At 44.9% G+C, this 103,728-nt stretch overlaps 1 protein-coding gene across 9 annotated transcripts; it reads left to right on the top strand.

Annotated features, from left to right (window-relative positions):
• Positions 1-18,157: 18,157 nt before the first annotated feature.
• Nf2 (NF2, moesin-ezrin-radixin like (MERLIN) tumor suppressor) lies at positions 18,158-101,915 on the top strand. Of its 9 annotated transcripts, none has more exons than XM_060365579.1 (17): positions 18,158-18,774; positions 45,544-45,669; positions 47,647-47,769; positions 49,721-49,804; positions 58,493-58,561; positions 60,205-60,287; positions 63,249-63,324; positions 66,573-66,707; positions 70,689-70,763; positions 71,700-71,813; positions 75,494-75,616; positions 76,830-77,047; positions 79,310-79,415; positions 82,267-82,394; positions 84,598-84,763; positions 86,342-86,401; positions 99,581-101,915. In XM_060365579.1, the coding sequence occupies exons 1-16, from the start codon at positions 18,661-18,663 to the stop codon at positions 86,375-86,377; spliced, it is 1,776 nt and encodes a 591-aa protein (XP_060221562.1). In that variant the 5' UTR covers positions 18,158-18,660; the 3' UTR covers positions 86,378-86,401; positions 99,581-101,915. The 9 variants fall into 9 exon arrangements, with proteins under 9 accessions (XP_060221562.1, XP_021488397.1, XP_060221561.1 ...); XM_021632722.2 differs by having other exon boundaries at positions 18,204-18,774; positions 86,342-86,386; XM_060365578.1 differs by lacking the exon at positions 99,581-101,915 and adding an exon at positions 86,917-87,138 and having other exon boundaries at positions 18,204-18,774; positions 86,342-86,386.
• The last annotated feature ends 1,813 nt before the right edge of the window (positions 101,916-103,728 follow it).

Raw genomic sequence — 103,728 nt, 5'->3', positions numbered from 1 at the left:
GCCTTCCTTCCTTCATTCATTTAAAAAAATTGTTTTGTATTTCTATTTTTTTTTTTTCCTCAAGACAGAATTTCACTATATAGCTCTGGCTGTCCTGAAACTCACTGTATAGACCAGGCTGGCCTGAGACTCACAAAGATCCATTTGCCTCTGTCTCCCATGTGCTGGCATCAAATGTGTGCACCACTACGGCATGGTCTTTGCATTTCTAAAGGATTTTCCCTCCTTCCTTAACCTAAGCTGGGGCTGGACAGGAAGGTGAAACAGGTTGGCTCTGAGACATTCCACTCTTGACTAGGAGAGATGGAAGGCAGGCCCTACTCCCTATTCCATGTGACGTTTTGAGTGTTTGTCCCCCAGATGTGTTGAAAGTCTAGCCCTAAAAGTTATACATTAATGGCAATTGTAGATGGAACTTTTGGAAGATGATGGGGTCGTGAGGATGCTGACCTCACGAATGGTTAATCAGTTCATAGATTGGCAGATTAGTGGGTTATTGAGGAAGTAGGTTAGTAGTCACGACATTGGCTGTATTGTAAGACTAGGGTGCAGCTCAGTGTTACACATGTATGAAGTCTGGGTTCTGTCCCCAGAAACATAAAACAAGTTTGGCTGTCTCTTCTATGTTTGGTTTCCTCTGTGTCAGCTCATGACTCTGAGGAGTCCTGTCTAGCAAGAAAGACCTCTCAGAGGCAGCCCCTCAGCCTCGAACTTCCCAATTTTCACGACTATAATGAAATATGTTTGCTTTTCAATTATTTACCTTCTCTTTTGTTTTGTTTTGTTTTTCCAGACAGGGTTTGTTTCTCTGTGTAGCTTTGGCTGTCCTGGACTCACTTTGTAGACCAGGCTGGCCTTGAACTCATACGGATCTCCTGCCTCCCTGAGTGCTGGGATTACAGGCTTGTGCGCCACACCCACTTCACCCTCAATTATTTTGTTATGGCAAGAGCAGCAGACTCATATGCGGCAGCTAACTAGAGTGGCAGCCTCCACATCCCTACCTCTACCCTCCTTAGAACAAACAAATAACCCAATTAACACTGGAGTGTATTAGTTTTAGCAGAGGACATCCCTTGTCCCAGGAACCCGCTCGGTCCCAAAAAATTGAAAGGTGATGTTACCTCAGTTATGGCTTTACTGTCCGGGATATCCCAGAATCTTCTCTTTGCTTCACGCCTGCTTGCTGAGCTGCTCCATTACCTGAAATGCAGCTGAGAAAATGGCTGCTGTGGACTTGCTCCTGCCCAATGACAGTGCTTTCTGAGCAGCAAGATAACCGGGTTAACAAACAAACAAACAAACAAACACAACAACAAAAAACCACGGGGCTGGAAAGATGGCTCAGAGGTTAAGAATCTTCTTCCAAAGGTTCTTAGTTCAATTCCCAGCAACCACATGGTGGCTCACAACCATCTGTAGTGAGATCTGGTGCCCCCTTCTGACATGCAGGCACACATGCAGACAGAACATTGTATAAATACATTCTTTTTTTTTTTTTTAAATCAAAAGCTCCCCCGCAAAAAAACACAAATAAAATTTATATCATTTCCAATGATTGTGTAATAAATGAGCCCAAATCCTATCTTCAAACACCGATTTCTTTTTTCTTTTATTTTGGTTTTTAAGAAAGGGTTTCTCTCTGTACCCTTGGCTGTCCTGGAACTTGCTGTGTAGACCAGGCCTCAAACTCAAAGAGATCTGCCTGCCTCTGCCTCCCTCGTGCTGGGATTAAAGGCATTCCTCGCCACTGCCCAGGTTTTTGTTGTTGTTTTGTTTTAATGAGTGCTCTGTCTGTACACCTGCACGCCAGAAGAGGACAGCAGATCCCTTCCCAGATGGCGGTGAGCCACCACTGTGGTTGTTGGGCATTGAACGCAGGACCTCTGGAAGAGCAGACAGTGTTCTTAACTGCTGAGCCATCTCTCCAGACCCAAACACTGATTATTTCTAAGGGCCCCGTGGGAGCAGAATTCCAACGATAGGGGTTAATGAGGGTGGTGCTGGTTCAGGGATGCCTAAAAGGTTGCAGTCAGGATGTTCGCTCAGGCTCTGGTCACTGGAAGAACGAACTGAGGCTGGAGCGTGCCCACCCATGGTGAGTCAAATAATTTAATGCTAGTTCATAGCAGGTTCTTTCTCTAGCAAGCTGTTTGGGTTTTCTCTCATAGTGACTGGTTTCCTCCAGACTAGCAGATCAAAGGGAGAGTAACTGCTACCTTCCAGGACTGAGAAGCAGGTCGCACCCTGTCATTTCCAGCCATCTGTCTGGTTGTACGTTAGGCCCGACCAGTTGGAAGTGGGCTATACAGGACTGTGCATGCCAGCTGGGCCTGTAATCCCAGTTACAAGGTGGCCGAGTTGTGAGGGTCTCAAGGGCGCAGGGTGTCTGGATCACAGAGTGAGTTTGAGGCTGGTTTGCGCAACTAAGTGAGACCATATCTCAAACTAAAAATAAGGGTTGAGGCTCTGGCTTGTCGGTATCACTTGTCTAGGATACAAAGACACTAGGTTCAATTCCTAGTGCCAAGTGTGTGCATGCCAACATCCAAGAAGGCCAAAGGCATATTGGAAGCTGGTTACTACAATTATGTCTTGCAAGAAGTCCAACTTACTGATTTGGATTAGACTCCATTCCTCAAGCTCCCAGCTCCCTTCTCAGTCTTGAAGGTAGAACCCACAGCAACTAGAATGCTAAGCAAGAACTTTACTCCCACTCCCCCAACCTGTCTTCTACAAGCAAGCTTCCCTAGGGCCTCAAATTCCTCCTACCTCATGCCCTGTCCATCTACCTTCCCATCATCCCTTGCTCTCCCTGAGATCCCTTCCTTCCCAAGGACTAAGTCTTGGGGCATCTCTCTCTGCTGAGTGTGTCTCCCAACCATTCCTTTTTACTATGCAGGGGACAGCTCCATGCTCTCAGCTTCCCTCCCCACCCTCTTCATTCCTTTCTTCATTTCTCTTCATTCCCTCTTCCTTTCTTCATTTCTTTCCAAAACCACCCTCTTAGAATCCACCTTCATAACTCTTTGCCAAGGCCTGCTGTCCACTCATGGAATGAAATGAGAGGAACCAGGGACAGAGACAGATGAGAAGCGCTGGGCAGAGAGGAGCAGGCAGGCTCATAAGTGTAAAATATGGACAAACCTGCCACCATCTATTCCCCGGGACAAATAGATCATCACCGAATAGGCTGCAGAAGAGCAAAGAGACAAATTACCCAGCTGTGGCACTGTCACCTGCTCCTTATTGATGGGCTTTTATGCTCAGGCCCAACTGCTCTCACAGAACTGTATCCTTCAGCTCCTAGGGGACCCCAAACAGGAGAGACAGTGACTAGAAAGCTTTATGCCTCTCCTGGGGCATGAGCCACAAGACTAAGTCCTGGCCCTTTGGTCCTAGACATCATATGCAGATTTGAATGGCGAGCGTTGACATGGTACTACATAAGCATCTTAATAAAATCCATTCTGTGTGTAAGTGATAAGCAATACAAATGCTCCGCCAAACTTGCCAGGCATTGAACAATTTCAAAGCTGCGACACAGAATCACTTATAACTGTGCTTACAAAACATTGCCACAAGGTGGCACCACCGTAGCCTGGAAAGGTATGGTGTTTCTCCTGAATTTGTTGGCCTTAGTTTCTTCGGACTCTAGCAACTGCTTTCTTTGTGACTATTGAGCTGTCTTTTGGCCACTCACTTTGTATTAAACTACTTTGAAGAGCGACAGCATCGTATGAGTGCGAGCAGAGTAGGTACTGGGTATGATAAAGCAAATTAGATAAAGACGGAGCGACCCGTGAGGCTCGAGGTGCTGTTTAGCTAGCGTGTGTTCACAGAGGTACAGCTGCTAAGGCACACAGCACCACCACAGGCGACACCGCGGTAGGTGCTCCTGTAGGTTTAAGAGGGATACGAGTGCAGCTTACTCTGCCTTTGCATTCATTTCTTTAGAGGGAGACGGGCTTTGGAACGCAGTTTTAAATCGTGAAGTGTACCCATCCTTGTTTAATGTGATTTCCCCAGACCTCCCCAGTAATCCTGCCATAAAAATGGCTGCTGAAGCTTGTTTCCAGGGAGGTTCAGTCACACTGGCTGAGTTACACCCCTACAGAAGAGATGTAACTCCGGAGCCATGAAATGCGGCCTGGTTTGGAAATAGTCTCTCTTTGGAGTTGTTTTTTAAAATGTTTAGTGTGTGTGTGTGTGTGTGTGTGTGTGTGACACACGTGGACATGGGGGTGCCGCGGCATGCATTTGGAGGTCAGAGGGCAAATTTCATCAGTCAGTTCTCTCCTACCATAGGTTCTGAGGATCAAGCTCAGGTTGTCGGATTTTCCTGTCAAGCACCTTTGCCTGCCAGGCTGTCACCCTCTCCTGTTTCGTTTGTTTGTTGTTTGAGTTTTGCTGCTGTTTTGTCTGGTTTGGATTGGATTTTTTGTTTTCTGAGACAGAGCTTCTCTGCATAGCCTTGGCTGTCCTAGAGCTCACTCTGTAAACCAGGCTGGCCTCCTCTCAAACTCAGAGATTCTCCTGCCTCTACATCCAAAGAGCTGGGATTAAAGGTGTATACCAACACTACCTAGCTTGGTTTGGATTTTCTTGAGACACGGTCTTGCCTTGTGGCCCAGACTGGCTCCAAATTTATAATCCTCTGGCCTCTACCTCCTGTTGTGATTCTAATCTTGTACCATCATGCTTAGATATTGTATTTAGGGTCTTTTTTTTGTTTTGTTTGGTTTTGGTTTGTTTTTTTTTTTTTGAGATAGGGTTTCTCTGTGTAGCCTTGGCTGTCCAGGCTGGCCTCAAACTCACGGAGATCCACCTGCTCCTGCCTCCAGAGTGCTGGGATCGAAGGTGTGCGCCACTGCTACCACCACTACCACCACCACCCTGTCCGATTTAGGGTCTTTAGGCATTTGACCCAAGTTTGAAGTCAGGCTGCCTAGGTTACATGGTGAGTTCCCAAACAGCCTTGGCTACCTAGTGAAACCTTTGCTCTGAAAAAAAGTGTTGGGAGGCTGGAGAGATGGCTCAGCAGTTAAGAGTTAATATTGCTCTTCTGCTTCCTGTAACTCCAGCTCCAGGAAACCTGACACCACTGGCTTCCATGGCACCCATGCTTACTTGCATAGACACAGACATGTTCACTTAGTAAAAGTTTTTTGTTTTTTAAGGCAATCAAATGAAAATGAAGCCATTAGAATGAGCCATGTGGTGGTTTCAATCACAATGGCCCCCATAGGATCCTGTGTTTGAATACTTGCTCCCCAGTTGGTAGAATTGTTCAGGAAGGATTAGGAGTTTCGATCTTGCCAGGTAATGATCCTGAGAGGGCCTGATTAAATAAGTCAGACCAACTCCATGACAGGCCTCATTTTCTTGCTAGACAGAACAGGCCTAAGAGTTACAGGAAAAAAAAAAAAAAACACAAAAAGGGGCAACCAGTCAGAAACAGCCAAGCCACCTGGCCAAGGGAGGTATGGGTCTGAAAGCCCCTAAATCCTAACCAGAGTCAGGTAGCCTCTGTGGGCACCAGCCAGCCCCAATTGAGGTTATGTAGCCACACTAGGAATTTCCCTTTCCGGCTTCAAAAGAGACCTTTGAGCCCACCCCGGGGTAGTTGCCATTTTGTCTGAGTAAACAACCCTATAATGCCGGAATTTTCTGCAGAATAAACAATCTTTATTTTTGCATACTATCTGAGTTTGGGGTCTTTCTTCAGCAAGTCACAGACCTAAAGATCCCAACACTCAGGAAGCAAAGCAGGAGGATCTCTGAGTTTGAGGCCAAAAGCCAAGGTTACACAGAGAGGCCCTGCAACAAACAAACAATAAAAAGGAGTTGTGAGCTGAGCGTGGTGGTACATATCCATAATCCCAGCCTAGGGGAGGGAGAGGCAAGTGGATCACTGTGAGCCTGGTCTACAAAGTGAGGATGTTTGCCACTGGGGGTGGGCTTTGAGTTTTCAAAAGAACTAAGGCATTCCCAGGGTCTCCCTGCTTCCTGCTTAAGGATTAAGGTGTGAATTCTTAGCTGTTATTGCCACCATGCTCTGCCATCTTGGACTCTAAGCCTCTAAAACCATAAACCCAATTAAGTGCCTGGTGTTTTACTAAGGTGTCTTAATAAAAGGTACGAATCTGACCAGAGGCCGATTAGTGCTAAGGGAAAATGGTGTGAAGACATCTGAGGTGAGGCCGCAGAAAGACTGCAGATATGCTGCAACAAGCCAAGCCCTGTCTAGGGTCATCAGAAGCTGGAAGGATGAGGAAGGGTTCTTTCCTTTGAAGGTGGCAGAGGTCTAGATTGACACCCTGGCATCAGTCAGATTTACTGCCTCCAGAGCCAGGAGACAAGAAAATTCCTCTCAAACCTTTAATCCCAGCACTCAGGAGACAGAGGCTGGCGATCTCTGTGAATTTGAGGCCAGCCTGGTCTACAGATTGAGTACCAGGATAGTCAAGGCTATACAGAGAAACTCTGCCTTGAAAAACAAAATATGGGGAGGGCGGGATCGGCAGGGGAGGAGGGAGGGGTTTATGGGGGATACAAAGTGAATAAAGTGTAATTAATAAAAGTTAAAAAAAAGAAGAAAAACAAAATACGGAGGGGGGAGAAAAAGAAAAAAAAACAAAGAAAGGAAAAAAAGGAAAAAAAATTCCTCTCTTCCTCCCTCCCTCCTTCCTTCCTCTCTCCTGTGTTTGTGTGTGTGTGTGTGTGTGTGTGTGTGAGTATAGCATATCACAGCATACGTGGAGGTCAGAAGGCAACCTTGGGTGTCAGCCCTTGCCTTCCACCTTGTGTGAGGCAGGGTTTCTTTGCTGTTTGCTGCTGCATCCATTGCATCTGCCAAGGTTCTTAAACTCCTAGGGGTTCTCCTGCCTTTGCTTCCAGGCTTCAGGAGGCCTGGAATAACAGACCTGGGCACTACTGTTTGCTTGACTTTAACTTGGGTTTTGGGACTCAAACTCCAGTCCTCATGCTATATAGCAAGTGTGTTACCCACGGAGCCACTTCCCCTGCCTGAAACTTCTGTTTTTCTAGGTGACCCATTTTATAGTATGTTGGACAAGTGGCCCTAGAAAAGTAATAAAATATCAGCCCAAAACCCCCAAGTATCAGCCTGGTATGAATGTCTGTAATCCCAGGACTCAGGGAGCCTGGGGCAGAAAGAGCTCAGATTACAGGCCAGCCTATTTCAGAGAGACCCTGCCTTAAAAACAAACAAGCTCGCTCTTTCTTGCCTTACCCAGAGAAAGTCTCTGTAACCCCTCCCCTTCCCTTAATAAGACCTCCCACATGGGAAAAAAACAAAAAACAAAACAAAAAAAACAAACAAAAAAAGTATTGTATCAATTTACGGAAAAAAGAAACAGCAGTAAATTGCAAGTTAGACAGTGGCTGCTATAGGCAGGTCGTTTTCCTCCAGTAGCATGCCATTCTTATGAAACTGTGGGCCCAGTGCCAGAACAGGGTAAGCTGAACAAAGGGATGACTCACTCTCCAGGTGAGCAGGGTAGGACAGGACAGGACCAGGCAAGAGCTCCTCACAGTACTCAATAACACACAGTTGAAAACATACGAATTTTCATTTCTGAAACTTAGCATTTACCATTTTCAGGTTCCAGTTGATCGAGGGACTACTAGATTTTCAACAATGGTTCTCTACTATGGTTCTTTCGAATGAAATTTATTTTCTGCAGCTTGCCTTCTTTCAAACTCACTGCCTCAGCAGGGAAGGGTGGTGTGACCCTTTATTTAATCCCAGCACTCTTGAGACAGAGGCAGGCAGATCTCTGTGAGCTGAGCTGAGTTCTAGACCAGGCAGGGTTACACAATGAGATTCTATTTCCAACAAACCAAAAATTAGCTTGGTGCCTCAGAGCGGCACTTAGGAAAGCCCCCCCAACCCTCCCTCCCCCCTCCCCCTCACCCCCTCCCCCCCCGCCATGGCAATGTGTGTTTACTAGGCCAGATCACTCCCGAGCCTACAGTCCCTGGTGAGCAGGCACCTCTCTCCACCCCATCCTCAAAGCAATGTGATGCAGCTTATGGAACATCCAGAAGCTAAGTGTGTGCTCTTATCTCTTTGGGAGGCTGGGGGAGGGGATACTGAATTCCAGCCCAGGGTGAGCTATTTGTTTAGACTGTTTCCAAAACCAAAACAAAATGCCAAAACATTGGAAAATAGAAAAGAAAGCCACAACAAAAAACATTTTGCTATCCCAGCACTCAGGGAGGCAGAGGCAGGTGGATCGCTGTGAGTTTGAGGCGAGCCTGTCCAGAACAGCCAAGGCTGCACAGAGAAACTCTGTGTCAGGGTTAGGGATTTAGCTCAGTGGTAGAGCGCTTGCCTAGCAAGCCCTGATTTTCCAAAGCCTTAGCTTTAGAGGAGGAAGAGGAGGAGGAGGAGGAGGAGGAGGAGAAGAAGAAGAAGAAACCCTGTTAAAAAAAAAGAATGAGAGAGAGATTTGTCAAATAACTGGTTGACTCTTAAAAAAAAAAGTCCTAAGGTCATAAACACAAGGGATGACTGTTGAAGTATTATGGGCTGTGGCCAGAACCATTCTGGGGTGCTCAGGAAATGGCGACAAGTCACATTTTGCAGGGGTTTGTAAAGGTGAACCCAGAAGGCCACCATATTTCCCTCACATCCAATCAGGCAAACACATATCTTTACAGACTTTTTGCCTGCATATCTCCTGCCTACATCTAGCCAGGAGCAAGTATGCATCCTGACGTATTCCTGCCCATGTACCTCCCACCCACACGTGATCAAGCACATCTGGTGCAGGGGGATCAAACAAACATAGGACAGACAAGAACTTATTTTTAACTGTCTTAAATGCAAGCAGAACCCTTAACCTGCAAGGTCTATTTTTTCCTGTATTGAACTCCCATTAACTTGCAAGCTGTATTGTCCTTGTTCCTGTTTTGGTGTCACATGATCTACACACCAGCCATCCAACATTCCTTCTTTCTTTCTTCCTTCCTTCCTTGCTTCCTTCCTTCCTTCCTTCCTTCCTTCCTTCCTTCCACATCTTGCTTGCCCAGGCTACCCCTGAACACATGATCTTTGTGTCTCAGCCCCACTCCCTCCAAATGCCCATTCATAGATGTCTGCCGCTGTGGCAAACAGCTCGTGCTTTTGTTGTTTTCAGAGCTGGGGGCTGGTACCTCGTTACATTGCCAGGCTGTAATGCAGAGGTTATCCATATGTTCTGTCTCACTACTGACTATCATGTGTATTTGACCTGCTCTAGGTTGACATGGTTTGTCCTGGGTGCATTCAGCCCATCCTTAGGCAATACGGATTCCCCTCCTTGTACATACCACAGTTGTCCAGTGCATTATTTCTTAGTTTGCTTTTTGTTGCTATGAGAGAGAATTGACCAAAACCAACCTGGGGAGGAGAGTGTTTATTTCATCTTACAAGTGTTTATTTCATCTTACATCTACAGTCCATCACAAAGGGAAACCAGAACAGAAGCTCAAAGCAGAAACTGAATCAGAGACCAGAAATGAATGCTGATTACTGGCTTGCTCAGTTTGCTTTCTTACATAACCCAGGACCACCTGTCTCGGAGCAGTACCACCCACAGTGGGCTATGCCCTCCCTGAATCACACATTAATCAAGAAAATGCCCTATAGACTTGCTGACAGGCCAGGAGGATGCAGACAATTCCTCCACTGAGGTTTCTTCTCAGTTGACTTCATGATGTGTCGACAAAGAGTAACCGATACCACCATAGTCCTCAACTGCTGGGCTCAAACGATCTTCCCACATTCTCCTGTCTGTCTTCCCAGCTGCCTCTCTGGGGGTTGGACCCCGCCCATCCTGCATGCTAAGCAAGCACTTCATCTTCTCAGCCCGAGTCACAAGTGCTTACTACGTTCCCCGTGCCGTTCTCACACTCCTGCATTCAGGCTGTCTCCCTGGGTCGCCTCTTCAATATTTGGGACCATAGGCACACACTGCTTGCCCAGCTTTCGGTGCCTAATTTTGCGGTTTTGGTGTGTAAGTAAGATGTCAACATTAAGGCAAGTTGAATGAAGGCCCCAGGGAAACTCCTGCTTTTGCAATGATGAAATCTAACATTAGTTTATCTATGGGTTTGTATGCTTATGTGTTGTATGATTTAGTCTCATGCTTCTTAAAATAAAAACATTTTATGAGCAGTGGTGGCAAACACCTTTAATCCCAGAACTCCGGGAGGCAGAGACAGACAGATCTCTGAGTCTGAGGCCAGCCTGGTCTACAGAGTTCCAGGACAGCCAGGGCTACACAGAGAAACTCTTGTCTTGACCAAAAGAATATTTCTTTTTATCTTACATGTCAGTGTTTAGCCTGCATGTATGTAAGCGTACCACATGAGTGCTTGGTATGTGTTCAGAGGCCAGAAGATGAGGATGGTGGCTCCGCAGTAACTGGAGTTACAGACAGGTGTGAACTGCCATATGGATGCTGGAAACTGAACCCAGGTCCTCTGGAAAAAGAGCCAGTGCTCATCCTCTGAGTCATTTACTCAGCCCCTAACATTAGTTTAAATGTGAAAAATCTGGGTTGTTTCATAAAAAGGAGCTTTGTGGCTGAGTGTGGTGGCGCACCCCTTTAATCACAGCACTTGAGAGGCAGAGGCAGCAGATCTCTGTGAGTTCCGGACCAGCCTGGTCTACAGAGCTAGTTCCAGGACAGCCAAGGCTACGCAGAGAAAAGCTGCCTGAGAAACAAAACAATTAACAAAACCAAAACCCACTTACTTACTGATATGGTATAAAGTATTAACCTAAGAAAAGCAAAGGGTTGAGAGAGTAGGGCTTACCTAACATGCACAAAAACCTGGATTCCATCACCTGGGCCACAAAAAACTGGGTCTGTTGGTACATGTCCATGTTCCCAGGACTTGAGAGGTGGAGGCAGGAAGATCAGTTCAAGATCATCCTCAGTTGGTTTGAGACCAGCCTGGGTTATAGTCTTAATGAAATAAAAAAAAAACACCCCAAAACTGGCTTCCCCGCCTCCCAGACAGGGTTTCTCTGTGTAGCCCTGGCTGATCTTGAACTCCTTCTGTAGACCAGGCTGGTGTTGATTCACAGAGATCCTCCTGCTTCTGCCCCCTTGAGTTCTGGGATTAAAGGCGTGTGTCACCAGAAAGTCTGTCCAGAACGTCTTAAAACAAGAGATCTAGAAATTTAGAAATAGAACTGGCACAATGAATAAATAGTAAATGGGTAAGGGAAAACCATCAAAAAATTAATAAGGGCAGAAAGAATAGAAAAAAGAGAAAGCCTGGTGGGATTGCCAGAGGTCCCGAGTTTCCTAATAACAAATTCCAGGAAGGAAACATGATTGCCTACATGAGTCCTGTGCAGCCCTTAAAAATATATCATAGAATGTTTAATGATATGGAAGTATATTCATGATATTTAAAATGTTTTTTTAATTTGTTGGTTTTGGGGTTTCATTGGTTTGTTTTGAGACAAGGTTTCTCTGTGTAGTCCTAGCTGTCCTGGAACTCACTATGCAGACCAGCCTGACCTCAAACTCACAGAGCTCCACTTGTCTCTGCCTCCCAAGTGCTGGGCTTAAAGGCATGTGACCCCCCAGCTGGTTTTGTTTTTTTTTGAGACAGGGTCTTACTACATAGCTCTGATTGGTCTATAACTTATTACGGAGACCAAGCTGGCTTTGATTTGTGTGACAACTCGTGCTTTGGCCTCCCAGATGCTGAGATTACAGGCATATGGCACCACAGACACCTCACTACATGTTACTGAATAGAAAATCAGCAAGCCACAAGACAATAAATAGTACAGAAGTGCCATTGACTGGTGGATTATACATGTTGAAATCTGTTTTGCTCTCTGGTTAAATTCTGTTCTGCTTTCAAGTTCCTATTGCTATGTAGCAAGTTGCTACACATCCAGTGGCTTAAAATAACCTGTTTATTATCCTCCAGCACACCTGGGTTTAGTCGAGCATGGAATCCTACTCAGGGTTTCACAAAGGCTGCAGGCGATGTGTCCCCGACGTCACAGTTCTCATCTGCAGCTCAGGGCTTCCCCTAGAGCTCGCTCAGATTGTTGATGAACCGACAGTAGTCATGACGGCAGGACTGAGGGCCTGTTTCCTTCAGCTATTGGCTAAGGGTCATTGCCAGGTCCCTGAGGCCACCCAGAATTCCTTGCTCTGTGGCTCCCCAGGTAGTCCAAATCTTAAATATTTGCTTTCTTCCCAGCCAGCAGGAGCATGTTACTCTGGCTTCTTTTGTCTTCTACTCCTAGATCCCCTTAAGAGTTAGCTCAGGGGGGCTGAAGAGATGGCTCAGTGACTAAGAGTGCTTCCTGCTCTGTCACAGGACCCAGGTTCAGTTCCCAGCACACACATGGAGGTGTTGAGAGTAAGCTAAAGAAACTTAGTTTAAGTACTACCAGTTTTTCAGACTCCATTTAATCATAGGAAGAACTAAATTCAAAGTCCCAGGCCTTTGGGAACTGGGGACTTCCCAATAACTGAACAGCTTCTGTTGTAAGGAGACAGTTGTTTGAATCCAGATATCTCAAGGACAACTCCTCCATCTTGCTACCAGGCTCAAAGTTCATGTCCCTAGGCCCAGAAACCTACTCCTATCCTCATTGATGGAAACTCCCTTGCTCAGCCCCTTATGTCAAATATGATTGGACAATGGTACAGCCCAGCCTGCTCCCCCTCCCTTTAGGGTTTCATCCTTTAAATATTCTACACAATGTCCCTTTGTCATAAAAAGAACCACAAAGGGACTATCCTGCCAAATTCATAGGATTTGTTCCAACCCAAAGTTTGAAGGCCATGAATGGTTGGAGGCCATTTTAGAATGAGATAGTTTTCTGTTTTTTGGCCTTTCTTTCTTTCTTTCTTTCTTTCTTTCTTTCTTTCTTTCTTTCTTTCCATCTATTTATTTATTTTTTATAGATGGTCATGGTGGCACACACCTGTGATCCCATCACTCAGGAGGAGAGGCAGGTGAATCTCTGTGTGTTCAAGGCAAGCCTGGTCTACAAAGTGAGTCCAGGATAGCCAAAGCTACACAAAGAAACCCTGTCTGGAAAACAAAAACAAAAACAAATTATTTATTTATTTATTTATTTATTTATTTGTATGAGTGCCTGAGTGTGCCATGGCACACCTTTGGAGACCAGAGGACAACTTTTGGGAGTCAATTTTCTCCTTCCACCAAGTGGGCCCCAGGAGTGTTGCCAGCAGGTGCCTTAACCCACTGAGCCATCTCACTGATTATTATTTTGCTGTGGAGGCGGGCCTTAGCCTTGAGCTTGCTAGCCTACTCCTCTACCTTTGAGGTACTCTGTCAGCTTCATCTGTACTCCCTTCCCTTCTCTTCGTTTCTCCTCTCCTCCCCCAGCCCCTTTTTTCCTGAGGCAGGATCTCATATACTGCAAGTCAGCCAGGAACCATGACCTTGAACTTCTGATATTCCTCTGGAATGAGGAATTACTGGCGCAGGTTTATTCCATGCTGGGGACTGAACCCAGGGCCTTGGGCATGCTAAAGCACTGTGCTAACTGAGCCACAGCCTCATCTCCTTTTCTTTTCTAAAGAAAGGGTCTCCCTGCGTAGACCTGGCTGGCCTGGAACTCACTCTGTAGACCAGGCTGGCCTCAAACTCCCAGAGATCTGCCTGCCTCTGCCTCCCCATGTGGGTCTGCCCCTCCCTTTAGAGACTCCTTTACATCTATTCTTTGACAATTCATACATGTAAACACTGTATTTGCTCATATCCAGTCCTAGCTCTCACTCCCCAGACTTCCCCATGGACTCCCCTTCTCGCTCCTTTTTTGGAGACTTTTTTATTTTTATTTTTATTTTTTGGTATGGTACAGGCTGGTGTCAGTTTCACCACGTAGCCCAGGCTGGTTTCAAAGTTGTTATCCTCTTTAGTGTCCTGGTCTTTTGTGTGATAGAATTATATGTATGAACCACCTAGCCTGGTTTCCATTTTTAAAAGATGTCTACAGATTGCTTGTGAAATGATGTAAACCCCAACAGGTCATTAAAAACAGAAACTGGTCACTAGAAGCACAAGCAGTGTAGCATGTCAAATTCATTGCATGGCTGAGGATGACCCTGAACTTGTGACTCTCCTGTTTTTATCTTCAGATTGCCAGCATCATAGGACAGCACCACCATTGGACAGGACTTTGTACATGCTAGGCAAGCACAATATTAACTGAGCTATATCACCAACCTCATAAAATTGATTCCACTAAAAGGATTCTCTGTGACCGTCTGTCAGCTCAAGTCTCATTATGTAGCCCTGGCTGGCTGAGAACTCATAAGGTCCACTGGCCTTGGCATGCTGACTATTGGAATTAAAAGTGTGTGCCACTACCATGCATGGCCATATCTATTTTTCTAAAAGTTATTTTTTGTTTTTTTTTTTTTAATAAAAAAAATTGGGTGTGTAGATGTTTTGCTTGCATGTATGTCTGTGTGCCTGGTGCCTGAGTTGGCGAGAAGAGGGCATTAGATGCCCTGGAAATGAAGTTGCAGACAGCTGTGAACCGCTATATAGGTCTGAAAAGCAAGCCTGGGTACTCTGGAAGAACAGCAGAGCTTTCTTCTTTTGTTTTGTTTTGACAGGCCTCTCTGGGTAGCCCTGGCTGTCCTGGAACTCACAGTGTATCTGGCCTGGCCTTGAGTTTACAGAGAATCTCCCATCTCTACTTCTGAGTGCTGGGATTAAAGGCATGGGCTATCATACTTGGTAGAGCCAGTGCTCTTAACTTCTTTGTCCTCTCCCCAGCTCCTGTTTGATTTCATTTTTTATCATCATCATCATCATCTTTTTTTTTTTTTTTTTTTTTTGAGACAGGTTTCTCTGTGTAGCCCTGGCTGGCTGTCCTGGAACTCACTCTGCAGACCAGGCTGGCCTCAAACTCTGATTTGTCTACCTCTGCCTCTCAAGTGCTGGGATTAAAGGTTTCTGCCATCACTGCCCAGATCATGGTTTGTTTTTTTTTTAGTATTTTTTATTTTATGAGTGTTTTGCCTACATGCTTTTCTGCCCACCACAGCTAGATGCCTAAGAACAAGAGTTACAGATGGTTGTGAGCCACCATGTAGGTGCTGGGAATTAAACCCAAGTCCTCTAGAAGACAAGTCAAATGCTATTAACTACTGAACCTCACCCATTTTATTTTTAAATTATGTATATGTGTTAGTGTGTTGGTACCTGCATGAGAGTGCAGGTGACAAGGAGCCCAGCAGAGGGCATCAGATTCCCCTGGAGCTAGATTTATAGGCTGTTGTCAGCTACCCTACTTGGGTGCTAGAAATTTAATTCAAGGTCTGTGTAAGAGCACTAAATGCTCTTAATCACTGAGCCATTTCTCTAGCCCCCATCATATCTATTTTCATTTCTGGCTCTCACTTTTGAGATTCAGAACTACCTGTCTTACTTGGATACCGTCCCAGGAACTCTAAATAGAGCATTTTGCAGATTAGCCTGGAGTCTAGCACCTAGGAAGTCTTCTATAAAAATGAACTATTACTGATCATAAACCTTATATTTTAGTTCCTGCTGTGTGATCTACTTCCTTCCAATGCTCCTCTGTGGGGTCTCCAAATCATTTATTTACTGGCAGCATCTTTGGTCCCAGGTTATTTGTTGTCTCGGCAGGAAGCTCAAGGAAGAATCCAACCTGGTTCTCCCACCTGCAGGGAAGAACTGAAGCAATAAAAATGAAAATAATCCCGTGCCAAGCCCACAGTACTTTGAAGGATCACTGTGTTGGTGGCAGCCTCTCTGGTAGGTCCAGGCAACAATTACCCACCCCTGTCTCTTATGATATTCGCATACCTATAAATCCTTATACGTTGTTTGTTAGTCCCATTCCCAGTCCATATTTTTTGAAGCTGCAGCAGAACAGAGAAGGTTTAGCTAGCGTAGCACACTGGTAAAACCAGCAGTTCTGGGCTAGAGCTAGGTCCCATTTCTAGTTTTGTCTCTCAAGATCTGAGTCAAGTACAAGATGCTATTATGCTGGGCCTCAGTTTTGTCATTTTCAGAGTAAGGAGAACGCTAATAGAGCACTTAAGGAGTAAATTTATAATAATAATAATAACAACAACAACAGCAATAAGCATTTATGGAGTTCTTATTGTTTACTTAAAATACACTCAGTGGTCTCTGTTATACCATGAGATTGAGTTAAAAACGGAATTTAAGCTGGGTAGGGAGTGGGGGGGGTTGTGGGTGGCATTCACCTTTGTTCTAACACTTAAGAGGCAGAGGCTGGGGACCTCTGTGAATTTGAGGTTGGCCTGGTCTACATATGGAGTTCCTGGACAGCCAGGACTACACAAAGAGATCCTGGACCCCACCACACAAAAACTAAACAAGGACAACAAAATAAAAACAAACCCTCCTCCACAAAATAGAAGTCAAGCCAGAGCTGTAGGGTGTGAATTTTTGTTTGTTTTGTTTTGTGTTTTCAACACAGGGTTTCTCTGTGAGGTCCTGGCAGTCCTGTCCTGGAACTCACTGTGTAGACCAGGCTAGCCTCAAATTTATATAGATCCTCCTGTCTCTGCTTCCCTAGTAGTAGTAGGATTAAAGGTGTGGGGGCTGAGGCAGAGGGCATGCTTGAGTCCAGGGGTTCCAGGACACCCCAGGTAACATAGGGAGATCGTGTCTCAACAAACAAACAAACAAAGGATAGAAAGATGGCTCAGGGGGCTGGAGAGATGGCTCAGCGGTTAAGAGCACCGGCTGAACTTCTAGAGGACCCAAGTTCAATTCCCAGCACCCACATGACAGCTCACAAGTGTCTATAACTTCAGTTTCAGGGTACCCGACACCCTCAAAGACACATATGCAGACAAAAAAAAAAAAAAAAAGAAAGATGGCTCAGTGCTTAAGAGTAATGGCTGCTTTTGTAGAGGACCCAGGTCAACTTTCTCCCACCCACTGGCTAACAACGGCCTGAACTCCGGTTTCATCGGATCCGGAACCCTCTTCCGGCATAAGTGCCAGGTAGACATGCAGGGTACACATATGCTGCAAAATATTTATTTGCATATCATGAAAATTGTGGTGGTTTGAGTAAGAATGGCTCCTACCAGCTCACGTATTTGAATGCTGAGTCACTGTTTGAAAGTGGCACTCCTTGAAAGAATTAGAAGGATTAGGAGGTGTGGCCTTGTTGGAGGAGGGGTTTGAAGCTTCAAAAGCCCGGTGCGGTTGTCTCCCTTTCTAATGTTTCTGTTCAGGATCTAGCTCTCAACCACTGCCCCAGACCACGTATGCCACCATGCTCCCCACCCTGATGATAACGGATTAAGCTTCTGAAAAAAAAAAGCTTTCTTTTGTAAGAGGAGCTGTGGTCAGGATGTCTCTTCGCAGCTACAGTGACCGGAACACGATCTCTAAAACAAACAAAAACTCTAGGTACAAGCGCTACCCATATGTAGTTTGGAGGAGCAAGCCAACGAACAAAAACACAGAAGGCCAAATGAAAGTAGCGTTTTCACTTTCCCCTCTGGCGGACAGCTAGCCCGGTTTCAGAGGACCCTAAGGCGCGTCACACGCCTTCCTAAAACTCTCCGTAGGTATTAGACAAGCTTCAGTGCTTCGGAATGTAAGAACAGTCGCGACTCCTGTGCTGATTCTCTTTTTAATGTTCTTAAAAAAAAAAAAAGAAACTGAGGATCAGGCAGGCAAGTCGGGGCAACCTAAGAGGCCTCGCAACCTATTTTTAAAGTCTGGGAAACACAGCTCAGTACACGTAATTAAGCGCCAGGGAGGGGTTTTGGCTGGGTGTCCCAAACACGACGGATACACGACGGATGCTCTGGGGCGACGCACTGTAACCGACCGCAGTGGCACCTCGTGCGGTGCTGCCCGGGCCTCCACAGGTTTCCCGGGAAAGGCGCCGCCTGCGCCTTCTCAACCAGTCTTGCTGGAGTAGGCGTATCCTTTACGAACAAAAGCGTCCGGAGTGACCGCCGCTACAGCCACTCAACGCCGAGTACAGACCCGCGCCCCTGGCCCAGTGCAACTTCCAATTGGTGGAGCGGATCTAGAGGGGGCGGTACGGAGAGGAAATCCCACCCCCTTCGGCGTCCCAGCCAATCAGAGCGCGCGGAGGATAGTTCGGTTGCATCCGTGTGTAGCGTTCTGGGAAGCCCGAGGGCGGGGCGGGGACCCGGCGGGTCGCTGTGGTGGGGGTTGGTAGAGGACGCTTCTCGAGGGCGCGCGGAGCCGGGCCGGTGACAGACACGCACGCGCGCGGGCGCTCCCGGCTACTGCGCGGCCCCGCGACCCCCGTCGGCCGCCGAGAGGCGCGGCGTCCGCGCCGCAGCCGTCTAGGGTTCCTGTCCAGGGGCGTCCCCGGGCGCCGGGCCGCACCCGCTCCTCCCGGCGTCCCGTCCCCGCCGTCGTCAGACAGTGCCCCTTCACTCACCTTTCCGTCCCCGGGGCCGGGTCCTCGCGGCCCATGCTGGCCGCTGGGGACCCACGCCGCCTAGCTCCGCCTCGGGCCGGCCCGCCGGCCACCATGGTGGTCCTGAGGCCTGTGCAGCTCCTCCAGGGGGGCTAAAAGACCCCGAACGCGCGCCCAGGGGTGAGGGGGTCCCAGGCCGGTGACCCCGCGCCATGGCCGGAGCCATCGCTTCCCGCATGAGCTTCAGCTCGCTCAAGAGGAAGCAGCCCAAGACCTTCACGGTGCGGATCGTCACCATGGACGCCGAGATGGAGTTCAACTGCGAGGTAACCGGCTGCCAGCCCCGACGGACTGGGAGCGTGAGCTGAGAGCCGGGGTAATCCCCGCCTGGCCGGCCGGGGCGCGCGTCCCCGTCCGCGGGGTGCCCTCGCCGCGGTGACAGCCGAGGTGGAAGCTCGGGGGATTCTGTATGTATGGTTTTCTGGAACCGGAAGGGGCTTTCTAGGCCCAGATCACAAGTTAAAGTTGTTCGGCCCTTCCCTCCCCCCCGCCCGCTTTCTAAAAACTTGGGTCTCTTGGTTTTTGGCACGTCGTGAAGGCTGTTTTCATTCATTTGCGATTGGAAAACACGGGGATCTTCCGTGGTGACGAACCGGTCTACAGTGTGTAGGACTTGAGCTTCGGACTCCAGGGAGTTGTTCACTAGGTGTTACTATGCACCCTGTGTCTTAAAAGTTGTGTCTAGTTTAATTGAAAGTTTGTACTTTTCTCTGTTCCAAACTTTAAAGTTTTCTGGGAACAAGTATCTTACATTTACTTTCCGTAGTTTCAAATATGATGATGATAGCTATCAGTTGTTGAAGAGTGTGTGTGTGTGTGTGTGTGTGTGTGTTATCCAGGACCTTGTGCATGCTTTGCAGACCCTCCATCACTGGGTTATATCTAGAGCCCTGAACACTTGCGAAGTGTCATTTACACATTTAACTCGAAAACCAACCAACCAAAACCCCAAAATAATAAAAAACTAGTCAGGTAGGTACCTGTGACAATGGAATCTACTTGATCTGGTTTTCTGGCTTATTGCTTCTAAAATCCTTGGAATCTCCAATGTATTAAGTTTCTTTTTTGTGTGCTAATGAGTTGGCTGCTGTTGCCAGGTTATAGTAGTTTTCGGATGCAGCCTGGTTGCCAGAAAGGCTTAGTTAGCGTCCTTAAGGTTACGGCTTCTCAATTCTTCTCAATTCTTCTTCCAAGATGCGACAGAAGGTTAAATTGATTGCCAGCGGCCAGTGGTTTAATCAATAATGCCTATATAATTAAGCTTCCATAAAGCCCTGAAAGCATGGGGGTTAGAGAGACTCCATCTGAGCGTGTGCACCCTTTCCCGCCCACAGGCCTTACCTTACACGTTTGAAGATCTTGTAGTATCTTGTGCCCCTTGTACTATCTTTGGTTAAAAATAAAAACAGGTAAACATGAGTGCTGTGAGGTGCTTTACTAAATTATCTGAACCCACAGAGGGAGCTGTGGCAGAAGCATGTGATTGGCACTTATCTCTGTGAGATTTAGCATTCCAAGTAGAGTGTGTCAGACCTGAATTGCATTAAAGGCTACTTAACTGGTATGTAACGGCAGAAGGAATTGGTTCGTTGGTTGATGGTGGAGAAACCTCCCCAATCTTTCTTATTTGTTTAGGTTTTTTGTTTGTTTGTTTTCCTGGAACTATGTCTGTAGACCAGGCTTGGCCTTGAACTCAAAAAATCTGCCTGTCTCTGCCTCCCAAGTGCTGGGATTAAAGGAGTAAAACACACACACACCTCTTTGTTTTTTGGATAGGTGAGGCATTTTGGGTCAGGTGCATCAGCACAAACCTGTAAACACAGCAGTTAGGAGACTGAGGCCAGAGGTTGGTGAGAGTTCAAGTACAGCCTGGGCTTCAGAAGGTGGCAAAGGCTCCTCTTCAGCAGATGGGGGAGAAAAACTTAAATTTTCCTTCTTACATATGCAGAGTGCCTCAAGATTTTGAACTTCAGACCGAGCTTTTAGTCAGTATGATACTGGCTCTTAAGCAATTTAGTCCTTGCTACCCAGAGTGTTGATTCCTGGCCAGCAGCTTTCGTAGCAGTGACAGTAGTCAGGAGTTAGCAAATTGTTTCTACACATACCTCCACAGCCAATCATTTCAGCTTTACAGGCCTTAGAGGCTCTGTTGGAGTGACTCCGCTTTTTAGCTTTGCTCTTAGATAGGACTGACTTAAGCATGACCATGTCAGGACGCCACTGACATAGTCTACTCCAAAACTGGTGAAAATTCTTTTGAAAATATCATTTGGAAATAGTTCTAAGGGTTGAACAGCAAATGCTACAACAGGAAATTGATGAAAATTTAGTAAGGTGAGAGGCAGTAGTGTGACTCAATACTGCTGAGGCGTAAGTCCTAGGAAGGCAAGCTTGGATGATGGGGCCTCCTTTTATCCCTACTTGTGGAACTGGGTGTGGCAGGCTGAGATAATTTAGGAACTAACTGCTCTTGCCCCAGCTTTGACTTGTGAGGTGGTTATTGACCGCAGGGAAGGCAAGTTGAAACCTCTACCCACTGTGTTTTTCCACCAAAGACTCAGTCCTAAGGGAACAACTCAGAGAAAAGCTTGCATTATTCCCTTTCCCATTTCTAGAATCCTGGCTCACAGATTTTTGCCTGAGGAGTGGAGGGAGCAGGACTTAAAACAGGACTAGGGTTATAGCTCTGATAGAGCACACATAGGTGGCTCAAGTTTCCACCAAAAGACACACAAAACTCAGACTGTTCCAGTCTTTCCCCAAAGGAAATAACTCACCTGAAACACAGTGGGAAAGTTCATGCCTGAAGGCAGGCTTGACAATACTAGGTTTTAGTGAGAGAAGTTTGGATTGTATGAAGATATAGCCTAGACTGCATGTTTTCCAGTGTGCAAGAAATTATTAGGGAGCTCTCCTTAGGTAAGCATAAATACCAAACATTCATCTCAGAAGTTGCCTCAGAGTGACTGTAATTCCATAGGTTAGTTTGTATACAAGGGCATTGTTACAAATATTAGAAAAACAAGCCACCATTAGAATTTAACAGTTGGATGATCATGGAAAGGGAACACTAAAGCCATGTCATTCAAGGTTAACTACCCAAAGCAACACCTCCCTATGAAGAAATATGAGCCTTCACACTGTTTGGGGTAGGTTTCATTACAACCATCCAACCAGTCACCAAATAAGTTAAGAGTAAGTCTGTCTTTCCTTCTTTCTTTCTTTCTTTCTTTCTTTCTTTCTTTTCCTTTTCTTTCTTTTTTTTTTTTTTTTTGTTTTTTTGAGATAGGGTTTCTCTGTATAGCCATGGCTGTCCTGGAACTCTCTGTGGACCAGGCTGGCCTGGAAGTCACAGAAATCCGCCTGCCTCTGCTTCCCTGAGCGCTGGGGTCAAAGGCATGCGCTACCACTGCCCAGCGAGTAGATATTGAATGTAGATTTGATGGTCTGTGTCTGTGATCTTAGTAGTTGGGAGGCTGAATGCAGAAGAATGCAGAGTTCAAGGCCAGCTTGAGTTACATAGCAAGCCCTGTCTCAAAAAGTCAAGGACAGAGATAGAATGCTGCCTCTCCTTCAACAAATAAAAGTCCTGATAAGGGACACTAGGGCACTAAGATGTATTATCTGACATGTCCAAAACATTAAAGAAAAAAACTTATGAGATATGCAAAGAAACTGGAAAGTCTGATCCATACAGGGTAGGAGGAGATGGCTGTGGGAAAGCTAGCTACAGGTGTGAGGGTGAACAGGGGTCAAGTTAACGAAAGGCTTTAGGGGAGATTATGAAGATCATAAACGGCTTGCCACGAAAGTATGACGGTCTGAGTTTTGATGTTGATCACACATGTGAAAGCTGTGCTGGAGGGTGGAGACAGATCTCTGGAGCTTGCTGGCCAGCCGGTCCAACTGAATCATTGAGCTCTAGACTCAGTGAGAGACCATGTCACAAAAAAATAAGGTGGCGAGTAATAAGGGGAGACACTCTGGAGTCTACATGTCCGTTTGCACCTGTGCACCGTACATGTAAACACACACACAAGATTTAGCCATTATAAATGCATTTCTAGAACTTAAGGGAAGCACAAAGTAGTAAGGGAAGGTGCCACAGTGCTGCCAAATCAAATGGAGGCCACCAAAGAGAGGGTCACGAAAGAGGGCCACATGAGAGCTCTGGAGTTGAAAAGTACAGTAGCTGGAATAAAGTACTCAGTACAGGGACCCCAGGCACAAATCTGAACTGTCAGAAGAAAGAAAGAAAAAAGACATTGGCAGTGGTGGCAAATGACTTTAATCCTCGCACTAGAGAGGCAGGGGCAGGTGGATCTCTGAGAGTTCCAGGCCAGCCTGGTCTACAAAGTGAGTCTAGGACAGCCAAGGCTACACAGAGAAACTTGTTTCAAAAAGGGGGTGGGAGAGGTGGACAGATGGCTTAGCGGTTAAGAGCTCTTCCAAGAGTCCTGAGTTCAATTCCCAGCAACCACATGATGGCTCACAACCATCTATAGTGAGATCTGGTGCCCTCTTCTGGCATGCAGGTGTGCAGATAGAGCACTCATACATTAAATAAATAAACAAACAAATAAATAATTAAATCTTTTCATTTTAAAGAAGAGAATGAGTCCTACCAAGTTATCCTCTATCCTCCATACAAATATACACATGTACCAATGTGTACACACACAAAATAAGTAAATGTTAAAGGACTCACAGTGCTGGGTGTTTTTGTTACTTTATCTTTTTGAGTTTTTTCTCATGCAGATATGTATGTGCACCACCTATGACCCTTGGAGGTCAGAAGAGGGTAGAGATACGTAGATCTTGGAGTTTTGCTGGAAGGTTCAGTAAGAGATTCTATCTCGAAAACTAAAGTGAAGCATAAGGGGCATGTTGACTTTTGCATTTGCCTTTTGTCAGTGCACTCACACACAGGCGTCCATACATACACACTGTGCAACACACACATTGAGAAATAGACACATTTGAAATGTCAAACTTTTGTGCTTCAAAGGACAGAATTAAGTGAAGAGAAAAAGTAGCAAACCACAGAGCTGATAAGAGTTCGCCATGATTGTTGATCGTTGTCAATTTGATTCGCTTTAGAATCACCAGAGAAACATATCTGAAGAGCCTTTAATCCCAGCAGTCACAGAGGCAAGTGGATCTCTGTGAGTTTAAGGCCAGTCTGATCTACAGGGCAGCCAAAGTTACATATTGAGACTGTGTCTAACTTCCCCTACCCCCACAAAATATTAAAGGCATGTGCCCCTACTGCACAGCTTTTGTCAGATATTTTATCCCAGCAACAAGAAAACTAACTCAGATTTACATCTAAAGCTTATAAATCTTCTAATTCAACAATCAAAAGACAACCCATTAAAAAGTAGACACAAGCTCTGATAGAAATTCTTTTAATGAAGATATATAGCCGGTAAACACATGAAGAAATACTCAGTGTCATTAATCATCAAGAAAGGGTAGGCAGACAGTGTGGCCCTTGCCTTTAATCCCAGCACTTGGGAGGCAGAAGCAGGTGGATCTCTGTAAGTCCCAAGACAGCCTGATCTACAGAATGAGTTCCAGTACAGCCAGGGCTACACAGAGAAATCCTGTCTAGAAAATAGCCAAACAAAACAACAGTAACAACATAAAGTGTAAACCAAAAGCATAATGAAGGCTTTACTACAAAGAAATGTAGCTAGTAATATTCTGGAATGAAAAATTACCCAGTGTCTGTGACTGTGGGGAAGGCCACTGTGTGAAAAATAGTGTAGCATTCCTCACTGTAAGCATAGTTTCTGTATCTTATCAGTTATACTCAGAGATACCCATCAAACAGAAATAATGTGTTTACAAAGGAACTTACTGATACCGCCACATTATTCATAATAGCCAAGAAGTGAAAACAGCTCAGCCGTCCACCAGCAGATGGCATATGCATTCTATGGGTTATGTTTTGGCAATAAAGTGGAATGAAGTATCAATAGATGTTTCAACATGGACAGACCTCTTTAAAACACAGGACTCGCACAAGAAACATAATTCCATCCATAGAAAATCGAGAAGAGGGTGCTTATGCAGATTAGTGGTTGCTCAGGTCTCAGAAAGTGAATGGGAGTTCAGGGGTATTTTAGCTTAAGGATATGAAGTTTCATTTTGAAGTGATGAAAATGTTCTTGGAGCTGAAGGTTAGAGTGTGTACTTAGCATGTGTGAGGCCCTGGATTCCATCCCCAGTGCTGAAAAACAAAGATCTCAAAATTACTATGGGTGATAGCTATAGAACTTTATGAATATGCTAAATAATGAATTGTACAATTTAGATAGATGGATTCTAAAAGTGAATTACATCTGTAAAAAACTTTTATAATGACTACCTTAGGCTAAATCTAAGCAGTGGCTCTTACTGTATTGTTATTCATAAAACTTTATGGACATGGAAATTTGAATTTCATAGATGATAAAAATTAAAGAATTAAATAAATTAAAATTAAATACATTAAAAAATAATTTGGGGGGCTGGAAAAATGGCTCAGCAGTTAAGAACACTTATTGCAGAAGACCTGGGTTTGATTCCCAGCCCCCATGTGGCTTACAACTGCCAATAACTTCAGTTCCAGGAGATCTGATGCTCCCTTCTGACTTCTGAGGGCACTCACTAGGCATACCCATGGTGCACAGACATACATGTAGGCCAAATACTCATAAATATTTTTTAAAGTTTCATAAAGTTAAAAAAATGATTCTTAGCTCTATGTAGAATAAGAACAATTTGACTTGTCCTATGGACCCTATTTGGAACGGTGACCTCTAGTAACTTGTTGCTAAATGTTGTGATAGAATCTGAGAGACTAGCCTATAGGAAAAGAATTTTGTTTAATATTTATTTAGCCATAATTTTGTCAGGAAAACTTTTTGGGGGTGTGTGGTCCTGAGGATTGAGCCTCATGCCCACCAGGGAAATGCTATACCACTGAGCTGTTTGTTCTTTTTTGGGGAAGGAAGTGGGTCAAGATTTCATATAGCCCGGGTTGGCTTTGAGCTTAGTATGTAACTGCAGATGAACATGAATTACTGATTATTTCCCTCAGTCTTCCAAGTGCTGGAGTTACAAACAATTGTCTCCATGCCCAGCTGGAGAGATGGCTCAATATTAAGACCGTGTCCTGGGCACAGTGGGACGCACTTTTAATTCCAGAACTCAGGAGGCACAGTGGATCTCTGAGTTTGAGACCAGCATGGTTCTCAAACTGAGAGTTCTAGGACAGCCAGGGGCTACGTTGTGAGACAGACTCTGTCTCGAAAGAAAAAACAAACCCAAAAAAAAAACAATCAACCAAAGACAGACACAGTAGACTGCTGTAGCTGGATGAACACCTGGGTTTGGTGTCTAGCTTCTGTGTCAGACAGCTGTGCACTGTCTGTGACTTCAGCTCCAGAGAGCTCTATGCTAGCCTCCACGCACACTTAGATTCCTGTGCATGCACGTGCCCACTCAAAGACCCCTACATGGACACAGAGTTAAAACTGTAAAAATAAATATTCAAAAAATGAGCTGTAAGTTGGTGGCACACACCTTTAATCCCAGCACTCAGGCAGAGGCAGGCAGATCTCTGTGAGTTCGAGACCAGCCTGGTCTACAGAGTGAGTTCTTGGACAGCGCTGGCTACACAGAGAAACCCTGTCTTGAAAAACAAAATAACTAAACAATCTATAGATCCAAAAATAATGGATAGTGTTATCAACTAGGATGTGGTTTCTCAGCTTTAGCACTGCTGGCGTTTGGGCTGGATACTTTTTTGTATGGTGAAGCAGTCCTGTGCACTGTAGGGATTTTTTGTTTTGTTTTGTTTTTTTTCAAAGTTTTCCATGTAGGTCTGGCTGGCTTGGAACTTACTATGTAGTCCAGACTTAGCCTCAAACTTGTAATGATCTTACTCCAAGTGTGGGCTACGGGCTTGGTCTACCAGGCATTGATCCTCAGCCTTGGATCCTAATAGCATCCATGTATATATCCCGAGTTGTGACAAAAATATGTTCAAACATTAAATGTCCCTGGTGTGAATCTTCCCCAGTGCAGATCTGTAGAGAGGGACAGTAGTGTGGCAGTTAGAAAGGCATGATGCTAAGGTACAGCTTCCAGACTTTAATGAGCACACAAATGGCTTGAAGGTCTTAATACAACCTGGGTTTCTCAGTGTAACTTTCGCTGTCCTGGAACTCACTCTGTAGACCAGGTTTGGCCTCAAACTCAGAGGTATCCACGTGCCTCTGCCTCCCGAGCACTGGGATCAGAGGTGTGTGCCACCGCATCCTGCTGAGAAATTTCTACTTAGCAGTCGGGTGATCCCCGTGCTGCTGATCTGGTGAGCACAATTTGAGTTGCAGAACAATAATAGGAAGCACATGGATTCTGAATAAGGCAGACTGAGGTTTAGAGTTCTGCCTCTATCCTGCCCACTTCTGCTTGGGATGTGAACTCTATGGACCTCATTGTCCACACCAGTAAAGTGGGACCAAAAATGCTGGCCTGCACACTTGTCACGAGGATGTGTGATGCTTAGTGCCACAGAAAGGCTATAACTGTTCTAAAATAGGAGGCTGGCATCACCTTGGGCACTGTCCTGTTGCGGTTTTCATGAAGTCCTCGCATCTCCCTGGACTTCAAATTATAATGGAAACATTTACAAGTAATGTTTGAATATTACAGTAGTAGTTTCTGTGGTGGTAGAGAGAGCTTAGAGGGTAAATAGTCTCACTCTGCCATGTTTGTATGCCAGCCTTATACAAGGAGATGGCAGATGGCTTAGGAAAAAAAGAAAACCAGTACTTGTGGAACTCTCAGCTTTGTTAAGGTCAAATGGTAGTGGCCTTCTAAGAAGGACCTGATTTTATAATCAGTGGTAGCTGGCGTATGAGTCATGTTACCTTATGGCAGTAAGTTCAGGATTTTTGCTGTAGAGATGGGGGTGGACCTTCTTTCTTGATCTGTTTGCTGCATTGCACAATTGGCTTGATGCTCTAGAAGATTTTTCCACTTGAGAGATTTGATATTTGTCATCTTGAGAAAGTAGATGCTGAATGTAATTTGCCAGGAGGCTAAACGGTTATGTTATTTCTTTTCTAGGCTAGAATTTTTCTCTAATAATTCAATCTATCAGTGAGATGAGCCAAATATGAAAAAATTTCTTGAAATTGAGTTGTGGGAGATTCTAATACTGTATTACATAAAAAACAAAACATTTTCATGTTGGTTGGCATTTTAAATGTTTTAACCAAATGGGGTTATGATCATAGGGGGTTATATGACCATATAACAAGTAGACATAGTTTGTCTACAACAGAAAGAACTTTCAAAATGGGGACAAAGGATGGAATAATCCTGGTATTTTTGGTATGGTCTTTATTCCTAAACTTCTCTAAATATAGGCCTGTAATACCTGAAAATTATGGTTGTGCTTCTTTTGTAGGCTGTAGAGGAGATGAAGACTGTCGTGTGCACTGAGGAACTGTGTCCTGTGTACAGACAGTCCTTGGAATGCTGTGGTCTGTATTTGGACAGGGTGAAGATGAGCTGCTGCAGAGGCAGGGAGCATGCTGCTTAGTGCTGCTGTTTCATGGGCCCTGGGCCTGTCCTTTAGGGGAGGAAGACTAGGGAATAGCAGTTGCTATGTGTGATGGAAGTGCATCACTGCATGATTCCATTTGGTACAACAGGGCTTCATTTATCCATTCAAGAGAGACTGTGTTCCCACATGGGCTAGGCAGCCGGCGTCACCTAATCGTGATCAAAACCACTTTTGGACATGGGTGTTGTTGTTTACTCTGTTTCCAGGAGGGGGAAAATAGATTAGACATGATAAATAGCTTACTTACTGTCTCAATGGAACCACTATTGAAGGAAAAGGACACATCATCACAATCAAATGATTACAATCATCTGATGTTCCAATCAGCAATGCTCTGCATGTATGGTAGTGTCCCCATAAGTTTATCACAGAGCTGGAAGAGTCCTGTTGCCTAGCACTTCTTGTTTAGTTTTAGTTTTTTGTTTTAATTAAACTTAAAAATATTGTTGGAGTGAAAGGGCATGCATATGCCACAGCCCACAGATGGAGGCCAGAAAATGACTTCCATGGACTCAGCTCTCTTCTTCCACTTTTGGTTGGGATGGAACTCAGGTGTCCTAGTCTGGCCGTGAACTTGCTACGTAGCAGAGGATGACCTTGAATCATAGCCTTAGGGGCCCTGGTGTGTGGTGCTGCCTCTGAGGAACTAGTTTCTTTACCTCTCACTTGCATCATTGATAAGATGGGAGTTGTTGTGATTCTTCTTGTAGGAAGTTATTGGCAAAATATTGATCAATGCCTGGCACAAAGTCCGACTCTATGAGGGATTTTGCAAAGTGGAAGTATGTGCTGAGCCCCTTACCATCTCCCTGCTCCTTTCAGCCTCCCTTACACTTTGTCACAGTCTCTTTGCTCTGGCCTGATGCCCCTCACGCTCTTCAGCCCCCTTCCACAGAGCCTGTATAGGCCTGGAGGCCCTTCTCACCTGGCACCTGGCAGACGCACTGCAGTTCACTAAGGTGTCGTCTGTGCTTCCCTTCTGTGCTGGGTGTTTCACATTCCTATGGTCCTTACACTGTTGCTAAAGGTGGGCCTGGCGTTTGAGTCCTGAGAACCAGTCCCCCATGCCATCCCTCTGTCCACCATGTGTGACACTCAGTAGGTGTCTCCAAGTGGAAAGAAGAAAATTTTAGCCTCCACCTTTCAAAGAATTTAAGTATTTGGTAAATAGGAAAAAGTTCATGTAAAGAACATTCTAATGTGACAACTAGTTTTTGTCATTATTTTATTTATTGCACTTGGTGTAAGATTCCATCTCAAAACCATTTTGCGAACTTGCCTGTGGGCTTAGATTTTGCTGGGTAATGACATGACTAACAGTCTCTGCTGTGTTGCCTTGATGTGTAGTTTGTCCTTTGGATCACCTGAGTGTTTTTTATAAGAGAATCTTTTTCATTGGCCCACAATCATTTTGGAATTCAAGCTTTTGGCCTAAAATAAAGCTAATTTTGCAATAGTTAAGTATTTTCAACTTGCATATTTCACATTCCTTATGGTCAGAGTGGTTCTTCTCAGTATTCAACCTGTGCCCTTCCAAAACTTTTTGGTGTGCCCACAAAGATAACAGCTGGTTACCTTGTTTCTTTTCCTTTGTGTGCTGAGGTTGGATCACAAGACTAGCTCTCTACCAAGGAGTCACATCCTTGAGCCTTGATTTAAATTTTTTTTTAACTTTTTAGAAGTTCACCTTTCCCTTCCTCCAAGTGTCTTTATAGTTCAGTTTTAGAGGAACCCACACTGAGATCATGTGAGTACAGTTTCTGTATAAGAGGAAAAGGACTCCAGACACATTGCAAAATGCATGGCTCCTTTTTGAGTTTCAAACTCCTTTGGGGGAGGGGAGACAGACAGAAATAGAGAGCGACTGAAAAACCAAGGAAAGGATGTTCATCTTCTAGTTGGAGATACAAGGCAGGTGTGAAAAGGGATTGCAAAAGTTTTACACCCCTCCCCAAACATTTGGATGTGGAATCATATTGAAATTGGGATAGAAGCCATACAGTGTGATATGTATGCCTGTAGTCTCAGCTACTTAAGAGCCTGAAGCAGGAGGTTTGCTTGAACCCAGGAATTTGGGAAACATAATGAGATTTTGTCCTTTTTTCAAAAGAAGCCAAGAATAAATAAGTAAGTAAGTAAGTAAATAAATAAATAAATAAATAAAACTTTCTTCGAAACATGAATAACAGCCAGGCACAGGTGATGTACGCCTGTAATCCCAGCACTCGGGGAGGCAGAGATAGAGGCCGGTCTCTGTGAGTATGAGGCCAGCCTGGTCTACAAAGCAAGTCCAGGACAGCCAGGGCTATACAGAGGAACCCTGTCTCAAAAAATTCAAAGGAAAAAACCCAAAAAACAAACAAAGAACTCACAACAACAACAAACAAACTCACAACAACAAAAAAGAAACCTGACTAACAGGCCTGTCTAGTGGGAGTTTGCTGGCAAGCCTGGCTAGAGTGAGGCTGTGGAGGTCCACACACTCTGTGCGTGGCCTCTTGTCGCTTGTATACAATCATTGTGTGAGCCCTGAGCTGGGCTCTTAACATCTGGTTTCAAGGCTGAGCTCTTTTGGGCACGTTAAAGCTCCTTCCCTAGCTGTTCATCTGAACAATGAAGGGAAGAAGTCCCATTTTGAAGGCCCTCAGCACCAGCATCCACCTTAGGAGAATGATTCCCTCCTCCTTCCATTTGTGAGACAGGGGCTTGCTGTGTAGTCTCAGTTAGCTTTTTTTTAGATCCTTCTGTTTCAGCCTCTGGTGTACTGGGATTACAGGCATACATCACCCTCCTCTGCCTTTTTCTTGGTTTTTGATGACTTCCCCAGTGACTTATGCTAGTTTTAGATTGTCTGAGAACATTCTTGGCACTTCTTTAGTTTTAATTTCAGCGTTTAATGCGTTTGAGACTTAGAAAACTCAGAACTGTGTTTTCTCAGAGCTACTGATTGCTCTGGTTAGCTGGTGCAGAGGCTTCTCTGGATGAGTTCTAGCCTCCTTCATGTACTTGTCTAACTTAGAGTCAGCTGAAAGTATCCTCAATCGTGCATGCAGAAAACTGTTAGTAAAGTAGTGCTGGCTTCACGAAGAAGGTTTGTTTTTATTGTGTTGGAGATGGCATCTGTGGCCATACGCAAGCTCTCTTTCACTGAAGGACATCCCTGGGTCTTAAACTGTAGTAGTGGGTTTTGAGAGGCTTGTCCAGTTGAGGAATCACTGACACCACTAGGTGGAGACAAAGCACAGGCTTTTCTAAGACACTGGGCTTTTTTTTTTTTTTTTTTTCTTTGCAAATTCGAGCCTAGACTTGAGAAATTCACAGTAACTCTTTGTTCATTTTTGTTGCTTATGGACATCTGGTTTGTTAGTTTGACTTTCAGATAAAATGGAGTCTAGGGGAATTTCGGAACTTATTTGGACTGGTTCCCCAGCAGTGCCTTTATCTGTTATCTTACTCTTGCTGGTTTTCAGATTCAGTGAGTTTCATAAATATGCTTGTTAGAAGTTTTCAGAGCTGAGGGCTGGAGAGATGGCTCAGTGCACTGGCTGCTCTTTCAGAGGATCGAGGTTCAATTCCCAGCACCTACATGGCAGCTCACAACTGGTTTTTAACTCCAATTCCAGGGCATCTGATGCCCTCACACACACATACACACAGAACACCAATGTACATAAAAAAAAAAAAAAAAAAAAAAAAAAAAAAGAAGTCTTCAGACCTTGGTACTTCACCTGTCTACAGGACTTTTTACCAATTCTATCCACTCTCATAACTTACTATCACTTCAGTTTTGCCAAAGTCAGTGTTAGGTCTTGGAAACAGAGACAGAATGTTGACATTCCCTGGGGGCTGCAGGACTCGTTTGCTCTGATTCTGTCACACAGGAGTTTTTTGGAGGGAGTGTTTGGGATTGGACCCATGCCTGCCTAGCTTGTGCTTTACTACTGAGCTCTGTCCCCTGGACTACTAAGACGTTTTTGTTTGCTTTAAGCACTAGAGATTGAGCCAGGGTCTGTGTTAGGTAAGTGCTCTGCCACTGAGCTATGTTGCTAGTCCTTTATTTATTAATTTTACTTTTTATTGGAAGACAAGGGTTGTGAAAATTTGCTTTGAATTTATCTTCCTTCCTCAGCCTCCCAAATATATGGGGTTGTGAGCCCATGCCCCATGTCTGGTTTAGGAACTTAAAGAAACAAAACAATATCCAGGACAGAAATTTAGATACTATTTTGCCATGGGTTGTGTTTGATAATCAGCTAGTTTTGCCTAATGTTGAAATTTAGCCTGTTGGAGCTGGAGAGACAATTCTGTGGCTAGAAGTGCTGGCTATTCTCCTGGAGGGCTCCAGTTTAATTCCCAGCAGTCACATGGTTCACAACCATCTGCATCTCTAAGTCTAGGAGATCTGATGCCCTCTCCACAGGCAGCAAGAATACATGCAGGAAAAACATCCTACACATAAAAATTTTTTTCTTTTTTTTTTTTTTTATTTATAGGGGAGAGCCTGAACAATACAGATTCATCCATCCATCTATCCATCTATCTATCTATCTATCTATCTATCTATCTATCTCAAAATTTTTTTTTTTTTTTTTTGAGACAGGGTTTATCTTTGTAGCCCTTGTTGTGCTGGAACTCTCTGTAGACCAGGCTGGCCTGGAACTCACAAGGATCCACCTGGCTCTGCCTTCTGGGTGCTGAGAATAAAAAGGCATGTGCCACCATGCCTAGCCTCCAAAGTTTTTAAATTAAATTTAATATTAAAAAATTTAGCCTTGAGTCTTTTTTTCTGTTTATTTTTTAAGACAGTCTCTGTATCTCAGGCTGGCTCCAAATTCTCAGCTATCCCCCTGCCTCAGCCTCCTGATGAGTGCTCAGGATACAGGCACCAGCCACTTATGTCTCATCCACACCAAATAATCCTTACTATTGCTCCTGGAGAATTGTTATTTTTGGTATTTCAAGTATTGTAATCATTGCTAATTGCATATTATCCACAGCATGCTATTTGCTAAAATCTTACTTTTCAGCAGTAGTTATAATTACCATTTTTGTTGCATTACAGAGTTCATAATACAGTCTATGCAGTCAACTTTTTTTTTTTTTTTTTTTTTATTTCAAGAGTGTGTCTCATGTACCCCAGGCTAGTCTTGAATTCATAATGTAGCTAAGGCTGACTCAAACTCCTGATTTGCCTTTCTGTACTTCCCAAGTTCTGGGATTATGGGTGTACAATGCTATTCCAGCTTTATAGTCCACTTTTGATTGTGAGGCATAAACAAACAGATCCCAGAGTCAGGTAAAACACTGCAGAAAGTACACATAAATGAGCTATCAGTTACATAACCAGATGTGTTGTTAAAGGATTGATGGAAAATTATTCCAGCAATGAAAAAGTCCTATATGATTTATACAAAGCCATCTCAAGCTCATGGACTCAGAGGGTGAGCACTTGATGGCTGCAGAAGCCGAGCCCCCAGAGAGTTTAAGTAACTTACCTAACTTACCTAACGCAGCAGGTTGAGGTTTTTATGGCTGTTTGACAGAGCTATGATTGCTCTCATGTTGTGAGCTAAATTCCAGATAGATGTTGTCTTCTTAGCTTTTGGGGAACAGGCTCTGTCTTGCTTTTATAACACTGTAACTGTTTCTTTTTCGCTTTGTCATCTGTCAGCTGACTTTGAAACAGGTACATCCTCTTTGCTTCAGCACAAAATCTGGAGGTTACACAGGGCACGGAGGAATTAGGGGTGAAACCATTGGAGCCTCTTTGAACTGTGGTTCACTGAAGTCAGGGTTGTTTGTGGTGGTAGAAGGAGGGGTCTGGAATATTGATCTCTTCTCTGGGTTTGCTGCTGATCCAGTAGTCACTCTCCATTGCAGTAGGGAAGATGCCAGAAGGTGCAATCATAAGGACTTTTACTCCCTAAAAAACAATAACTTATTTTGCTTTGAAAGGCTAAGACTTAATCAGAGTTTAAAACCTACATTTTGTGGCTTCCCAAAGTGCTGTGATTTGTTTCTTCCTAGTGCCTTTTGTTCTGTGGAAAATTTCTTCTTTGGTTCTTTGAGGTTTAGATTTCTTTGCCAAGGTATTTTTAGAAAAAGGGAATCAGTATGTGTCACCAAAGGGGGAAATGTGTATCTTAAGGCCTAGTTATGCAATTAGAATTTTAATAAGGAGTGTCATAAATTCTTGCTTCATTGCAGTCATTACTTAGGAGTGTTCTACTCAGAAGCCTCATCCTCCATCATCATCATTATCATCAGCATCACAGCCAACCACAAGCACTTATGGAGTGTCCACAGATTGTGCAGCTCTTCTTTATATTCTGAGAGTCTTAAAGTATGTGTGTGTTCATGCCGTGTGTGTGTGTGTGTGTGTGTGTGTGTGTATGTATGTTGTGCCCTTGGCTTCAAAGAATTGGTGTGCTGTAGCGCTGGGGTAAAAACAAGAATCTTGGGGAAGATAAACTTGCTTTTTCCTGTATGTGAAGTACGTATTAACTCTTGCATGATATTGGGTGAATAGTGAAGAGTTGAAGGCATAGTTCTTAGAAAGGTCTAGAAGCACATAGCTCTGATGACTTGTGAGTGTGTAGATGGAGTTATAATAAGGTCAGGTAGTTGGTTGCTGGAGAAAAGAAGCAATTGATGGAAAGCCTTGAAACTAATAATTTCTATAGATTGGGCACAATAAAGGATGATTGGAGGACTGGGAGAGAAAAATTAATTGCTGTAGTTGATTATGGCAGGAGATTGGAGGATTTGTTTTTTTTTTGTTGTTGTTGTTTCACTATTTAGCCCTCCCTGGCTGCCCTAGTACTCAATTTGTAAACCAGCCTGGCCTTGAACTCACAGAGATCGACCTGCCTCCTAAGTGCTGGCATTAAAGGTGTGCTCCAACACCATCAGGCTAGATTAGAGGATTTTTTTTTTTTTTAATTCTGCAAAGTAGTGGTTTCAGCTTGTGATGAGGGATATAGGCTTCAGGACTAGCAGAGCAATAATAACAAATCAAACTTTCGGTTATGTTCTTATTTTTATATGGAGGATCCCTTGTTTCCTTATGCTGAGCAGTAATGCCTACAATGCAAGGGATGTGTCCCTTAATTGTAAGACTGAAAGGCAGGCTGTTTTGCAGTTTAAATTCAGGAGACAGAAAAACCTGCTTTTATGGTGTAGTTTTATTCCTTGCTTTTTAATGTTTTTGATTAATCAGATTTTAATAGAGTTCATTTTTCACTTGAGTAGCAAAGTTATCTGTATAAATGTTTGGGAGCAGGATGCTAGGAATTGAATAAACTGGGCAGAAATTACACCACAGAGTTGCATCCTCAGTCCCTAATAATTCTTTCCATTGTGTCTTTTGTTTGTTTTGACTTTTGATTTTTTTGAGACAGGTTTGTCACTCTGTAGCTTTGGCTGGCCCATAACTTGCTGTGTAGAGCAAATATGCTTTGAACTCTTGGTAATCTTTCTTACAAGATTTGCAAGGAGTGCACCACCCTGCCTAGCCGGGCTGTTGATTGTATAAATTGAAACATTTGATCTCTCTCTCTCTCTCTGTGTGTGCGTGTGCGTATGTGTGTGTGCGCGTGCACGCGCGCGGGTATGTGTGTTTGTGTTCGGGGCTGAAACAGTCTATGCAGATCAGGCTGACCTTATATTTCCAGAGGTCTGCCTAGCTCTTTGCCCCCATGTCTTAAGATTAAAGGTGTTTGCCAACATGGCTGTTTATCTCTTTTTTCAAAATAGATAAATAAATAAAAGTTGTATTAAGGTTTTAATCTTTTAAATGAACTTCTTAAATTTCCAAGTCTTCTATAAATTTGTTCTCATCGGCCAGTTCTGATGACAAATGTCTGCTGTGGGTAAACGTTGAGCAGGGAAATCTGAGTCCTTCTTGAGTTTTCCGTTTCTGAAATAACGGCACAAATCAGGGCATAGGCCCTGAACCAGGGAAGCGCGGCCCTGGCACACTATGTGTAAGGAGTCTAATCTTTCTACAGGTTTATGTAGAACGCCAGAGCAGCTTGTGAGCTAATTGGAAGGATCTGATAAGCAAATGGGCTTCTCTGGTTCCCCTTCTCTTTCTTTCTTTTTTGAATCAGTAGCCAAACACCAGCACTGTGGCTGCTGGTTGAGGGCCCACCTCCATGTCCCTGAAAAGCCTGTCTTGGCTCTCTCCGGTTTTGAGTTGTATGTGAAGTCCAAGTTCTTCTGTGGGCTCTAATTCATAGACATTTCACATCTAGCATCCCAGTTGGGTTTACTTCCTTCAGGAGAGTTGACCATGTCTTGCTGTGGTCTTCCACCAACCTGTGGCCAGTTTCCTGTCACCCTGCAATGTAGTATCAGCATGTAAAGGAGTTTGATTGTCAGAAGCTACATAGCGCTACCGGAGAAAATAATGCAGTGTGAAGACTGGCAAAGTCAGAAAACAAATGACAGTGTTAGGATTTCATGCAACCCAGGCCAACTGGTAAGATGGTTGCCCAGGCTAATAGACTCCAATCAACTCCACGGGTTATTGGTACCATTTCCATCCTGTAACTGAAAAGTGCTGCATTCTAGCTATGTTCCTGCAGTGGAGGGTAAGTGTTCAGTGCTATTTACTTAAAACATTCTAAAATTGATAAATGACAAGTACTTCACTCTGGGTAAAGCTTGTAAATCTAGCCCATATAAAAAATAACAAGCTGACAGCACTTAGCCCTGTTTATAAAGTTCATACACATCTGTCTTTGATACAGGCGCAATATATATCTATGACATCACACTGCAGCCTGTTAAAGTAACAGGAAAGCAAGCAAGCACGGCCACAGCCAAGCAGCTTCCAGAGGCTTTCCTTCCAGTCCCTCTGTCTGAAGGGCACTGTAAGGACAGGAGGCCTGCAGAGGGGGCACTTCCATCTACTAGAGGCTGGATTTTTCATTCCTTTATGCCTTCTTTCTGCATTCCACCCTCTTTCCTTCTGCAATATGAACACCTGCCTCAGACTCTCTTTTCTTCTCTAGCTACGACCAGGAAAAAGGGCTGAAGAAGTGAGTAGAACAGTTGAATACTTTAGCCAGGTGGAAAGAGAGGGGTTTAAATGTACAGTTGATTAAAACCAGAGACTGTTTTGCTTTTGACAAACTGTTCAGAAAAAGACCATAAACCTAACACCAAAAGCTTACAGATTCTGTGTGCTACACAGGTTGACTCTTTGACTTGATTAGGGTCAGCAAGGGAATGAAGAAAGGAAAGCATTAAAGAAACAACCAAGATACACAGAAAAGCTGGGGTTGAAGGAGTGTGTGTGCTTTGATGTCCTCTGCAAGAGTAGTGAGTGTTCTTAACTGATGAGCCATCTCTCCAGTCCCCCCCCACCCCGCTATAATCTGAATTTAAAATAAATGTGATTTTCAAGATTATTTTAAGGCCTGTAGGACCATCTTGTGCCACCAAGATGATTTGGCAGGTAAAGATACTTGCCACCAAGCGTGATGACCTCAATTCAAAAGTTCTGGGGCCCGCATGGTAGAAGGAGAGGACTAATGCTTACCAAGTGTCCTCTAAACACAGGCTCTCACATATGCATGTACACAAACACAAATGTACAAAAATGTTAAAGGTCTATCATAGTGTAAATGTAGGTCTGAAAGGCTTATGTGTCATCAGGTATCAGAAACACTTTTTTTTTTTTCTTCCTTAGACAGCATCTTACTCTACAGTTCAGGCTAGCTCAGAATTTGTGTCCATTTTCCAAAGGGCTAAGATTACAAGCTTGTGCCATTAAGCCTTGGCTAGGAATGTTTTAATAGGAAAATAAATAGGAAATACATACCATTCATTGTGACTTCTACTCCTACAGATACTATTGTATCTGTACAAATGCATTTCTGCTTTGATCCAGTGCCCTGACACATCCTGGTCCCAGATCAGCTGTGCAGAATGAGAATTGTCACATGTACTGGGCCAATGCTACATATTCAGTCCTGCATTGAACATTTAGTACTGCAGATTGGAAATCATGCTGTTTGTCAGATCCTAGAAAAGTGCAGAGAACATTCCTTTACTTCGCAACAGCTTGGACCCAAGTGCAGACACGCTGTTCCTTCAGGCTGGCATGACCTTCCTTTTGTCAGCTCTTTCTCTGCAACACCCAGCTCAGTCAGTTTCTCCTCAGTGAAGCCCCCTTCCCGAAAGTCTCCTGGGCTGGACTTGTGTTCCCACAACAGCCTGTTCTGTTAGCACTTAGCAGATTTGTTTTTCCTTATCCATTTACCTGTCTTCCCTGTCAGACACAAGGGGAACTGTGTCTTGTCCTGAATTCATCATTTATCTCCTCTGCTGAGCACAAAGACTAGGATGTAGTGGGTGCTCAATAAGTGTTTGTCAAATGAGTGATAGCATAGTTAGCTGGATGAGGATTGATGGTGCCCTTTCCCATCTGTCATCCATCACTGTGGTGTGAAGTGGGCCTGGGAGGCTTTAAGCAGCACCACTTGAGAATCAAGGCAGGGAGACGGAGTGGGAATTAACAATAACCACCCCCTAGTGAGTGTTTATTTGCTCTGGGCCCAGCACTGTCTTAGTCTTTTTAAATGTATTAATGCACTTAATCCTTAGGTCAATCTGCTAAGACAGGTTCTGCTTATTATCCTTGTCGAAGCATGAGGAAGTTCAATAACGTGCGCAAGGTCACACAGCAACAGCGCTGAGCTATCTACTGCGGGCAGATCACTCACTGACCTATGCCTTTTTGGCTGGTTCTTGGAAAGAAGCCCTGATACCTTGAGGCATCTATCTTGTATAATGATTTAACTTGCCTTTTGTGTGTCTAGAATAGTACCAGTTGTGTTCTATCCTTAAAAGACTGGAGAAATAGTCACCAGATTATTTTCTGGGTTCTTGGTTTAGATGCCAGAAGTAGAGTTGGATAGTTGACAAAACACTGTGTTTAGATGATGGGGATTTTGTTTTTGGTTTTGTTGTTGTTGTTTTGTTTTTTGAGGCCGGGTCTCAGTATGTAGTCTTGGCTGGACTGGAATTCACTGTGTAGAACAGGCTGGTCTCAAACTCAAAATCCACCTGCCTCCCAAGTGCTGGGATTTAAGGCATAGCCTGTTACACCCAGAGCCTGCCCTCTGTTTTTTTGAGATAGTCTTACTATAGCACTTAGGCTGACATTGAACTCACTCAGTTCTTCTGCTTCAGCCTCTTGAGTGCTAGGACTACAGGTGTGTACCACCGTGTGCAGCTGTGGTTTAGTTCTCATCTCAATTATTTTTAATCTCTGATCTCTGAGTGTGTGTGTGTGTGTGTGTGTGTCTCAAGAGCAGACACGCTGTTCCTCCAGTCTGGCATGACCTTCCTTTTGTCAGCTCTTTCTCTGCAATACCCAGCTCAGCCAGTGTCTCCTCAGAGAAGTCCCCCATTCCCGTGGGTCTTCTGGGCAGGACTTGTGATGAGGAAACAGAAAATCTCTTTTTTTTTTTTTTTTTGCCACATGTGGGTCCTGAGAGTCAGACTCAGGTGGTCAAGGCTTGGTGGCAGGGTTCCTTTACCTGTGAGCCATTTCACTGGCTCAGTTTGGTTTTCTTGTAAATGCAGAAGTATTTTCCAATCAACCTAGAATATTCCATTTCCCGTAAGGCCCCTTTTGTTCTAGATCTTTGCATACCCTATTTTCTCTGCCTGCAACCCTTCCCTGCTCTCTGCTTCTCCAAAACCATCCTTTTAACTCAGCTTCTCTTTTCCACCACGAGTCAGTTTAGATGTCACTTCTGTGAAGGGGGATGTCTTTCTGAGGAGTCCCAGCAGTCCCTGGGTACCTCTGTTATAACAACTGCTTCAGTGTTGAAACCTCATTGTGATGATCATATGTTCTTGCCTGGCTTCTGCTCAAAAGTAGAAACAGGAAGACTTGTCCTTTGTTCCCCATTGGCCCCCAGTACCTTGAGCTGGACTTAGGCACAATGTATGTTCACTGTACATTTGGAGAAGGAGTGTATGTAGGAGCTAACTCTTCTCTAAGCTCTGGAGACTGGGTTCCAGTCAGCCATATTAAACAGCTACTGTTGTACGTGTCTTGTGTATGCTGTATACTCCTCATTGGTCACTGGGATGATGACTAAAGCTAGTCCTAGTTAGAGATGCCCACAGCCTGGAGAGATCTTTAAAGGCAAGGAGTCACTTAGAACTGCACTGGTCTACTGCAGTGGACCAGACATAAAAATAATCATGTTCAAGCAAGTCACCCTGTATCAAGAAAGCCCAGCCTCCCTTCCACAGGAACTTGAAAACTCTAGAGCACCTTCTTGTTTTTAGAGAAACAGAAATTCAAGTAAGGAAGACAAAGGAGACCTCATGCATTTGAGAAAAAAACATGTTGAAAAGCACAATCTTTTATAGGTAATTTGTGGAAATTAACCAAACAGAAAACTCTGGTCTTTTTATTTGATTGTTTTTGAGGCTCTCTATATAGCTAAAGCTGGCCTCCTGCCTCAACCTCTCCAGTGTTAGGATTCCAGGTGTCTGGCAAAACAAACAAGCAAACAAGAACCAAAAAACCAAAACAAAACCTTATTAGTTGCTTAAAGACAGAGACAAACATTTTATTTTGTTTTGGAATGAGGTCCCACTATATTTCCCAAGGTTATCCTGAATTACTGGCCTCCACCAGTCTTCTTGTCTCAATTTAGAATGTTGTGTTTTATTTTTTAATATTAAAAAATTAATTATTTTATTTGCATTGGTGTTCTGTCTCCATGTATGTCTATGTGGGGGTGTCAGATCCCCTGGAATTGGAATTACAGACAGTTGGGAACTGCCATGTGGGTACTGGGATTTGAACCTAGGTGCTTGGAAGAACAGCCAGTACTCTTCACGGCTGAGCCATCTCATCAGCCCTGAATGTTTTGGTTTATAAATGAAGGCCTTTAAAGGCTGTTTGTTTGTTTTGAGACAGGGTTTCTCTGTGTAGCCTTGGCTGTTCTAGACTAGCTTTGTAGACCAGGCTGGCCTTGAGCTCACAGCAATCTGCCTGCTTCTGCCTCTTTGAGTGCTTGTATCACAGACATGTGCCACTGCACCTGGCGTAAGGCTTTTGGGTTTTTAAAAACATTTAAATTTACTCTGTGTCTGTGTAGGAGCATGTGAAGGTCAGGGGATGTGTTATGGGATTAGCTCTCTCCTACCATGTTGGTCCCAGAGAAGGAACTGTGGTCCTTAGACTTTATGACATGTGTAGCTGAGCCAGCTCCCTGGCCTAGAGGGCTTGAAGCTTAAGTCAAATGTCTTTAGAGCATCTCTAGTTTACTGGGTTTTTTGTTGTTGTTGTTTTTTGTTTTTGTTTTTTTTGAGACAGGGTAGACTTGGTTGACCTGGAATTTACTGTCTAGACCAGGCTGGTTTTGAACTCATAGAGATCTGCCTGCCTCTGCCTCCTGAGTGCTGGAATTAAAGGCACATACTACCAGTCCACCTGTTTTCTTTAGGCAGTTTAACTAATCTTGTCTAAAACTTAATTGCTCATCTGTTTTTTTCCCAACTTGCTGCTTTTTTCTGTGTTCCTTCTTTTTTTTAGTGGGATATAAGGTGCTCAAGCTGGAAATGCAGGTAGGTGTCCTTCTTGAATTTTTCTCCCTCTAGCCTGTTGTGGCGCTGGTTCTCGGACTGCCTCTTTTCCACTTCCCCTCTCTCCCACTGTCTTTTGATGGCAGGAGGCGTCTGTTCTGTGCTCTTGTCCAGACTGCAGCTGTTCCTTCCCTGTAGCTCATCCCTCACCCGTTAGAGTACACGCAAAAAGCAGATGAGTCCTCAAAGCCACCTGCTCCGGCATCAAGTGTCATTCCCACCACCCCCACTCCTAAGGCTGGCTGTCAGCTTCAGCCCTATCAGATACATGACTGAAGGTTCCCTGTACAGATCATAGTTTTTATTGTTGTTGTTTTAAGAGAGTTTCTTTCCTTCATCACTGAACCCTTACTTATTCTTGGAGTCTTTTCCCCACAGACATTCTGCTTCTGCCATTGTATAGCCTCAGTATCTGATACTCTATATGCTCTAAAGCACTTGTTAGAAAACTGGCTGTGATCACACAGAGCTGTATCTGACTCTTCTGAAAAGGGGTTCTGTCTCAGTATTGGTCACTCATTGGCCAAGGTAGGGACAAAAAGATTTGATGATCACAGAGCTGGAAAAGGGTGTTTGTGAGACTAGGACTTTGCCTACCTTGGATTACCATGAAAAAGGGGCCAGTGTTTATTTTGGCAGACTGCCAAATAATTGGTGACTCAGTTTACTTGGTTTTACAGAGAGAACATGGGTTCACAGCGGGTGAGTGCTGAGGCTCATTTCCAGCTCTAATAGTCTGTGATCTTTTGCACCAATGTTAAAATATAAGTAGGAAAAAAAAATGTAAGTAGGGCATTCTGAATTGTTCTGAGAATTGTTTCTTCTTCTCTTTATTGCAGGCTCCATGGGGGTAAAGACGTTGTCTTTTTGCACTTAATAAAAATAGGTCTGCATTTTTTTTTTTTTTCAATGCAGTTTATTCAGGAACATTGAACAATCCTCGGACCCCGGGGAAAGCCAGCCCACAGCTTAAATAGCCTCTGGGTAGCCAACCCAGGCGTGCCACGGGGGCAATGCAGATAGGTCCACATACATGGAAGCAAGCCAGATCCTCGGCCTTAGATAGGTCTGCATTTTAAAAACACAGAAGTAGAGAGGGATCTAGGAAAACTGTGTCAATACAATATTGTGTTGAGGTTTTCAGCTCTCCAGTGTGGAGGCTCACCCATTGTCCCCTTGGAAGCTTTCTTTCCTTCCAGTGCCCTCCTCATCCTGCTTCTGACAGCCCTTTGTGCCAAGGTCTGTCTGGCCATGGTTGAGAGTTCTGGTGGATTGGGAGTGATACCCTGATCCTCTTGGTCCTTGGGTGTTTAACTTAAATGCCTGTTCTTTAGTGGCACATTATCTTGTGGCAAGGTAGGCATTTATAATTTATATACTGTGTGCTGCTTAAAATAGAGACAAGAGGGTAATCAACATCCTGAAGCTTCCAGATTTCAAAAATAACATTTCTTCACTTAAATCTGCCTGTAGGAATTAAGACCTTCCTTCCAAGGATTAAAAAACTCTCTGTCCAGTTGACAAATGTGTGCCTATTATCTAGCCTTATAAAAGGTGGAAAGAAGTTGTGTTCTTAGAATAAACCCATTTATTTTTTCTATTGAAATATCTCTAAAGATTTCCATCATTGAATTATTGCAGAGACCTCACTATGGTCAGAGCGGGGGTGGGGCCAAGGATGCAGGACAGATAGGAGAAACGCCTGGCCTGGCAGAGGACCAAAGCCAACATGCCACCTATATGCTGAGGTCTTCTTTGGGTTGCTGACTCTGGCTGTAAACAGAACGAGATGGCCTCTCCTGCTGAGGACTTGCAGAGGACTTTTCCTTCACATCTGTTCAACATAGATTGGAGCTGGGAGTGTGGTTCAGTGGTAGGATACTTGCCTACGATGGGCAAGACCCTGAGTTTGATCCCTAACACTTGGGGTGGGGAATGGTAAAGGGGTAGGCAAGATGGCTAGTGGGTAAAGGCACTTACTGAACAAGCCTGTCTACCTGAGTTTGATTCCCCAAAGCCATAGAAAGGTCAAAGGAAAGAAGCAACTCCACCAAATTGTCCTTTGAACTTCACATACACACCGGGGCACACACTCCATGACAAACATTGAGGTCAACCTCATTTTCCTCAGGAGCTGTTCGCTTTGTTTGTGTTTTTAAATTTTACTTGTTTGTATGTGTATGTAGGTGTGAGTGGAGGTCAGAGGACAGCCAGGGGAGTCAGTTCTCTTCTACCATATAGTCCCAAGGATTGAACTCAGACTGGAGCTGTCGGGCTTGACAGCAAGAGCCCTTATTCAGGCAGCAGTTTCACCGGGCCCCATGTTTTTTGTTCTTTTGTTTTTATTTTATTATTATTATTTTTTAAGATTTATTTATTACTTATGCAATGTGTGTTAGCATGTACACCTGCACGCCAGAAGAGGGAACCAGATTTCATGTTTAGATGGGTGTGAGCCACCATGTGGTTGCTGGGAATTGAACTCAGGACCTTTGGGAAGAGCAATCAGTGCTCTTATCCTCTGAGCCATTTCCCCAGCACCTTGTTTTTATTTTTTTAAGCTAAATGCTCACTGGGACCTGGGGTTCCTTTATTAGGTGAGGCTGGTTGGCAAGTGAGCCCTACCCCTTACCCAACCCCACCACACCTCTCCAGTGCCGGGATTACAAGCATGGGCCACCACAAACAACTTTTTACATGAATGCTGGGATCCAACTGGGGTTGTCGTGCTTGTGTGACAAGCACTTGGCTGATGGAGCTATGTTTCTGATGGGTAGAGGTTTTCTCCTGAGGGTGGGAAAGGTACACGGGCTTCTGCAATCAGGTGGTCTCATCGCTCCCTCACATTCCAATCTCAAGATTGGTCATGCATGTGTTTTCATATGTTCCTAAGTGTGCCTAAGTGTTGATGAGTGTTGCTGTGATGCGTGGGTAGCTGGAGAGGGTCTCCAGCAGGCAACGGTTGAGAGGTCATACAGGAAAAACCTGCTTGACACATAGCCACTAGGTGGCATCATTTCCTCAGCTGCCCTGCACCCTCGTTCCCTGTGAAGATGTTGGAGCTTGCTTTTTCCAGCTACACCGCTGAGTAGCAGAAAGGTTTAGCAGTGAACCTTGAAGTCCCTTTGAAAGTGGGACTGTGGAATAAAGGTACCATGGTATATTGGTGTCTTTTCATCACCTGAGTTTGGACACTGAACATTTAGAATTGCTCTTTGTGAGCATGGGCCCAACCAGGCATCCTGAGAGAGACCTGCAATTGGCCTATCTGGTCTCCCGTTCTTCTGTTATACAATTTCTAGCTTTTATTACAGCTTCTATAGATTTAATTTTAATTTTTACGAGTAAAACTAGTCTTTAAGTTAAAAAAGAAAAAAAAACAACTTACCTTTTATCAAAAGATAGTCACAATTTAAAGAAAAAAAATCTCAAGGGAGTTAGTGTCTCACAAACTAGCCATCTTCCTGGACTAATTCAGGAGCTTGACTCTCCTAAATGAGGCTGCTTATTTACCAGGTTTCCTAAATTAGCACCTTTGGGGATATTGAGATCTCTACAGAACTGTCCAAGGAGGTATTGTGTGTGTGTTCCACGGCGATTAAGCCATTAAGCTCTAATTGGTATTTTCCCACTCATGGTTTTTTGTGGGAAGCTTTAAAATTATTTAGGAATTCAGTGCTCATCAGCCATTTTGGTGACAGTAGAGAGTGCTGAGAACAGCTTTGTATGTGAGCCGATTATGATTTTTGCTCACAACATCCTTCCCTGTTGGTTTGTTATATTACAGATGAAATGGAAAGGGAAGGACCTGTTTGATTTGGTGTGCCGGACGCTGGGGCTTCGGGAAACCTGGTTCTTTGGACTGCAGTACACAATCAAGGACACCGTGGCTTGGCTCAAAATGGACAAGAAGGTTGGGCTAGATCTCCATGAAACCAGCAGGGGAGGCTTGTGCTTTCTGTTTTTGTTTTGTTTTTCCTGACCATGCACTTAGCTTATTTGCTCATTTTGGGGTGTGACAAGGACATGGTACAGAAGGGAGCAGGATTTTTTGTTATCTCAAGGCAGGGTTTCTCTGTGCAGTCCTGGCTGTCCTGGAACTCACTCTGTAGACCACGCTGGCCTCAAACTCACAGAAATCCACCTGCCTCTGCTGGGGTTAAAGCTGTGTATCACTATCACCTGACAGGGGCCAGTTTTAAAAATTAAGTCATGTATGTAGAAAACAGGTCCTACAGGCATTTCTACTCTCCATGGACTCTCCTAGATCTGCAGGACTCACCAGGACTCAACCTTGACCAGACTTTGTATCCATTGTCACTACCCTGTTTCCATGATTTTGGACATTACACCACTAGTCAGGTCTTATGGATGACATTACTTGTACCTTTGTATACTTCAAAAAATTTTTATTTTTTATTTTTTTATGTTTTTGAGAGATTCTCCTTAGGGCCCATGTTCTTTAGGGATTTTTTTTTTTAAGTCTTTGAGAACACCAACTAACTTAATCATTAATAAGAAAGAAAAGAAGTGAGATGAAGGAGCAATGCCCATTTCCTCCTCAGGGTTCTCTGGGGACTTCTTAAGCACAGGAAAACTAGGTTTCTAGCAGTTTGAAGGTGGCTTGAAATGGATGTGGCTTAAGGAAGCTGCCCATTGATGGGTTTCTGTAGTCACACAGAGACAGGCCTGTCTCTTTACCTGACAGGGAAGACAGCTGGAGAACAGGGCCAAAAGACCCCTGGATTCTTCCCAGAGTAACTCCATGTCTAATTCTGACCCTAAATGTTGCCCCTGAAGTCATCTACTGTATAATATAACCAACAAAAGCCTCTTGTCTTACTAGTGGTAAGTGAGGTGTTCAAATTTGTTCACAACATGTACATGATGATCACCTTCATGCTTAGAACTCCTGTTAGTTGTCAGTTTCAAATGGTCGTTCCAGTGATTAGAAACTCCAAATGCTACAAAGAGCCAGTGAATAGGAGGGCAACCTGGATTAGGTTTATTTCGAGTCCCTTGGGGACTGCCACTGGAATTTGGGCAGGCATGTGGAGAGTTATATATCAGAGACAGCAAAGCTTTCTGTATCTTTTTATGATTCTCAGCAAAGTGAATTTTAAATCATACCTGAGTGTTAGCCAAATGGATATTAGATTGAGGGCATCAGGAGTCATAGAACCTACTGCTCAAAGGAAATAAATTATGACACATGTTAATGGAGCCTGGTAGCATGTTTATGTCCTGAAATGAAATTCACTCTGGAGAGCAGATGGCTCAAGCTTTTCAGGGGGTGGGTGGGATTGTTAGAAGATTAAAAGCAGTGCTTTACTTATTGCACTGCAAGCATTTTGTGGACATCTCTGCAAGATTCCAGGAACAAAGCATTGCCATGATGCATATGTTTCACTTCTAATATTCATAACATATAAATGCTGTCACAAAAATCTAGCTTATTGTGTTTAAGCTGTGTTCCAGTAGGACCTATTAGAGTGGGCATTAAGAAAAAAAGGTAGATGATCCTATTTTGGAAAAAAAAAAAATTTAATCTTCAGTCTTCCTTTAAGGATAATGCCCAAGATCTTTGAGCTATACATTCTAGTTTGTAACTATTTTCTGTTTCTTTGAGAACACTTGTGCTGTCATTGTAGCTCTGCTCTTCCCTTGGGTTTATTGATTGATTTGGTTCAGAACCCCCGTGTGAAGTGGATATTGTATCCTGCTACAGATGGCTCTATGAATGCTTCCAACTGTAGAAACACAGCCTTTGGGAAATGTGAGGGATGTAACAGGGGAAGGGATTTATAGCTTCCCTGTGAAGCATGCATTGATGGTAGCGCATGAAGACGAGGGGCCAGCACAGCATGTCTTTTGCTCTGCAATTCTGCAGGTGTTGGATCATGATGTTTCGAAGGAAGAACCAGTTACCTTTCACTTCCTGGCCAAATTTTATCCTGAGAATGCTGAGGAGGAGCTAGTTCAAGAGATCACGCAACACTTATTTTTCTTACAGGTACAACAGCCCATACTGTCTCCCCAGTTCTAAGAGGACCAGCTTGGGTGTGGTTTCAGAAGCAGCCTAGGTGAATGAACCCCTTGAAGTTGACCACAAACACTTCTACATGCAGAAAATGTTCTGCTTCCAAGTAGTCAGTCTTTCGGTTCAATAATGGAAAGACAATCTTCAAAATAGAGCTTTACCCCAGTGATGAGAATTGCTGTCAGATGAAATTGCAGAGGTGTGATGATGAAGAATAGACAGTTAAGCAATAGGATATCTCCATGAAGATGGATCCCCGTTTCTTCCAGCTAACTTAAATGTTCTTTGAGGTTATGAAGAAAAGCCTCAGAGGCTTAGCAAAAAGTTCCTTTTTCAAGATCTGCCGTCTATCAAGGCAGGACTTCTGAATGGCACATTAGGTGTTCCAGAATTACAGGTCGACCATCTCGGAGCACAGGGAAGTGGTTTATTTAAGGATGGAAACCTTGCTGTGTCATAGGCAGTTTCATGGCCATCTGTATGTAGTGACATGCCGAAGCTGCTTATGTACCTTAAGATGCCCACTGTCCATGATTTAAAAGATTGTAACAGGCCATTAATTACATTGATTTGCCAGAAGAGTATCTACAGTTTTTCATACAATCCTTGTAATATGGAATCTCTGTGTATTGTGTTCATGATACGTGTTATCCTCTATATAGTGTTGTGTTGTTTGAGAAGAGGATCTCTTTCTATAGCCAAGGCTGGCCTTGAGTTTGAGATGCTTTTGCCTCAGCTTCTCAAATACTGAGATTATAGTATGTGTGCCCCCATGACTGGCCAAATAGTTTCTTTTATGAAGAATTCTCTGTGTGTGTATGTTTTAGGTAAAAAGGTTTCAGATTGTTTTTGTATTATGGCTTCTTTTTTATCTCTTTGTAAAGAAACCAGGAGATTGGAAGGTTTCACTGCTTCAGAACAGCTCAGCTTTCATTTTCACTTGGTTTTAAAGCCTGGAGAAATTGTATGCATGAGAGAAGCCACATGAGGATTGTTGGGGGTTGGGACTGTTGCTCTGTTGATAGCATGCTTACCTTGAATTCATGAAGCCCTGAGTTCCAACCCCAGCGCTGTATAAACAGAGCATAGTGTGCTTTTGTAATCCACAGGAAGTTCCGAAATTCAGGGTCATGTTCAGTTACAGAGAGAGTTCAAGACAAGCTTAAGCTACATGAGCCCATACTACCCTAGTGTTATAGAACGGCTTTCCTGTGAGGACTTGAGGCAGCACCTGTCTCTCCTGTGACTCTGGCTCCGTTGTTTTTGTGACTACACAAGGCAACATTTACTACTGTGAATCTGTGAAAAGGAGCTGGCCTTGCTTAGCGGCCCCCACTGTATGCGGCTCTCCTGTCCTGTGTCTGCAACAGCACACACTGCACCACTGTAAGAAATGAGGTGCAATGAGATATGTTAATTCAACATTATGGCTTAGGAATTATATTTCCTGAGCCTCATGTGTACTTAAAAGTTGAATCGATCAAATTTTATTGCTTCCTTTTTCCTTAGAGCAGCACATTGGAAGTGATGACTTTTTTCTACAGTCATAATTCAGTGGCCTTGGTGGCTTTTGTCTTGTATGAAGATCTGAAAGTAGGGCCTGTCTCCTGCAGTGCTCTGAGTGCTCCATGGAGCCCAAGACAGACAGCACAGCGACCTTCAACCTCTCCTAGCTGCATGTCAGTCTCTGCTGTAGTCAGCACATCTTACTTACTTTTATGCAGCCATCTTACTGATAACTTCTCTGTGGCTGAACTCTCAACTGGTCTACAACAATTTTAAAAAAATCCCCTTTGTCAGAAAATCATTAAGAGGCTGCTAAAGCAGCCCTCATTTAGAATACCCTGCAGCCATCTGCTGTGACCAGGTGGCACTGCTGTCTTCCACACGAGCCATTTCATCTCTCACTTATTGCCCCTTTCAGGTGAAGAAGCAGATTTTGGATGAAAAGATCTACTGCCCTCCTGAGGCTTCAGTACTCTTGGCTTCCTATGCTGTCCAGGCTAAGGTGGGTGCAAAGAAAGAAAAATGCCTTCTTCATCAACATTAACTTATCACAGGATGAAATACGGTCTTCATTTCTTTGGATTTTGGGGACTTGAGAACAACGTGCCCCTGAAAATGAGATGTCATGATTCTTGGGCATCTATTGTTGCTGCCTCAATTTCTGTGTATTTTGTATATGTGAGTGTATGTGTGTTATGTATTAGGTGAATGACAAGCGCATTGTTCTAATGACTTAAATTCATTCTAAGTGAATTCATTCTAAAAGATGAATTTTCTGTGTAATCTCATTATGCACATGTGGTTCATTAAATCCATCACATCAGCTTCATTTTATTAGTCAGGAAAAGTAAATTTATGGTCTCTAATTATTATCAAATGGGGCCTCTAGGTCAGCAAGACCCAGATCCTCCATCCAAACTCATCTTTCCAGAGACTGCATTTTAGAACCCACGCTCCTGGAGGCCCTGGTGGGCATGTTTTGTGCATGTGCTTAGATACTGTAGGAGGTGGGTCTGCTGAGCCTGCTGGGCCCAGTGATGCTGTCTCATTAGCCTGAAGTCATTCACTTTCGCTTAGACAGCAGTCCTGGAGTGGTGGGAAAGGCGCATCATTGAGTATTAGAGTTTTGTCCCATCTTACAAGGCCAGCTAGAATGTCAGTCCAGAGTGTTTCATGACCCTTGGATTTCCCACCGCAATCGCATTTTTAATACAACTTCAGATCACAGCCAGAAATGACTTGTTTGTCATTTGGGTTGGGAAAAGGGTTTTGAAATGTGTATGCTGGTCAGGCCAGTAGAAGCACAGAGTCAGTTTAATCATTTGATGACTCATTAGTGTCTGCTGAGCAGTCACAAGGATGGGACATGGGGCTTGTTAACTGTCAGATGCAGGCACTAGAGCAAGTTCTGCCCTCAGTGATTCTCCAAGGTCATTGGTACCTTCATGGGTAAAGCTAGAGGCAGAATCTCTAGCTTTAGAATTGTATTTTATGCCTTCCTTGAAAAAGGAGTAATTGAGAAAACAGAAGATGGGCTGTGATTCAAGTAAAGCATATGCTCCTTTTTTGCCTTGATGAAGAATATTAGTAACAGGAAAGACCTATCCTTTCAGTCCTGACAGTGACAAAGCAGTCGTCACCACTTTCATTAAATCCACATACTTGGCCCAGAGTTGGGTGCCTTTTTGCATACTTTCTCCTGTCTGAGATGCAAGCTCTCAAGGATACGACCTCATTCTCAATGGCTATGGGTTTGGGGTCACAAATTCAAAGGCCACCTTTGTGGGGGCAGAGGGATGTGGATCATTTTTCAAGGACCCAGCAGATGCTTGCTTGAACAGACTTCACTGTAGGAAAGCCCTACTTATTTGGCTTCAGCCAATTTGGAGATGAAAGTGATTCACAGACAACATATGTGGTTCATATGGAGGCGGGTGCTCTAACTATGTTTTCCGGTGTTAAATTAAGGAATCTTACAAATAAAGGTAATCTCTAGCTTTGAGGTCTGTATTCTGGCTGGGCATAGTGGTGCACACCTTTAATGCTAGGCAGGGCAGTCAATCCCTATGAGTTCCAGGCCAGCAAGGGCTCTAAAGTGAGACCCTGCTTGCTTTCTAGAAACCAGGACTTTCTGTAACAAAGTTAACAGTTTCTCAGACTAGTGGTTAATAGTAGGAGGATATTTAGGATAAGCTACATCCCTGTTTAACAAAGTGTTCAACAGACTATTTCACAAGACAGTCCATATAGTATTTTCTGGAAGCCAAGGCTTGTGCTTGTTCTGGTGACAAAATTAAAGGTTAGAAAAGATGAGTGATTTGCTCAAATCACAATTATTTTATGTTATTTCTATACTTATGGAATGTACAGACCACTTTTTGTTTGTTTGTTTTTGTTTTCATGGCACAGGGGACTGAGCCCAAAGCCTTACACATATGAGGCAAGTGTTCTAGCACACAGTCACCTGCCTCTTCCTGAAGATTGAGGCAGAGTGGGATGGAGGGTAGAGCCAGGCTGGAACCCAGGTGTCTGGGCTGCCTGACCCAGCACTTTGTTCCAGCCCCTCACAGTCTAGTGAGGTATGTGGGGGTCAGGCGTTAACTTTCACCAAGTTAATTTTCACTAAGTTCTAGTTTCATTTACATGATAATACAAGTTTTATCTGAACTTTTCCAGTAAACCATACTGTCTCCTTTCATTATGTGCAGTTGGTTTTCTTCCCAACCTTTATGAAGCAGAAAGAAACTCTAGAAGTATGAGGGGGAAATGGAATGGAGCTCATTAACACATGGAACATAATTATGTGCAAATGTATTCATTACAGTATTTCAGCTGTTGGAACCATAGAGATGCACTTAATTCCAACACATAAAGAAACAGTTAACTTCAAAGTATAAATACAAATGAGTATTAATCACATGGGTTTAGTTAACAAAAACCATATTTCTTGGTTCAATTTTGATTTATGGTAGAATCAAAAGAATGGACCAGTCACATGACAAAATCATCTTGCAATTTTTAAGCCACCAGTGGGATATTATATGGACAATTTGGTGTTTCAAATGTGGTTTTCTTTCTCTCTGAAATATGTTTGTACTGAAAATTACTAGGGGAGAATAGGATATTACTAATGAATCTTACTGCTGCCTGTAGACTGCTAATGCTCAGAAGGAAGAAAAGAAGAGTGGAAGATAGAGTTGGAGAGATGGCTTAGCAGTTAGGAGTGTTTGCTGTTCTTGAATCAGAATCTTGAATCAGAACTTCTGCATAGAAGTTCACAACTGCTTATAACCCCAGTTCCGGAGGGTCCAGTGCCCTCTTCTGGCCTCTGAGGGCTGCTGCACACACGTGGTACACATATACTCACTCAGAAAGGCTCACACACATACTCATAAATAAAAATAAATGAATCTGTCCAGGCGTTGTGTCTTTAACCCCAGCACTTGGGAGCAGATACAGGAGGATCTCAGAGTTTTGAGGTTGAGATTCTCAAAACTGAGCCACTTACCCAGCTTCCAGGTCAGCCAGGACTACAAGACAATAAACACTGGGAGAAGCTTGGTGTTTTTTTTTTTTTTTACCACTCTAAAAGTGCCAGGGACAGTGGCTAAATGCAAATCAGTTAAGAAACTGAGCACATGTGAAAGCAAGAGCTGAAGATGAAAGCTCTCAGGGGAGCAGATCATGAAAGGTCTTTCTTAGCATTAGCCTGTGCGTGCGGCTGACGCAGTGAAGGCCTTCTGTTTTTGCAGAACCTTTGGTGGCTATGTAATGAACAGATTGATCAGTGCCCAGTGTGATGGCACATACCTTTAATCCCAGCATGTGGGAGGTAGAGGTTAGATGGATCTCTGTGAGTTTAAGGCCAGCCTGGTCTACATAGCAAATTTCAGGCCAGCCAAGGCTACAGAGGGAGACAAATCTAGAAATAGAGATGGCGATCTATTTAAAAGTTCTAGTGATTGTTGGAGTTAGAGATGATGAGGTCAGCACCTCAGGTAGTGGATGGATATAGGAGGGGACGAATTTAAGAATGTCTATGAGGGGGTGGGCTTGGTTTCTCACACGTTTAATCCCAGCACTCAGGAGGCAGAGGCAGGGATCTCTGTGAATTCGAGGCCAGCCTGGTCTACAGAGTGAGTCCAGGACAGCCAGGGCAAAACCCTGTCTCAGAAACAAAAAAACAAAAACAAAAACAAAAATGTCTAGGAGAGATTGGGGATGCCACTCAGTTCGCAGAGTTCTTGCCTAGTGTGAACTAAGCCCTGGTTCTATCGCTAGCAGCATGGGAATGGAGAGTTTGTTAATTCCAGAGGCAGGAGTGTTCGGGGCTCCAAACCACCCTGTTACACGGCAAGCTTGAGTTCCAGGCCAGCTTGCACCAAATGAGATCCTGTCTCCAAATCACAGTGCTGCCGGTTTACTCCCAGTGCTGGGGAGGCAGACTAGTTTAAGAATGTCTGTGAGGTAGGTATCTCTAAGCCCAAGTCCTGTTCACCTGGTCTGCATAGTGAATTCCACGTTAGCCAGAGGTGCACAGTAGGGCTCTGTCTCCAAGAAAGCCCAGTAATTCTCCTGTACATTTTCCCTCAGATACTACATACATGCCCTCTAGAAGTGTGTTCTGATCTAACTTGCAGCAGCAGTGTATGAGAATGCCTGCTTTTGCACGCCCCTCCCAACAGTGCATACAATCAGTCTTCTAAAGTTTTGCTGACCTGTTTCAAAAAAGAGGTTTTTTAAAAAATTGCATTCCATTGCCACGGGACTAAGAACCTCAGGGGTTTGTTTGCTGTCGTTTCCTCTCTTCTCTTCAGTCTGCAGTGGCTGTGTGACTTGCCCCCTTTCTTCTAGGCTCTTGTCCTTTTCAGATTGACTTATAGGAGCTCATCTACAATGGTGGCAACCTTTGTCTGCTGTTACGTGTCAGGCTTGAGAACGGCTTCACCACCCACTGGTGTGCCCATCCTCTCTCGTTTGGTACTTTTATGGATTTTTGTTTATAGGTTTAAATCCTTGACTCACATGGAATTTAGTAACTGCATATAGTAGGAATCAATTTTTTCAATGATGGAAAGAAAGAAGAAAGGGAGAAAAAAGGCAAACCTTTGTTTTATTAAAACATTTGGCTGATTTTTCATTGCATATGCAGAGAGGAAATTGTTCATATCCAGAAAGAGGCTCTTTTTAACTTAGGCATTTCAAGTGGCTAGGCCTAGCTTCTTGGGAGTCCGAGGCAGAAGAATTGCTCAAGCCCAGGAATTTGAGGCTAGCCTGGACAGTATGGGAGATAACCCTCAGATAACCTCCTACAAATAGGAAAAGAGAAAGACTTAAAGGTGAGCTTTTGATTTCACAGAGCTGGAGGTCAGACTGGGGTCAATAAACTCTACCACTGAGCCTTACTCCCAGCCCCCAAACAGCAAATAGCAAGTTTAAAAGATTGTTTACGTCAAGAATGAGTTGGATCTTTAAAAAAAATGTAATTGCATATTTATTTATTCGAATGTGTGTGCTTCTCGTAGCATGACATGCATGTGTAGGTCAGAGGACTGCTTGCGGGAGTCAGTTCTCCCCTTTCACTGTGTGGGTCCTGGGGGTTGAGTTCAGGCCATCAGACTTGACAACAGGCACATTCATCCGCTGTGGCAGCTCATAGACCTCGAATGGTTTGTGTTTTTGGTTTTGGTTTTGGTTTGGTTTGGTTGGTTGGTTGGTTAGTTTTTTGTTTTGTTTTGTTGTTTTGTTTGAGACAGGCTTTCTCTGTGTAGCTCTCACTGTCCCGGAACTCACTGTTTAGACCAGGCTGGCCTCAACTCAGAGATCTGCCTGTCTCTGCCTCCCAAGTACCCAGCATTTGTTTGTATGTTTTTAATATTTAAAAATTACGTTTGTTTATTTTGTTTGGTGGGGGTGGGAATTCTGCAACTTCTTTACCAAGGCATGGATGTAGGGATCTGAGGACAACTTTCATGCGTTAGTTTTCTCCTTCCATCATGGGTTCTTGTTACAGAAATCTGATCATCAGGTTCCGCAGCAAATACCTTTAACCACTGAGCTTAATCACTAGCCCAGAATTTTTTAAAATTATTTTTAAATTTTATGTGTATGGTGCTTTGCGTGCAGTATCTGTGCACCATGTGCATGCAAGGAAGCCAAAAGACCGCGTCAGATACCCTGGACTGGCGTTACAGGCAGTTGTGATCTGCCATGTGGGTGCTGGAACCTGAGCCCTCTACAAAGGCAGCAAGTGTCTTCAGTCTACCCCACCAGCCCCAAGAATTTTACCTTAATTGTCAGTTTCTCAAAATGATAATGATACTTGCTTAGTTTGTTTTAGTTCTAAAAACTGACCATGGATCTCTTTCATGCTAAGCCCCATCCCTGATCTACATCCCCATCCTTCCCTTTCTTGAATTTAAATTCAGGTGGTTATAAGGGGCAGTAAAAGACCAGGTTTGTAGCCTCTGAAATGTAGGCAACTTAGGGGGTTTTCTTTAATGCATGGATACCAAATGATGAATATAACATTAAGCACAGGCCCACATAGCTGCAGAGCTTTGAAACTCCAGCTTTCTTACTTTCACAGTAAATTCACCTTGAGCTCATCAGAATGCTTCTGTTACATAAAAAGATGAGGAATAGTCATTTCCATCTATAGAGTGGTATAGCCTTTTTTATTTGTTTACTGCCACAACACCAGCATTTTTCCCCTTTGTTTTTTTAAATAGACATTTAAGTAGAGATCAAGGTAGCTTTAATGTTTTGAGTGGAGCCAGTCCAGCGAGAAGCTCTTTGGGAAGAGTCTCCACTGCCTCCACATTGCTCAGATGTGATATATTTGATCAGGGTAGTAGCTGGGAGCCTGGTGTAATTTAATAATGGGGGTCGTTAATCTTGCAAGCCTTTGAGACCTGAATTTACTACTTTAACTTTGCATATCTGCTTACTTTTGCATTAAAATTTGGTTGGTGAGTGTTGAAAGGCTTGCAAATGCAAAGCATGGCTTTAGTCATAGCCTGTGAAGCCCTGAGACACAGTACTCATGCCTGACTTTCACAGGGCCCAGCACCGCCCAGATGCTCACCTGGATTCCTTTATTGTTTGCTCCTTGATACAGGCGAGGTCCTCCAGGGCCAGTGCTCTCATTTAAGGAAGAACTTGGAAAGATTTCATCTTTTTTCTTTTTCTTTTTCTTTTCTTTTTTCCCCCTTCTAGACAGGGTTTCTCTGTGTAGCCCTGGCTGTCCTGTAACTCACTCTGTAGACCAGGTTGACCTCCAACTCAGAGATTCATCTGACTCTGCCTCCCAAGTGCGGGGATTAAAAGCGTGTGTCCCCACTGCCTGGCTCTTTTAAATTTTTGAAAAATTATTGTTATTTTATGTTTATCAGTGTTTTGCCTTGGTGTTTGTGTGTGCATTGTATGCATGCCTGTTGCCCATGGCGGCCAGAATAGGGAGCTGAGTTCCCTGGAACTGTAGGCTGCTAGCACCCACATGGTGGCTCACGAATCTATAGCTCCAGTTCCAGGGGTGTCTTCTGGCCTCCAAGGACACTAGTCACACGTGGGACATCAACAAGCATGCAGATGAAATATGCACATAAAATGAAGTAATAATAATTTTTTTGTTTGTTTTTTTTCAAGACAAGATTTTTTTTTTTTTTTTTTCTGTGTAGTCTTGGCTGTCCTGAACTCACTTTGTAGACCAGGCTGGTCTCAAACTCACAAAGATCTGCCTGCCTCTGCCTCCCTGAGGGCTGGGATTGTAGGTGTCTACCACTGTGCCCAGCTTAAATCTTTAATTAAAGAAAAGAGGGGGAGAGATCTGGAGAGTTGACTTGGTGGGTAAGAGCACTTGCTGTTCACGCAAAGGACCTAAGCTTTAGTCCCAGCACCCACATAGAGGTTTAGGTACAGGCACACATGTGGTGCACAGATGTACATGCAGGCAAAACACTCATACACATAAAATAATAAAACTAAATCTAAAAACATTTTTTAATTTAAAAAAGAGAGTGAAAAGAAAAGAGAGCTAAAGCACTGGGCTCCTGAGACTGCTCTGTGGGTAAAGGCACTTGCCAGGCCCTACAGTTGAAGCTGGATTCCTGGGGGAAGGAAAGACCTGACCCCTAAGCACTGTGGCATTGCACCACCCCACATAGCTAAGGAAATGTGTGAGAGAGAAACCATTGACTGCTGAGTGGTAAGAGCCAGGATGTGTGCTCATGTTCTATTGTTTTCTGTCTCTCTCGCTTGTTTATTTTACTTTGAGACTTTATTTTATCTCACTGTATAGCTCAGGTTGCCTGCTAACTCATAGCTGCTTCTATACCTGTTTTCCAAAGATTGGGACTAAAGGCATGCACCACTATTCCTAGTCCACAGTCTCTTTTTATACCAGGGGCTGGGGGTTGAGCCTAGGGCTATCTGCATGCTAAGGCAAGTGCTGCCCCACCGAGTCCCATACCAGCCCTGCTCTTTGATTGTGGATGATTCTCTGATCTAAGCTAAGTTTTCTAGGAAAGAAACGAATATTGTTTTTAAAAATCAGAGGACAGATATCTGAATTGTTGCTCCTGGAAGAGTAACTTCGATTGTAGGCCCCACTGGTAATCTGCTCTACAGCTTTGGCTGTATCAGTTAACGTTTTATTTTATTTGTTTCTTTGTGCAATAGGAATGTCAGTGTTGATATCAGATCTTCCCAAAGCAACTTTCAGAACCTTGAGCAAAAGGTATTAAAAATATTCCCTGCATTATCCCTGGTTCCACCTAGCAGTTGGCTCCAATTACCAGCCGCTTAGAGGCATTTGTAGGTAAGGCTTTTATCATACCTCACTAATCACAACTTTCACAGTTGTGTTTTGTTGTTTCCATTACAAAGCTAATGTTTGGAAGCGACTGCTTTCTTTGAGGGTTAGGAAACAGACTACATTTCCATACAGATGTCACATTCTTATTAGCACATCACCCATCCATCCCTTATGGGATTTTGCAACTCTGCTCATAGATGTAATCAGCTTTGTATTTTCATTCAAGGATAACAAACTGGCAAGGTTGAAATCTTGTCATCAGAATTGAATTGCTCCCTGGAATTGGGAGGAGGGACCAGCTGAGTTGAGCCTTGTTCAGAAATGACAGTAGTGCTTACGTCCTCAGTCACCAGCTGTCTTTCTTTTCCTTTCCAGTATGGCGACTATGACCCCTCTGTGCATAAGCGGGGATTTTTAGCCCAAGAGGAATTGCTTCCAAAAAGGGTAAGAAATCAAATTCTCTCTTTGGGAAAACAGTGGATGTGGCTGAAGGAAAGCCACTGAATGATTTGAAGAGTGACGGAAGCAAACAGCAAGCACATTTGCACAAATAGTTCATAATCTTGAAAAAGAGTATGGAATCTTAGCTGAGCATATTTACTTAGTGTGTGTGTTTGTGTTTGTGTATGCATGTGAGTATGCAGATGTATGTACCCTTTCACATGTGCAGAGATCAGAGCTGGACTTGCAGTGTCTTCCTCTATTGTTCTCTCTTATTGTCTTGAGACAGGGCCTCTTGACTGGATGCTTTCATTTAGGCGAGGCTGGCTAGCCAGTGAGCATTCAGGATCTGCCTGTCTCTACCCCTCAGTGCTGTGGTTACAGACATGTATGTACAGTTATGCCTGGCCTTTTTTTATGTTTTTATTTATTGAGAATTTTATATAATATATTTTGATCAAATTCCTTCTCCTCCCCCAACTCCTCCCAGATCCTCTCCTATCTCCTTACCCACTAAACTTCTTGTTCTTTCTTAAACAACAACTACAAAAGTAATAGATTCCAATTTTTACTGACCACGTACTCCTGAGTGTGCTGCCTGGGGTGTGGTTGGTATACCCAGTGGTCATTCTATTTGGAAAAAAAAAATTGATTTTTCCTTTCCCAAGAGCTGTCAGTTCCTCATAGCTTCTTCATGCCTGTCAGTGCTAAGGATTCAGACTCAATTCCTCATGTTTTCAGAGAAAGCACTTTTACCTGCTGAGCTTTCTCTCTAGCCCCTCATATTATTTTTTGAGACAGGCTCTATAGTCTAGACTGGCTTGAACTCACTACCCTCTTGCCTCAGTCTCCTGAGCACTGGAATTACAGGTGTATATCACTGCACTTAGCTTTCTTGGTCAAGCATATAAAAATCAAAGATGCATCTGCACATAGTGTCCTCACATTAAGGGGCAGAGGCAAAAGGATCATGAGGTTAAGGCCAGCCTGGGCTACTAAGTAAGGTTTGGTCTCAAAACAACACAATAGCAAGAGTTTGTGGAGTTAATGTTGAATTGCCAGTCAGAGTGTGGCAATTTCTAAAGGTGGTTGAGTAGCATTGATTTAAGGGAGCTATGAGATTGTGTGTTCATTGTGCAGAATTGAGCTGTGTGGGGTGGAGAAGATACTGTTGGGGAGAGCCTTTTAATCCTTGTCTTGTTCGTTGTATTCATTAGACACAGAAACAGCCTTTCACTGCCTCCTTTCTTACAGCCCCGCTTATCACCTGTCACTGGGTAATAAAGGCTTTTCCCCAGCCCTTTCCTGCCTTTACCTGACCTTTGATGGCTTTGGTGCAGTTGAAGTCAGAGGGAGTAAGCCTTGCTGCACTGTCAGGTGGTCCCCGAGAGGAACAGCCCCAGCAGCAAAAAGGGGTACTCCTAGCCCTAAGGTGCAGTTAGGCTTGAGGAATCCTGCAGCTTGCAGGTTGATCCTTTAGTGGAATGGTGCTTGTTTACACACCCACCTCTATGTGTGACTCTCCCTGCATGCAGCTTTTTAAAAATAGCTTTGCTGTTTTGTAAAAATGAACCATAATTACAAAAATGGCAAACAATACTCAGACTTGCTTTCCATGTGGGTTTTTCTTTTGCTCTTTTTGGTAGGTGATAAATCTATACCAGATGACTCCAGAAATGTGGGAGGAAAGAATTACTGCTTGGTACGCGGAGCACCGGGGCAGAGCCAGGTGAGGCTGCTTCATCCTTGGTTTATTTTTCCTCTTGTCTCCTCCCCTTAAAGAACTATAAAACTAGGATGCTTGTTGGACAAACTGCAGTCCTGAAGTATGTATATAAAAGGAAAAGCAAGAGCTTGGAATAATGTTGCTCTTCAGTTTCATGTGCATCCTTATTGTAGTGTGTTGTTGAAAATGAGCATGTGACAATCTGGGCGTGTAGCTCAGTGGTAGAACACTTGCCTAAAATGTGTAAGACCCTGGGTTGAAACTCAAATTCATAAATTAATTACAATTGACTTAAAAAGTGGTCATGTTGGGGATAGAGGGATGACTCAGTGGTTAAGAGCACTGTCTGCTCTTCCAAAGGGCCCAGGTTCAACAACCAGCACCCACATGGCAGCTCACGACTGTCTGTAATGCCAATTCCATGGGTTCTGACACCTTCACAGTAATGCACATAAAATTGAATAATTTTTAAAAAGTGGTCATGTGTTCTACCTACCAGGCTGTATAAACCTGGTGCATTCAGTGGCCCTTTGTTTTTGCACTCTTTTATTTGTTTTTGTTTTTGTTTTTTGAGACAAGGTTTCTCTGTATAGCCTTGTCTGTCCTGGACTCAGTTTGTAGACCAGGCTGGCCTTGAACTCACAGAGCTCTGCCTGCCTCTGCCTCTCTGAGTGCTGGGATTACAGATGTGTGCCACTGAGCCTGGATATGCTTTTCACTTTCACAGAAAGCTCCTGCAGTGCATGATCTCACGTTGTTTCACAGTTACACAAGTCTAGAGGGTAGATTCTTGGAAGAGAGTTGGTCAAGGGACATGAACAGTCTGTATTTTGACAGGTGACACTAAATTTGGCACATGTCCATCAGCAGTACTAGTAGAATGTTCCCACTACCCTAGGTTTTTTTTCAACATTTGTTTTTAACTAATCTACAATTTTACGAAATTAAAGCTGGTTGGTGTTGATGCACACCTTTAATCCCAGCACTCAGGAGGCAGAGACATAGGGATTTCTGGGAGTTCAAGGTCAACCTGGTCTATAGAACAAGTTCCAGGACACACAGAAAAACCCTACCTCAAAAAAGAAAAGAAAAAGAAAAGAAAAGAAATTAAACCATGAAAATGTATAACTTGTTGTAAGTATTCCCTTGGTAGCTTTAGATATTGCTCATCTTTTCATTAGGCCCCACCCCAGTCCTTCAAATAAACTTCCTACTTAGATATTTTCTTAAAGCTTATTTTGTGCATATGGATGTTTTCCTACATGTATGTCTGTGTACCATGTATGTGCTTGGTGCCTGAGAGACTAGAAGAGGGCACTAGAACTGGAATTACAGATGATTGTTGGGCACTATGTGGGTGCTAGGAATTACACACAAGACCTCTGGAAGAGCACATCTTAGCCACTGAGCCATTTCTCTAACTCCTTATCTTTGTTGTTGTTTGTGCCCAAAAAATGGAGAGATCAGAAGTATATTGCTTAATCATTTATCACAAAATGATAAGGAAGAAATAGCTTCTGTTTCTCAGTTTCCTTTCTTTCCAAAGATAACTCGTTTCCCAATTTCTTTCTTTTTGTTTTTTGAGTCAAAGAGTCTCACTATGTAGCTCTTGTAGTCCTGGAGCTGATGATGTATTCCCCAGGTTGGTCTACACCCGCAGAAGTCCACTTGTCTCTGCTCAGTGCTGGGATCAAAGGCTTGTGTCACCACGCCCAACCCAGTTTGCCAGTTTCTAATTAGCGTCCCCATAGATTAGTATTGTCCATTAATTTTAACTTACCATTGTTATATTACTATTTTGTAGTGCTGAGGATCAAATACAAGGTTTCTCACATGCTAGCCAAGTAACTGTTCTTTCACTGACCTACACCGCTAGGTGTAGCTATTTTAAACTTTAGATAAATACAACCAATTTCTGTTTTTAGTGCCGCCTTTTACTCAAGATTATCTTGTGAGATTTGAGTTCATGGCATGTAACAATAATATTCTCATTTTCATGGCTGTGCAAAATTCCAATATATTAGTATAGCAGATTATTATTCTACTGTTGAAGGACTCTTAAGTTGTTTCTTGGTTTTTGCTCTTACAGGTAATGTTGAACAGTTTTTCCAAAGTAATTGAATCAATTTGCATCAGCAGTGTGTGTGATTTCTGCTTCTTCTACCTGCTTGCCAACACTTGGCATTCTCTCAGGGTGAATTTTGAAAATCCATCTGAGAGTGTTTTGAGATGAGAGAGAGGACAAGGACAAGGTCACAGGGAAGCTTGAGTTAAATTACTTTAATGCTGGTACCTATTGGAGAGTTTTCTGCAAGTCACTGTACTTCCACAGCCTGCTTTAAGTTTGACTTATAACACAGAAGTGATCATCCGCTGGCCAGGGTTTATGGCTCAGATAGTTCTTGCCTTAACCTTGACAACAGTACTTCGAGAGATAAAACCAGGAAAGTAGGTACTGTCAGCCAGCTTGTAGAAAAGCTTGTTCATTACTAAAGCCTCTAGGTTAAGAAAGTGCACAGAGATAAGGCAATGACTTCAGTAATTCACTTGAGGCTGCAAAGAACACACTGTGGTTTTGTTTTTTCTTTTTGCCATTGCTGGGAACAGAATCGAGAGCTTTGTGTGTGCTAAGTGAGTGCTGTACTACTGAGCTATATTCCCAGCCCCCACACTCTTTTTTTAATCACTCGAGACAGATGTCACTATTTACCAAGGGCAGAGTGTGAAATTGAAGCCAAGAGTCAGTGTAATGAGTCTGTTTTCTTATTTTTATGGGGATGGGAAATTCTGCTTGTGCTTAATAGACTCTGGGTTGGGAGAAGCGGTGCTGGTGTCTGGCCTGTCTCTTATCTTCTGCGGGTGTCGTAAGTCCATAAGCATGCCCAGAATACTTGGCTTGGCAAGTGTCTGTCCTCCACCTTTGTCACTTAGCCCCAGTGATGGTGTCTTCCATTCTCCTCACAGGGATGAAGCTGAAATGGAGTATTTGAAGATAGCTCAGGACCTGGAGATGTACGGTGTGAACTACTTTACAATCCGGGTGTGTTGACTCCTCCCCAAGTTCCCTGGCTATCAGGCAGACTGAGCAGAGGCCACACAGCCAGATGGGCTACTTCCTCATCCCAGGGTAGTTAGAGTCTTTTATGGTTGGTGGTAAAGAAGAAAAGAGGAAGACAGAGGTTGAGAGCCGGGTTTTTTATTTGGGGATTTCAAATTAGATCAGAGGTAATTAAGTGGCAGTGGTACCTTCAGGGACTTGGGCCTGGCTCTCTTCTCAGCAGAGACCTGTTGTAACACTGGCCGTGTAATATTTGATTATTCTGGCCTCTTGTGAGATCCAAGGATCACCTGGAAATAATGTCTTTCCCTGGGGCCCACTGAAAGTAAGGTTGCTCTTACAGATTCCTAATTTGTGTGGGTGGAACTCTTGTTCTCACTGTGAAGCTAATTAGTTTTCTATTCAGACCATTAATGGTCCCCAGGCCTCTGGGAACCAGTGCCTCTGCAGAGAAAGGCATTTGTGTTCTGTTCAGGTCTGGCCCTAGAGCACATCTCCTGTGGGAGATTCGGCTGCCGGTTGCAGTGTATCCATGGCTTTTTCCAAAGGATGTACCCAAGCTGTTCTTCATTGGTGGGAGATTGGATGTTAAAATGTTGGCCACCGATGAGTAGACATTAAAGATGAGCCTCAGTCATCTACCCTTATGATCCCAGTTACCCTTTGCTTTCTTTTTTGGGGTTCTTACAGTCTTTGTTAAATTTGAGTAAATTGAATTAAGCATGTCTCCAGTATTCTAGGATAGCTTTCTACTTAATTTGTTCCTAAAATACAAGTTTTTGTGGATTTCTTTGCATAAAGTACAGGGCACACTGAAATGTTCTACTATAATAAGCAAGTGCCTAAAAGATATTTTATTTTCAGCAGGACCTGAGTTCAGTTCTCAGCTCCCAGTTTAGGAGGCTCAAAACTGCCTGAGACTCTAGTTCCAGAGGAATCTCGTGCCTCTGGCCTCTGAGGGCACTTGCACTTATGTGCACAGACACACAAATACGTAACAAAAAACAAATCTTAAAAAAAAGAATGCAGAAGATTGTGTCTAATGTTTCATTAGGACCAGTGAGATGGAGTAGTAGATAGGGTACTTGCTGCCAAGCCCGACATCCTGAGTTCAGTCCATGGAATTCACATGGTAAAAGGAGAGAACTGATTCCTACACATTATTCTGTGATCTTCACTGTGCTGGGGCATTAGCATGCATGCACAACACACATAAGTGTTAAATAATTAACAGCTTCATCAGTTTGTATTTGACATTCATTTCTTTGAGGTTAGACCAATTTAATACATTTCTGTGGTTTTATCAACCAAATTAACATCTCTGACCGCCACCAACATTAATTGTTTAAAAAAGAACATTTTGTAATCCTTAAAAAGCTGTTTTCTTGGGCTGGGCAGTGGTGGCACACATCTTCAATCCCAGCACTATGGAGGCAGAGTCAGGCAGATCTCTGTGAGTCTGGTCTACGAAGTGAGTTGCAGGACAGTCAGGGCCACACAGAGAAACCCTGACTCCAAAAACCAAGCCAAAACAAAATAGTGTTTCTTATAAATTTATTTACTTAGAGGATCTATATACACTTTATTTGTTACTATCTGTATGTGGTGGTGGGCCGAGGATGCCAGGCTGGAGTTCTCGTCTGCCTGTGCATCCTGGGGGCCAACTCAGTCATCAGATGTGGCAGTGAGGATCTTGACTCACCAAGCCATCTCAGCAGTCCAAAACCAGTTTCTTGTTAAGGAGTATTTCCACATTAATCAAATGAGCATGAATTAATTTTTGTTTTTTATGTTGAATAATAGACAGAGTTAAAGACATTTAAGTGCCTTTATATTAGACATTTCAAATTCTGTCATTAACCAGGGAAGATAAATGCTTAATACATTTTATTTTAACTGATAAATAGATACTGGTACATATTAATGGGAGCTGTGTGACGAACTGTTTCAGAGGAGTGGTTTGTGTTAACCTCCTGTCTCTAGAAGTGTCAGTCATAATGAGAGCAGAGAGTGGAATCCTTTCTTTCTTCTTTTATTTAAACTAAATTATCAAAAACATAAGGAAAGACCTTATTTTCCATAATGGCTTGTAAAAATACAATCGGCACTTCTTCAGCACATCCGTTTTAAAAGCTTTGCAGACAAGCAGAACACTGTATGGCTGGGTGGCAGGGCCTGATTTCAGGTGTTAGAAGGAGTAGTGAGATTTATCTGAGAGTGCTTGCCTCCCCTCTAACGCCTGCTGTTAGATTGGCACTTCTCTCACAGCCCAAGCACCTTCTCACTTTGCAGATCTGCTCTCCTACCCCTGAGTCTTGGCTCAACTTCCTTGTCAGCAAGGGGTCAGGAGCTGCGGTGTCCTTGTGCGTGCAGGGAGTTTCAGATTGGCTGCCGTGAGGGTAGGGAAATGGCTCCATGCCTGGTCAGTAACGTGGGGCATGGGAACTGAGCCTCTGACTGCACTAGCTGTTGACCAGGGCTGTTCTCAGGGATAACAGTCAGAGTTAACAGGTGTCTTAAACAGCTGCGTAGAAGTGTAATTTGTATATAATTTATTTTTGTATTTCTTCCAACATTTAATTATCAAGCATTTGAAACATAAGGGAAGTTTTCAGTGAATGCCAAAAATACCCACCACCTAGCTAGTGCAGTTAGCATTGTACCGTGTTAGGGTATGGTATACAAAACTACATGGAGCTGCACTGTAACTTAAAATGAACCCATGTAGTCAGTCCCTAGACTTAAAATTTCCCTCTATAAATCCAGCAACCTGTGTGTGTGTGTGTGTGATGATGATGAAGATCAAATCCAGGGTGTTGTATATGACAGACAGCACTACCAGCAAGCAACAGTGGTACCATCAAGCTGCCATTTCCTGTAATGGGAGAAATGTTCAGACATTTGGATTTTGGCTCTCCCTCTGATAATCTGGTCATTTAACTAGTACTCACAACACTTAAATTACCATTTCTTCAGCCACCAAGCCAGTGACAGGAGCCTTGAGTCCACAGTGATATTTTCAGGGGATACACCAATCACAAAAATGGTATTGTTTTGACTCTGCTTCACTAAATCCAGAAGCTGGAAGCCTCCTGGGTTACAAGAGAGCTGTGATTTCTGTTGGGACTTGTTGAAACTTGTCAAATGTAACAGTGTGCCAGATTCTTTAGAAAGTTGAATAAAATCCCCAGTTGGAAGCTGACAACAGCTGCTCTTTATTGGCTCTGCAGAATAAAAAGGGCACAGAGTTGCTGCTTGGAGTGGATGCTCTGGGGCTTCATATCTATGACCCTGAGAACAGGCTGACCCCCAAGATCTCCTTCCCCTGGAATGAAATCCGAAACATCTCCTACAGCGACAAGGAGGTAGGACATGTCTGTGGTACTGTAGGTGCCACTTGTGGTGCAGTGGTCCTGCAAAAGGTCCTTTCCCGTCTCTTCTCTTTGCCAACGCTTCCCAAGACAGATCATCTCCTTGTCAGTGAAAGTCCTTTAATTCCCAGGCTTTAGAACTTGGGTTGTTGTTTTTTAAAGTACTTATGGAGAGTTTTGACATCCTATTTTCAAAGTGCATGGCTAAATCCTACTATTGACTAATACGAGAGCAACTAGCTCAACCTGTCAGGACTAAACCCCAAAGAACAGAAAGAAGGAAAAAGGAACATCTTCTGATTACTCGGCTTTCTGTTTCCTTGTATTTTAAGTGGTCTCTTTTAAGCTTCTCCCTATGTACTGTGTTTGCTACATGCAGTGAAGTTCGAGTGTGTGTGTGTGTGCACACATGCGTGCGTGTGGGTTTTTTTTAACAGGGTCTCACTGTGTAGTTCTGGCTGGCCTTGGGCTTGCTATATAGAGCAGGGCAGCCTTTAACTCTGCTTTCTGAATTCTGGGATTAAAGGCATACATCACCATACCAGGCTGCTAGTTAGATATTTTGTAGAGGGTGTGTTAATGAGTCAGGATTCTCTAAAGAAACAGAATTAATGTGATGAATGTGTCTGTTAAAAGGGTATTTGTTAGATTGGCTTATAGCATGAAGTCTAAGTAGTTCAACAATGGCTGTCTCACACTGGGGAGGCTGAGGATCCACCAGGTTGGATATCTCTGCAGCCTTCTTTTGTGCTGAAGGCCTAGAAGATTCTTGAACAGCTGCTACTGTTTAGTCTGTGTTGTAATCCCAATGGTTCTAATATTGGTGAAGGAATGTTGCAGCCACAGGACAGATGAGCTTGCTAGCAAGAGTGAGAGCAAGCAGGCAAAAGCAAAGTTTCCATCTTCTGAGTCCTTTTATGTGGGCTACTACTAAAAAATATGGCCCAGATTTAGGGTGGTTCTCCCTGCTTTGTAATCTGATTAAGAAAATCCTCACAGGAGTGCCTGACATCTTGGGTTTTAATTAATTCCAGATACAGTCAAATTGACAACTAAGATTAGCCGTCAGTGGATATTTCAGCAATGGTACGAATGAAGATAGCAGGCTGCCATATTTCAAATGGTTAAAGGATAAAGTTTTGGGAAACTTAAATAACATTCATTGGGTTCAAATACTTATTTTAATTTATTTTTATTTTATGTGCATTAGTGTTTTGCCTACATGTATATCTGTGTGAGGGGGTCAGATCTTGGAATTATAGATGCTGTGAGCTGCCATGTGGTTGCTGGGAATTGAACCTGGGTCCTCTGGAAGAGCAGTCAGTGCTTTTAACCGCTGAGCCATCTCTTCAGCTCTGGGTTCAAACATTTCTATGTAATTCAAAATGGCCTTGAACTGACAGCAGTGTTCCTGCCTAAGCCTCCTAAATTCTGGTATTACAGGCAGGATCCACTGTGCCCAGAGTGGGTTCGCATATTTCTTTATAAGATGAAGACTTTCTCCAAATGCAGTAGTCCTGTTTTATGTATTCATTCTTTTTCTCTTTACTGGATGGTGCTGGGGATCAAACCCAGAGCCTTGCATATGCAAGGCAATTGCTGTCCCACCGAGCAGCACCTCAGCTTCCTACTCATTCATTTTAAAGGAATTATTGAACATGTGCTTGTGCCAGGCTTCAACAGAGCAAACAGATGTGTATTAGGTCTCTAGGAAATCACGGTTCAGTAATGACTTGACTGTTCTAATGCATAAGTACAGTGTGGGCCGCTGAGGTGGCCCAGTGAGTAAGGTACTTGCTGTCAAGCCTAATGGCCTGAGTTCAGTCCCTCAGACCCTGATAGCTACATATCTGTTTGTTCTATGAAGCCTGGCATGCACCACTGTGCCTGGCCCAATTGCATTTCTTAATCCTAGACATTCTGGTGTTGGGTTTTATAGCTGGTTATTCTGGGATGGTTCTTTTCTTCAGGTTCTTAAATTGGAAGCTCCACATGACTTAAAGTAGTGAGTGTTTTGTGGTGTAACTAGTTCTTCACGTCCCAGTTCACAAAGGCTGGTCACTACACATCACACATTGTGCACTAAAGGTTCCTCAGATACTTGTTCTTAAGAGAGCTCAAAGATGAAGGCCCCCTGGCTTGCCTAACACAATAACTCTAATTGCCCTCTCTAGGAATAAGGCACCATCATGTTCTATCCTTACACGGCAAGCAGACCTCTGGCCACCTTGGCATGCCGTAATGGGAAGTCGTTTGGGGAGTTATGTATGGCAGTCGTCCTGCTAAAACAGTGTTGGTTTAAGTTGATTGATTCTTTGTGTATGGCCTGGGGTGACATAGAGCCTGTGGTTTTCATACTGCTTGTGGCATCCCACTGACAGCACTAAGGTTCAGAAGCAAGGCTAGAAATAAGTTTATGAAATTCATAAATAATATTCTACCCCAGAGCAATACCAGGACTAAATTAACTTGGCCAAAAGCAAAACTAAGGATTTTTGGTCTTGTCTGTGCTCATTTCTCATCGAACAGTATAAACATGTAAAGAAATACCCAAGAATCTGCCTTCCCCACTACACTGATTTGCTAAGCAGCTCATTCTTCTAGTTTTACATTTTGGGTTCCTGAGGATAGAAACCGCATGCAGGCAAGAACTGCACCTCTAGTTTAATCATTTCCCCCTGCTTTGCTGGGAGTAGCTATACAAGTCTGTCTTGAATGTGTGTGTACTTTTACAGTATTTGTTAGCATGTGCTAATTGTACAAAGTAATGAGTGTCACTATGACATTTTCATATGTGCGTATGAAATGCTTTGATCTAGATATGCCTGTTTTGTTTTTGAAGTGGGTCTGCTATGTTTCCCTGGCTAACCTAGAACTCTTTTGTTTCTTTTCTTTCCAGTTTTTCAAGACAGGGTTTCTCTGTGTAGCCTTGGCTGTCCTGGAACTCACAATGTCAGAGAACAGGCTGGCCTCTAACTCAGAGATCCTTCTGCCTCTCTGCCTCCCAAGTGCTAGGTTTAAAGGCGTGTGCTACCACCTCTCAGCTTGGCCTGGAACTCTTTATATAAACAGGCTGGCTTTGAACTTGTAGTCTTCCTCCTCTGCCTCTTGAGTACTAACATGACAGGCATGTGTTATTATATCCAGCTTAGAGATACATTTCCAGGGGCTACCCTTGGAATCTAGGATCTCTCTGGTCTCCTTAATGGTTTAGAGTGGCAGTTGCCTTTTTGTTTGGGGGTTCTTTGTTGTTCTTGTTTGTTTGTTTCAGTTTCTCTAGCCTTCATTTTGATTTTAGGAACTATATATTTCTATTTTATAGCAACCCATTTTCTTCACACTATTCTTTCTTTTAACATCTTTTACCAGTTGACCATGTTAAAAGATCCATAGTAACTTGCTGTATCTTATATCAACTATAATCCTTCTGACTTTTTTATTCCTCACCACTTCTCAGCCTTCTGTCTAAGTCTGCTGAATCATTGCAGATGCTAAAGAGCTCATAAGGTTGATATCTCTGCCCCTTCCTCTTTCACCGTCTCCTCCTCCTTTTGTTACTTTTCAATGTCAGAGACTAACTTTATTCTTATTACTTGCCATATACTAAGACCTCCCATTTGTGGTGGGTCTGCTCTAAACCTCTAGCGTATTTTTACCATGTCCTACCAATGAGACACTAACTTATGGTGTTATCTCAAGTGTTTAGCTGTTGTTGGACTAATTCCTACTAGACTGTGAGCTTTATGAAGGCAAGGAGCTGTGCCAGCGTGGCTTCCAGAGCAGGCCCATCACGGGTTCTAAGATGTAAGATGGTTACGGTCATGAACTTCTGCAGCCCTGATCTTGGTGCTTGGTATGTCTCTAACTTACCAAGGCTTCATTCCTGGGTACCAGGAAGCCAGGACTAGGCTGTCTGGTTGCTATATTTGTGGATTCCCAGTGGGTACCACCTCAAACTGTACTTCTTTCTTTCAGTTTACTATTAAACCACTGGATAAGAAAATTGATGTCTTCAAGTTTAACTCCTCGAAGCTGCGTGTTAATAAGCTGGTAAGTTGAGGTCCTTGTTTTCATGACAGAGAACTAAATTTTTTGAGGAATTAAATGCACTGTATGTAGTATGCATGTATGTATGTATGTATGTATGATTGCCTTTTTTTTTTTTTTTTTAAGCTTCTCTGCCAAGGATATGGCCCTAGTTTCTCTTGCTAAGAGGTGTGAAATATTTGATTTGGTAGCTTTTTTTTTTCTTTTTTTTCTTTTTTCTGGTAAAGGAATAAAATCTAAGGCTTCCTGCACGCCAGGAAACACTCTACCACTGAAATACAGCTCAGCCCTCCACTTGTCATATTGATTTGCACTTTATAATTACTAATGAAGCCCCATCTTATAATTTGTTGACCAAATCTAATTTCCTGTTTCATGTCTTTTGGCCACTTTCCTGTTGGGTTGTTTGTTTGTTTGTTTTCTTTATTATTACCCTTTTTCCTTGTGAGATTCACTTTCCTTCTCTATGATGTCATGACAAACAATTTCACCTCTCATGTTGACACCTTTGTTTCTCTGTGTTTTCTTACTTGACATCTTTCATTTTCCTGATTTTCAAATAAAAGTTACCTTTGAAATTGGAATCAGCTTTTTGGCATGAGGGAGAGAACCAGCTTATGTCTTTGTACGTGAATAACCCAGCTCTCTCGCCGGTCTTCCCTGTCCTTCTGATCTGCCTTGCCACACCTTGACTTAGGAGACTATGGTTGGTACATTTGGGTGACTAATGGAGTGTCTTCTCCTCACTTGTGATTTTTATCTCCTGGATTATCTGAGGCACCTTCTTGTAGATATTTCCAAAACAGAGCATTAGAAGCCATCAGCAGGGCTTTTGTGTTTTATTCCATTTCACCCTCAGGTTTACTGCTGGCATGGTAGGCTGGTAGGCAGCCAAATAGATTTATGTACTTACCATGTTCTCTGTTTCTGTGACCACAGATTCTCCAGCTGTGTATTGGGAACCATGACCTGTTCATGAGGAGGAGGAAAGCTGACTCTTTAGAAGTTCAGCAGATGAAAGCCCAGGCCAGAGAGGAGAAGGCTAGAAAGCAGGTGAGGAAGGCTCTGTTCATCTCATTTGCTCTGTGTATGTATGTATTTGTGCACTTGATGTTGGAGGCCACAGGTCAACCTTGAGGTATCATTTCTCAAGAGCCATCTACTTTGCCTTTGAGGCAGCGTCTCTCAGTGGACCAGGGACTCAGTGATAAAGCTAAGCCAGGAAGTCCTCAGGCGCTGTCTGTCTCTACCTCCTTAGTATGCTATCATGCCTGGTCTTTTTCATGGTGCTAGGGCTCAAACTCGGGTCTGCATAGCAAGAGCTTTACTAAGTGAGTTTTTCCTTCCAGTCTTTTGTTTGTTTGAGACACATTCTTGCTGTGTAGTCCTGGTTGGCCTGGTACACTCGGTGGACCCCAGTCGGGCCTCAAACCAAGACAGTTTTCTTGCCTCAGCCTCCCTAATTCTGGGATCACAGATGTGTACACCATGGCCAGCTAAGACATGGCTTTTTAGGGCTAACGAGGTGCTCGTCAGGGAAAGGCACTTGCTGTGCAAGCCTGACACTACCTGAAACCCATGTAAGATGGAAAGAAAGCTGATTCCACAGAGTTGTCCTCTGATGTCCACACTTGTGCCAGAGGACATACACCACACACTTCATGCAGCCACTCATACATACAAGAATGAATAATAACAACTAAAATCCGTGTTTAGTTGGTGCTGCTTTTGGACAGCCTTGGCCTACAAGATAAGGAATAACTGTTGTCAGCTAGAATATTATGGTTATAGATGCATGCACCTGCTCTTTTTTCATTTCTGTTGGATCTTTATTAGCTAATGCCCAGATAGTGGGCGGTCAGCTATGGAAATAAGCAGTTGGGCTGGTGAGATGGCTCAGTGGGTAAAGGTTTGCCAGCAGACCCAACAGCCTGATTTGATACCCAGAGTCATGTGCTAGCTAGAAGGAGAAAACTTTCGACTAGTTGTCCTCTCACTACCACAGGCACACGTGCATGCATGAATAAGTAAACATAAAAAAAATGTTAAAGGAAATTTATAAAAAAAAAAACAACCTCAAGATCTGAGATGGGTGTGGTGACATGCTCCTTTAATCCCAGCACTCCAGGGAGGAAAGGCAGGCAGATCTTTGTGAGGCCAGCATGGTCTACAAAGCGAGTCCAGAACAGCCAAGGCTAAACAGAGAGCCTTGTCTCAAAAAACCAAAAGAAAGAAAAAGAGAGAATGTGTGTGAAAGAGAGAGAGAAAAAGGAAGGAAAGAAAGAAAATGCCAAGACCCTTAGTCATTCCTATACTTTAATTGTGATCACAGAGTTGGGACAAGGTAGCCAGGCATGTTTTGTCTCTCTGTCTATCTAGCTATCTTTCTTTATGTACGTCTCCTCTGCCAGGTCAGTGCCCTTTCTAATTAGATGGTGACAGAATACAAAATGGCATTTTCCGTGCGTGCTGTGGGATGCTAATTAGGCTCCCAGCTGCACTTCCTCACTGCAGGTCAGTCTGGGCACACATGGCTGAGCCTCTGAAGGTGTGCTGGTCGCACCTACCGGCAGACTGGACCAGCTACATCATTGTTCTCTTCGCGTAGACCTTCTCTGCTCACTGAAATCCACAGCTAATTTGATCCTTGCTGCTGAGAATATCAATTGTGGTTTGGGATGAACTGTTTGATAGAGCAGCTACAGCTGCAGTTGGCTCCCCTCAGGACTCACAAGCTCAGAGGTGTAATAATTAGTCTGTGTGGCATTATCTGATCTGGGAACTCCAGAGAGGCTGGCTCTGCGCCCCAGGCTTTAGAGAGAAATGCCCAGTTTGAGCCAGTGAGCTGTGCGCTTGCCCTCGGTTTGCTTTCTGGGACAGTAGGCCATCAGTGTGCTCCTTAGGATGCCTTAGGGGTGAGGCTCTAGGTTCTATTGGACAGAAATGTGCTACTAAACTAGCGTGGGCATAGCAATGTCTTTAAAAAGCATATTCTTTGACTTGCGTCTTTCAGTAGAGAGAAGTTTAGAAGTTAGAGATCTAAAGGCATCAAGGGAAGTTATGGGCCCTGGTGCGTGGGCCCTGGAAGAGAATAGTGTAAATGCCATTCAATGGAATCTGGCAACCCTATAGCTAAATCTTTCCTTTAGTACATGACTCAGTTTCCTCATCTGTCAAGTGGAGCTAGTGATGCTTCTTTCCAGAGAACAAATTTTACCTAAAAATTTTCGTAAGTCATAACTTTCTTTGAAAACAGGAAGTCCTTTATTATTTAGGGTGAAGGTTTCATGAAAAGTACAAGGCTGGGAACTGACGACTGCCTAGTTCTTTTTTTCAAAAGGAAAATGGAAATGGAAATTGTGTTTTAGTAGAAATTGAAGAACGGGTTGCCAAGCTGTTCACTGAGATCAAGAAGAAAATCAAAGAATTTACTTTATTGCTTGTCTATTTTGCATGATTCTTTCAATTAAGATGTCCTAAGTGGGGCTGGAGAGATGGTTCAGAGGTTAAGGGCACTGCTTGCTCTTCCAGAGGTCCTGAGTTCAATTCCCAGCAACCACATGCTGGCTCACAACCATCTATAATGAGATCTGGTGCTCTCTTCTGGCGTGCAGGTATACATGCAAGCAGAACATTGTATGCATAAAAAATAAATAAATTAAAAAAAAAAAAAGATGTCCTAAGGGGTCTTCATATTTAGAAAGGATGGCCTTGTAGTAGTAGAGTTTGGGTGAAATTGAAGCAAGAAGGAGTAATTAGGAGCTGGAGAGATGGCTCAGAGGTTAAGAGCACTGGCTGTTCTTCCAAAGGTCCTGAGTTCAATTCCCAGCAACCACATGGTGGCTTATAACCATCTACAGTGAGATCTGCTACTGTCTTCTGGTGAGCAGGCCGAATGCTGTATAAATAATAAACAATAAATGATAAATCTTTTTTTAAAAAGTAGTAATTAAACATGATTTTGTTATCTAAAGCAAAATATAGTACATTGGTCACTTCTGCTTTGTGAAGTCAGTGCCTTGGGAGTCACAGGAAACTCTGCTGTCTTTAGTCGTGGTGCTATTATTAAGCTTGGCAGGTGGCCCAGTTAACACTATGATCCAGAAGGCTAGGGGTGCCAGTAGAGGCATTGTTGTACTGCTTCTGTAAGGATGGGGTCTGTGTTCCTGCTCTGAGTTGCCCCCACATGGGGCTGCACAAGACTGCAAAAGCCACTGCAGCTTCCCGCTGTGAAATTCTGTATGGGAACTATCATTCTCTTTAAGCGGATGGAGAAGTGGCACTATTGTGAATGAAATTGTGTGAAGGGGCCATAGGGACTAGAACTGTGAAGGTGAACAGATAAGAGAGCTGCTTTTTCTGGACCCCTCTTTTGGGGAGGAAAAACCTGTATGGAGAACTTCCAGTCACAGGGCAGGACTCTGGGAGGTTTCCCAAATAACAGAACACTGTAAGGTGAGACAGATCGTATTGTGTGCAAGAATGCTCTTTTCTCTGCATGTGGAGACTGAGTTTGGGTTTTGTTATTTGTATTTACTACTGGAATTTGTTTCAAGCAGTACAGCTTTTAATTCTGCAGGTAGTTTAGGACCAAGGGCAGCAGACAAGAATGACCCAGGCTTTCTAAAGGGAAGACAGGAGAAAGGCCCCTCCAGTGGAGAGGGAGGCTCCAGAAACTGGCTGTTCTTGGGTTTCTGGAGCACTGTGACATGAACCTGTTCTTTTATCCCCAGATGGAGCGACAGCGGCTGGCTCGAGAGAAGCAGATGCGGGAGGAGGCAGAGCGTACAAGAGACGAGTTAGAGAGGAGGCTTCTGCAGATGAAAGAAGAAGCCACCATGGCCAACGAAGCTCTGGTGATTTCCGAGGGTTAGGGCTCCCGGAGGGTATGTGGGCACTTGTGGAGTTAGGCCTCCTACAGACCATGAATTTATTTGTTTTCAAAACACCAGTGCCTTTTCTTACTAGAAAATTTAGGTCAGGTTCATTTGCAACCAAACTATACTTTCCAAACTGAGATTCCTTTGAATTAGAAATTATTGGCCTTGGCCCTAGCAATTCTTGAGAAGTAGTACTAGCCATAATCTGGGAGTAATTCTTTGCATTGAAGGATAGTTGTATAGTTCCTACCTCTTCCTGCTAGCTGCCAGTAATACCACTCCCACCTCAAAAATGCCTAGGACTGGGATGTGGCTCAGGGGCAGAGCCCTTTTCTTACATGCCCACAGTTTGTATTTATTTTTGTGGCGTGGTAAGTGAGAAGAGGCAATTTCAGATATCCGAGACTGGACTTGAATTCATTATATAGTCAAGAATAACCTTGAACTCTTGATCCTCCCTGACTCATTTCACAAATGGTTGGATGAAAGGCATACCTGCCATGGCCAGGCTGCCTTGTTTTTGATTCTTCCGCACTGCAGGGAAATAGTCTCCAGACATTTGCACAGGAGTGGGCTGTGGGCATGATACCTCTGCTTTTGAGTCAGTGACTTAAAGGGACAGAACACAGCTTAAATTGCTCGTCCCCTCACAAGCCTGAGCTTCGCAGAAAGGCACTCTCTACATAGCTGCTCTTGTTTCTTCCCCCGTGGTGGAGCCGCAAAGCCCTGCTGAATAGTTGCAGTGGGCAGCATGCCATCTGTTGTCAGGGAGACTGGGGATCTCTCAGTGGGAGGGCACAGGGAGGTTAAGACTGGCTCTTAGGGGGCTGGAGGGATAGCTCAGAGGTCAAGGGCACCGGTTGCTCTTGCAGAGGACCAGGTTGGATTCCCAGGACCCATGGGTAACTCAAGATTTGTAACTCCAGCCCCAGGGGATCCAACGGCCTCTTCTGGCTTCTAAAGGTATTACATCTGCGTGTACAGGAGCACAGACATATATGCAGACAAAACACCTACACACATAAAAATAAAAGTAAAAAAATAAGTGAATAAAAAAGGCTGGTCCTTGCTGCCCTGTGCAGGGGGCCCTGGTGTAGGGAGATAAGCATGTTCACTCTCTGAGACTACTTTTCCCTACATGGGAGGTAGGCGCTGATCCTACACTAGCTGAGAGCACTTTTCTTCCCAGATGCGATCTGAGGAAACAGCTGACCTGTTGGCTGAAAAGGCTCAGATCACAGAGGAGGAGGCCAAGCTTCTGGCCCAGAAGGCTGCAGAGGCTGAGCAAGAGATGCAGCGGATCAAGGCCACAGCCATTCGCACTGAGGAGGAGAAGCGCCTGATGGAGCAGAAGGTGCTGGAGGCTGAAGTGCTGGCGCTGAAGATGGCTGAGGAGTCAGAGAGGAGGTGAGTGATCGTCCTGGGCCCTGAAGCCTGCTGAAGGCTCATCTGCTTGGTCCCAACCCTACTGGAGCTGGTGGTAGCATCCTCAGACTTCTCTGTTGTGGGAACAGGACTACAAGACTTCTTCCTGAACAGGCTGGTGGGATGGCAGTTACTGGGAGGGCATAGGACATAGTTCTCTTTCCCAGGGAACCTTTCTGTCGTGCGCTCACAGCAGACTCCTGTCCTCCTAATAGGGAAGTGTGCAGGAAAAACAGTTACACATACCATAGACTGCTCTTAGCCAGAGAGGAGAAGAGGTTCTTTTGCACTAAGGGGGGTAGGAGCAGTGTGTTGGAAAGATGACTCAGAGGTTAAGAGCATTGACTGCTCTCCAGAGAATCTGGGTTGGATTCCCAGCACCCACACGGTGACTTGCAACCATTTGTAATTCCAGTTCTAGGAGATGCAACCCCCTCTTTGGCTTCCATGGGTACCAGGCATGCACATGGTACAAAAACATACATGCATGCAGAACACCCATACACATAATACAGTAATTTCTGAAATGGGAAGTGGGGCCAGGAAGATGGCCTTACCAGTAATGTGCCTGCTGCACAAATATGAAAACCTGGCTTTGCATCCCAGCAGCCAAGTAAGCGTGATGGCAATGTCTGCAGCCTCAACATAAGAGCTGGGGAAGGCAGGCGGATCTGTGGGACTCACTGGCTAGCCAGTCTAGTTGAATTAATAAGCACACATTTACTGAAAGACTGTCCACTGAGGTGGGGAGCAGTAGAGGATTATACCCTTACTGACCTCTGCACAGGCTCACACACACAAGAATATTTATCCCACACACGTGTGTGTGCAAAATCAGCTTGGTTCTTTTTCATTTTGATGCAGGTCAATGGCAGTTATTTACTTCAAAAGGCAAACTACCCATTTCCCTGCTGTTTTTCAGGTAGTTAGGGGAACAGGGAATTGTGTATTTTTGTGACCAGGTTGCCTTAGCTTGTGCCCAGAGGGAAAGATAGAACTATTGTCTGTACTCTTCAGACTATCCTAGGCTCTGGGTTGTTCTAGTCCTGCAGCCTTCGGATAAACTCTGGCACAGTCCCCATAGCATCTGGCTCTGTTGATTTAGAGCACTTGAATTTGGCTCTTAGCTACTAAGGTATATTCACTACAGTTTTTCTCACCACTTTTACATGTCATTCTGAGAATGTGGTTCCTTGATGCCTATCTACTCCAGGCCCCTTTCTGTGTATGGATCACGTCTCTAGGGCTAGACCTCTGTAGAACCTTCTAATGCTACACCTAACCCATCGAGCAGGGCTCTGCACCAAGACATAGATGTCCTCAGTGATGGGACTTCTTCCTGCCCAAGGAAAGTGGATACTTGGCCACTGGGGGGACCTTTCTCCTGTCTTCCCTTTAGAAAGCCTGGGTCATTCTTGTCTGCTGCCCTTGGTCCTAAACTACCTGCAGAATTAAAAGCTGTACTGCTTGAAACAAATTCCAGTAGTAAATACAAATAACAAAACCCAAACTCAGTCTCCACATGCAGAGAAAAGAACATTCTTGCACACAATACGATCTGTCTCACCTTACAGTGTTTTACTGAGGGTTTGAAGAAGCAGTTCTTTCACGTTCTGCCCTTTCTGGCCCTTGTGCAAGGCTTGTGCTCTCCTTTGCCCAGCTCACTCTTCACCCAGAAACAAGCAGAGTGCCTCTGGGCCCCACCTATGCTCCCTCCTCACCACCTGTTCTGTTGTTTTGAGACAGGGTGTCACTATGTGGCCCTGGCTGGCCTGGAACTCACTGTGTAGATCAGGCTAGCCTAAAACTCAGAGATCTGCTCGCCTCTGCCTCCTAGTGCTGGCATGGAATACCACACTTCTAGTTTTTGTTATTTTGAGATTGCATCTGCCTGTGTTGACCTCCAACTCCTGGGCTTAAGTGATTCCTCTGCCTCAGCCTTGGGGGTAGCTGGCACCAAAGGCACAAACCACTGCACTTTGCTGGCTTGCAGCACTGCCGCTTCGGTTGTTTCCCAGCAGCTAGCCATATTCCATTCTAGCTTTACCATTGAGATAAACGGTACCCAGGGATACTGTTCCGGCTTCCTGTAGATGTCCTGTAGATGTCCCTGACACAGTGTCCTTCTTCGCCTTGCTAAGTGCCAGGTACAGGGTTAATCCAGGTCTTCGCTCTGGATGTAAGGTGTCTGCACACCCTTTTTGTCCCCTTCGGAGGAGCTGACGTCTCTTTCTTTCTTTGCAGGGCCAAGGAGGCTGACCAGCTAAAGCAAGACTTGCAGGAAGCCCGGGAAGCAGAGCGAAGAGCCAAGCAGAAGCTCTTAGAAATGGCCGCCAAGCCCACATACCCAGTGAGCCTGCCTCAGTCCAGCCACTTTGGGTTGTTTTGGTCTGGCAACTTCCCTAAGCCTCCAAGCCTTTTAGTTCCCCTCACAGTGCCTTTAGGGTGACAAAGCAAGTTGTGGATTGGACCCTCCTAGTCTGCCATTTAGCCCTGGGCTGACTAGTCAGTTACCTCTCTTGTTATGTAGATAACAGACCATGGGGGGGGGGGGCTTCCAGCTCTGGAATGTTTGTAACTGTGTTATAGTCTTTACCTCAAGAGAATTGGCTGTCTAGCTCCCTACTGCCAATCTAAATGTAATGTTCAGCTGTCAGTATATGCTATTGCTATGACGTGGTTCTGTGAAAGGCCTGACCACTCCTCAGCAAATCACTGCTGTGCCAAGATTAGCTGCCAGCCTGGGTTTGGGGATAGGGAGGCTGGCTTGTACTAAGTGGGATCACAAGATGAGAAGACATTGCTTCCCTTCATTTGCTCTGAACAACCCAGTCTGCACAGTTTGGATCACTTGTTCTCTGTCCATATAATATCATCAATTGGAAATCTCTACCTGACAGATATGCACATGCGCCCAGATCACAACCCAGCCCTGCAAGAAGGAAAGGCTCAGTATGGCTGCGTTTTGCAGAGGACCAGGATGTCCTACTGGGCAGGGAAGAAAGGATGGGATATTCTAGGCAAGGACACCACGTATTCACAGCACAGACACATAACTCATTCACACATATGCCACACACATACTGCACAATGGTGCACAGGAGAAACACACTGCACGTTTGTGCACATGGTACATTCACATATGGCACAGATGAATTCAGGACGCAGAGACATAAGAGCCCCAGGTTTGAGTCGGGGGAATGTGAGCAGTTTGCTATTGCCATGTGTCCTTGTTATCTATCCCTGAGTAACAACCCCAAACACCATTATTTGTCTCTCGGGCATGGTGCATTAATCAGGCTCATGTCTTCTCTCAAGAGCTCTCAGATGATCACAGTCAGGTGACAGCTGGGATTGTGGTAGTTTGAGGGCTCGGCTGGCCTGTGTACCTGAAATACATGTGTTTAGAACATCTATTGGAGCAAACTTTATAAACTGCTCTTCATTTTACTCTTTAGCAATGTGTCTCGGAGGAGAGCACAGCAATTCCTTAATCACATCATGTCAGATGGGTGGATTGTAATTCAGCTAGCCAGTCCCTGTAGATGGGTATTTAGTATGTTTTCTGTAGCAATTTTGAATACAGCTTCACGGAACGTCCCTGAACACAAATCTTTGCGCGTGCATACACACACACACATACACACACACACACATGTGACAGTTTTGGTAAAAAGCAGTTCTCAGAAGTAGAACTGTGAGGTCTGATGTTCGTTTTGTGACACCTGCCAAAGAGGTTATGCCAGTTTCTGTTTTCATGAGCAGAAACAGGTCCTAGCTAGTGTTCTTCCTCTCTGAAGTATCGGGTAAATAGTCATCTGTAAGTTACACCTCCACAGACCAGACCTTCACATACCCAGCATTCAGCCCTAGACATCAGTACCTAGATGTCCCTGCTCGGAGGCGCATTTGACACTCTGCACGCATTCTGCCTTAGACCTCATTGCCATAAATGAAAGTTGAGAGGTTCTGTTTCTTTCAAACACTGTCCCAGACTCAGTAAAAGATCAAAGGATGAAAGGCCAGAGTCTGCCTTCAGAACGTCTGTAGCCGTAGAAAGAAAAAGACATAACCACAAGGGACCTCTGCAGTGTGGCCCTGAGGAAAGAGCCACCCGCTGTGCACTGTGCACACTGTGCTCAAGAGCTGCAAAGGGAAAGGGCTTTGGTGAAAGACTGAAGGAGCTGAGAACCTCGAAAGAGAAATGGAGAACTTGCTAGACGTGATGTCATATACCTGTAGTCCTGGCACTCAGAAAGCTGGCATAGAAGGCTCACCAGTTTGAGACCAGCTTCAGCCATGTGGCGAGATCCCATCTCACAAACAACAACAACAAAAACAACAAAACAAGAGAGACTCGGGCTGGGTACATAGCTCAGTGGTGGAGTGTTTACCTAACATGCACAGCCCTAGGACCACAGAAGATGACAGGGAAGCAGGAAGAAAGGGGAGAGCAGCAGGGAGGGGAAAAAGGATACATGTTAAGTACACAAATGAGAACTTGGCATGGCCCAAGGGATAAACAGTACTGTTCACAACTTGACAAATGATGAGGGACACTAGAGAGGTAGATAGGGGTTGTATGTTAGGTGACCTTTTGTTCTGAGATGAGAAGGTCCTGAAAACAAGTTTAACGACATCACCCTACTACCCTTCAAGCCCTTCTTTGGCTCTGTCTTCTGAATCTAAGCCTCTATCATACCAGCAAAGCCTTTCTGATCCAGTCACTTACCACCTCTCCACAGGGTCACTTCAAATGCCCAGTGCTCCTATTGCACCCTCTACCACCATGCCTCTTGCCTGGCACCTTCTCCTTTGGCACATTCACTGATCCCCATGGACGCAGCTCCCTAGCAGACCTCTCCAACCTCCTAAGATTCTGTTCCTCTCCTGGCTAGTGTCCACTTTATTTAACTGAGGATTGCAAACACATCTGCTTTGTGAATAAGACTTTGGTCTGCTTAGAGCCAGGGAGCCTGTCTTCTCTGTGTCTCCAGCTCCGAGCCCAATGCCTGGATATTTCCTAAATGAAAAGCTGAGTAGAAGTTTGTGTTTGATTCAAGTGATCATGGAAATGAGGAGATCTGAGCAGAGAAGGTTGGCTTGTCTGAATGTGGCTGTTTTGGGACCACAAGTACTGACTTTAGAGGGCTTTGCCCTATGTAATTTAAACCTCCTAATCTGAGCATTCTCACTGACAGCCCATGAACCCAATCCCAGCCCCGCTGCCTCCTGACATACCGAACTTCGACATCATCGGTGATAGCCTGTCATTCGACTTCAAGGATACTGACATGAAGCGACTTTCCATGGAGATAGAGAAAGAGAAGTATGTACCCTCTGTGCCCTGCTTGGGGCAGTCATGAACATGAGTGAGTGGGTGTGGCCTAGGGACACAGAGGTCACAACAGCAGCTAGTCATTACCTACAAAGGTCTGCTTTGTTATCACCCACTAGAGAACAAATTTCCTAATTAGGAATTAAAGATAAGAGATCAGGACAACAGTCACCAGCCAAGGATAAAAATAACACTTGATTATGATGATATCCTGGAGTTTATAGTGGTTTAAACCTTGACTGAAGAATAGGACTGGGTTGTGGTGAGTTCCTGAGTTAGACTGTTAGTTATACTTCGCAGAGTACTAAACTATAGTTTTCTTCTGGTCGTGTTCTTTCTTCAGCCGTGGTTCTAGAACACAGGTGAAGAAAAAGGAACAAAAAAAAGTTCCTAGGCTGAGCAAAGCCATGGTTCAGGTGAGAAGAGTTCTCCTATGCTGGCAACCCAGAGTGGAGCTTCAGCCCAGCCAGACCACAGCCACTTCTGTCAAGTACTGCCCTCCGCTCTGTGGTCAGTAGAAGTAGAGCGGAGACGGGGAGGAGATCTAAGAAAGATCCCTCTCATTCCTTGAGCCAGAAGTAAATTGGTTAATAGTGCTACAGCTGGCAGAGATCGCAGTAACACTGTGGATTGAGCACCTGTGTGTCATGGCTTCTTAGTGTTTCTCTTAATTCATGCCAAGTAACAAACACCCCACTGGCACCAAAGGCGGGTTTTAGGGACTGAGGATATAGCTTAATTCACAGAGTGCTTGCCTAATATACACAAAGCCCTGGGTTCAAACTCTGGTATAGTGGTACACACCAGTCATCTTAGAACTCAGGAAGCAGAAGTAGGAGCAATGAGGCCCAATCTCCAAAAACCAGTTCTAGTGTTCCACTTACATGAAAGAGAATAGACGTAGTTTGATGAGCTCACCCAGCATCCACATAGCTGTTGAGGAACAGGACAAGGATTGAAACCCCTTACTAATTGTTGTACTCTCAGAATAGCAATCTGGAGTCCAGCATGAACGATCAGGAACCAGGCTATTCTCCTCTGATCCCTCATGCTGAGAGAACAGCTGAGAAGCTGGTGATCCAGAGCTGCTGCTCTGAGCATCAGTCTGAGCTCCTTTCTCATTGTCCAGATGTACATGTTTATGTGGTTGTGATCAGCATAAGGCCACATCCTGTTCTGTGTCTTAGTTTTTTATAGTTTGTATTTTCTTACTGTCTTAGGGTGTTTGGCTGTTATAACAAAATACCAGAGGCTGGAAAGCTTATAAATAGCCGAAGTTTACTTCTCATAGTTCTGGAAGCTTAGAAATCCAAGATCAAGGCATTGTAAGCTCAGTTTAATGAGAGTCTTCTTCCTGGTTTATTAATGGTACCTCACTGTGAGCTTATATGTGCAAGGGGTCTCTCTAGGGTTGGTGTTCTTTTTTTTGTTTTTGTTTTCCTTAAGGATATAAATCCCTAAAGGCTGATGAAATAATAACTTCCCAGGCTTTCACCTCCTGAAACATTGGTGAGTCGTCTGAAGCATATAAATGGGATGACACAGACATTCAGCCCATAGCACTTTTTCTGTGGCTCACAGAACTCAGGAGGAGGAGGCAGGAGGATTAAAGACTGGCAGAGCCCAGCAACTGGCTACAGTAATCCCTTCAGAATGTTTCCTTATGTTTGTGTTATATAGTTTTCTGTTTATGCTCTCGTAGTTAAACCTCTTCAGGTGAAAGTGAAGACCTATTTCTTCCTGATGTTGGCTGAGTGAGTCATCACCCTTTTCTAAAGGTCTCAGAGTAAGTGGAAGAGTAGATGTGGCACTGAAGAGATCACCTGGTTTACTGCTTCCAGAAGATGGAAGCAGAAACATGTTGGGGTTCAGGAGGCTTCTGTGCTGTGATTCTTCATACAGACCCAAAGCTGTCTGGCAGGGGTTGTGTGTGGGACACTGAGAAAGTTTACCCAGGACTTTCTTCCTGCACAGAGGACCTGTAATTATTATCTCAATTGTACTGATAGGGAAAGGGGTTCATAGCAGTTAAGTAGACAGCCCAAGCTCCCTTGGCTTCTGGGTGGCCAAGTTCAGGTGTGAACCCCAAGCTTTGGCTCCAGGCTGCCACACTGAACAGCTTCTAAGTCATGGCTCATCTTTTCCCTGCCTCATTGTCCGCCCAGTCATAATGTGTGGTTTCTTCTTGCCACAGAGTGGAGTACATGGAGAAGAGCAAGCATCTACAAGAGCAACTCAATGAACTCAAGACAGAAATTGAGGCCTTGAAACTCAAAGAGAGGGAGACAGCCTTGGACATCCTACACAACGAGAACTCGGACAGGGGCAGCACTAGCAGCAAGCACAACACCATTAAAAAGGTACCTGGGGTCTGCTGGGTTTGCTGAGTGGGACACATTCATGAAATGGGAGATTGGCATCTAGTTTCCTCAGGAGCCCAGGCATTAAGCTGTTGGCTTTTTTTTTTTTTTAAACATATACTTAGTTAAGGAAATGTTTCAACTGACAGAAAGGGAATTTAACCTGCCGATGACTGTGAACCCATTGGCTTGATGGAAGTGGAGCTCGTGTTAAAAGCTCTGATGAGTCCTTGTTTGAGGATGGGTTTTGGTCTATCACTGAGCACTAAAGTGAGTTTGTCTTTAAGGCCAATGGGACTTATGCCCAAGGAGCTGCCTCCCTTAATGAGAACGCACAGTGAATTAGAGGCTGTTGTGTTAAGATCAGATTCTGAATCTCAAATTTTTTCATGCTTAAAAGGAAGTACATAGGAGAACCTTAATGTTTAAAAAGATGAAACTTCCTTTATGAGACTCACAGAGTCCCATCTTTCTTTCCTGATATCTAGAGTTCTCATTATTTTGGGGTTTAGAAGTTTCTCAGTCCTTGTTATCATCCCAAGAATGCATGTATCACTTATTTGGACAAAGCAGAAAGGTTCTCTGGAAGTTAATGCTCTGCTTTTAGCTGATTGCCCCTGTAAAACGGGACTTACAAAGGGATTGGTGGGTTGGCACACAGTGGTAACCCTAGCATTCAGGATGCAGAGGCAGGAGGATTGCAAGTTCAAGGCTAGCCTGGGCTACAGATTAAGACCCTGCCTTTTTTCCCTTGAGTTTGGGTGGTAATTTATATGATTAAGTTTCACTCTCTATTTCAGTCTGTAAAGCAGTCTCCAGTTCAAGGACTATCTCTGTTTTTAGTGATTAAGTTGTCACTGAAAATCCTAAGAAACCTGTGTCTCCCTGCTGTCACTCATAGATAGATAGGTAGATAGATAGATAGATAGATAGATAGATAGATAGATAGATAGATAGTTGGGATCCCTACTACACCAAGTAGAGAACTCCTCCTAATAACATAAGAGGGAAGGCATCACCACACCTCACACCCTCTTTCCTTTGGCTTCTGTTGTTTTATGGGTTTTTCATTTCAAACAAAATTATTAAATGTCAAAGGGGAGTTTAAAACCAGGCATGGTGGCCCCACAGAATTCAGGAGGAGGAGGCAGGGGGATTAAAGGTCATTTCGGTTACAATGAAAATTCATGTCTAGCCTGTGTTCCATAAGACCCTGTCTCATAAAGGGAGAGGCACGGGAGTAAAGGGGAGGGCTCTCCTCTTAAGCCTAAACATGGTTGGGCTGGTGAGCTGGTCAGCCCTGAGGGAGCAACTTCAGACCCCTCACCTTGCCTCCTTGTCACCTGGCCACCCTGAGCAGTCTCCTGTGCCACTCCTACTGTGGTCAACTGGGCTCTCAGCTACAAATGCCTAGCGTGCTGAAACCAGAGAAGCCAGTGTTCAAGGTGTGAAAGTACATAAAGTCACTTGTCTCGTTTACTGAGCATTTTGCAAATTGCACATGTGACATTTTGATTTCACAGGGTATGTCTTTGTTCTTTTGTTTTGTTTTGTTTTCATTTTATTTTGCTGGTTTAGCCTCAAGCCCAAGGCAGAAGACCTATCTGCATTTGAGTCCTCAAAGTAGGTTCTTCCCAGGTATTCTGTCTGTGGTGATGGTCCTGCCGTCTGTGGTACTAACCCATGCATGAGCTTGCCTGTCTTTGTCCTTGGGCCACACGGTGCCCTCTCGAGGGCAGGTGAAGCCTGGGGCCTGGCCATAGCATGCTTTGAGTGTGAGAGCAGGTGTCCACCCTGGGGGGCCCAGACCAGCCTCCAAGGGCCCAGAAGAGCATGTCATGGGGCTGCAGGACCCGTTGCTTTGTCTATCTTATGTCACTGTTGGGTTGGGGAAGACCATGGCTTCCTTTCCAGACCGATCTGTATCCAAGGACTTTGTCTTCTTGGTGGTATACTTCTTTGATAAATAACTCTAGCATGGAAATGGGGTCAATTCTGATGCTTTTAAGACTGGTGTCTTTCATACAAGATCACTCCTACCTACCCTGTGGTGGTACGCTCTGCAGACTTATCACAGCTGGTGGCTTCTGGGCGTGGGTCACTCATTTTCCCCTCAAGCTTCCCATTCTCTGTACACCCCTTTTCTTTCCTAGGACAGCAAACACAGAATATTGGTGCATCTTTAAGCCAGCTGCAGTGAGCTGGCTGTCCCAAGGCGCTCTAAAGGCCACTTTGGCTTCCGCCCCCCTACAGCATGGAAGGAGCTGTGCATGGACAATCTCATATGCAGCAGTCCCATTGCAGACACCCGGGAGATGAGCAAGCAACATTTGTGTTGAGTCAATTAATTAAAGTATTGCAGATTATCCTCTTAACATGCGTAGGCACTAAAAAAAAAAAATTTATTTTGCTCTACCTCTGTTACTGCCTGATCCCCAGCCATACTCATGCCTGTGTGCCTCTGATACTTCCTGACAGGAGTATAGGCTGTGTTCCTTAGCATTCTTACTGTAGTCAGGTAGAAAAAAACCTCCAAACCTTCTGCCCGGGAAACACATTGTCCCAGCAAAGGAAGTTAGCTACTAAAGTCCTAGGTTGACCTTTCATCGGGTAAAGGAAAGCTTACAGAGGTCCCAAGAACCCATCGCGTGAACACAGTTTTGAGTGTCATTTGAGCCTGGTTGAGTGAATGGGCTCCTACTTTTTTAGCTTCATGCCCACTCTGGCATTGTTACCTTGACATCATGCAGTGTGTGCTCTAAGCAGGGCATTGGAACAAGCGGGCAGCTGGATCTCTACCCAAGTGGTGACCCTGTGGCACCAGGGTACCCAGGTGGGTCTGTGGTGGTTCATGAACTCTGATTAGCACACGGCAAGCAGAAAATCCTGATTTGTCTTACTCAGTGTATCAGATGTTCTCTGCATAAAATTAGGCAGTTTCATTTGAATGTGGGCTCATCTTTTTGTGTGTGATATAGAATGTTTTCATTCTTCAGGGTCCTAAGTGTGCTCATCAGTTCTCACTGAGTTGTTATAGACAAAGGAAATTTCCTTTCTAGTCAGCTTTGTATTGTTCTTAGACATGTAGCCATGGCCTCATAATGGCTTCTGGCCAATGACAGACCCATTACACAATGGGGGTTCTATAAGTTTGTATTACTCAGTGGTATCACAGCCATCTTGGTCTGTGTAAAAAGCAAATTCAATGATTTTTCTTTAGTGATAAGATCACCTAACAGCACATCTCTCATAGCATGACCCAATCATCAAGTTGCGAGTAACCGTGTATGAAAATATTTGTTTGTTCATTCATTGATTTATTCACTCACATGAATATCTTAATGTAGGCTCTATTTGATTGAGAATTGTGATTAACCAGGGGACACTAAAAGCAAGAACTTGGCTTTCAATATGACACAAATTCTTTTTTTCTTTCTTTTTAAAGGTGTATTTATTTATTTTCTGTATGAGTGCTCTATCTGCATGTATGCCTGCATGCCAGAAGAGGGCATCAGATTCCAGTATAGATGGCTGTGAGCTACTATGTTTTTGCTGGGAATTGAACTCAGGACCTCTGGAAGAGCAGCCAATGCTCTTAACCTCTGAGCCATCTCTCAGCCCATGATGCAAATTCTTTTCAGCAATTATAGACTAAACACTGGTGGGTTTTGCTGTACAGGAAGTCTGAGGACTGTTTCATTTACTAGGTATTGGCAATCCCTATGGCTAGTGACCAGGGCTCATGACTAACAGGAGAAGTGGCTCTCAAGTCATTCCCACTGCTGTCTGAACCAATGCTATCCTAGCATAGGAGTGTCCCTTCTGGCTTTGGAAGTGTGGGTACCTAGATATCAAGGGAAGAGCTCCATTTTGACATAGGGGATGAGAGAGTGCTTAGTCAGTGATTCTATTGCTATGAAGAAATGCCATGATTGTGGCAACTCTTAGAAAGCATTTAAGAGGGGCTGGCTTACATTTAGAGGTTTAGTTTAGTTCATAGTCATCATAGTGGGAAGCAAAATGGCACACAGGCAGACATGGTGCTGGAAAGGTAGCTGAGTAGTCTATATTTTGGCAGGCAACATTGGGCCTGGCTTGAACATTTGAAATCCTAAAACCCACCCCCCAGTGACAGACTTCCTCCAATAAAGCCTCACCTACTCCAACAAGGCCACCCCTCCTAATCCCTGTAAAGTAGTGCCATTCCCTAAGGACCAATCACCCAAATATGTGAGCCTATAGGAGCCGCTCTTATCCCAACCACAACAGAGATGTAAAGGCTGGTGGTGAGTTGGAGATTGTTCAGTCTCCTGAAAGCCTCTGTGGACATCAAGGCATGCACATACTATACCAGGATACATGAAGGCTGTCCTGGCTTTTGTTCTTTTTTTCATGAGTTTTGGTCATAGATTTCCTCAAGGAATGGGTCTCTCACTATAATCCAGGGGCAGTGTTCTTGTTTTCACTGTTGTCCCTCATCGCGAAGCTGTTTGGACATGGTCTTAGCAGGATCTGTGGAGACTGTGAAAGGCCAAATCAAACTACAGGATATGGATTCTTAGTGTATAAAGTGAGGACATGAGCACTTCAAGATACGGTGAAGGGAAGCTATTTGTTGTAGATGTGAGGGAGAGCACAGCCAGAGGCATCTGGAAGATGCCGGCAGGGAGAGAAAGTAGTAGACTGAACATGGCCAGCAGGCTAGATCAGACCATGACAGAAGAGGGAGGGAGGGACGGAGGGAGAGAGAGAGAGAGTGGCCAAAGGAGACCAAGAGGGAGGGGCGAGAGAGGACAGGGTTACCCAGAAATCAGAGGCTGGGGGAAGGGGAAGTCCAAGAGCTGGACAAGTTTAGGGTGGTGGGTGGGGTAAGAACAGCTAAGATCAGCTCATGCTTTGGTATGCTAGTAGACACCATAGTTAGCCATTTGTCCCATTGTTAGCCATTGTTCCTTTGAACCTGACACTCAAAATGTCAGGAAGTGGGGCTCTCTTTTTCTTTCTCAATAATTTTTTTCTTTCTTTTAATTTTTTATTGCATAAATATTTTGCCTTCATGTATTCTTGTATAGTATGTGCATGCCTTGATGTCCACAGAGGCCAGAGAGAATAGCAGATCCTCTGGAGTTGGAGTTACAGGTGATTGTGAGCCACCATATGGGTGCTGGGAATTGAACCCTGCTCCTCTGGAAGAGCAGCCAGTACTCTTAACTCTTAACTGAGCCATCTCTCCAGCCCCAAATTGTTTTGCTTTCTTAAAGGGACAGAATCCTTAGCTGGGTGCTAGTGGCACACTCCTTTAATCCCAGCATTCAGGAGGTAGAGGCAGGTAGATCTGAGTTCAAGGCCAGCCTGGTCAATGAGCAAGTTTCAGGACAGCCAGGACTACAAAGAGAAACCTGTCTCAAAAAAAATGGAGAGAGAGAGAAAATGCATATCAGAATCCTTAAAAGAGAAATTAATTCTGGCAATGGCTCACACCTACAAACCAGCTTCTTAGGAGACTGAGGCAGGAGAATCACAAGTTGTAGGACAGCTGCATTAACAAAGCAGGATATTGTCTCACAGAAAGGGACGGGAAGAGTGCTTTCATGAGGCCATGCATTAGACCCCAGAAGCACAGCTATCATAAAAATAATCTTCTAAACCAGGTACAGTGGTGCACACCTGTAATCCCAGCACTTGGGGAAGCAGAGGCAGAGGCAGGCAGATCCCTGTGAGTTTGAGGCCAGCCTGGTCTACAAAGTGACTCCAGGACAGCCAGGGCTTTGCAGAATAACTCTGTCTCAAAAAAGCAAAAACAAAAAAAAAACTTCCGCCAGTGTAGTGGCACACACCTTTCATCACAGGCAGACATCGCTGTGAGTTGAGGCCAGCTAGTCTACACAGCAAGTTTCAGGGCTTCAGCCAGGGTTACACAGTGGGACCCTGTCTCAAGTCATCGTCATCCTCTCACCTAATCCCCAGGGTTGTGAGGTTAAATGAGGAAAGTCACGTGAGGCACTTAGTGCAGTGTGAGGGCTTAACAGCATGAAAAGGAACATCTGCTGTGGACCAGTGATGGGGAGGAAGGAGGAATCATGGCTTGCACTACCACAGTGAAGCCCACAACTGGTGGTGAGCCTTAGGTATGTTGATTGACATGTGATGGAGGTGAAAAACTTCTCCAGCCAGAATTAGCTTTTCTGGCTCCTTCTTCAGTTTGCTTTGGGCCTGCAAGGTTACGATTTCTTTCTCTTTGTCCCTACATTTTCCGATTTTCCTGACTGATGATCAGTGCAACTGGTGTGGTATTTGCATCTGAGTCGGCAAGCCTGGGGAACCGGGATTCATTTCATTCTCAGAGGGAGTGACACATGTTCCTGGGATCTGTGTGCGCACACAGGGCACCTTAGGCTGAGTGCTTGGGCTTCAAAGCCACAGTACTGATGATACTGGTAGCCAGGTATGAGTTAGCTCAGCCATTATACTCCAGAGGTGAAAACAGCTTAGAGCAAGTACCTTGAGGACCATCCTGTCATTCTCTCAAGATTCTTTGATGATTTATTTTTATTTTATGTACATTGGTATTTTGGCTGCATATATATCTGTGTGAGGGCATAAGATCCCCTGGAACTGAGTTACAGACAATTGTGGGCTGCCATGTAGGTGCTGGGAATTGAACCTGGGTTCTTTGGGAGAGAACATTGGCTAATGTTCTTAACCACTGAGCCATCTCTCTAGCCCTCTCTCAGATTCTTATTTCAGTCTCCTGATCTGGAGTTGATCCAAGAGCCAGCAAACAAATCATCATTTTTATACCCATAACCTCCAACAGAGTGGAGGATTTCAAAGGAAATTGATGGGTGAAAAATTATGGGGGTCGTGGAGCTGAGAAGGCTTACTTCATTTGAAGATGGTCTATTGTTGATGTCGAATCTCATTTCCCACTGTGGAGGAGCAGGAAAAGCAGAGCTTTGACGTTTATGGGAAGCCCAGCTGCCTCTCCTGGATCAGGACGACAGAAAAGTCTAATGTCATCTTCAATTTCTGCAGAGTCCCCTTGGAGACTCAGGGCTTTCAAAATGAAGTAGAACACTTCAGGCACCTGGAGAAGTGATAAATCACAGGGAGAAATTGAATATGCGTGAAAGCATCTCCTACAATTAAAACAAGCACCCAGGGCCTCCCTGGTTACCTCTGGTGTACATGGCCAGCCTCAAAGATGGCTGCTAAGGAAGTTTAATGCACAGTTCATATGCCTAACCTTCATTGTAAACCTGTGGGCCCAGTGACCCTGATAGCTTTAGAAATCGGGTGGTGTCTGACAGAACATCCTCAGGCACGACCTAAAAGTCAGCGTACTGGCTCCTCAGACTCCAGAACCTTCCTTTATTGCATTCATGACCTAAAAGTCAGTGTACTGGCTCCTCAGACTCCAGAACCTTCCTTTATTGCATTCATGACCTAAAAGTCAGCGTACTGGCTCCTCAGACTCCAGAACCTTCCTTTATTGCATTCATGAAGGAGGGGAAGAGACAAATGAGGGAGCAGCAGCAAGGCTAGATGTGAGCATAGAAAACCCGGAAGAAACTGCATTCCCCAAGACCCTTTCTCTCAGCTCCCAGGCTCCATGGAAGCACACATAAGTCTTTAAGAGCTGGTCTTTCTGGGTTTTTTGATACAGGGTTTCTCTGTAGCCCTGGCTGTCTTGGTCTCGCTTTATAGACCAGGCTGGCCTCAAAGTCACAGAGATCCACCTGCCTCTGCCTCCCAAGTGCTGGGATCAAAGGCCTGTGCCACCATGCCTGGCTTATTTGTTTTTTGAAACAGGGTTTCTCTGCATAGCCCTGACTCATATGTGTTCCAGGCTGGCTTCAAACTCAAAGAGAGCCACCTGCCTCTGCCTCCTGAATGCTGGAATTAAAGGCCTGTGTCGCCACCACTCCTGTTTTGAGGGCTGGAGTGATGGCTCAGGATTTAAGAGCACTGATTGCTGCTTCAGAGGACCCAAGTTTGGTTCCCAGTACCCACTAGGTGACTTAAAACCATCTGTAAGCACAGTTCCAGAGGATCTGAGACCCACTTCTGTGATGCACAAGGCACATATATAATACACAGTCACATATAGGCTAAACACTCATATATGTAAAATAAGATGGAAAGAGAGAGTGCTTTTCTTGGTTATCAACCTGTGGGCTCACTTTTGAAAGCTATTCCTAAAATGTGAGTTTCCAAGGGTCCTGTGGCCACTGAAGACTGGGGGGGGAGGAAGGCTTGTTTCTGGTAGGTTCAGATAGAAGGGTCATCCAGCCTCTTCCTAAGACGACAGCCCAATCCTGGTTTTGGTTGGGAAGCTCTACTCTGTAAAGGAGTTTGCTTTGGGAAGTGTTGAGCCTACAAACCCTGCCTTGTGGCCTAGATGTTTTATGACTATTTGCAAGTGCCTGTGGCCATTATTGGGCCTTATTTGATGCAGTAAAACATTCCATTTGGCCCCTTGGCTCTGAAGATATGTTTCATTTCAGCGCAGCGCTCCCAGGGCACCTGATTTGTTGCTGCAACAGTGGGAGGGAAAAGCCAGGATGCAAACTCATTCTGCAGGCTCTGGGTTCTGTTCTTATAAGCCTTGCCATGATTTCTCTTTGGAGATTGGCAATTTAAAAGTGGCATCAGTACATCTGGACCTCTTTCTTAAGGCTCTTGCACAGAGTGCTTGGTAGAGCGCATTTAGCCTCCACCTGCCCAGTGAGGTGAATCAGGCCGATGAGTTCATTTGTTAGGTGGAAGAACAGAGTAGCAATAGGCCCTTCCAGCATCACAGGGCAGCAGAGGCACAGGCAGGCGTTTCCAGGTACATTGCTGCTGCTTTAGGTCCCCTGAGGATTAATGCAGAACAGATTCTCCGGGGACTTCCTGGGCAGATTTCTCTAAAGGAACTGGGTTTGTTTATTGGGATGGATGTGACCTCTCATTCCACCTCTGTTTAGGGATAAGCATGTGAACAGCTCTCTCCGTGCATACATCATGAAGATGGTACGTGGGTGCAAGCTGTCACTAGCAACACTTCAGAAGAGCTTAATTCACCCAGTTTATAGTGTTGACCTCCCTTTGTCAGCACTCCCCACCTTGGCTGCGGTTTAGGAAGTGGGATGTTTATCACACCCCAAACAAAGATCACGTTGAATTTGCTGGTTCTGGCTCTGGCTGTCACCTTTCTGCTCCAGAGTCTGCTTGTTCCCTGTGGATCCTCATCTGCATGTCCTTTCCTATCTCCACCCTCCCCCGCTCCTTCATTTTCAATATGTAGTGGCGGAGAGGAAGTATAACATGATTTTAGGGCTTGCATTTCAATTCCACTGCATTTTTATGGGACGAGCTGAGTCTCAGCACTGGGAGTTATTAGGTTAGTATCTAAAATGGGTTCAGCACTGTGGGTCTTATTATTTAAAATGAATTAGACAGCCCCCTCCCACCTTCCTCTTCTCCCTGGGGATAAGTGGATTGAGGCGAGGCCCCCAGAGACTAGTTTAAGGAATCTTGGTGCCCTGATTAGTTTTGTTCTCTCAGCTTAATTGTAGAGCTTCTTCTCTCCCCACTGATAGCCAAAGTGGCTCTGTCCTGTCTGCCTCTCCACTCCCTTTTGTGTTAGAACAAGATTGTCACAATGCAGTCTTGTGAATGAATCAATTTTCTTTCTGTGCTGATGAAAGTGTAATTCATTCTTAATCAAGCAGCCCTGCTGCTGCAAGCTTCGTGCTGGAATACATTCACCCTCCTGTCACTCTAGGAAATGGTCCTCCAAAGGGGCTTTAGGAGGAGAGATGGGCAGTTGGCAGTCTGCCTTCTCATGGTGGGCTTCCAGCAGGGGGCGCTCTTGGGACCAACGTTGGAAGAACCCTAGTAGTGAGACTCCTTCCTAGGCCAACCGGTGACAACACTGGTCACAGTTCCTTCCAGGCTTGTTGTCTGCCAGTCCTGGAATTGTTTCTGAGGAGCATCTTGGTGGAGTCCATATAATACAGTGATCAGGAGACAGCTAAGTCTGCAGATGCATGTAGAGATTAGAGGAAACCATCTGGGTAACAGTCCTTTTTGAGGGTGGGGGAAAAAAACTTTTGTTGCTGTTGTTTTATTTTGTTTAAGACAGGGTCTTTCTGTGGAGCCTTGGCTGGCCTGGAACTTACTATGAAGTTTAGAGTGCTCAGACTCAGAGATCTTCCTGCCTCTGCCTCTCTAGTGCTGATGTTTGAAGGTTAACACCAGGGTATGTGGCCAATCGTTTTTGTTTGTTTTTAACTTTTAACTTTATTTGCAGTGCTGCAAATTGAACCCTGGGCCTTGAAAATGCTGGACAAGTGCTTTAACACTGACTCACTGACCTAGCCCCAATCATCCTTTTTTTTTCTTCTCTCTCTCTCTCTCTCTCTCTCTCTCTCTCTCTTTTTAATAAAGACCAGGCTCTCTGTTGCCCAAGCTAGCCTTGAACTTACTATTTAGAATGTGCCTGTCTTGGCCTCCTGAATGCTGGAATTATAGGCACAAGCCAGTGTGCCTGTCTTAGCTTCCTGTCTTTTGTTAATTCGTATTTAAAATAAGGTGTTGCTGTGTAGTTCTGGCTGGCCATGTCCTCTCTTGGACAGGCCTCAAACCTGCTGTAATATGCCTGCCTCTACCTCCTAATACAGGTGTGGAAATACTGCTGCTGGGAATGCAGGTGTTTATACCATGCTTGTAGTATATAAGCATGGATCTTCCAAATCCAAACTTGTTTAGATTTGATGATTTGTCCATTTTTGTCACTTAACATCTAGTTTGGGGAGGAGAAGATGCTTCACTTTGTTAAGTGGCTCCCTGTCTCCTTTTCTACAGCCTGGTCATCTGAGTAAGATGAAGGGCCTATCTTTATATGTGTGGGAAGAAAGATCAGAGGCTCATGGGATAGAAGCAAAGCCACATAGATCTGCCTCAGAGAAAGAAAAGGAAGTTGGTCTCTTCAAATTGGAATTGGATTAGTGACAGACTCGAACAGCCGGTTCAGTCAAGAGAGAACTTAATTCCTCCTGTATTATTCACAGGGCTGATTCTAATCAGATGTGAAGAGACAGCTGCAAGAGAGCAGCAGGTCAGCCTAGTGCCTAGTGAGGAGGCTGTGTGTTCTTTTCGTCATCTTTAGGGAGCCAGCAAGAGCATATTGGGTTGGGCACTTTGAGCAGGTTCCTCATGGTTTCCAGCCTTCCCAAAGGAGCGGGGCTTGATTGTCCAGATGCCTGTGGTTGACCTTGTCTGCATCCAGGGTGAGTTTTAAAGGACTGTGCATGGCAGAGTGGTCACTGGTCAGCATGAGCTCAGCTCACTTATTCCCAGAAAGATTCAGGGACGGCGCCAGACCCAGGCAGGCCCCAGAGTGACCCAGCAAGAGCACAGGGCCTTGTGACATATCCACGTCCTGAGCACCTAATCCTCATTGCCTGGTGAAATATAGGGCTCTCCTTGCCCAGACAGTCTCCCAGGTCTCTTCGTGGTCTGAGCAGAGCCTGCCCCACATTCAAGGGGTCTGCCTCTACGGCCAAAGGGAGCATATTGAATCTGTAGCTGGCATTCTGTAGCCACATTAGAGGGGTGCATCTCCACAGCCAAAGTACATGTGAAGACTATATCTGGAGTTCTGTGCCCCATGCTTAAGGGAACCATAGCCAGAGACTGTATGAACATTATGGCTGGGATTCTGCTGGTGGCTGGGACTTGGGCGGGTTCAGTCTCAACTCGGTGTGACACAATATGAGGTGCCTGTGAAAGGAAATGAGGTGGGACTCTTTTGTTTTCTGTTTGGTTGGTTGGTTTTTTTTGAGGCAGGGTTTCTCTGTGTAGCTGTGGCTGTCCCAAAACTCACTCTGTAGACCAGGCTGGCCTCAAACTCAGAGATTTATCTGCCTCTGCTGAGATTAAAGGCGTGTGCCACCACAGCCCAGCTGAGGCTGGAATCTTAGTGGAATGGTCTCCGTGGAACTCTCTGGATCTTCCAAGCAGAGGTGCTGCGCTGTACATAGAGGTCTAGTGCTAGTGCTATCGCTATCGCTGATAAACAAGGCAGCACAAGTGTTGCCGAGGGCTCACGGGCCTTTGGGTCTGTCTCGTAAGAAGCTCAGGAAGGTTGTCAGCTGGCATTATGAAGGCTCTCTGCTCCACGCCCTCTGAGCCCTTCCTTTATTGCGCACCTCCTGCTCCAGCCTTCTAGGAGGATCTTTGCCACAGGTTATCTTGCCCACAGAGTGCCTAGCCAGGAGCACAGTCAACAGAAACAGGTGGCAGTGCCCCAAGACAAGGGCCTCTTGTGCTCTGGCATGCCACCTTCATGGGACTCACCGGGTACCTGAGGCACAAGGCTTGGCTTCTCCCCGAATACCCTCGAATCACTCACTGTCTTCCTCCCTCCTGCATGAGCTCTGCCCTCTGGTCCTGCCAGAAGGAGGCATTTGATGTCTTAAGATAAAGGATGCTGCTGAGGGAACAGTCAGAGGTGGCCACCAGAAGCACCCACGCTAGACATTCCTCAGACTTGCAGTTTCCTGGTGGAATTTGAAGTGCCAGGAGCTGTATGGTAAGGGTAGAAGGTAGGGTAGTTATCTGTCAAGCCTCCCTTTGAGCTGGGCGGCGACGACATGGGGCTATCAGCCACCCGATACAGTGGTTTTATCAGCCTTGAAGACCCCGAAACACCACGCTGCTGCATGATATTGCAGTATTGGCTGTGCTCTCAGCCTGTACTTCCCTCTGCGCTGAGGACAGACCCCTTCTGGTGAGAGAAGAGGTCATCTTACCCTGCAAGCAGCCCTGATGGATTCTGGTAGGAGCATCTTTCTGCAGAGAGCTTTGTTTCCTAACCAGTACAAGCTTGAGTACCTGGAGACGGGTGTTGCCAGAACCCTCCCCAAGCACCTTGAGGGGACAGCCAGCAGGCTTGCGTAGTGGATCCAGGAATTCTTGGAGCCAACATTGTGGAAACAGGCAGGAGACTTTCAGAGGTCCCCACCGCCTGGGCGTCCTGCCTGGAGAAGTAGCCAGGCCTCTCAGGGCAGTGTGTGTCCTGGCTGAGAGGCTGGCACTGTACATGGCCGCACTTCTGCCTGAGTCTTACCCTAACCAGGGCTCTGCTCTGCTCGGCTTCCCCTAGAAGGGGTTTGACGCCAGTTAGGAATGATGGGGCCCCAGCATGAGCCAGATGGGTGCTAAGCATTTCTATGCCTCCCTATGAGAGAGTGCTGCATTGCCCTACGTCACGGTTGGTTTCTGTGACCTGGTCACTGCACCAGATAGATTCTTGGGTGCTGCTGTGCTTTCATTCCACTGAGAGTAGCTGTGGGTATGTCCTGTTCCTGCCTGAGGCTCCTTATCCCAAGAAACCCCCTAAAGTTGTTCCAGAACTGTAGGGACACCTTTTGATTCAAACCCTTCCTGAAGAGGATTTTTGTCCTAGCTCTCTGGCACCATCTTCTCCTTTGCTATTCTGATCCCCATTATCACGGGGCACACCCCCACTGACCCCTCTCTGCTGGCACTGCAGGAGAAACCCAGCCAAATGCAGTTCCCATCTGGAGGGTGTTTGCCTCAGCAAAGGAAAGCTCTCTCCATTCCTGGCAGAACTGGGCTTCCACAGAGCTTCTGGAATTGGTTCCGCTGAAGAAAACAGCTCAGATGCCTCCTTGCATTCAGCTTGTTAGTCGGGAACTTCAAGGCCAAAAGATTTGGCAGGATTTACAGAGTCGGCTCTCAAGCTGTCTCATTCTGAGCACACTAATGCTGCCTGTCTTTTGATGGTGAAGTGGGTTCACAGTCTCCCTCTCCTGCCCTTTGTAGAGCTTCAGTGAGTACTGCAGTCCTCTTGGAAGGACCAGACCAGCTAGCCTTTCCAATGGCTTACCTCCAGAAGAGTGAGGCTCAGAAATATCAAGGGTGTTTCCTGAGGCCACACAGTAAGCCAGAATGAAAACAGCCTCATGTCTCCCATTTAGTTACAGTTGTGGCCCATATCTCAGTAGATGCGCTCAGTAAACATAATCTGTGCTCCCGGTCAGGGCTGAGCGCTAAGGCAGACGTTTGGGGGAACTACGCTGGGCAGTGCAGTTGCTGACACACTCCTGTGGGGAGCCCTGCGGCTGCATTGAGAACATAGAATCTTGTCCCAAGGGCTGCATTTCAGCAACAGCTTGGAATAGACGCCTACGCCAGATGCTTCCGTCTGGAGACAGCCTCGGAGTCCTAGCTGCCTCTGCTCCCCCTCTCCTTTCTCCCAGCCCAGACCTTCCTGGGGTATTCTCCCAGGAGGTGTTGGGGTGGCCTGTCCTGCACACAAGGAAAGTGTTGTCTCTCAGCTTCTGGGCTATGGACAAGCCTATGTTGGAGTCCCCCTGAGCCAGGAGCAGAGAGAACAGACTTCTCATCTGACACAGGCCCTCTTTGCCTGAGGCCATGCTGCCTTGCCCCAGGTGTCAGAACCGAGAGGCTTGCAGTGCCAAACCTGGGCCTCAGCCCAGAGAGGCTGGTGCATTACGCAGAGCCCAAGACAGGAGCTGGCGTGTCAGAGCCAGAAGAGCCGTGAGTCACAAAGAGATGCCTCCAGGAAAAGGTCATATGAGAGACATGTTCCCATGAGATGTGTCTGTTCACCAGCCATCCTTCCTGGCATGTCATTTGTCACTCTGCATTTGAGTCCTGGGATAGAGCTGGACCCTTATCTGGGCTTGACCATCAGTATCAGTTGCTCCGGGCTGCCCTCGAGGTCCTTCTCTGCAGCAAGGTGACCCAGCGCCCCTCAGCTCCTTCTCTTCTTTCTTACAGCTCACTCTGCAGAGCGCCAAGTCCCGAGTGGCCTTCTTTGAAGAACTCTAGTAGGTGACCCGGCCACCTTAGGATTTGTCACACCTGCTGCTCCTGACACCAACAGGACGGGCCTGACTCCACAGGAACCATCAACAGGGACTCACTTGTTTGAGAACTCTGAGCAGAAGGCGCAGTCTCCCTTGTGTCCAGTTGTTTTTGACCTCTGACCCTGTAGAGATCTGTCAAGGTGTTCTAGTTCTCCTCTCTGTCTCTCTAGTTCTCTCTCTCTCTCCCCCTCCCTCTCTCTTTCCCCACCTCCCTGTCTCCCCTCTCTATCTCCCCCTCCTTTCTCTCCAGATTTGTTGTTATACATGAGATACCATTCTTCCTGCGTCCTAGGCACTGTGGTGTAGTGTTTCCATCCCTGCTGCTGACTCCAGACTCTGGTTCAGGAAGCAGCTGTAGGAGTCCAGTGTAGAGGCTGCCTGAAATCTACGCTGCTGGTGCTATCGGGTCCCCCACTGGGTTTCTGGGATGGGCCTCTCCTCCACAGTAAGGGCCTTTCACAGTGCAGGAGCATGGCCTGGCTGAGCTCAGAACCAGCAGTGATGGTCCTTAGCCAGGCTCCCCTGAGGCAGTGCATCTGATTGGGAGGAAGCAGGCAGGGCAGCTGTGGCAGGGCAGAGACGTGAGATAGAAGCTGTGGTGAGGGACTGGTGACTAGCTGATGGGCTGGGACACAAGTGGAGCCCATTCAGGGACCTGACTGTACCGTGTGTACCTGACTCCCTTTAGTCTTAGTCATCTGCTGTGGTGGGCCACGGGCTTCCCATGAGTGCCTGGGAACCCCTCATCGGTTCCCATTCAGCACATGGAACTCCAGAACCCTACTGCCCAGCCTAGCATACTCTTCATGCCTAGGCCTCATCGTCCTTGTCTTCCCTGAGGGCCTAGCCAGCAGTGTCCCTTCGGTCCCTCCTTTCCTGAGCCTGGCATAGGTAGACACTCAGCAGTCACACGGGCTGACCTTTACTATGGCTCGTCTCCATGCTGAGCAGCATGTACTCACACACGCCATGGTTGGATCGACATTCTTTGTAGCTGGTGTCACTACTAAGGCCAGTCAGGCCCCTTTAGGTTCTAATAGCAGATGATATATGCCTCAGTCCACAACAAGAAGTATAACTGAAGAAAGCTAGCTGAGTTGTGGGGCTGAGAGCAGTGTTATCCTGCACAGTAGTTTGGTTTTGAGGAACTGAGGCACGCTTCCTTGTTCCTGCTGGCTAGCTGCCCGTTAGCCCATTTTGCCTTAGGCAGCCACCTCTGAGTGTTACCCCAGCCTCTTTGGGCACCTAGGACTCTAGTCTGGGACCTAAGCCTGAGGAAAAGTCCTCTGAACTTGACACCCCAGCATTTGCCAAGTCTGCCATGGCTCTGAAGTTGAGCTGTCTTCTCAGGCCTAAAACTCTCCCCTGAGTTTCTTCCAGGACTGACTTTCTTCCTCTCTGTAAACTTAATCTGACAGTGGCTGTGGGCCATAGGGCCATGATGCTGGTTCATAAAAATTATGCCAGGCCTTGTTCTTAAATGTAACTATTCTTTTTATCTCAAATTTGGGAAATGCCAAGCTACATAACCACGTGGGAGCCCTGGTATTTGAGCAGTGGAAGTGTAACCATTGCCTGGAAGTTGGAGCCCAGAACCCAGTCAGAAGTACCTCAGCTCCCCTGGAGTGAGGGGGTGGGGACTTGATGTCTCCAGCCCCAAAGAAGGTCGAGAGCAATGCCCGCTTTGAGCCTGTGGCTGAGCGCTTTCTGGTAAACAATTTTAGTCAAGGAAGGACATGCCTGATGTCCAAGGGAAGTGGACTCCAACCCTGGCTGTTTCATGTCTAGCTTCAGTGGCTCTTGGGTAGGGGTCCATGATACTAAAACAGTAAGTCACTCTCGGTGCAGGACACTGAAGCCTTGCTGGTCACACACCCTGACTGAGGCCATACCTCAGCCGCAGCCGCACTGTGGCCTGAGGTCACTGCCAAGGCCTCGCCAGGCAGTACCCATGGGCTTACATAACACTACTTCAGTTACTGCTTCATCATCCCTTAGACAGGTTTCTCTTTGCTCCCTCACTCCCAAAAAGCCCACAGCCTGACAACCAGCAACAGTGACTTAACTGTTCTTGCCAACAGGGCCAGAGCCTCTCCCAGGTGCCTCAAGGCCATGCCAGCGCCCATGGGCTTCCATTCCCCTCTTGTCAAGCAGCTCTGCCTGTGAGAACAAGACGCTGCTTTCTGTGGGGTGTGGGGGGTGATTATAATTTAAGTGATTGTTTTAATAAAAATTATAAGCTGCAATAGTCTGTCATGTGGTGTCTTCCTTTTCTCTTAGCTTTATTTTTTTTTTTTAACCTGTGTGTGTGTATGCACTCTGTGTGTGCCTGTTGCCCACCGAAGTCAGAAGACATGGGATCCCCTGGAACTGGAGTTCCAGGTGGCTGTGCGTCACCGTGTGGTTGCTGGGAACTGATCCTGGGTCCTCTGAAGAGCAAGTGCTCTTCTGGTCCGCATACATGTCTGCAGGCAGGATCCTCGTGCGCAAATGAATTAAAATATTCCATGGCATACAGCTGCCTGAGGCCTGCCTGTCTCCAAAACAGAGTAAGTCATGCTTGGCCATGATGGGCATCAGCTCACATCCAGGCCAGTGGTTCCATAAGGCTGTGTAGCCTAGTGACTGGCGGTCTGTGAGTGCACTGTGTGAGACCGGGAAATCAGCTAACTGTGGTGTCCAGAATCTGTCCGCATCGGCGACGCATGTCTGGATGCATGCTTCCCCAGGGTCTCAGTTAAATACCATTTATGTATTTTGAAATGATGTTAGAATTATAAACATTTGCGCAATGTTCTGTTAGCTTTGAATATAGAGCCCATAACTGATTAGCCCACACTGCTTGGGTGTTTGATATTTTCCTTTGTTTTGAGGAGGTGGTTTTTGTTTTTCAAGACAGGGTGCAGCCCTAGCTGTCTCTGTAGTCCAGGCTGGCCTCAAACTCCCAGAGATTCTCCTGCCTCTGCCTCCTGAGTACTGGGATTAAAGCTGTGTGCCACTGTGCAAAACTTTTTTTATGGTTGGTTGGGGGGGCGGGGGGATAATGAGCTACACAGAGTCTCACTACATGGCTGAAGATGAGCTCGAACTTCTGATCCTCCTGTTTGTGCCTCCACCACCACCGGTTCCCCGAGTGCTGCGGCTGCAGATCCACAGCGCCACACGTGGTTTGTGTGACGCCGCGAGTCGATCCCAGGGCTTCAGGCATGCTCTCACACCAATGGCGCCATCTCCCTGGTGCTCCATCTGTATAGATGAATTCAAATGCAAGGTGACAACTAGTGACTAGGTTTAGCAACTGGAAGTAGCCTGATTTCCTGGACAGTCAAAGCAAGGAAACCGCTCTGTGCCAGCTGGTCGTTTTAAGCTGTAGAAGTCAGTATTTCTACCTGACTTTGAAAAGATATCCCAATAGCCCAAAGTGCCCACTGACATGGCCTAACATCTTCATGAAGCAGGGCGGGAACTGACAGTATTGCTTGGCATTTCCAGTGTTTTGAAACACTGTGTAGCCCAGGCTGGCCCCACCTCCCTCTCCTTGGTGTTGGGTGACAGGATTTATTACTTCCTGTCATGCTCTGCCTGCCATCTTGGTATGGAACAGATCAGCTGTGTTCTAGTGGTTTTAGTTCTGGCCTGTGATGCCTTTTGGACCTTGGTGCTTCGTGGTGGCATTTGCATCCCAGTGCCTTGGTGTCCACTGCTGTCGTTGTGGCCTCCCTGCCAGCCCTCTCCCCCTCTGCCTTGGGCTTCTTGAGTGGGGAGCGCCTGGCAGCTGTCCCCCGGGACCGAGCCCCGGAAGCCTTCATGGGAGGATGAAATCAGGAGTCTCCCACCCACGTGTGTGGAGAGCCGGGAGCCCAAGCCTAGAGGAGAAGGTGCTGGCGGACAACTGCTGCAGCGCCGTCTGAGAAAGTCACTGCCTTCACCTCTCTTCCCCGCAGACAGCCCAGACATCCTCTCCAGCGAGAGGGCTCTCCCCCGCCCCTCCCTGCCGAGTGGGGCTCCCTGGCAGCCTGTCATTACTGCATTATGGCAGGATCCCGAGGAGGCTGCAGT

The sequence above is a fragment of the Meriones unguiculatus genome, chromosome 12, assembly GCF_030254825.1.
Source record: "Meriones unguiculatus strain TT.TT164.6M chromosome 12, Bangor_MerUng_6.1, whole genome shotgun sequence".
Taxonomy (NCBI): Eukaryota; Metazoa; Chordata; class Mammalia; order Rodentia; family Muridae; genus Meriones; species Meriones unguiculatus.
This window is presented reverse-complemented; position numbering and strand designations above follow the sequence as displayed.

Coding starts and splice junctions, on each gene's coding strand:
- Nf2 (XM_021632721.2), top strand. CDS start 18,661: ATGGCCGGAGCCATCGCTTCCCGCATGAGCTTCAGCTCGCTCAAGAGG. Junction 66,708..70,688: donor TCTCCTACAGCGACAAGGAG/GTAGGACATGTC, acceptor TCTTTCTTTCAG/TTTACTATTAAACCACTGGA. Junction 82,395..84,597: donor ATGGAGATAGAGAAAGAGAA/GTATGTACCCTC, acceptor TTCTTGCCACAG/AGTGGAGTACATGGAGAAGA.